This window comes from Schistocerca piceifrons, chromosome 2, assembly GCF_021461385.2.
Source record: "Schistocerca piceifrons isolate TAMUIC-IGC-003096 chromosome 2, iqSchPice1.1, whole genome shotgun sequence".
NCBI classification, from domain to species: domain Eukaryota; kingdom Metazoa; phylum Arthropoda; class Insecta; order Orthoptera; family Acrididae; genus Schistocerca; species Schistocerca piceifrons.
Genome location: NC_060139.1, coordinates 575,905,595 through 576,049,773, shown reverse-complemented (window position 1 = coordinate 576,049,773; position 144,179 = coordinate 575,905,595). Strand labels below are relative to the sequence as shown.

Here is a 144,179-nt window from a genome sequence, read left to right as displayed (position 1 = left end):
GTAACACTGCTCCACCCTTGATAAAGCTCTCAATTTGATGAGGAAATGAGTTTATAATTTTATTCAGATATGTCACAGCCAGCTGAAGCCACTCATTAACAATAATATCCTGTGAAGCTACTAGACTATGTGGATATTTATTGCTATGTTTCACCTATTGTTCCAAATAGTAGCAACCAGGCTGAGTTTTTGTCAAATCAGAAATGTATGTGTTGAGGCCTGTGAGCACATTTTCATCTTGAAAGTGTGGAGTGTCCACAGCATACCCATCATGAACATTTAGAAGAAAGGACAATGCTTGGTTGAAATGAACTTCTTGTTTCATGTTCAGGTAATCTGAATGTCTGGACACAATTCTTTGTTTGCAAAACACCACAAAACCATCCCCAGCCTGAAATACATCTTCAGTGCACTGTGGATTAAATTATTGGACCATTAGTCCACTCCATGCTTTATATGTAAAAAATTCCATTGACTTACAGGTGTAGTTTGTCAAGGATGGGACAGTCAGTCAGCCAAGTTTTTGTAGTAGGAACCATTGCCAAGAACGTAGCCAAAAAGGAGGTCCAGGAGGGTCTGGACACAATCATTTTTATGTAATTATATGTCACCTATTTGCTGTGTAGTGAAACTGAAAGGTATTTTGATTTTTAATGATACAAAAAAAGGGCTTCATATGGAGCTAGTCCAGAATGACCTCTTTAGAGGTAAATTATCAATACATCGATAGCACTATCAGTTATCACCCATTCATACCTTAGCCAAGACCAACTATGGCACATTGTTGGCTTCACTAGAGCTCATTTGCTGTTTTGTTGACTAGTTCAGTTATTACTGGCTGGAGTTTATTGCTTTTTTCCTGTGTGCTGCTGTGATAATTTCTAATTACAGCTAATTTTTTAATGAGAAAGTAGAGAAAAACCAATTTTGATTCCTCCACAAGGGTTTCTTAAAAAATAAAATAAAAAAATGCTACCTCATTCAGTTTATCTCTAGTGTGCAATTCCATTTTGCAAGGAAGCTATTTAACAATGTAAAAGGCTAGTGCATCACTCCTAGTCACTGTACACACACTATACACACATTGTTCCATACTATAATACTACACAAACTATCAGCTAACATAAGGACCATAGAAATGATGTTTTTGTGTACCACAACTTCCCATTTAGTAGCCTGAGAAACTGAGTCAGCATGTCTCTACAGTGAGTGAGATGCTGAGCTCAGAAAGATGATAAGGGGCTAGTATTATACACTAAATAGATTTGTAATTAAGGTTTCTCTGGAGGCTTGCAGAGATGATTGAGAAGACCAGCATTCATCATAGAGTTTCAATGAGCTCACAATCTGCGCATTTTTCCAGGAAATGATGGGGTACTCTGGTTCTGCATTGAAGAGAAAGCTTGAACTAGACATTTTTGAATGTTCTATGAAAAGCATAATTTAATGTCCTGTGTTGTGTTTGCTGATAGGAGGAAGACTTCATTCTACTGAGGGCCTTACTCTCCATTTTAGATGACAGCGAAACAATGGACAACAATTGTTAACATTTTGTATGGCATCAGGACTCCTGCACTGTTTAATTGGTTGGAGGTTTCAGTGTGTTTTTTAGTTGCTGGCCCAAGCTTTTAATTCCATGAACAAATGGCCTTCTTACTGACTTCCACTGTTTTATTAAATTTTTTAACATGTGACAATGGTACGACTAGAACTATTGGAACTTATATGTGATATTTTCTATTGCTGTGGCTGTCATTATATGATCTTTGGTTTTTGTTTTAACAACAGTGCTCCTCATTAACCAGTACAGCAGTCTTGGGAAAGGGTGCACGTGACCAAGCTGTTTCATGCCCAACAGTTTTAAATACATCCCTGTATCTACGACAAGCTAGCCTGTTGCTTCCTGGACTATTTGTTTGATAATTGCAGAGCCCTCCTAAATGGGTTAGAGGTGTATTACACATCAGAGGCTGTAACCCACATAGCTGAATGTATGGAGTGCACACAAGGACTTTTTTTTAGCTTAGATACATCTCCAAACATTTTAGATGATTATAGCAGTAGGAGACCTTGAAGTATTATGGTAAGATTCCAAGAAATGGTCCCCACAAATGAAATGATTAAAACACTAGTGATCAACTGCTGAAGCATTCACAACAAAGTCTCAGAGTTTTAAGTGCTCCTAAAAAGCAATGGGACTCATATAATATTAAGGTTAAAAAAAAAACTGACAACAGTGAGATCTTTGGGGTAAATCTTAGTGTGAATTGAAAGCAAGAGCTAATCAAAAATAGACACCATTTAATTCTCATTGTAGACAGGAAACTGTAATCCACTGATATAGAAACTGAAACCCTATGTCAGACTGAAACTTCCTGGCAGATTAAAACTGTGTGCCGGACCGCGACTTGAACTCGGGACCTTGACTTTCGCGGGCAAGCGCTCTACCACTGAGCTACCCAAGTACGACTCACACGCCGCCCTCACAGCTTTACTTCTGCCAGTACCTCACCTCCTACCTTCCAAACTTTGAGTCTCGGTTCAGCACACAGTTTTAATCTGCCAGGAAGTTTCATATCAGCGTACACTCCACTGCAGAGTGAAAATCTCATCCTATGTCAGACTGTTTGGACCAGACTTAGTATGAAGGGTGGGCATAAACTTGTAATTGCTTCATTCAGCCAACAGATTAAATCCCTGATGTAACTGAAAACCTTAGAGAAAACCTCAGCCCACTCGCAGATCGTGCCTAAGCCATGTCTCTGCAATACCCTTTTGTCCAGGAGTGCTAGTCCTGAAAAACAGAACTTCTGTGAAGTTTGGAAGATAGGAGATGAGGTAACGGCAGACGTACAGCTGTGAGGACAGGTTGTGAGTTGCACCTGGGTAGCTCAGTCAGTAGAGTGTTTGCCCACGAAAGGCCCTGAGACTGGGTCTTTGTCTGGCACACAGTTTTAACCTGGCAGGAAGTTTTGTATCAGCACACACTCTACTACAGAACAAAAACTTAATGCCGGAAACATCCCACAGGATGTAGCTAAGTTATGTCTCCACACTATCCTTCCCCCCAGGAGTAGTAGTTCTTCAGTGTTTGCAGGAGAAATTCTGTGTAGGTTGAAAGGTGGCCGATGAGGTACTGGTGGAAATCAGGCTGCAAGGATGGGTTGTAAGCCATGCTTGGGTAGCTCCGCCAGTAGAGAATTTGCCCACAAAAGGCAAAAGTCTTGAGCTCGAGTCTTGGTCCAGCACACAGTTTTAACCTGCCAGGAAGTTTCATATCAGTGCACACTCTGCTCCAGAATAAAAATTTAATTCTGCAAACATCTCCAAGTAATGGCTAAGCCATGTCTCCCTAATATCCTTTCATCGTCTTCTGTGAAGTTTGGAAGTTAGAGGATGAGGTACTGGTGGAAGTAAAGCTGTGTGGATGGGTTGTGTGTTGGGCTTGCATAGCTCAGACAGTAGAGCACTTGTCTGTGAAAGACTAAGGTCCTGAATTCAAGTCTCAGTCTAGCACACAGTTTTAATCTACTAGAAGGTTTCATACTGGTGCATACTCTGCTGCATAGTGAAAATTTAGTTCTGGAAACATCCTCCAGGCTGTGACTAAGCCATGTTCTCTGCAATACTCTTTTTTCCAGGAGTGCTAGTCCTGTAAATTTTGCAGGAGAAGATCTGTGATGTTTAAAAGGTGGGAGATGAGGTACTGATCGAAGTAAGGCTGTGAAGAAGAGTCATGAGTCAAGCTTGTGTGGTCCAGTCAGTACAGCATTTCTTTTAAAAGGTAAAGGTTCCAAGGTAGAGCACTTATCTGTGAAAGACTAAGGTCCTGAATTCAAGTATCAGTCCAGCAAACAGTTTTAATCTTCCACAAAGTTTCACATCAGTGCATGCTCTGCTACAGAGTGAAAACATTATTCTGAGAACATCCCCCAAGCTATGTCTAAGCCATTTTTCTGCAATATCCTTTCCTCCAGAAGTGCTAGACCAGCACATTTCACAGGAGAACTGTGAAGTTTGAAAAGTAGGAGATAAGGTACTGCTTGCTTAATGACAGATGTTTCACTACCAGGCCAGGGTAGGAACATGGTGTTAGGCATAAAGATCAGCTGTGTCCACTAGTGGTCATGCAACAGTCAGTGTGTTAAGAATAGCACTCCAAAAATTGCTTTTGTGATTGCATATTTTCTCTGAAATTAAACATCATATCTTTCATGGCTTTAGAAGAAACATATTATTTGAATTACAGGGAAGCCAATATGCAGTAAAGCCACCTATTTTGTTACTCTCATACTTGATTTCATAATTCAGATAAAAAGTCCAAAATTTTGTTTATTGAAATGATAAAAAGAAATGGAAGCTTGTAGTTTTGAACTCTGCAACTTCATACCACTGCTCCACACTTCTAACCATTATGCCAAGAGAAGTGGATGTAAGAGTAATTGCTCATGAAGGGTGATTTTATGGCTTTAATCTTCATTCCAGAATCTGCAAAGCTATAATTTCAAGTCTAAAAACAAGAAGATAAGTGAATGTAGTAAAAAAATTGTAGCTAAAACTGGTGTTTCGTTCTTAGTTACCTCTCATTAGTTAAATCTGAATGAGAGATAGTGAGCCCCTATAAGGTGCATTCTCAATGTTTTATAGCATCTGTGTCTCATTTTTGTTGGCATTTAGCTGTTGCCGCAACAATCAATCATCCAGTCAGTTCTACAGGGGGAGTCTCTAACTATTGCCACCAAGAATAACTCCGAAAGTATGATAGGAACTGAAAAGGTTGTGGGACAAATGATGCATGGGTTTTTTGTTGCTAGGTGGGGTCACTTCAGAGATGTGAAGGTCAACTTTGTTTTTTTAAATGGTATGCTGTGGTTTGGTACTTCTTTTCTGATAGCAGCTATAGAGATGAATCCAATGATGTGTAACAGTAAGCTCTTTGAAGGTCAATGAAGGTCACAAAGGTGGCATGAACGTCCATTAACAGAATCTGTTTGAAGTGATGACCATTGGTACCAATGCAGTGCTGCAATCTTCTTATCATGGATTGAGTGGTATTCCTAATCACATGAGCACTTATCGAAGTACATCTTCTGACAATTCTCTCTTGCATATCTTCAGGTGTAGTTGGACTGTCTTTATAAACAATGTCTTTTACAAATCCCAACAATAAAAAATTCAGAGGTGTCAAGTCTGGTGAATGAGCTGGCCACGACACATCTCCTCCATGTCCAATCCAATGATTTGGGAATTGTCTCTGCAACTAATTTCTAGCAATCAGCAAAAAATGTGCCGGACACCCATCTTGTTGATATCACATTATGATCTTTGTTCCTAAAGGTATTTTTTCCAATAACAGACCTAATGTTTCTTGCAGGAATGAGGTGTACTTCCTACCATTAAGATTTCCTTTGATGAAATAGAGGCCTATAATTCTGTCCTCCAGAATCCCACACCATACATTCACTGACCACGGTCTTTGGTGTGCAACTTGCCGCAGCCAATATGGATTTTCAGTTGCCCAATAATGCATGTTATGCAAATTAACATTTCCATGGTTCATGTATGCAGCCTCATCAGTAAATAAAACCAAATTAATAAGTGTGCCATCCCTCTCAATCTGAACATGAGCCCCTTGGCAGAATTCAATGTGATGCATACGATTCGTACCAGTTAATTCTTGGTGGAGACTGATATGGTAAGGATGATATTTATGGTGATCCAGAACATGAACAACACTACTCTGGCTCATGCCAGATTCCCTTCTGATCTGATGCCAACTAACAGAAGGATCTTGAACCACAGTGGCAAGAGTACCAATTTCCGTTTCCTCATTAGTAACTTTCCTTTGCTAGAGATGTTTCCGGTGCATTAAATATCCAGTTGTTCTCAAGTTATCATACACATATTTAAATGTATGATGTGTAGGGTGAATATGATGAGGATATCTTTCACTGTATAAGTCTCTAGCTCTCACTGAATTACGTTGGCATTCTCCATAAATGAGAAGCATATCGACTTTTTCTTTGAAGGAATACATCATTCACATTCACTTGATTTGATGATACTAGTCTTACCATTGCTATTAGTGTTGTATTGTGAAACCATTGGATGGTATATACATGTCAATGGCACACTAGATTCAACTGCCATTCCCTGCACCATGCGTACAATGTGCTTCAATAAGTGCTGAAGTGATAATGAATACCCCTCAATGCATGACAAGAAGATTGCAGCACTGCATTGATACCAATGATCATCACTCTGAAGGCCTTCTGTAGATGAATGTTCTTGCCATCTTTCTGACCTTTGTTGACCTTCAGAGACCTTACTGTTACACATCATTGAATTCATCTTAATAGCCACTATTAGAAAATAAGTGCCAAACTATAGCATCCCATTTAAAAAAATAAAGTTGATCTTCATATTTCCTTCCCCATGAATCATAGACCTTGACATTAGTGGGGAGGCTTGTGTGCTTCAGCGATACAGATAGCCGTACCATAGGTGCAACCACAACGGAGGGGTATCTGTTGAGAGGCCAGACAAACGTGTGGTTCCTGAAGAGGGGCAGCAGCCTTTTCAGTAGTTGCAGGGGCAACAGTGTGGATGATTGACAGATCTGGCCTTGTAACACTAACCAAAATGGCCTTGCTGTGCTGGAACTGTGAACAGCTGAAAGCAAGGGGAAACTACAGCCATAATTTTTCCCGAGGGCATGCAGATATACTGTATGGTTACTGTAATTTACTGTATAGTTAAATGATGATGGCATCCTCTTGGGTAAAATAGTCCCCCATTCGGTTCTGCGGGCAGAGACTACTCAGAAGGACGTTGTTATCAGGAGAAAGAAAACTGACGTTCTATGGATCGGAGCATGGAATGTCAGATCCCTTAATCGGGCAGGTAGGTTAGAAAATTTAAAAAGGGAAATGGATAGGTTAAAATTACATATAGTGGGAATTAGTAAAGTTCGGTGGCAGGAGGAACAAGACTTTTGGTCAGGTGAATACAGGGTTATAAATACAAAATCAAACAGGTAGTAGGAAAGGGAAGAGAAGGAAACGTAGAAGGTGAATATGGAATGGGATTAAGGAATGAAAGAGGAAGCCGCCTGGTAGCATTTTGCACAGAGCATTGAAGAAGCCTGGAGATACTGGAAGGTCTCAGATAGTTTATGTAATGGTAAGACAGAGATTCGGGAATGAGGTTTTAAACTGTAAGACATTTCCAGGGGCAGATGTGGACTCTGACCACAATCTATTGGTTATGAACTGTAGATTAAAACTGAAGAAACTGCAAAAAGGTGGAAATTTGAGGAGATGGGACCTGGATAAACTGAAAGAACCAGAGGTTGTAGAGAGCTTCAGGGAGAGTATTAGGGAACCATTGACAAGAATGGGGGAAAGAAATACAGTAGAAGAAGAATGGGTAGCTTTGAGAGATGAAATAGTGAAGGTAGCAGAGGATGAAGTAGGTAAAAAGACTAGGGCTAGTAGAAATCCTTGGGTAACAGAAGAAATATTGAATTTAATTGACGAAAGGAGAAAATATAAAAATGCAGTAAATGAAGCAGGCAAAAAGGAATACAAACATCTCAAAAGTGAGATCGACAGGAAGTGCAAAATGGCTAAGCAGGGATGGCTAGAGGACAAATGTAAGGATGTAAAGGCGTTGTTGATGATTCTTCCGGGTTATATAGCCGTGGTCCATATAACCCGGAAGAATTATCAACAACAGTACCATCCGGTTATGAAAGCCTTCATTGTATCATGTAGAGGCGCATATCACTAGGGGTAAGATAGATACTGCCTACAGGAAAATTAAAGAGACCTTTGGAGAAAAGAGAACCACTTGCATGAATATCAAGAGCTCAGATAGAAACCCAATTCTAAGCAAAGAAGAGAAAGGAGAAAGGTGGAAGGAGTATATAGAGGGTTTACACAAGGGCAATGTTCTTGAGGACAATATTATAGAAATGGAAGAGAATGTAGATGAAGATGAAATAGAAGATTTGATACTGCATGAAGAGTTTGACAGAGTACTGAAAGACCTAAGTCAAAACTAGGTGCTGGGAGTAGACAACGAAGCTCTACCATCTAGTGAGCAAGATGTATGAGACAGGTGAAATACCCTCAGACTTCAGGAAGAATATAATAATTCCAATCCCAAAGAAAGCAGGTGTTGACAGATGTGAAAATTACCTAACTGTCAGTTTAATAAGCCACGGCTGCGAAATACTAACACCAATTCTTTACAGACGAATGGAAAAACTGGTAGAAGCCTACCTCGGGGAAGATCAGTTTGGATTCCGTAGAAATGTTGGAACATGTGAGGCAATACTGACCCTACGACTCATCTTGGAAAATAGATTAAGGAAAGGCAGACCTACATTTCTAGCATTTGTAGACTTAGAGAAAGCTTTTGACAATGTTGACTGGAATACTCTCTTTCAAAGTCTAAAGGTGGCAGGGGTAAAATACAGAGAGCGAAAGGCTATTTACAATTTGTACAGAAACCAGATGGCAGTTATAAGAGTCGAGGGACATGAAAGGGAAGCAGTGGTTGGGAAGGGAGTGAAACAGGGTTGTATCCTATCCGCAATGTTATTCAATCTGTATATTGAGCAAGCAGTAAAGGAAACAAAAGAAAAATTCAGATCAGGAAATAAAATCCATGGAGAAGAAATAAAAACTTTGAGGTTCGCCAGTGACGTTGTAATTCTGTCAAAGAGAGCAAAGGAGAAGCAGCTGAACGGAATGGACAGTCTCTTGAAAGGAGGATATAAGATGAACATCAACAAAAGCAAAACAAGGATAATGGAATGTAGTCAAATTAAATCGGGTGATGCTAAGGGAATTAGATTAGGAAATGAAAGGTTTAAAGTAGTAAAGGAGTTTTGCTATTTGTGGAGCAATATAACTGATGATAGTTGAAGTAGAGAGGATATAAAATGTAGACTGTCAATGGCAAGGAAAGCGTTTCTGAAGAAGAGAAATTTATTAACATCAAGTATAGATTTAAGTGTCAGGAAGCCGTTTCTGAAAGCATTTATATGGAGTGTAGCCATGTATGGAAGTGAAACGTGTGCAATAAATAGTTTAGACAAGAAGAGAATAGAAGCTTTCAAAATGTGGTGCTACAAAAGAATGCTGAAGATTAGGTGGGTAGATCACATAACTAATGAGGAGGTATTGAATAGAATTGGAGAGAAGAGAAATTTGTGGCACAACCTGACTAGGAGAAGGGATCAGTTGGTAGGGCATATTCTGAGGCATCAAGGGATCACCAATTTAGTACTGGAGGGCAGCATGGAGCATAAAAACCATAGAGGGAGACCAAAAGATGAATAAACTAAACTGCTTCAGAAGGATGTAGGTTGCAGTAGGTACTGGGAAATGAAGAAGCTTGCACAGGATAGAGCAGCATGGAGAGCTGTATCAAACCAGTCTCAGGACTGAAGACCACAACAACAACAACAACTTCATATCTCTGACATGACCCCACCTAGCAAGAAAAAAACCAACATCATATTGTGGCCCCTGTTGTCCCATCCAACATTTGTCCCACAAACTTTTCAACTATTGTCATTCTTTCAGCTTATTCTAGGTGGCAATAGTTTGTGACTCTACCTATATAATATGTACCTTATCCCCTCAAAGAGCACTATTTGCCAGCCAGTCAAGTAAACAATCCTTAGCACATGGGGCATAGGTGAATACAGAGTGAGCACCATATATCTCGCATTTTCTTAATCAATGACCTGCTTCCTTTGTCTGGCGTCACACCTTGGCCCAGTTTTTCTACTGCTATTTCCAGATAGTCTGATTCACCGCCTTTTTGTCTACAGTGGCACAATGTTTTTTGCTGTTGAGTATGCAATAACAAAAGAGGAGCATCTGTTAGAAACTAAATCAGTATGGTGTACGTATGATGTAAATAAAAACTTTGCATATGTGAAAAAATGCAAAAGGTATGCCCACACTGAAATCAATCATCCCAAGTGACAAATTGGACATGAAACACATTTTAATGGAGATAAATTAAGATGAGATAGCATGGATAATGAAACAATAGATATTCTCTTCTGTTCAGTTAGCAATGGAAGAGGCTGAGCCAAAACAGCATGATATCAGGAAGGATACAGAGCTACAGGTGTCATCAAACTGGGTACCTGTATGAAAGAAATTTTAAAAGACTATAATTATAGTAAGTAGGCGCTGCAAAATCAATGCACAGTATATTCAGTGGTGCAAATGGCATATATGAAAACAAGCTTATTGAAGCTGTGCAAACACTGAAGACTGTCTTCAACAGAATACAAGATCAAAACTCACAAGCATGACCTAATGGAATGGTCCTGTGTAAAAAGCAAAATCCAGAATGGCGACAGGGTTTACCAAAAATGTTTTCTTTCTTGATACAATTGATTTGGAAACAATGTGGTACAGAAAATATAAAATGCATTTAAACAAGAAATGCAAATCCTGGTTATGTAAAAAAAGCCTTGATGAATTAATGAAAACTATTTACATAAACAGTGAAATAAATCATCCAATTCCACTGGAAGGAACAGAAGGTTCAGACAGAAGATGCTCCACTCAAAAATGCAACCAACAACTCAATTGAAGATAAGCCTGCCCTGCTAAATGTAGATGCCACAGAAGCAACAGCTGCAAATGAAGCAGCTTTAATAACAGTGGCAGAAGTGGAGTCCATGTCAGCATCACTAGCTACAACAACAGCAGTAACAACAAGGAATGTAAACTGAGAGCAACAGAAGATCCAGGATGCGGTGAAGTGGACAAAAGGAGAAGAATGGTGGTGATGGAGCAGCATCATTACTACAAATAGGACAGAAATCAACAGCTACAGCAGCAGTAACATTAGCGGCAGCAAAAGTAGAACTAGCATAGAGCAGTGTGAGTATGAGGACAGTGCCTCCTTCCTACCTAAAGGATTTTTAATGGAAGGAAGGAAGGAAGGGAGAAGGAGTGCTCCAACAAGGAACTTTACCTGTGAAACAGTATTTCACCAGGATGTCTAGTTAATAGGAAAGAGTGTGCAACTATTAGAAACTGAAATGGAAGCCACAGATAGCTAGTTTGTCAGTGTTACTGAACACTGGTGCAAAGGAACTGGAATTGAATAAACAGTTATACTTTCTTATAAATTAACTTGTTACTATAGCAGAACATTAATGGAGGGTGTAAGCTCATGTATTTATATTAAAAGAGGACTTCAGTTCATAGTTAGAAGTGATACTATTTCTTTGAGTAAAGAAAAACATTTTGAACTCTCAGTAGTAGTGTTAAAAGAACAAAATACACTTAAAAAACTATTTATACTGTACTTATATAGGTACTCTAATGGTGACATTAAAACATTTTTCATTGAGTTAATACAAGTGCTGGACAAGATATGTAATCTTAAAAGGTATATTATTATTTGTGAAGGTTTAAATATTAACATGATGAAAGTGGATGAAATCAACAAAAGATTTTTGAATATCCTGAGCAGTTATGCGATCTAACAATGGGTAATAAATGCTGCAAGATCAACCAAAAACTCATCTTCAATTATTGATCATATTCTAACAGACATCAACCATAAATATTGTATGGTAGCTGTTAAAAACCTTAGATTATCAGACCATTTTGGTAAAACTGCAGAACTTAAAAATCTACAAAGAAACAAAAATAGTGATTAGCTTGAGAAGGGTGTTTTCAGAATCAAAAAGGTGCGAATTTGCAATGCAGATGACCAGCCAGACATGGCCAGTAGTATATTCAGGAAAATATGTAAATGAAAAATTCAACAAATTCATGAAGAAAAATCAAACAATGGAAACTCCTGATAGTAATGTATCTATTCAAAAAGTAACATTTGAGGAGGCATTGTCTAGTACATTCTGTTGAGGAATCTAGTTGAAAGAACTGGGTAACAAAAGGTATTGGAAAAACCCCCAAAAACTTTTGACCATCTAAGTTATATTAAAGAAAACAAGAGTGATCCAGCCTGCCTACAGTTCTTTCTCAAATACAAAAGGACATACAGAAAACTGCTGCTGGAAGCAAAAAGAATACAAAATGATAAGACCATGCAATACTCAAACAATAAAAGTAAAGCCATATGCAATATAGTAAAACAAGAAACTGGTAACACGAAGTCAAAGCAGATGAACATAAAAAATTAAAAATAAACATCTACATCCACAGCTATACTTTGCAAACCACTGTGAGATGCATGGCAGAGGGTATGTCCCATTGTACCAATTATTAGGGGTTCTTCTTGTTCCATTCACGTATGGAGTGCGGGAAGAATGATTGTTTTATTGCCTCAATGTGTGCAGTAATTATTCCAATCTCATCCTCACAATCCCTGTGTGAGTGATGTGTAGGAGGTTCTAGTATAATCCTCGAGTAATCATTTAAATTCAGTTCTTGATACTTTGTTAGTAGACTTTCTTGGGATAGTTCTCATGTCTGTTCGAGAGTCTTCCAGTTCATTCCTTCAGTATCTCAGTGACACTCTCCCAAGGATTAAACAAACCTGTGACCATCCATGCTACCCTTTTCTGTATACATTCAGCATCCCCTGTTAGTCCTATCCGGTACAGGTCCCACACACTTGAGCATTATTCTAGAATTGGTTGCAATGAGTGATTTGTAAGTGATCTCCTTTGTAGATTGTTTGCACTTCCCCAGTATTATACCAACAAAACTGATGTCTGTAACCTGATTTACCCATGATTGAACATATGTGATCATTATATTTAATTCCCACACAGTGTTATACCCAGGAATTCACATGAGTTGGCCAATTCCAACACTGATTCACTGATATTATAGTCAAAGGACACTATGTTTTTTTCATTTTGTGAGATACACAATTTTACACTTTTGAATGTTTAAAACAATTTGCCAATCTCTGCACCACTTCAAAATCTTATCAAGGTGTGACTATGGAGCTTCTTTCAGATAGTACTTCATTATAGATAACCACATCATCTCCAAAAAGCCTGATTTTACTATTAATATTGTCTGCAGTGTCATTAATACAAAACACGAATAACAAAGGTCACAACATGCTTCCCTGGGGTACACACGTAGTTACTTCTACATCTGATTATGACTCTCCATATGAGATAACATGCTATGTCCTCCTTACCAAAAAATCCTCAATCCAACCACAGATTTCACATGATACCCCTTATGATCATACTTTTGACAATAAGCATAGGTGTGATACTGAGTGAAATGTTTTTCAGAAATAAAGAAATACTGCATCATGTGAGAAAAGTGAGAACTGGGTTTCATGTGACCGATGTTTTCGAAATCCATGGTGGCTCGCATTCAGGAGGTCATTCCATTCAAGATACCTTATTATGTTTAAGCTCAGAGTATGTTCTAAGATTCCACAGAAAATTGATGTCAAGGATGAAACTTCCTGGCAGACTGAAACTGTGTGCGAGACCAAGACTCAAACTTGGGACCTTATATCCTATCTTCTGGGAGTGATAGTTGTACAAGTTTTACAGGAGAGCGTCTCTGAAGTTTGGAAGGTAGGAGATGAGATACTGGTGGAATTGGAGCTTTGGGGACAGGTCGTGAGTCATGCTTGGATAGTTCAGCTGGTAGAGCACTTGCCTATGAAAGGCAAAGCTCCCGAGTTCGAGTCTCGGTCCGGTACACAGTTTTAATCCTCCAGGAAGTTTCATATCAGTGTACACTCCACGGCAGAGTGAAAATTTCATTCTCATGTTAAGGATATTGGACAGTAGCCTCAGTTTCAGTTCCTGTCTCATTCGCTAGGGACTGGACACTAACTTTGGTGCCATTAACAGCCTTTACATACAACCAGAATTTCTTTGAGTTCTGTGAAAGATCACTTGACAATATTTTGCTATGCTAGGCACTGAAGGCATCATGCATTGCTCTCTTGACAGCCAAATGTGTTTCATTTAGCTTCTCTCTATCTATAGAAGATTGTGGTAGCAAATTAAGTAGACATAAAGTAAAGGAAATTTATAGCTGTATGCTTTGTTGAACACCTATTATGCAGTAATCTCTGTTTCTGTAGGAGTTTCCTTACAGTGACTATGTACCATGGAGGTTCCCTCCCATTATGAATTGTTTTACTGGGCACATATCTATCCAGTGCATGGTCAACTATTCTTTTAAACTTGAGCCGTAGTTTCTCTACATCTCCACCCCTGTGTTGAAAGTTTCAAGTTCCTCATTCAGATATAACATTACTGACTTTTTAACCAACCTGCTGAACATATATATCTTTCTGCTTGTTTCAGTTGTCCTTTGTACTTTGGTAATCATTGTTGCCACAACCGTGTCATGGTCACTGATACTAGTTTTGATGCGGACATCCTCAAAGAGGTCAGGTCCATTTGATGACATTAGATCCAATATCTTTCCATCATGAGTAGTGTTCCTAACGATCTGTTCTAGGTAGTTCTCAGAAAAGAGATTTAGTAAAGTTTCAGAGGAGGTCTTATCACGCCCACCACTGACAAAACTGTAATGTCCCCTACTAATTGTTGGATGTTTAAAGTTTCCACCAATGAGTACAGTATGACTGGGGAACTTGTGTACAAGTGAACTGAGGTTTTCTCTAAAATTTTCAGGTACTTCAGGAGATGAGTCTGGTGGGTGATAGGAGGATCCAATCATGAGGGTGGTTTGAAAAGTTCCCGGAATCAACATAAGAGGTCAGCGCTATTGCAACAAACTGTTCATGTGATATTCATTGGACTGTTGCCTGTAAACACATGCCGCGTCAGATGGAGAGCTGTGGCAGTGACATGGCTCTGTTGTTGTTCATGCGTAGTGATCTGCAAAGATGGAAAAAATCGAGATTTGAGCAGTGATTAAGTACTTCATAAAGAAAGGTATGAAAGCAAAGGACATTCATGCTGATTCCCAGAATATACTGGTGGACTCTGCTCCTTCATATTCAACTGTTGCCAAGTGAACAAATGAATTTAAATTTGGTCAGGAGAGCTTAGATGATGATCTGTGTGGTGGTCGGTCAAGATGTGTCACTACTCCAGAAATCATTGCAAAAGTGCACAAAATGGTTATGAAGAATCATCAATTGAAAGTGCGTAAAATTTCTCATGCTTGCAAGATGTAATCTGAAAGGTTATATCACATTTTAATTGAAGAATTACAAATGAAAAAATTATCTGCAAGACAGTTGCCAAGACTCTTGACGCTGTATTGAAAACGCATGGGAATGGACATATCGGAACAATGTTTGGCCCATTTTAGGAGAAACGAACAAGAATTTTCCCACCAGTTTGTGACCATAGATAAAACTTGGGTGTATTACTATATCCCAGAGACAAAACAACAGTCAAATCAGTGGAAACATGCTGATTCTCTGCCAGCAAAGAAAGCAAAGACAGTTTCTTCGGCGGAAAAGGTCATGGCATCAGTGTTCTGGGAAGCAAAGGGGATTCTGTTTGTAGATTACCTCCCCACTGGGCACACAACTACTGGAGAATACTATGCTAACTTCCTGGACAAATTGCAACAAATGATACACCAAAAAAGACCAGGTTTAACAAGGAAGAAAGTCATCTTCCATCAAGACAATGTGTGCCCACGCACATGTGCCATCGGCATGGCAAAATTACATGCACTAAGGTGTGAATTGTTGCCACACCTAACTTATTCATCTGATGTGGCTCCGTAAGATTTACATCTCTTCCAAAAACTAAAAATTTTTCTTGTTGGATGAAGATTCACTTCAAATGAAGAGTTGATAACCAGAGTTGACTACTATTTTGCAGGCATGGAGGAAACTCATTTTCGAGATGGGATCAAGGCACTGGGACATCATTGGACCAAGTGCATTAATCTACAAGGACACTACACTGAAAAAAAAAAAAACAGTGATGTAAGTACTTTTTTTCTATTCCATTCCAAGAACTTTTCAAACCACTCCGTATTATTCTGTCCCCATCCCTGATATTGAATCTTGCTCAGATAATCTCACATGCAGCCTCAGTTTCTACCTCAGTGTATCTGAGTTTTCTCATTTTGCCTACCCTTTTGATATACACTTAAATTTTCACCATAAATCTCACTGCTATCAACTTCAGGTTTCAGCGAGCTTTCTGTACCTAGTATGATGGGAGCTTCACTGCTTTTCACGATTGCTTCAAACTGAGACACTTTGTTGTGAATGCTTCAGCAGTTAATCATTAGGATTTTAGTACTATCACCTGTTGGAGGCATTTTTTTAAATCTTACACTGACATTTCTGGGTTTCCTACAGCTATCGTTATCTGTATTGGATGGAGTGTTGTCTAATCTAAAAAAAACCTTGTGTGCAATCTGTAAACAGTCAGCTACCTGCGTAGCAGCCTCTGATGTGTAGTGCACATCTGATCCATTTAGGGGGACCCTACAGTTCTCAAGCCTATGGCGCAAGCCCAGGAAGTTGCAGGTTAGCTTTTCACAGAACTTTTGAAGTCTCTGGTTCAGTCTTTCCACATGACTCAGAACCAAAGGGCCACAATCAGTTCTGGGGACAATGCTGCAAATTGTGAGCTTCGCTGAAACTCCATGTGGAAGGCTGGTCTTCTCAGCTATCTCTGCCAATTGCTGGAATGACCCAAGGGTGATTTCTGAGCCCAGATGACAGGCATAATTTGTTCTAGTGTGTGCCACAGTCTGCAGTTGGTTGCACGCTGTTCCCTCAATGGCTGCTGGAATAGTCTCTTCACCATGTTGAATGAGCCCTGAAGGCATACACACTGAGTGCACCTGGTGTCCTTTTCTGCTCCTCGCTGCCATTTTCCTAATGGTACCTTCATTTTCCATGTGTTTGAACAGTCAACAATTCATAAACTCCTTTTTTTGCATTTGTCTCCTCCTGAGACCGAACAAAGAAAGTTTCCCCAAAACTGGTGAGCTGAGTCTCACTGGCTCATTTTCAGTTTTGGTAAAAGACAGCACCTCAGACTTGTTGGTTAGAGGGCTCAGTACAACACCCCAAGGCCTCCCCAGTCCTTGTCCACCCTGTACAGGACACCTTAGATCTACCATCGACGCACTCCTCACAGTCAAGAGGACGATTGATGACAGATGCTGTACTTTCTTGAGAGCAGACAGGTTCTGTAGGAGAAGATAGTAACTGAGATACCTCTGGTTAGGCATCACAAGTACATGACTCTTGGGAGCTCTTTGAACACACCAATACATAGCAGTTGCTAATAATTTGACAATAGTGAGGGCAATTTCCAACTGCTTATGAATATCAACGAACTCATCTTGTGTTCAAGAACAGCATTCACATTGGGGCTGCATTTTAGCTGGTATTGTATTACAAGGCAGTAAACAAATAACTTTAAATTAAGCCATCTGATTATCTTTTAACCTGTTGAGCTAAAAAGTTATAGATAGTTTAATAGATAACATTTAGGATCTGGCCAACTTTGTAAACAGCTACCTTAGTAATATAGCTACCAGACTGTAAGAAAGCTTCTTAAAATGCAATATACACCTACAAATAACTATGTACCTTACAAAATGCTTCTGCTTCACACCACTGGGGAGGAAATCAGTAGGATTATGCATATATTTGAGAGTAAAATGTCCACAGGTCTAGATGAAGTTCCAATGTGTCTACCAAAAGACTGCAGTAGCAGCATAAAAGATCCCATAACAGATGTTATAAATGAGTCAATCTTATCTGGTTGCTTCCCTGATTACTTAAAGCATGCAAAAATTCTTCACTTTCATAAAAAAGTGTTAATGAAAATATAAGGAATTACAGACCACTTTCATTACTGTTTTCTTATTTGAACATAATCAAAATTGTTATGAAGAACAAAGTTATGGATTATTTAAATAAATAACAACTGATATGCAAAGAACAGTTTAATTTCAGATCTGGGAAACAACTGACAGGCATTTTCCTAGACCTTAGTAAAGCATTTGACACAGCTGATCATGAAATACTAGGTAAACTTGAAGCACTAGGAATAAGAGGAGTAGTAAATAAGTGGTTTAGGTTTTACCTAGCAGACAAAGCGCAGAGGGTAGAGATATCCCAAATTTGCAAGTGGCTCAAATTATATGGTGGTACACCTTTCAGATCAAGAACATTTGAACACTGGAGCCCCTTAAGGGAGCATGTTAGGCCCAATACTGTTTCTCATTTACATTAATGACTTACCACTGTGGGTTACACAAGGAGAAACTGTGTTATTTGCTGTTGACATGAATATAATAATTATATATAGGACATCAGAAATGTTGGAAGCAAAAGCTGAAAAGCACTTGTGGCAGTCTGCAACTGGTCAAATAACAACTAAGTACCTCTTAATGTAAAAGAGACAAGTAACATGAACTTCTACATAAATGAAAAATCTAATATAACAAAACCTGAAGTACACAATGAAACCAAAACAAAAGTTTTAGGTATTTATGTTAATCAGCTGTTAAAATGGGATGAACGTATCAGGGTACTTGAAAAAAGAATTAGCATGGCATGCTGTGGTTTATGAAGAATAACCACAGTGTGCAATAACTCATGCCTGAAAGCAACATACTATGCACACATACATTCTATGCCATAATATTCTGGGGTGCAAATGCTCAGAATGTGGAAAATGTGTCCAAACTGCAAATAATAAGCCATCAGAATAATGAACAAGAGTTACAAAAGGGCCAATCAAAAAACGAGGTATTCTGAGAGTTCCTAGTCAATTCATACTTCAAACTGCAGTTTTAACACAAAAAGAAACATTGAGTAATATACAGCAGACAGCTCCACACATGATCATCAAACCAGATACAGCAATTAGTTTTATGCAGATAGAATGAACAGAGCAAAAGACTCAAACCACTATGTTTTACCAAGGAGTCAAGATATATAATTAACTGCCAAAAGAGATCAAAAACATATAGGAACTCTATAAATTTAAAACATATCTTAAAGAATGTTTGCTAAAAAATAGTTTTTACACCATTGAAGAGTTCGTATAACATAAAATTATTACAAACAAGTAATCAGGTTGACCAATTATAAAGAAGACAAAGAGGATGGAGTAAGCTTTAAGCAACATTGCATGCACTCTGAGACCCATGTATATTGTCAGAAGAGTCTTATGATGATTCATTTCTCTTGTTTGAAGCAGGCTCTTTCTGCCTTATGTAATTCAGTGATAACAGTAAGAATACTGTGTAATTTGGACAATGTCTGTATCTTTTTCCATGTACATAATGACGACATGAATGAAATACTTCCTTAATGGAACCTTACTATTGAGAATACTTAAAAATCACATACAAACTGCTAGTTCCAGTTATTTCACTGGAATTACTTTGTGAATGGATATTAACTGCCCTTTATACCTAAAAAGGTATAAAAAAAAGTTGATGATCTGACATGTTGCTACTTTCATCTTTCTGTATGACATAGGTATTCAGTTACTGAGCTTTGTAATACTTGTGTGAGTGTGAACTTGATTTGTGTAATAACTATCATCCATTTCATTATTTTAAACCTCATGATGGTGAACATCACCTTTACAATTTTTGTCTAAATTTATTTAAAAGCTAGTTTTTTCACAAGTTACTGTTGTGGCAATTTTTTTGTAATGTCACCTGTAATACAATGCTGTGTATCTAAAACAAATGTGAAACTTTGTGCTGCAAAATGTTGGCTACTTCTACAAGTAGAAATATTATTTTGATAAGTGCACATTGCTGTACCATAGATAAGCCTTTCAAGGACCATACTGTGAATGTTTACATTACTAGACTATTAATCATGCTAGATGAGTGAAAACATTTACTTTCATTTTTACTATAGTAAAATTATAATTTTGGCAATATTCAAGGGAGAAAATACTGTAGAAAATACTGTCTCTTCTAATGTACAAAATATTTAATCGTTTATAAAATACAAGTATATGTAGCTGTTATAAATATGAATGTCCTATACAGTCTTCATGAAACACTTAAGATACTGACAATGTTGCAACAGTACTGAGCTACTCACTTTACAGCAGTGCTAAATACACCAGCTGCTTACAACAGTATTTATTAATATTATGATAAATGATATATTTGCAATGAATGGGACAATGAGCATAATAAACATTATCACTAAATTACATTTGATAAATATTGTTGGTATTATTGTAACTGATGTCAGATTCATATTCTGGTGATTGATGCTATATAATTTAAATACACTGATACAGTAAATGACCATAGTTAATATTTCACTTGACAGTTCAGGTAAAGGCTACAGAATGTCGAAAGATTTCTTTTGTGTGAATTTACTTCACAGAAATGTAAACACAACCTAACTCACATGATAAAATATATAGTATGAACCAGTTTTATAAAAGTATAGGTACATGAATGTTTGTGGCTGTGGGGTGTAGCCACCTATACATGATACAGTGCTGACAGATATAAAAATGAAGAATATTCTAGAACTCCACACACACACACACACACACACACACACACACACACACAATGTAAAATGTAAATACAGATGACAATAGAATGAGAATGATAATTCAGAAACCAAAAGATGATGAAGGAAAATGTTGGGAAGAACTCAAGGATGGAAAGACTAGTATAAAGTAAGACCAGGCAGATGACTGGAGCCCACTACATGTTCAAACACCAGTCCCCATCTGTTTACTCGCAACAGTCTTCTTCAGTCTCTCAGGAGCATATGATAGTGCATAAATTCTTATACCAATATATAAGCTGTTGCTCTAAGAACTGCAAATACCTTCATCACAGATGTGTATGGGGCATCTCATACTCAATGGGCATAGATTTGTTTCAGAAATGAGCTGGTGAGCTCATGCGCAATATTGCTAGGATTCCTTTATAAGGCAGTCCTTTGTTCCTTATCATACACCATATATAAAATCTGTTCATTTCAGATTGAGTACTTGGTGAACCATTATTATCTGTGGAAAACATACTCTTTTCCATATAACAATATTATGAAAAGGAAAATTACTACTTACCATATAGCGGAGATGCTGAGTCGCAGATAGGCACGACAAAAAGACTGTGACAAATAAATGAAGCTTTTGGCCATTAAGGTCTTCATCAACAATAGATGTAGACACACACACACACACACACACACACACACACACACACACACACACAAACGCAACTCACACACATGACCGCAGTCTCAGGCAACTGAAACCACACTCTGTGACTGTGGTCGTATGTGTGAGCTGCGTTTGCATGCGTGCATTTGTGTGTGTGTGTGTGTGTGTGTGTGTCTATTGTTGACAAAGGCCTTAATGGCTGAAAGCTTTATTTATTTGTAACAGTCTGTTTGTTGTGCCTATCTGCGATTCAGCATCTCCGCTATATGTTGAGTAGCAACTTTCCTTTCCATAATATTGTTACATTCCATCCTGGATTTTCCATAGTTTGATTTTTCCATATGATATATAAACTGATATAATACAACATTTATTCCACTAAAATATCAAGTGAGGTGGCTCAGTGGTTACCACTTTTGACTCATATTTTGCTGGATGATGGTGCAAATCTGTGTCTGGCCTTGAGATTTAGGTTTCCCATGATTTCCCTAAATCACTCCAGGCAAATGCCACAATGGTTCCTCTGAAATTAGATAAAATACACTGTCATTACTTTAGAATATTGGTTGTAGTGGCTCTTTCAACACTGGCCAGTTCTGTGCTCCTGGAATCAGTGGACATGCCTCTCCTCAGAAACATGTGTTCTTAGCAGATAAATTTATAAATTTATGCTACATGGATCAAACTCTAGATGCTCAGTTTCTAAAATAAAAAAAAATGCTGATCTATAGGAGCATTTTCCAGTCAGTAATTGTTTCCCCATTGAAAATAAATAAATAAATAAATAAAATAAAATAAAAAATAAAATAAAAAAATATGTGCTGCTGAATAGTAACTTCTATGTAACTGGAATGTCTCCTTACTGCCCAGTTTACCAGATGAATCAGCACTTTGAAATTCCTTTTTTATTACCTCTTCAATACTAGCTACACCCATCTGCTTCCCAGACATAAAACACCAAATGACGTAAGTCCAGTGGCCAGACATGATTATAATATTAACTGTTGTGTTGTAAATAACTGATCAACCATGTGTAGGTAACACTTTCTTTGTTCTGGTCTCCCACCAGAACAGTCATAGTGCCTTGCTCAAGACATATTAGTGTTAACAACAGAGGCAATGTCCATTTTTTGCCCCTTGGTTTGTCATGCCAATTGCACTGAACCAGAGCCTGATCATATCTGATTTTTTACATGTACTATTGACTCTCAGCACTCCAGAAACATGGGGGAACAAAAATATTCTTCTTACAAATGTAATGTAGAAGATAGTTGAGCTACAGTGTTATGCTACTTTAATAATCTTCCTGTGGACACAGGTGCTCTAAGGCATGCTGCGAATTGGTCAATCCTTCCAAAGGATGTAATGTACAATGTGTACTTGCTTATCACCAGCTCCAATGCATCAAGCCACGTTCCTGAACTTAAAACTATAGTAGAGTCTGTGAAAGAAGATCCCTGAGAGCTGGCAGTTCTGTTACCAGCTTTCAACTGTACAGTGCAAATGCCAGCAGGTGAAAACAAGGATGTATACAAAATTGTATTGTGAGATTGGCTGTTCCTGACTGTACTATAGGGTGTACAGCACAAAGAAAGAAGAGTGAGAAGAAACATAGTGGCACTGAAGATACCCCCAGTGTTACAATCTACAATCTGCTTCTCCTACAAGATCATGGTTTGGGGACTAGATACATGGTACACTGAACCTAACCTCCTCTGAAGGTTTACACTGCCATTAACAAAACTTCCCCAGTCAGCTTCAAAGAATAAGTGCCAGAGAATTCCCATCCTGTTCAACTAATTTGACATCAAAAAGTGACTTAAACCACCTATTAATTTCATATGAGTGACATCATGATCAACAAATTACTTTGTGCAAGACATTAAACAAGCTGACATAGCAGTTTCTAATTGTATCACCACTATCTTTACGTTCAGAAACTCAATAACTTACAAAAACATCATGGACTTTTTAAGATTTATTTCTTTTATTCCAGTCCCAAAAAAAAGGTCCTCAGACTATTTATTTTGGTCAGTGGTGAGCATCATCAGATTTCCAGAAAAGCTAAATGCAACTAATTGACAGTCTACAATTTGTAAACATAAAGCATGGCACAATGAAAAGTATTACTTTCATACATGTAGAATATATGTGTTTATAAATGTGATGAGGCACACATGTTTAAAATGTATCGTAAAATAATAAAGACACAGTGCTATCAACAACAGATACAAACAAAATCAGCTAGACATCATCAAACATAACTAAAAATATGAAGTGTACTAGGCCACAATGTCAGCAGAGTCATCGTGTGAATGGTGATGCTGTTCACAGCAAACTGGAGTCAGTTGTTACAAAAAATATATTTGTGTCATAAGTTCATTATGTGTAGCTATTGTACGCATACTTGACCAACATACAATTAAACAAAAGTTTAATTAAATAAAAACAAGCAATTAGGAAAAAATCTATTCTGGGATTACAACATGTTGAGAGTTTTACAGCAATAAAATGAAATACACAAAAAATTCAAATGAAGTTAAACTTTAAAACTAGTACAAAAGGAAAAAATTTGATTCTGAAATAATATTGTGATAATTCTAGATAACCATTAATAACATATCCAAGTGTCAAGCTTAAAGATTTAACAAAATTACATAAAATGATAAAAGAACTAGTGAAAAGAAGTAAGTAATCAGTGTCATCTGTTGGTGTATCCACTGAATGCAAGACAGCCAAATACTGACCAAAGATATATAGCCACCAAAGGGCATAACAAATCATTGTGCCAGTCAATTAATAAGATCACTTAGCCAATGAAATATATTATATAAACAGAGAAGAGATGTCAAACAAGAGGGAGACATGAGCACTACAAAAAAATAAAACATGTATGTGATGCACTCTATACTAGGTATTTACAAGGGAAGGTATATGTAGCAGATGTGTGAGATGACTAATGTAGTACATTGCCAAACAAAGCAATGCAGGCACTGGGCACAAAATTACTTTGTCCACTGAGCAATTTTCGTGGATCTTGCTTCTTGCTTTCATAAATTTCAAGTTCTCCAACTTATTGAGAACATGACCTTTCGGTACTCTATGTAGAATATGCTTACTATTCTCAACACTTTCTACAGTATAGTTGGTCTGCAATAACTGTAACTCTAAGACAGTTTTGTTACATAGTATAAATGCTCCTTATCAAAATTATTGCAGTCAATCCTATACAGCCCAGAGTCATCGTATTTGTCATATGCACTTCTGAGTCTTTGTTGTACAATTATTTTTTGTGTGTTGTTAACTTAGAAACTAAATCTAACATTACATTTATTAAAACATTTCGCTATTTGCTAGGACATGTTACTGTTAAATTCCGTTGGAATGGTTTTCTTTTATTTTTTATTACTTCTGTTTCTGGTCGAGTGTGCATTTGCCTTTCATTTACTTTTTGTTTTTTTAGCCTGTTGTATGGACACACAACGTAATTTTCAGAAAAACCACTGCCTACTGCTATTTACATTAAAATACTGCATAACTTACAAATTTCACTGTCAGCCAAGAGTAAGTGACAGAGACAGTGACTCATCAATATGATAAAGGCTCTTTTATATCACAGTGGCTGGAACTGATGATAAGTTCTGTACATTTAGTTTTTCTGAAAATCAAAAATTTATGTGTGCTGTATACTTTCTTAATGATAATTACTGGTGCTCCCTTCTTCTATCTCCATGGTAAAAGTTTTTTTTGGATGCATTGTGCCAATTGTTTGAGCAAATGCATGAACGTCATTAGTGTCACTTTCTATCAGTAATAAAATATTGTTAACATAACATTTATAATGAAAAGCTCTTTTTTCTTTTAGCCATGTAAACGTGGCAAAAAATTTACATTCTACATCATTCACAAAAATGTTTGCTAAATTATCAGCCAGACTATTATCCATTCAAAAACTGTCTTTTTCATAATATATTTGGTCATTAAAGGTTAAAGATTGTAGGCTAAAACAAATTATAAAAATTCTATTAGTTCTGTACATTCTGCAGTACTAATCTTCTGATGGGTTAGCAGGTTACATCTAATAATTTCATGCTTTTCCTTTATTGTAGTGTTACTGTAGAAGTTTTTTGGAATTGGGAGATGTTAGCATCACATTATTTGGTATAGGTATAACCTTGACTGGATATGCAAGCTCACAACTGTTGTTAACCCCAAAATATGTACTGATCTTGGAAACCAATTTAAGTATTTTGTTACTTAGTCTCTAGCTGGGAGATGACATGTTGGTCACAGTCAGTAGAACAAGCTTATTGCTTTTGTGTATTTTAACTTGAAATCTGTGCTGGAGAAGTTTAGCAGTCATAACTTTAAGCAATTTCTTTTTGTATTTGTTAAGAAGAAACTGGGAGCTGTTTATGTATTTATGCAGGATGGTTTGGAACTTCACAGAGATAACTTCTCAGTTGGCTCTCTGTGAACTTCTACTGTTACATTTTCTGCAAATAACTCTTCTGTCTCCCTATATTCTTATCTTCATATGCTGTTATGGTACCGCTGTATTCCCCCTATCTCCTCTAATTTAAGAGATTGTTACCTGTACATGCTATTGCAAGTATTCCCACAGAGCTTCTGTACCAACCAAACAGTGTCATGTGATAATACTTTATCTATGTGTTTCTTAATATTTATTTAATGGAAGCTATAATATGGCCAGAAAATTATGTTACAATATTACTCAGAACAAATTAGTGTAGTTGTACTATTATTTACCATTTTTTTCTTCATTAATCTAAAAATAATTGTATTTGTTGCTTGTTTCCATGATATGGTCTATTATAAACAACTATGTGATCTAAACATTCTTGCACATTCTTTAATCCTTGGGTGTAATGGTACTAATTTAATAAGATACTGGCTGCATGGTGCATGCACTGAAAACCAATAAAAAACCATCAGCTAAAAAATATATTCCACAGGACTACCAACAGGGTATTGGGTGTTGCCTATGTGGTGTGAAATGTCTCACCTGCAATGACATTATTAGAGACAGAGCACTAGCTCAGACTGGGGAATGATGGGATGCATAATTGACTGTATCCTTTCAAAAAAATCATCATGGCATTTGCCTTGAGTGATTTAAGTAGACATCTTGGTCAGTGGTGTTGCTATTTACACAGTTTGCCTGGGGCAATACATTATGTATGTTAGATAAATGGCAATTTTTCCGGTATTACATACATGACAAAATTCACAGACCAGTTCACAGATCATGTTTTCTCTTGTTTGTTTCTCACTGGTAGAAATATTGTACACAATACTAATAGTTTCTATAGACTGGGGTTTACAACTGTCCCATTCACATATCATGGGATACGGTGACTTGATTAAAAGGGACAGAAAGCCTAACAAGTATGTTGCAGTAGTTGGCTGGATGGTGGAATTTCGTTCTGGGATGCTATGGGGGAGATGATGGATTTCAGACAGTGACAATGTCAAAACAATGTGTAGCTTCATAAAGTCTAATCTTAACATAGAAATTAAATGACTCCAATCTAGAGCAGAAATGTATAATGAGACAAATACCTTTTACTGATTTTGATTTGAGTTGCAGTACAGGTGTAGAGTGTTTAAGCGTGAACAAAAACGTGGAAATGAGCATATGGCATCGCTGGCCGAGAGGCCCCATTCGGGGAAGTTCAGCCACAAAGTGCAAGTCTTATTTCATTCGACACCACACTGGGCGACTTGTGCACTGGTGATGAGGATGAACTGATGATGAGAACTACACAAACCCTAGTCCACGAGCAGAGAAAATCTCCAACCCGGCCGAGAATCAAACCTGGGCACACTTGTATGGGAGGCAGGCACGTTACCACCCAGCTAAGCAGGCAGACTCAGCATGCACAGTAATTGCAAGATAATCTTGTGTAGGCCAAATTGGGTAAGAAGGTGTTGCCTTTTAGTTGGGCAAGACCAGTCCCTCTGCTACATACTATCTATGATCTGAAAGAAGTGTAGTGAATGTCTTTTTCGCTGATGGGATCATAATGGTATGATCTCTTTTCAGTGTCTAAATGCTACTGCTTTGGCAAAACTTAACATGTTGGGATTCTGAACTAACATGAAAAAGACTAGAATTGTGAGTAGTAAGGAAATCCTGAAAGACAATTTCTGGATGTTTCTGGGAATGTGGCAGGGGACCACAAACTGATGTCAAAGACATTGTTCAGTAAATGTTTCTATCTGTTATTTTGATTGCATACTGTGTATGGGTTCGACTTTAGTCATGTATTGTTCTAATATTTGAGTTTTCAGTCAGCTACAGCTCGTTATTAATAATACTTAAGATTTTAATATTGGCTGTGATTAATTCCATTGCTACCACATAGTAATTTCCTACATTTTAAGATTTTGCTAATCCAGGCTGTGGAGAGTGTTGCCTTTCACTTAATTTTTTTTATGTATGCAAAATGTATGCAAAATGTTTGTGAGTAGCACATGGGATGATAGGTCACATTAGGGGGACAACTTTTGTTAGAGACAAAATGTTTGTTGATACTCTCTGGTAATGATAGGCATCATTTAAGACTGGTTATGCTCCTGAAAGGCAGTAGGGCACAAGTATTCTGTGGCTTGTGAGTGCCTTTTGTGTTAACTGTCATCCAGTCATCTGCTCCATATGAAATGTGGTAGGCCAAGCCAATTAACATTCCCAATTTACTTCTAAAATTTCTTTTGTTAAAAGTCACTATCAGTTTACTGGGGTACATAATATGCTGCACAACTGGTTAGTAGACACTGGTAGTTTGGTGAAATCTCATCATACAAGATCCAGCAAACACTAAAGTATGTGTAGCATTGCTGGAAGAGGCATAAATGAACATTTTGTCTCTAACAAAAGTTGTTCCACATGACATGACCTATCTCTCATAAATGTTTGTTGCAAATACTGTGACACAGGCTTTATGCCTTTACCCACACTACCTTGTGTCCATCATATGGTGGGGCAACAAGCAGCAGGTTAGGATGTATGCTGCAGAGACAATGGACTGAGCCAGTTTCTAGCCCACCCCCGAGATATGAAATATGTGGCACACTATTAAATGTACAGGGCTCTTTGAGTACCCAGTCAGTGTGGCATGAGGTATTGTACTGAGCACAAGAGAAATATTAAATGAAGGGATCTCAAGAAGTCAACCATAGCTGAGCAACGCCTGGAAAATGAACAGAAATTACAATTTGAAAAAATGAGAGTCTTGGCTCATGTGTCACCATTTTGAGATTACATTATAGAGGATGCAACCAATGTTAGATTAACCAACAACAATTTTAAAAGAGAACAGGGGTATACAGTAGGGAACCAGGGTATGCTTTGAATATCGAGCAAAAGCAAATACTGATGCTTGACACTTGTAGGGAGGAGGGAGCAGCAATTTCAAATGTGATGCTGATCCCTCATTGATTTCACAACCAACTGGAGCTGCTGCAAGCTGCGTAACTTGCCTTCCACACATGCATCACTTTGGCCCTCTTTGATTGATTTCAGATGCTGTAGCCATCCCCATATAAGCACCCTGGTAGCCATAGAAGTCAGTGGTTTTTTTACTCCTGATGATGATGATGACAGAGATAGCCATAAAAAGTGTGAGTGTTTTTAATTGAGATGAAGCAGCTTGTAAACTGCTGCATCTTGTTGTGACACACAAATTTCATAAAATTCATAAAGTTACAATCCCACCAGATACCTAATTTTTGTGTCATTCCATCGCTTCTTGTTTCAATGATTGCTGAGTAATCACTTCTCTTTGGTTGCAAATGAACTAAAAACTAATGAACTCCATGATCCAGCCCTAACCAACTGCAACGTCACAGCATTTGTATGTCATTTGGAGTGATTCATTGCTCTCCAAGCCATTGTCAGGTTTCATATCTTGGAACTGCTATCTCCCATTCTGGTAGATTCTCCGTTAGCCTTACCAGTCTGAACTCAGGCAGTACAAGTCCCCCCCCCCCCCCCCCCCAATCCCCTCCCCGCACTTCCCCCACTTCTTGAGAGAGTGCCAGGAATCTGATACAGTTCCTTGCTTCAACCACTGAGCTGTTAGAGGCAGTCAGTAGACAAACATTATTAATTTTTTATGACCATATTTTAATTTTGAATAGGTATGTACATATTAAGATATGGACAGTGTCTTTCATACTTGATCAAATATTCTCTGGCTTTATGTGATGACAAGTACAAGACTTCTGTTAATTCCTGACCCTCTTATTGCCAATGGACTGACTGTTTGTTGCAGTTTGTTGAATACATCATTTATCAACACTGTCTTTATGGTTACTGCACATGAAATATTGGAATATATGTAAACTGATACTTCTTCTTCCTGTTTACTTCATAATGCCTTATAAAAGTGACAAGTGGTAAGACATTTCTACGTTGAAGAAACACATATTTAGAATTTGCCTCAAAAACCACCAAGTTCACAAAATGAGGGAAATGTCATCTTGTGATGGCAGTTATCTGCAACTATGCATACAATTTTTGTATGACAGAAGCTGTCACAAGCAGTCATGTTTTTGCTGAGTCAGTATTTCAGGTGATGGGGCACAGCAACACTATTGTAAGCACAACTCCCATACAAGACTGTGGGAACCTCTTCTGTGTTGGCTTACCAACAGCTTTGGTTTATAAGATTACATTAATATATATTAGAACTTATTTGTTTATTTTAGTTACTGTATTTACCTGTGAAAGGTGTGTTTTGGGAAAATCAACAATGGCAGACTGCTGGGATCTTACATTTCATAGCTGATTTCACTTTTGTCCTGCTCTAATGTTCCTCCTTAAATTTTACTTCCTGAGTGGATTCCCTATTTTATTTCATATCTGTGTTGTTTTCTTCAAGCCTTTCCCTCTTTTTCTGGGTGAAAGAAACTGTTTAGAAAACTCTAAGCTTTGTGACTGTACATTGATATCTATCTGTGCTGCTGCTTAATAAGAAAGAGAAATATTTATCTATGTTTTCAATTTGGTGCTTATTTTCCTAATGAGTAGAATTGAAATTTAGAAATTTTTGAATAAATAATTTACTGTTTTATAATTCAGCAAGGTATCCTGTTGCAACAAAGGTTTATATAATTCATAATTATAACTATGAAGCTGTATTTGATTACTGTGATGCATTTGCCTCCATATAACCATCTGTCAGTTATTTTCCATGGTGTATTAAGTGCCTCATGTGCATTTAAAATTTATGTCTGTGAATGAGTTCAGCCTCATACACTGGTGTGGACTATTTTCTGCTACAGCTCTCTTAGGTTCAATGTGTTATTTGCTTAAACTTCAGTTCATATTCTCATGCCAAGACAATGATTTTGGTCTTCAATCTTTGATGCAAGAAGTGTGGTAACACATATAATTAATAGTGTAACAAAGATAATGTTCTGTTAACTTGTTGTTGGTCATTATTTGAATTTTCACAGATAACTAATGATGAAAAATAAATGAAACAATATTACTTCAGACTTTAAAAAAAATGAGGTAAAGAAAAACTTGAACATTAAAAATTTGTCTATGCTACATATATGCAAAGTAGGCAGTAAAAAATTTTTCCATAGGAAGAAGGTATGCTACATTATTATTTAATTTAAATTACCTCAACTTCCTAAACAGGAAATAAGTTTAACATTTATAATTCAGTGCTTGAAATCAAGATATTAAATATAAATGCTGTGCCTTGCACAGTCTAAGTTCAAAGTTTCACAGGGCTTCTTATGATCCTCAATAGAAAACCCCCTGAAAAGTCAAATAACTTATTTTTCCTGTATTCATACTCATAATGGTGTCACTTTTGAGGAACAGGAAGCGGAGCAACTGCTGGAAGAACTACAAAACATAATGTTATTTGTCGTTCCAGACTGTAGCTGTTCCGGACATACACCGTCAGTCATGTTGACATATGCTAGCATTTGCCCCTTGCTGCTGTGCACTTGTATTGGACTCAAGTAACTGTTTTGTTCTGTAGGAACTAAAGATAAACATTCTTCTTTGCTTGAATTGTTTGTCAATATTTTCTGATTGTCTCCCGTTATGTGCCATAATTGTTGTCTTCGAGACAGGCCTGATTGTGCTGTGGACATTAGGTAATTTATAGAGTCTGTTGGCAGAATGTTTAGGTTTCCATATCCAATGTCATTATCATCATCATCACTACCATCACCATAATCTGAAAACAAAGACAGAAAAGAAAATTCTGTGTTACAAGTATAAAGTTTAGTCTCAGAAAAGTAACTTTGGCATGAATTCAATATTAACTTATTTCTACAAAGACAATAATAGTGGTAGGCTAAATACAATATTATAATATATTACAAGGTATCATAGTTGCAAGACACTGAGAACAACTTGCATGTGTTAAATATTTGCAAGACTTTCAGCAAGTTCATCATATTGCTGTAACACAGGTATCCATAATTCCTACTTCAACAAAATGTGTGATTTTGATTCAAAAGAAACTTACTTAATTTCTCTTGAGAGTTTGATCTTGAACCAAAGTAGCCAGGATTTTGTACAATACTGGGATTTAAATCCAAATACTCAGCACTGTCTTTTAGCATGCTCTCAAATATGGCTGTTAGTTGCTTAAAACTTGGTCTTTCAGAAGGTTCCTCCTGCCAGCATTGTCTCATCACTTTATACCTACATACCAAAAGTAAAATGTATAGCTAATTTCATCTTTTACAAATGTCTTATAAAGAAGTGTAATGCTATGAATTATTAAACATTTACCACAATCTTAAACTTCAAAAGTATGTGCAAAGAGATAAAAAAGTGGAATAATTTGAAAGAGTGCAAATAAACATAACAAAAAATGAAGTAGATGAAGATATGTGAAACAACGTCTACATTGTGATTAAGCCATTTCCCCACAATATCCCTATAATCATTCACACAAATTACAAAATGTTGAGATAAAAAAAAAAGGATTCTATCATGGCAACACTGTACAGACTACATCATGATAGGATCACCTTGAGGGTCATCATATGTAGGGAAATCAGTATGAGATCACTTAGAGTGCTTGCAACAGACTGTATGGTCAATTATCTTGGATATAATGATTCTGATTGTACATTGTATGCATTTGATACAGTATCTGACAAGGGAACCTCCCCATCACCCCCCCCCCCCCCCCTCAGATTTAGTTATAAGTTGGCACAGTGAATAGGCCTTGAAAAACTGAACACAGATCAATCTAGAAAACAGGAAGAAGTTGTGTGGAACGATGAAAAAAATAAGCAAAATATACAAACTGAATAGTCCATGTGTAAGATATGCAACATAAAGGAAGTACAACCAAGGAGCGCCGTGGTCTCAGGGTTAGTGTGCGCAGCTGCAATGTGAAAGGTCCTTGGTTCAAGTCTTCCCTGGAGTGAAAATTTTAATTTTAATTTTTGTTTATTTTTAGTTTATGTGACAAAGTCTTATGTTTTCATCACTTTTTTGGGAGTGATTATCACATCCACAAGAAAACCTAAATCTGCCAAGGTAGAAGAATCTTTTTACCCATTCGCCAAGTGTACAAGTTAGGTGGGTTGACAACATATTCCTGTCATGCGACGCACATGCCGTCACCAGTGTCATATAGAATATATCAGACATGTTTTCCTGTGGAGGAATCGGTTGACCTATGACCTTGCGATCAAATGTTTTCGGTTCCCATTGGAGAGGCACGTCCTTTCGTCTACTAATCGCATGGTTTTGCGGTGCGGTCGCAAACCACAGACACTAAACTTATTACAGTGAACAGAGACGTCAATGAACGAACGGACAGATCATAACTTTGCGAAAATAAAATTTTACTCAAGGGAAGACTTGAACCAAGGACCCCACGTTCCGCAGCTGCTTACGCTAACCACGAGACCACAGCGCTCGTGTACTCACACTATCCTTGATCTTGCCTATCTTGCGAATGGACTACTCAGTTTGTATATTTTGATTATTTTTTTCATAGTTCCACACAACTTCTTCCTGTTTTCTCGATTGATCTGTGTTCAGTTTTTCAAGGCCTATCCACTGTGCCAGCTTACAACTAAATTTGAGGGGGGTGCGATGGGGAGGTTACCTTGTGAGTAATATGTAAGAAGATTGGCACAACAAACACATCTGGATAACATAAGGCTTGGTCAGATTCAAAACTGATCTAATCAGCACAATATAGGTCAGAAACTGAATATCACTAATAGTGCAATTTCACAGCCATGTTAAAGATTCCTGGAGAGAACAAACAAACAATGGCAGTATAAGCAAGTTTGACTACCTGCTACATTACCCTGCCTTAGGTACCCGGTACAGATGCACAGCACCTGCCCCAGCTATGCATCTTTTAGTAGCTTAATCTCCAATTAGATTGCATATTGTTGTCTTGAAGAAGCTGTTGTGTATGCTTGGTGTCCTAAAAGATATGGTCTTGTTACACAAAGGCATGAATGTGGTGTCTTACCTACCCTGAAGTGACACAGGAAAAGATTATTAGTACCCAGTACATAGACCAGTTGTGAGTAACATGGACTGTAATTCTCATTATGTTTTCACCTGATATGCCCATGGGACACTTTTCAAACTGGTCATTTGAAAAAGGGGGTTCCCATTTTAAAAAACGCAGTTGATATCCTTTTGACCTATGGCAGCGCCATCTAGCAGGCCAACAATAGCGCCATCTGGTTTCCCCCTTCAAGCTAGACAAGTTTCATTCTTTGTAGTTTTTTCGTTTGACATTTATTTTGTGAGATATTTGGCCCAGTCACGATCAGTGGACCACCCTGTATAATGACACCTAGTGGTGAACTTGCTCTCAGTTACTGCTATGTGACTATGCCTCTACAAGTGAATTTTAACCACCATTACTGCCTACAGGGTCTGATTTAGACTTGCAATAAATAGTGTTCCACCTAATGAATGCATGATTTCCACAACAGCCTCACTTGAGTGAAACTTGGCTTACTATTATAATGTCAGTATGCATGTTTAATGAAGTACTAGTGATTGGACTTAAATAAAACTCACTCAGGACTGATTGCTTACGTTAGTTCCTATCAAGAACTATTATTACTTGGTTTCATAAACTAGCAGACATATTTCATTCATTGTTACAGAACTTTATTTGTGTTCGATAAATGTTGTTGTCCCAAAGTGAGAGTTACTACAGTCTGCACATGTTTTGGTTTGGTGACTGCTGGAAGTCTGTTGACTTTAAATAATTATTCAAAACTGGAACTTTGAAATTATTCGTTACAGATATCAAAAAATTGAAAGATTCTGCCCTGTTTTAAAGTGAGGAAATAAAATCAAAGGATATAGCTAAATAATTGCATCCAGTTGCCTATACACTTAAAAAAAATAGATTTTTTTCAATAGCAGTGTGCACATTACATAGATTCATTACAAAAAAGCCAATGATACTCATGATAGAATGATGAAAGATTATAATACAACATGTATGTGTTCATTAAAAATGAAACACCAGTTCAAATTGGATTAGCATGATGAAGTAAATTGTCTTTGGCCTTTTCAAAAGACCCACTCAGGCAATTACCTCGAGTGACTGAAGAAAGCTGTGAAAACTCTATATTTAAAGAATCAAATGAAGATTTGTAGCTCCACTGCTCCTGAATGTGTGGTTGTTGGATGCGAGATGTCTAGAATTTTGGATGTACTGACTCTACAGTGTTCATATTTAGCATGATAGTACAAAAAGTGACACAAAACCTGTTAAATACAAATTCCATCCAATAAACTTTTATGTATGCATCAACTTCTGGTATTCCTTCATGTCTGACAAGAGAATGGTCCAATAAGACATGTTGAAACTTACTCGTAAATTTTTTACACAGGAAGAAGACAATGAAAGAAATGCACTGTCAAAATTTTAGCTGCTAAGAGGCACTGCAAGTATTAAAAAAATAGATGAAAACTGCTAAATTTATAGCGCATTAGGCAGGGGTTGAAATGTACACTGGCACTGGAGCAACTGTCCATGTGTAACTAGGCATACACACAGCCAAGGTCAGTGGTACATTTATAAACAGGAAACATGACACAACCCAGTCGTAATTTGTAAAGGATGTTTCAAGTTACTATTCGTTGATAGTTTCTCTGACACTCAGTTACTATTCTCTCAAATTAGCCACTCAAGCAACATCTATTACAAATTGTCAATTGCTTTTTGCAGTATTGGTAAGTATTGACAATACAGATAAAGCTGAATTAATATTTATTGTGCTTTTGTAAGGCATGCCTGCTAATAGTACTTTTTTTCTTCCAGTTTCACAGTAATGTGGAATCCATTTAACATTCTCAATTTAGCATATGAAGAATGTAGTTTGCAGCCAAAATCAACTACTTCTCCTGAGGACATACATACGTGTCATTTGTTAGTTGATTTTCTTGACATTCATTCGAATGCTATCGACATTTCATTTGAAATTATGGATACGTTACAAGAAATAGGAAAAAGCTGTGACATTTCCATGAACTGTGGTTTGGATAATCTCATACATGCACTGCAACAGCTTTCAGTGACAAAGAAAAGGCAATGAAATATTGATTAAATGAAGGAGGCAAAAAATGCTTGAAGGTACACAGTGTGCAAAGGCATTTTCGTTTTGTAAAATCGGAGCATGAACTGTACAAATGGAAGAATGAATTACATGAAGTAAAAAATATGCTCCAAAAGGAAACCCGAAACCATCTGAATGAAAAACTGTTTGAAAGATTTAGAACTGCTTGTGAGAGGCTATGCACTGTTACCGATGGAGATCTATGAGACGGGGCCCTCCAAATTGCATCTGACATGAACATTGCTAATTTCGAGGCTTCATCAACCTGGCTACACAGGTTCAAGAAATTGTGCAGAATAGGAAGTCACAAAATTACCAAGTTTACATCATGTAAACATGTAGAGCAGCTGCCAGTGATAGACAATGGTATAGAGAAATTCACTGCTGACATAAAGACAAAACTTGCTGTTATCCCTGCAACTGATGTTTATAATGCTGATCAGAAAGGATTTGTGAAAGAACTGCATGCTCACCGCACTATATCATTTTGGGGTGAAAGAAAGATGGAGTCATTTGCCCAATCAATGAATGCAATGACACATTCATATACAATAATGCCAATGATAAGTATGAATGGTTTACTGTTTCTGCAGCTGTATATCTGTCTTCAAGAATCACAAGGCAAATTAGAACAAAAAATATAAAAAAATTAACTGTTTAATTGCAAAACTCTTGTAATCGATGCATCAAAATCTGGAAAAATGGGAAAGAATAATTTTCAACTTCTCATTCAAAATGTATTCCTACCAGCTGCAGAAACTAATTCATTGCTTTTGTTGGAATCATGGTCTGGACATAACGATGCCTCTGTTTTTGTGGAGGATGACAAAAAATCTGTAGATGTAATGTGGATTCCACCTGGAACTGCTAGTGTGATACAGTCTCTCACTAAAGAATTTTTTGACAGTGGAAAGCATTTTTCAGGAATTTATCAGACAACATAATTTCCAGTACCTCTCTCTCATTTCAGATTTGTCAGTGAAATAGGTTCTTAAGCTCCAGTCATTTGTGGATTACCAGTTTTCTTCACCACTCTTTATGAATTTGATCAAGTATACCTGGTATGCAGTGCAATATGCAGAACAACTGCTGGGACTATTTCTGACCCCATCCCAGTTCTGTCTAAATAAAACTAGTGATTACTGTGAAGTGCCTGACTGCTTCAATTTTTCCTTTGTCCGGTGTGCCTGGCGCAAGAAAAATGTTAGTTTTTGTCATTCAACAGACACTTCGCATTTTTGTGACAACTACAGGAAATGAACAAAGATCTGTTTCACAGATAGTCAAATGTACAATGTTCAAACATTACTATAAGAAATGGTCTACAGGAATTGTTATAAAATGTAGTACAGCAAGACACATTTTATTTCAACAAACTACAAGTCCTCATTGATGGAAGTTGTCTGTGACATGAAACACTGCCATGATTTTATTTTTTCTGCTTGCCACTTTTATCAGAATTACATGTGCACGAATTGAACTGTTGATATGCAGTTATTTAAATAATGTTTGTATAGTTTAAGCCAGGTTTTCACCTGACAAACAAGCTAACAAGCATGACCAAAAGAGAATTCTTTCTGGTATAACCGGTAGGCCTCTTGCAGGTCTTTCAACTAGACACAACTGCAGCTACTTACATGTCCCTAACCTTCCCCAGTTACCTAACTGGAGAATGGAGACCTGCAGTTCTACCTGGAACCATGTGTGTTTTGTAGCCACTCCGACATCTGTGAGAAGTGAATGCTCAGTTAAAAATCATAGTGAAAAAGTTGTGGTCTGAAAAGGTACATTTTTGTTTTTTAAAAAAATGTCCATTTTCGCTAAAAATTGACATCTCCATTACATCTTACTACACACATAGTGGAAATGCTATCTGTGTCACCTCTTGAGATGATGCTCGAAATTGTTAATTAGTGTTCTGTTTATAAATTTTCCCTCAACAGTAATGAGAAGCCAGAGAAAAATGGCAGCTGACATGCAAGGAAAATTTTGGACCAGTGCTAAGGAGGGATGGAGATACAATTCCATATAAGTGTATGATCTCCACGCATGTCATGCTTCCATAAAAACTGAGATGCTTGAATTCTTCCTTCGCTGTGCCATTTCATCTACTCCATCAAGAACAGTGCGCTCACCATACAAAATAATCCTCACTGAATAGCAAACATTCACATTGTGGTTGTACCAAGATAGAGTTGTATCCTGTATACCAAATATTAGCTCCTAAAACCAAAAACTAATAACACAGCATTCATAGGCAATGTTTGCTACCTCATGTTCTATTCCCTCTTGTGTAAATGATTCTACCCATATACAAGTGAATGGTAATGAATTTTCTACAAATGCTCATTCACACATGTTTGCTTCCATTCACTCCATTGTAAACCAGGCTTTAGGTGCTTAAATTTGGTGTCTGTGAACTCCGGATAATTCTGCTATACAGTGCTGCATGAGTGATACACTGAGTTGTGTGCTAGGTAGGCAGGGCTGTACAAATTGCTGTTATAAGCTGTTCTCTATATGGCGAAAAGTGTAGCTCCAACATTTTTTTACAAAATACTTGCAGTGCCTCTTAGCAGCTAAAATTTTGGCAGTGCATTTCTTTCGTTGTCTTCTTCCTGTGTAAAAAATTTCAGGGTAGGTCTCAGCATGTCTTATGGGACCATTCCCTCGTGAGTAAAATCATGCCAGATAAATTTGTCTGAAAAACTTAAGTCCAGAAACTTCATATAAAATTTAAATGCGATTTTTGTACTGACTGTTTGAAAAATTATGCATGTTTCTTGATATGTTGCATATTTTTGTATGTTGTGTACTGCAAAAACATATTTTGTGCTATATATTCAGATGTAATCAACAATTGTCCTATGTACAACTTTAATGTTAGTCTCCTCATTCAAAGAATTGTTCAGCCCAAATTTCAGTGTATATCAGTATGAATAAATGTACTTTTTTGCTAATTTTGGAGGTAATGAGTTGTGCATAAAATATTTCACAGTAAATTGACATTTGTCATTTTGTTACTGTAGCACATATTATAACTAACTTACTGTGTTGCATTTAGTTTTCCCTTTTAACAGTAGTGTGTATTGTCTTCATTTATCATATATTAATACTGTATTTAGTTTACTAGTGACTACAACCTCAAAAAACCTGAGTTAGCTGATATTCATAAGCAACTGGAAATCACTCTGATTAGTGATTGCTGCTGCTGCTGCTGCTGCTGCTGTGAATAGGTATGTTGGAAGTTATCTCAAGAGACATGTACCAGAAATAATAAATGTATCTCACATGCCATCCTCACCTGTGGATCCTGTCTCATCTACAGGAAGTTTGGGGTCTATCACTACAGGTACACTGGACTGTGGATGGTGTGTATGTGGTAGGGCTAGGTACCCTGTAAAGAGGACACAGAGACTGGTGAGAAATCAAAGTGTTGTACTTATCTCCTAAACCAAAGAGTTTGAAGTGCTCTCTTCTACCAAAACTGAAACTGAACCAGTGAGTCTCACTTCACTTGTTAGAAAACCTGCTATGTTCTGTGTCAAGAGGGTCAAGAGAGGTCAAACACAAGAGGATTAAGTGTCATCAGTTCAAATAACCAGTAAATAATGGTACCCCTTAGGGAAATGGCAGCAAGGGATGGAAAAGAACACCAGGTGCACTTAATGTGATACCTGGGGGTCTCATTCAATATGTTGAAGAGGCACACATTGAGAGAACAATATGGTACCAGCTGCAGAGTGTGGAGCACTTTTGAACAAACTATGCCTGCCATCTGGGCTTGGAGGTCATTCTTGGATAAATCCACTGAGTGGCAGAGAAGGTTGAAAAGGCTGGTCTAGCTCATGAAGTTTCAACAAAGTTCACAGAATGTATCATGATCCAACAGTTCTGAGTTGAGTGAAACGACTGAAGGAGAGACTTTGAGGGTTTTGTTGCCAAGACTGCAAATTGCTGGATTTCTACCATAGATTTGAGAACTATAGGACCCCCTAAATGGGTCTCATATAAGAGGCTTCTATCCGGGTAACTGACTGTCTGTGATGGACATGAAAGGATTTTTTTTCTTTTTTTAACTAGGCAACTCTCCTTCCAGTCCAGATAAAGACAGTTGTAGGACATCTGGAAGTGTCAGTATAAGATCCAAAGAAACACCCCCTGATTAACTGGTGAAGCATTTGCAACAATGTGCCAGAGTTTGGAGCCCCCCTAAAATTCAGTTGAGCTCACATAATACCAGGTACAGAAAGCTGGTTAAACCTAAAATTGATAAGATTTTTGAGGAAAATTTAAGCACATATGAAAAGAAGAGGCTAATTTTAAATGGAGGTGGCGCATTTATCACAGAAGACAAGAACCTAAAATCACCTTGAGATGGAAATTGAAACTGCATGCAAGACTGTCTGAGCAAGACTCTGCATCAAGGATGGGCATAGACTTATAATTGGAACCTTCTATTGATTGGCAGTAAGTTCCCCAACCATATTGTCATCTTTGGAGGAAACATTACTCATCAAAAAATCAACTGGAAAATTACAGTTTTGTAAGTAGTGAGTATTACAAGACATCCTGCAAAAGATTACTAACTATCGTTTATGGAACTATTTGGAACAGATTGACAGATTGATTTTAATAACAACAAACACACCTGTACTCTTTGAAGATGTCTACATAGAAACTGGTGTTAATTATCATGTGGCTGTAATGGTACCAATTATTACCAAAGTACGAGGGGCATCTAAAACCAGCAGTAGGATTTATATGTTCAACAAACTAGATAAAGAGTAAACTGTTCCCAGGAGCCGTGCTTTAGTGATTCATACAGCTTGATTTGTCATCTCACTTGTGGTCCATCAGTATCAACAAAATTCAAAAAATTTTTTCCTTGTCAGGAAAACGAAGCCTGAAATTTATGTTAGAATTGGCATAAAGAGTAGAAAGTTCACGTAAGATGCCAATTATGAGTTAACAATCAGTTACCAGCTTACATATTCTGAAGCATGTTCAACAATACGATCCATTTTTTTATTGTAACTGTATCAATAGTTGTTCAGTATTTATTGTAGATGATTCACTGATGTTTATGATGATCTGTTTTCAATTTTCCTCATAAAATGTCTAGTAATAAAAGAAAACTGAGTGATGTAGAACTTGAACAGCTAGCTAACATGAATGAACTGGAATGTGGTGAGTTTATGGATGAATTCTCAGGTGATGGAAGTCTCTAAAAACCATCTTCAGGTGAACATTTAAGTGGGGATTCAGATGCAAACAACAGTGAACGCAATGAAGAAGATGAGCAGGTTGGTCCAACAGCAAGCACAATGAATAACATTGATGAGTGGAGTGACTTCCTCAACATCAATCAGTATTTGTATTCAACATGAATGTGGGATTGAAATTAGACTTTTAAAATTCTGGTGTCAATGCACTTGTGGCTCTTTTTTCTGAAGAGTTCCTAATGCCATTATGTGAATAAACAAATGTAACTGTGAATCAGGAGGCAGAAAAATGCAGGAGGAGAAGACTAACAAGCCTTTCAAGATGGAGGTATACAGATTTTGTGGAAATGAAAGTATTTCTGGCGCTGTTGCTGTGAATGGGACTTTGATGTTTTCCATCAATAGAACATTATTGGAGTATAAGTCCTGTTTACAGGGTCATGCTCTGGAGACATGTTATGAGTAGAAACAGATTTCAGTTGTTACTGAGTGATCTACATTTCTCATACAGCTCATTGCAATCCAGTGACCATCTCTACAAAATTAGACCAGTTTTGGACCATTTCAGTAGCATCACAAGTAATAATTACATTCTAGGTAAGAGCTTTGCAGTGGTAAATCTATTGTTTTGTGGCACAACCATGTGTTTTTCAGACAGGAGATATCAAAAACAACAAACACAACTCTAGTGTAAAACTATCCATGAATGTAATAGTGTGGTTCTCAATATAAAAATCTACTGTGGCAAGTCACAGGAGCAGGCTAAGTTGGGTCATACATCTGAAGTTGTTCTACATGTGATGGAGGCTTTCTTGAACAAAGGATATCGTGCTTCATATGGTCAATTTTTATAATTCTGTATCACTTATAAAACTGTTGTTGACCTATAAAACCTATTTGTCTGAACATAATATAGCAACAGAAAGAAAATCCTGAAATTATTAGTTACTATCAAAGTGAAGAAGGATCAGATGGTGTTGGAAAGAAAGGACAATGCCATCGTTTGCAAATGGAAGAGCAAAAGGGCAGTCCTGATCATTTCTAATATGCACTGTGCTGAAATGGTGTCAATTCACAATCGAAATGGCAAAGCTGCCTTGAAGCCAGACGCAGTCAGAGGCTGCAACAGCAGCATGGCAGGTGTTGATCAGTCAGATGAAATGGTGCCACATTATTTAGGATTTTAAAAAACTATTAAATTGCTGAATAAGTTTGACCTACATGTAATGGAAATGTATCTGCACAATGCCTACTGGTCTTATAATCGAAAAGCAAGAAGGAGTATCAAGTCTCTAGCTTTTAGAGAAAAATATATTTAGGCATTGATTGGGGATAAGATGACAAACATCCAGTAGAAAATCAAGGAAGATGGCAGCTTTAATTATTTATAAGGTGATACCTGCCACTGAGAAAAAAGTGTGAGCAACAAAGCTGTGCAGAGTATGCACACAACAAAAGAAACACTGTGAATCATGGTACTTTTGTCTTATGCGTGAAGAAAAGCTGATTCTTTGCATGGAAGAATGCTTCAAGACATATCATAAAAAAAACTTTATTTTCATTACCATTGGTAACACTACATACACATTTTAAGTCTAAAGATAAAATATTTGTATGACCTTTTGTATACACTTTTCTGTTAGGTTATTCCAAGTCTGAAAATAAAAATTAAGTTCCACCAAGCCCAGATGATTTACTATTCCTATCCTTGGTGCCAAAGACCTGTAAATCACATGTATTTGCTACAACTGTTTTGGTATCTGACTTTTTGGAGAAACACATCTACTATGAATTAACTTGTAATGGACACCAGTGGCCAGGTCATCAGGTATGAGATAACTCATAGTTGGCAATCAACAAATTAATTGTAACCTCAGACTTTTCATGAATGTTGCAGTTATCTGTAATGAAGTACTGGATGAAAAAAATCTGCACAAATATTCAGTCAGATCTTGGTAAGATTTCAATGTGATGAAAAACTTGGGAATATACTTCAGATGTTCAGAAATGTGAAATTGTGCATTTCCCAAAACAAAACAAAAAATGGTGTCCTATGTCTACAGTATTAATGGGTTACACTTGGAATCAGCGAAATAATGCAAAAACCTGTGTGTAATAATTTGTAGAGATATGAAATGGAATGATCACATAGGCTTAGTCATAGGTAAAGCAGATGACAGATTTCAGCTCATTGGTGTAAGGGGTGATCAAAACGTTTCCATTCAAATGCTATACAGCCAAGAATGAGTATGCCAATAATGCAAAATCACCATGAGCATTGCGACAATCATCTCACTGATTCACTAGGTTGAAGATACCTGTTTGGTAAAACACTGTGTCCTCCTGTGCAAAGAAGTCCACATCTGCCTACTGCACATCCTCATCTGACAGGAATCATTGACACTTCATAGCCTTTTTTAAGGGACTGGAGGCTGATAAGCACATGGGGATCAAGACTGTTGCCAGGTACTTGAGTGTCTCCCATTTGAGTTCATGTAACATTTGTGATATGGGACATGTGTTATGATGAAGCAGCAGCACCCCTTGGTGCACTATTCCACAGTGGTAGTTATCAACAGACATGTTACTCTATATATATTCCTCATGGATGTCTACCAGTGTTTGTCATTCAGCGTCCAAGAAAAGAATATCAGCATGTCGTCCCTGTTTGGATGCATTTGGTAATAATGTCACAATAGTTCATGTTCCTGCATTTACAGTATGCAGACACAAACACCACACTAATGCCTTGTCTACTGTCAGTGCTTATATACCCACATCAGAGTTGTGCTATGTTGCATATACACTACAGCAACAGCCTCAAATGGAAACCTTTTGATTGTGCCTTATAAAACACTGAGCAAATGCAATCAGTCTACAGTGGAAATTACTTACAAATCACCCACATGGCCTATCCTACAATACTGCTCAAGTGTTACAAATCACCATGTGACTTATCCTACAACATTGCTCAAGTGTGTGGGACCAGTACAAAAAGGATTAACAGAGGATATTGAATATTAACAGAGAAGGATAGCATGAATGGCCACAGGTTTGTTTGACACAGATGAGAGTGTCACAGAGAGGCTGTGAAATCTGAAGTGGAAGACACTTGAAGATATACACTAACCATCCCAAAAAAGTATATTTACAAATTTTCAAGAACCAGCTTTAAACCATGAATCTTGGAGTAAACAATAACCCCCTATATATTACTCCCATAGAGACTGTGAGTAAAAGATTAGATCAATTACAGCACGCTCAGAGACATCTGGACAACCCTTCTTCTTGTGCTCCATACATGAATGAAATGGGAAAAAGCCATAATAAATGACATGGTGGGAAGCATCCTCTCCCATGAACATCACTGTGGTTTGCAGAATGTGGATATAGATGTAGCTGTAAAATACGTTCCACATCATAACGGTTTTCCGTGCTATTGATCAATGGAACACATAACTGACTAATTGAAAACACAAAACAAAAATGATAAATAATTTTACAATAAAGTCCATGCTTAAGGAAACCAGTTTACGTACAGTGCTGTTGAACAATTTTCAGGACACTCCATACGGTAGCCAGCTTGTAGAAGGTGGAACAGATTGTGAACAGCTACACCAGGGTAAGGTGAGGCACCGAGAGTGACCAGCTCCCAAAGCACAACACCAAAACTCCATACATCAGATTTGCTGGTGTACACATGATCCATGAGTGATTCTAAGGCCATCCACTTTACAGGCACTGTAAAGTAAGAGAATGTCCCAGCAAGGATATTCAGTAACAAAAGTTTACAATCACATATTTTCTGCAACTTTATCCTGGATATGATACACTAAGAAATAAAACAAAAGCATTTTCCTGTTATCATTTGAATCTATTTGATTGAAAGTGTAAGAAGCATGATTCAGGGCCTTCGAATGCAGTGAGTGACATGTATATTATTTATTTTCAGTATAGGAAAAAGCAAAGTTACAGTTTAATGATCTGCAAATATCAGTACCATTAGATGGGGAGCAGTAGTACAGTTTATAAGGATACATGTGAGCTATGGGTTCAGAGCTGGAACTGCTCAAAAGTTGACTGAAGTTATTTGAGTTAACAATAAGAAACCCTAAGTAGTTGGATCAGATTAAAATTTGACTGAGCTCCTTGTGAATATGGACCTAATGTCAGTGTGTCTATATCCATAAAATACTCTGATGATACTTGGCACAAGCAGTTATTTTATTAGTTTACATGACTACTATCTTCAATGGTTGCATTGGAAAACTATACAAAGGTTTTCCTTTACACACACTGTTCTTAAAGGTAAAAGATAAAATCAGTCAATCAAAGTAAATTTATAAGCTGCTTAGACATGCCCCAATCATCTGTTTACTTTGATAGTGACATGTTAACTTTCCTGACATTAAATATGAACTTGATTTCCTGAAATACAGAATAAAATGTAAGTGTAGTACAATACTGGAACCAGTCTTTAACAACATTGAAACTGGAAAGAGAACAAGCACATGTTTGTGTCAGGTAGATTATCCAAACAATCCTTCTGTAAGTGTACCTTTGATGTGACCAGAGAAAAAGAAAAAGACTTTTATTATTAACATTTGTGAACAGTAATCACGTCATTAGCCATTGGCCATTTTGCTATGGAATAGACTTCATTATTTGTACCAAAAAATACAACACATAATATGTAATGTACATAGTAATACAACATATTACAACAACAAAGCATTGCTTCTATTCAATGAGAGAATTTTGAAAACGAAAAATTTTAAAAATCATTAATTAAATACTGACAATGAAATGTAACCTGAGTTGCCAAACATGAAACATCTGCTTCCTTTGGAAAATATTGTGATTGAGTGTAGAATACTTGTAAGCAAAATAGTAATCTATAATTCTACAGTACACAAGTATGTTTCAGTTCCACTTCTCAAAATGTTTAAAATACTTTTTATGTAATTACACCTTTTATTAATAGTAAATTTTATTGTCAGTGCATTCTCAGTGGTTAATCTCATGTTTCATGTATTTTTAAATTTTAATATCCTTCTACCATATTTCCAGTGGTCATTTTCATTATTTCTGTATATAAGTGAATATTTGTGTAATTTATCGAGTGGCAGTCCATTACCTACAAATTTCTTAGTTGCTTATATTCATTTGTCTGTATACTCTTTGTGTTACTACATTCATCAGTGAGCATTTTTTCTGTTTCCATACTCACTTTGTAATTTTTTTTTTAGAGAGAATAGTGTTCTGAAAATGTGTATTTCTTATTGAAAAATGACTTGTCCTATATTGTGAATACTTTTGCTGTAACATGTTATCCAGAGGGTAAATAAAACAATACTAATATAAGTACAAAACATTTTAAAAGATAATTATACTGTCATGATAATTATATTGCCATGCATATCAAAACCTTGTTCATGTTGTTTACAAGGTTGTCTAAAAGTCTGCTGTGTAAACTTATTTTTAACAAATTTTAGCAGTATGAATCAATGAGAACAGACTGATAATTTGTTGCAGATTGTGAGTGGGTTTGCTCTGCAAGAATTTTCTGTTCTCAATAATCAGTACCTCTGTAAATTCAAACTAACCTTTGAAATTGATGGAATTTCTCCTTGACAACAAGTTTACAATTATTATTTTGAACATAAAGAAATGAAAACATGGATGTACAAATTTACAATTGTAAATACTGGTAGAAAGGAGATGTCAGTGCTCCAGGCAATTCCTTTTATATATTATACAGAAAATCATTTTTATGTTTTTCAGATGTTAATAATATGAGGGGAATTTTACAATAAAATCTGGCCACAAGAAATACATGATGGGAATTGTCTGAAAAACAACACTCGAATATCATCGTTGCCCACCATATCTTTTAGTTTACACATAAGCCACAATATCAACCATATCTTTTTCACAGACAGTTTTTTTCCAATACAGCTTGTTGTCAAAATGTTATATAGATTAAGTGTACTATCTTTTTGAAAGTGACTGTGGTAGGTGTGATAGTTTCCAAGTAAAACCCATGATGAATCAACAGTGCAGCTCTGAGAACATGTTTTTTATTTCTTTAACAGAGGTTATAAAGGGGTGATTTAATTCCTCAATGTCAAGCAGAGCCATGAAAGAATAATAGTGTTTAAAATTGTGATAATAATTTTACCTCTGCCTTTGCTCTTCTTTAAATAAGTATCATCTTCATAGACATCTCTAGTAAGCCCAAAATCCGATACTTTACAGATTCCACCAGCAGCTACAAGGATGTTTCTTGCTGCAAGATCTCTGTGAACCAGCTGGGGGAAAAAAAAACAACACAGATTATTATGCTTTAGCTATTCTTACCTCAAAGATTATTAATAATTTTGTTACCTAATATAAAAATTAAATAAGAATTCATAATTCACATTTTATTTCTTTTTTGACCTACCTCTGTATAAAGGTAATTTTCTTAGATGTGTCATGTTTTCCTATCTGTTCACTGCTAGCTTATGAACCCCAAGCATTCCATATGTATCTAAGGTAGCATAAAAGCAGGTATAGAAGGGGTATACAATGCATAAGTGCAGTGCTCTTTTGTGTGTTCATCACATTTTCATGTCTGTGTGATTTATTTTGCAGCAGAAATGAAAGGCAAGTACTAGATTTCCATCAGTTCAAAGTGGAATGAAAAATTACAGGACTAGAAAAATTTAAACTGATCACAGTGAACACTTGTGGTGTAATAATAGAGTTCTCATTCTGTGGGTGTTGTCTTGGCACAGTGTCCAACAACTTCTGTTTTAATATGTGCAGTATCTAGCAGATGATGGCTCACTAGACTGTCTGTTTATGTAAAAGAAAACAAGTAATGCATAGTTAAAATATTAAAAAATTAAGTATTTTATGTAAAATTTGAAAGTTAATGGAGATATTTCCACTATATGTAAATTATGCTTCAGGGAACTGTGTGTTTGTGTGTGAGTAAGGGAAGTGAGAGGGGCATTAAATTCACAATCATCAAGATTTGTACCAACATATTGGCTCAAATTTCATATCTCTTCACAGAGGCTGATGAAGTGAGGGCACTTGACATTATTGATCATAATTAACCCTTTTAGTGGGGATGTTACACTTAGCGACCTCCTTGTTGCTGCATGACAGGAGTAGACAGTTTATTGGCACTGTGTTTCACTCTCACTTTCTCTCATTGTCAACTCATAAATACAGTCATTATGGTCACTTAAGAAAAACAGCTCCAGTTTAGTCGCCTGACATGCAAATCAAACAAGTAGCATCAACTAGAAAGGTTAGTCACAGGATATGACCCACTTAAATAAATAATGTAGTAATTAAATGTTAAGAGTGTAAGTATAAAAAATTATAGAGCAGCCAAGGTGTAAGAGTATGTGTATCATTTACTTATAAAATTTTATTGCCACTGGAAAATTTCCACGTATTCTAAGAACAGGTTCCTCATTCTGAGGGGTTAAATACATCAAAATGCCTTGATTTAAGGCCTGTGCTCTAACTTGAAACTACATGTAGCTATAAGATGTCCATGCAGTCTCACCTCTGATGAGTAAATGATGCTCAAAAATATGTGGTGCCCTATTATAAAAAGTAACACACTTCCGCAACCCTACCACTGTTGATCCCAAGCTCTGGACCTCATCTTGCAAGTGATAAGGAAGAAGGAAGGGGAGGAGTTACAACCTTGTTAAAAAAAACTGGGTCCATCTGGCTCTGGAAGGTATCACCCTGTGAAGACCCTCGCCTGTGGTTGCAGGTGAAACCCCAAAATTCAGACATGTTTGTGTCGTAGCCACAAGTACTCTGGTCAGCATCTGTTGGTTCTGTGAGCTCAGCTGTGATTAAACCATCTGGAGCTCAAAACTCAAGTCAAAATTATGTGAGATCCTTTAATTTTCACCATCAATACCTCAACACAAACCAATAATCATGACAGAACAATGGGAAAGAATCCACTAACCTAGGTCCCAGTCTGTAAGACCAGGTAATAGATATGGTAATCAGATTCCAGGGGACTGGGAATGTCATGAAGAGAAGAACTGGAGTTTCTTAAAGATCCTTAGGACTGAGAGAATATTTTGCATGGGAACACTCAGTAAGAACACACTACTGAAAATAGGAAAACTGAAGCAGCTGATGAACACCAAAGATAAATGCAATATAAAAATTCTGGCAATACATGACACACAATTCTCAGATGAAAATTACTTTGACTCAGAAAAGTATAGAATATACAAGAGGAAACCAGCCACAACCTTTCCAGGAAGCAGTATAAAACCCTTTGGAATAGGATTTGTGACACAAAAATTGATACTGGATTCTGTAATAAATTTCATTTCAAAATCAGAAAAAAACGTGAACAATCAGAGTCTATTTGGAAACAAAGCCTGTATCAATGCACATCCCCCACAAATAACTAAAACAAGAAAAACACACAGCTGATAGAAGATTTTTGGTAAGATCTGGAAGAAACCACCAATAAAATCCCCCAAAACACGTGAAAGAGTTACTGGGAGATTTTGATGTCCAATTAGGCAGGGAAAACAAATCAAGGTCACAACAGGGAAACACACAGCCTAAAAGAAGACAAACAAGAATGGTGAAAACCTGGTGAACTTCTGCAGGAATTTTGACCTCAAAATCATGTCAGTGCACCTCCAGGAACCACACAAGAAACTACAAACTTGGAAATTCCCCAACAATGTCCAAAGAGAATTTCAGATAGACCACATACATGAAAACCATCAGAAAAATTCTGAATGTAAGAAATTAAAATATTTTTCAAATATGATCATGACCTACTCCTAATCAAAACAAAATTTGTACCCAACAGACAAATCAAAAGGATCAACATGGCTTTCAAACAGACCCAGAGTACTTATGATTAAACAATAAAGACTTAACAGAAAAAGTAAGAAAATTGACAGTAATGACTAGAAGGAACTGCCAGAAAAAATGAAGAAACTGATGTAATTGGAGCAGCCACTGGGAAGAAATGGAACACACAGTGGAACACACCCTGTGAGAAGGTCGTGGAAGACAGAATGCAAGCCTGGAAAAATGTAGCAGTCATAGTCATAGAACATCCAAAAAATGGGAGTAATTCAACAGGATACAGAAGAACATTATAAAAATAATCTATAGGGAGAAAAAGAGCTTACGAATACCACAGATTGAAGGAAGTAGAAGAGGACTTCAGCAAAAACATTGCATGAAGTTTTTACAGAACATTCAGAGAAAATATGACATCATCCACAAGCTTATGCTTCAAAAGATAAGACAGAACACTGGAGACAAACACAAAAAAGAACTGTGAAATATTTGCACACTACTTCAACACACTATCAAACATTGATAAACTGACAGAGAGCCTACAGTTCTAGAAGCCAGAACCTAACCTTAATTCCAAACCCCCAACACATGAGGAGATCATGAAAATAATAAAATCACTGAAAAATAATGGAGCGCATGAAGAAGATGGATTGATTTCAGAAATCTGGAAATTAGACCGCAGAAACGTTATATTCAAAATACCCAGAATCATCAAAAACATATGGGAAACAAAAAAGGTGTTATAAGAATGAAAATCAGACCTAATACACTTCCCCCTCCCCTACAAGAAAGGAGACAGAACAGACCATAATAACTACTGCCTGTGACATACAAAGTTTTACCCAAAGCTCTGTTATACAGGCTAGAGCCTCAATAGATCCATATGTAGGTGAATACCAAAGAGAGTTCAGAAACAGAAGATCATGGAGTGAACAGATCTGGTGCCTGGGAACAATATTAACAATGTGAAAGTATAAAATAACATTCATCACCTTCAAGAAGGCCTACAGCTCCGTAGATGGAGAAACAATCTTCAACGCACTGGAAGAAATGAAGATAGACAGCAAGATCAGAAACTTAATCCAGGAAACATTAAAAAATGCAACATCTGTAGTGAAATTAATGGGTGAGAACTCAGAAGCTTTCAGACTTAAGACATGAATGAGACAGGGAGATTGCCTGTCATCCTTTCTATTTAACTTGCTTCTGGAGAAAATAATCAGGACGTGGTATACAGAAGGCAATGGGGTAAAGGTGGGGAGACATAAGAACAGAACAATGAAAATAAAATGTCTGGGCTTTGCTAATGATATAGCCTTCATAATGAACAAAAGAAGTCAAAGAAACTCTAGAGACACTACAGGAAATCTCAGCCAAAACAGAACTACAAATCTCATATCAAAAAATACAGTACATGGACGCAGAAACCACTGACAGGCACACACTTGTAATGAAATATAGAAAGATGAAATAAGCAGAAAGGTCAAAATACCTAGGACAGATTATACAGAAAACAGGAATGAATTCAACATGCAATGAAGAAAGGATCATATAGCTACAAAAAGCACACAGATTTACATGGAACCAATACAACAAAATAAGTATGTCCATCAACACCAAATTAAAACACTACAGTACAGTAATCTTACCAGAGGTCTTGTATGCCCCAAAAACAGCAGTAATCAAGGGAAAAATGAAAATCAAGATGGTGGGAAAAAAGAGAATAGAACCCTGAGACAGATCTGGTTCAGAAAGAAGGGATCTGGATAAACAGAACAACAAAAGAACTGTGAGATGATATCAAACAACATCAGGAAAAGAAGGGCACAGGATGAATGGAAATAGACTGGCCAAGAGGACTTTTAACATAGTAATGACTAATACAGTGCAGACCAACTGGATAAAGAAAATCATGGAAGACCTCAATAAACTGAACATCTCCACAGAAGACATGACAGTCAGGGAATAATAATGAGAAAAAAAAATCAGAAAACAGAAATTTCAGCAAATGGCCAAAGAGAAGAAAACAGGAAAGAAGTGGACAGAAGAGAGGCAGAAGAAATGCAATGAATATTGTGAGAAGTTTCTGGGAAGAAAACAAGAAAGAGACAGAAAAAATGCCTTTAAAATCAATTGTGTTTTAGTGCTCTCACAGTGGTAATAATAATAGTAATACACTACCATATAGGCATGTTGAATACACTTTACTCATGTAAAAACAATAAACATATCAGAGTATACTATTATGAACTGTCAGTCCATATTTAAAATCTTGTGTAACAAGGATTTTGAAATAAAGTCTGCAGCACAGTGCTTTATGTTCTCCAGTCATCCTGATATTGCTTGTTTCTACTAATTAGTAGCAAATATGGTTATCCAGACAGAAAATAAAGTAAGATTACAATTTAGTTTTTGTAGAGGTCATTACAGATAGAACACAAGCACCACTTGGAAAAGGCTGGAGAAAGAAATTGCGCATAATATTACCCTTTTTAAGGTATCATCCTGGCATTTGCCTTAAAATGGGTGATAAAAAACATTAAATTTTAAATGCTGTTTTGTAACTGAGAAACTCTCAAACTAAATTTCAGAAGCTGGGTGCAACTCTTCTGCAGCTGTTTTTCTTCCCTCTATGTGACAAATAATCCTTTGTCATGATGTAATGTTGAACTTAATATATAATAAAAGAGGTACCAACACTTTAAAGAAGTTTGAACATACTGATGATTAATACATTCCAATTATTATGAGCAAATCACTGTGATCATATAAGCTTAGTGACATACCTTCATATCACTGAGATAAGCCATCCCCTTACAGATCTGCCATGCAAAACTGAGAATTTTATGAGGAGTTGTTGGTGTGACAGGTAATGCACTTGGCTCAATATGTCGACTTCTGCGCAAATAATTTCTGTAAAGAACAAAGTGTGAACCATAATTGAAAATCTCCAAAATACAGTGTTGGCAGTGGCTCAATGACTTAATATGAAAACATAACTATGACACGCACTGACCTAGATATTATGTACACTTCATTTTCACATAAATGTGTATTATTGCAAGCATGTTGAAAGGTGTTCCCTGTTCTGTATGGAGTAGAAAAATCAGATACAGGATAAACGAAAAGTTCACAAACTTTATAAAAATTGTGCTATAAGGATGTGCTAGAAATTCTGAAAGGCCAATTGAAATAACCTGAGCCTAACATTCTTGAATCAATGGCTCTATAATGTTTCATTTTTTAAAGTTGTCTCTTATTGTGGCCTTTACCACAAATTTTTTTACTAATATAGCAGTAGTGAAAGCTGTGAATGGAGACACTTAAAATGACCTTCTAAAAATTAATTTCTTAATGCATGAGAGATTGTTATGTTCTAATCTGAGAAGCTTACTTCAGAATTAATCACCTTTTCCTTTCTATATCTGACAACATTTTACCATGTGGCTTCACAATAGTAAATGCTTTTTCCCATATTACTATGAGGGAAATATCTTCTAACTTGACATCACTTGTATCCTAGATCTTCATACAAATATTACAAAATATTTCTGAAGATTACCCATTGACAAGGCATACCATTAATAATTACCATCCATAGGAGAGAAGTAAAATCATTATTTAGAGGCGAAAGTAGAAGATTTGCAAATGCAATATCAATTACAAGTAATGTACTAATATGAGAGTTATTTATCACTAAAAAATAAAATGTGTGTATGTGCAAACACCAGTGTTGCTATGAATCAATGCTTTTGGTGAGGTGACACTAAAACATAGTTCTGTACACATTACCTGTTTCACCTCACTGAAAATCAGTGTAAGATAGTTACTAAAGTGTGTACCAAAAAGTGAAACTAAGTGTGATTGGTGCTGATGGCATTTAATAGGTTTTAATTGACATCCCTAATTATGTTATGGACCTCTGGTCACTCCTATGTCATTTTTGAATTGTGAAATGAGAAGCACAATTTTTTTAGATGTGCTAATAACTGTAGGAAGAAGAACAGAGTTTCAGTCTTGGAGGCTTGTCAATTTATTTATTTATTTATTCATCCGTGGAACAATAAATATTGTATGGAGCACACATTTACATTTACAATTAAACAGGTTTCTCATATTTTGTGTAGTTTTTATAACTAGTCATACACATATTTATAATTACATAATATTTTGGTGATAATGTCATATGTTGCTAATAATCTACATCTATGTTAAATATTCTTTTACAGTATAACAACTTTTACTTACTAAAAAAGTTTTAAGCTTTTGTCTGAAAGTGAGGGGCTAATTTATTTCTTTAATTTCTTGTGGTAATTTGTTGTACAGTTTTGTCCCATTGTAAAATATACTTTTTGTGTCTTTGCCTTGTTCTTTCTATCTAGATGGAGGTGGTGACAAGCTCTTGTTTCATGGTCATGTATTAGGCTGTTTGTGTTGTACATGTTGAGATTTTTCTTAATGAACATTATGTTCTGAAAGATATACTCACAAGAAACAGTTAGAATTCCTAGCTTTCTAAATAATTCTAGACAGTGGGCCCTGTTGTTGCTATTTGTTACTATCCTTATGGCTCTTTTTTGTACTTTGAACACAGTTTGTATGTTACTGGCACTTGTTCCCCAAAACATGATCCCATAGCTGAGGACTGAGTGTAGATATCCGTAATATGTTATTTTAAGACAGGTATTATTGCATACCGGTGCAAGGATACTAAGAGCATAGCATGCTGTGGATAATTTCTTTGCCAAAATGTTGACATGGTTTGTCCATTTCAGTTGGCTGTCTACATTCATCACTAAGAATTTGGTACTTGTTACACATTCTAATTCATTATTATTAACTTTTATTCTAGTGGCATTGTGTTTTTTGTTCAATTGGAAGTTAATATAGTTAGTTTTCTTTACATTTAGGGTTACTTTATTTTTTAATGACCAGTTGTGGACATCACTGAGAGCCTCGTTTGCTCTTTCTGACAGTTGTGTTGGATTTTCACCTGTTATTACTATGTTGCAGTCATCAGCAAAAAGTATTTTTTCGCCATGTCTGATACTTTGTGGGAAGTCGTTAATGTATATAAGAAACAATATTGGGCCTAATACACTTCCCTGTGGGACGCCTATATTCACATTTTCTGGGTCAGACAGGTGTTTTATAAGGGAATTGTTTGAAACTTGTGATATCTCAACTTGTTGAACTCTGTTTTCCAAGTATGCTTTGAACCACTTCTTTTTCACACCTCTTATTCCTATTTGCCCTAATTTAGGAAGTAAGATTTTGTGGTCAACTGTATCAAAGGCCTTGGACAAGTCTAAAAAGATACCACTTACATTTTCACCTTTGTCCAGTGCTTCTAAAATTACTTTAGTGAACTGTGCTATAGCATATTGTGTGCCTTTTCCGGGCCTAAAACCAAATTGGTCATTGGAAAGAAGATTATATTTATTCAGGTAATTTAGCAGTCTCTTTTCGATTAGTATTTCTATTATTTTAGAAATGATAGACAGTATAGAGATCGGCCTGTAGTTCTCTACATTTTCCACATCTCCGTTTTTAAGGATAGGTATAACTTTTGCTTGTTTTAGGTACTCCGGAAAGTATCCAGATTCGAAAGATTCATTAATTATGTCTGTTAATGGGCCCTTTGTGGAGTCTATACACTCTTTAATTACGGAGACTGGGATTTCATCAAGTCCTACTGAAGTTTTATTTTTTAGTTGGTGTACTACTAGTGCCACTTCCCTTTCTGTAGTTGGCAAGAGTACCATTGAGTTTGTTGGCTGGTTCTGAGTAGGTAAATCATATGTATCTGGAAATTTCTGCTGTAATTTTTTTGCAATACTACTGAAATATGAGTTTACAAAATCAGCTAATTTTTTAGGGTTACCTACTGATACATCTTTGTTTTTAATATGTGAATTGAGGTCCTTTTTAGCAGAGTTAGATGTTTCCTGTTTGACGATGTTCCAGGCTGCTTTGCTCTTGTTTTCAGCTTCAAGTAATATTTTGTTGTTTGAAAGTTTTTTTGCGGCTAGCAACACCTTTCTGTAAATTTTCCTGCACTTTTTGTAGGATTGCAGAACTTCTGGGTTAGATTGATTATTTTTTATGGAGTTGAGATATCTAAGAGTTTCTGAGGATTTTTTGATACCTGTAGTCACCCACTGATTTCTCTTTGTAGTTTTAATTTGATAAAGAGTTTTGGGAAACATCTCTTCAAATCTGAGTTTAAAAATTGACATGAACTTGATAAATTTCTGATTTGTGTTGGTTTCTGCATAGACTTCCCTCCAATCTTCGTATTCTAGCTGGGATTTAAACTGATGCAGGGCTGATTTGGAAAACATTCTTTTGTATGTACAAAGTTTAGGAGGAGTTTCTACATGAATGTTAGTTTTTAAGATCTGGCAGAGGTGGTCTGCTAGGCCCAGGTTTTGGACAACAATATGACATTTTTTACTATCAATATCTGTAGCTACATGATCTATAGATGAGGAGGATTCTTTCGCTATTCTAGTTGGACAATTAACAAGGGAGGATATTCCGTAACAGCTCAGAATATTCACATATATGTTGCTAGCCTTATCAGGCTTCATCATATTAATGTTTAAGTCACCACAGATAATTACATTTGCTTTAGGCCAGAAACCTTGTCTAAGCTTTGATTCAGTTTTGAGAAGAATATATCAATGTCTCCACTGGGAGAGCGGTACACACAAAATATGACTACTTTTTTTGCTATGCCAGGCCCTATTATTTCAACAGCGGAAAGTTCGAAATGTTTGTCCTCACCTAGATCTAAAATATCATATCTTACTTTAAATGACATACCTTTTTTTACATAGATACATGAACCTCAACCATTCTTTGAGATTCTGCTATAGTAACATGCAAGGTCAAATGAGGCTAATGCAATGTGTTCAATTTGCTTCCCTTTGCACCAGTGTTCAGTGATACACAAAATTTGGCTATCAAATTTTTCCAATTCTACTTCTAGCTGTTGTGCTTTGTTCTTTATGGCTTGAATGTTTTGGTGAAACATTGTTAGGCATTTGTTTTCACTTATCTTGGTGGCACCTTTCCCTTTAGACCTGATGCTAAAAAATCCTTTAGATGAGCTGGTGGCATGGTTATTCTTCTGTTGATGACAGTGGAGTTGAGTCTGTTGCCGGTTTGACTTGGAAGTTGGTGTATCTGAAGGTATCTGCCTTATGTTAGTCTTGTAACTGAGGTCGGGTACCAAAAATCCTGCAGAGTTGAAAGTTTCCTGGTTCTTGTGCTTCTTCTGTTTGCTTCTATTACTGCTGATGATGGTGAAGCTGGTGAAAAGTCTTTCACTGTTGAAGACTGAGGAGCGGCCAATACTGATGAAAGGTCATTGGCTGTTGGCACATCAGGCGTTTTTTTTTTCTTGTTAATGATGAAGTTGCGTAGTATGTAGCTGCTTCTGCTGAAGCTGCTTTGGAAACTTCTGTCCTAGTTGAATCGTTTATCTCAGCTGTTTTTGAAGAAAGTGGAGATTCTAATGCTGGACCTGTTGTCAGTGATTCAGTTTCATTTTCTTGTTGGAAATTTTCAGTTGCTGTGTTTGGTGGTGGAAGTGGTATGGTCATGCTATTCTTGTCCTTAACTGCCTTCACTGCATTAAGGATTTCTTGACTAATGAATGATTTTCCGAGTTTATTTCTGTGAAGCCCATGCCTTGTAAAATGACTTCTCTCTGCGGATGGTACGTCCATATATGTGGCATTTGGGAGGCTTCAGCAGATTTTCTCAAATTTCCTATTAGTAACTGTGATTTCTTTGTTGACACAGGATTCTTCTATAAGATCATGTCTTTGTGGGATACTGGCAATGAAGAAGTTAACATCTGTAATTTTCTGTAATGTACTTCTTAGAGCTCTTGTGGCGAGTTTGCCCTCGTTCCTATAAACATCATTAGCACCTCCTATTATTAGACAGTTGCTTCCCAGCTTCAAAGAATGTTCACAGTCTTTTAAAACTTCGCGCAAAGGGGCACCCGGTTTCGTTATTCCACTAACCTTGAATATAGTTTGCATGTTACACAAAATGTCGGCTAAGCCCTTTCCATGACTGTCTGAAAGTATGAAAATATCTTCTTTTTTCTTCTTACCTATATTGATAGATATCTTGTTTGCATGATAAGTATGTTCCATGTATTTTCTGGTATTTCCTTTATTGTTATTACAGGACTTCGTAGGCCTACTGAAATGATTTGTGGTCGCTGCATTTGATGAAAGTACTTCCCTTCTTTGGCTTTTTTCACATATTTCATATTCATCACACGTTAAAAATTCAAACGTATTTGCTTGTGGGAGACGAAAGTTGTTTTCATTACGATTAACACGACAAAACTTTTTAGGCCTAATAAAGTTACCGTTTTGTTCGTCTACAACCGTTTCACTACCCTTTGAATGGTGTATCACTTCTTCCAGCTTCTGTACACTATCTATCACTGATTCAAGCTTGTCTACATATAGTTTAGCTAACATAAGATCATATTTTAATGAAGAAGTTGTGCATTCTTCTTCGCATTCCGTTTGTAAACACACGATATGACGATAGTTACAGTGCACATTTCCACAGTCACAGGTCATGTTTTTTTCCTCTAAGACATTTAAACATTGACGATGGATCCATTTCTGTGACCACGAACATAATTTAACACCATATTTCACCTTCTTACTGCATTTTACACACACAGGATTTAAAAACTCGTAATTTTCCGCGGATCGGTTTATTAGTACGTCTACACGCGCCGCCATCTTACTTACTTCCCCCTTTGTCATTATGCTTCAGAGGTGTGTTATTTTCAAAATACCACATGTATTCAGCCATGACATGATCATAATGAATGCTAAGAAAGTTTGGTGTGTGAGGCTATAAACAGACCAGTCACAATCTGCTTCTGTTTAAGTCAATACCAGTCCAAATACAAGTATTGCAGTGAAGAACTTGAGCATAAGTCCTGCAGTAGCTTCTTCTCACTAAACACCAAGAGACATTGTAGTGGAAGAAAAAGGAGTGAGGAACAGTTTAGCAGCCGGCCGCGGTGGTCTTGAGGTTCTAGGCGCGCAGTCCGGAACCGCGCGACTGCTACGGTCGCAGGTTCGAATCCTGCCTCGGGCATGGGTGTGTGTGATGTCCTTAGGTTAGTTAGGTTTAAGTAGTTCTAAGTTCTAGGGGACTTATGACCTAAGATGTTGAGTCCCATAGTGCTCAGAGCCATTTGAACCATTTTGAACAGTTTAGCAGCCCCACTCTTGTCTAAGGTTGACAGTGCATCATTGTTTTGTGATCTTCAGTCTAAATGCTGGTTTGATGGACTTCTCCACACTAGTCTTTCCTGTACATGACTCTCCTCCCCTAAATACTTTGATCAATCCAAATTGACAAGTCCTTGATGCTAAATTCAACTAAATTGGACAATTAAATGGAAAGTGCTCCATTACTGCACTCACCATTACTCTACTGGTAATCAAAACTGGAACACCATGAAGGTGGCATGTAACAAACATCTCTCTCTCTCTCTCAAACAAATTAACTGATCCCAGAATGAGGTTTTCACTCTGCAGCGGAGTGTGCACTGATATGAAACTTCCTGGCACACAGTTTTAATCTGCCAGGAAGTTTCAAATTAACTGATGCTTTTACCTAAAACTCACAACAAACCATATAGGTAACTGTACATGGAACACTATTGGCTGTCTATATATATATGACCGGTCAAGATCTTTTTGGCACAAACAATGGAATCAAGCAGAATTTACATGCCTAAATATTCTGATAAGTTGTAAAAGGAATTTCTAGTAACATTTTCTTCTATGGTATGTCATTTTTGAATATTGGCCGATTTTCAGTATCCTCTTATGTCTATGCTAATGTGCTACAATCTTCTCCAACAGAATATAAAACTTTATTCTGAATCCTAGATAGGGATGTACAGTATGCATGGAAATTATTTTTAGTTTTGTGATTACAACTTGCACAGTTCATCCTAAATTCCCTCTTCTTGCTAGCTGCAAATACCACCAGGGAGTAAATGTACACTCCTGGAAATTGAAATAAGAACACCGTGAATTCATTGTCCCAGGAAGGGGAAACTTTATTGACACATTCCTGGGGTCAGATACATCACATGATCACACTGACAGAACCACAGACACATAGACACAGGCAACAGAGCATGCACAATGTCGGCACTAGTACAGTGTATATCCACCTTTCGCAGCAATGCAGGCTGCTATTCTCCCATGGAGACGATCGTAGAGATGCTGGATGTAGTCCTGTGGAACGGCTTGCCATGCCATTTCCACCTGGCACCTCAGTTGGACCAGCGTTCGTGCTGGACGTGCAGACCGCGTGAGACGACGCTTCATCCAGTCCCAAACATGCTCAATGCAGACAGATCCGGCGATCTTGCTGGCCAGGGTAGTTGACTTACACCTTCTAGAGCACGTTGGGTGGCACGGGATACATGCGGACGTGCATTGTCCTGTTGGAACAGCAAGTTCCCTTGCCGGTCTAGGAATGGTAGAACGATGGGTTCGATGACGGTTTGGATGTACCGTGCACTATTCAGTGTCCCCTCGATGATCACCAGTGATGTACGGCCAGTGTAGGAGATCGCTCCCCACACCATAATGCCGGGTGTTGGCCCTGTGTGCCTCGGTTGTATGCAGTCCTGATTGTGGCGCTCACCTGCACGGCGCCAAACACGCATACGACCATCATTGGCACCAAGGCAGAAGCGACTCTCATCGCTGAAGACGACACGTCTCCATTCGTCCCTCCATTCATGCCTGTCGCGACACCACTGGAGGCGGGCTGCACGATGTTGGGGCGTGAGCGGAAGACGGCCTAACGGTGTGCGGGACCGTAGCCCAGCTTCATGGAGACGGTTGCGAATGGTCCTCGCCGATACCCCAGGAGCAACAGTGTCCCTAATTTGCTGGGAAGTGGCGGTGCGGTCCCCTATGGCACTGCGTAGGATCCTACGGTCTTGGCGTGCATCCGTGCGTCGCTGCGGTCCGGTCCCAGGTCAACGGGCACGTGCACCTTCCGCTGACCACTGGCGACAACATCGATGTACTGTGGAGACCTCACGCCCCACGTGTTGAGCAATTCGGCGGTACGTCCACCCGGCCTCCCGCATGCCCACTATACGCCCTCGCTCAAAGTCCGTCAACTGCACATACGGTTCACGTCCACACTGTCGCGGCATGCTACCAGTGTTAAAGACTGCGATGGGTCTCCGTATGCCACGGTAAACTGGCTGACACTGACGGCGGCGGTGCACAAATGCTGCGCAGCTAGCACCATTCGACGTCCAACACCGCGGTTCCTAGTGTGTCCGCTGTGCCGTGCGTGTGATCATTGCTTGTACAGCCCTCTCGCAGTGTCCGGAGCAAGTATGGTGGTTCTGACACACCGGTGTCAATGTGTTCTTTTTTCCATTTCCAGGAGTGTATTAGCACATAAACATGTAAGGGTACAAAAGCTTGGCATTGACATTTTTGTCATCAGTTGTAAGAGTTATTTGATGAGGCCTGTCTTCCGCACAGTTTTTTCCTGCTATTGCTCCTTGTAGAATCACAGAAATTATTCCATGATGTAATGCATGTCAAGTACAACTAATACCTTATTGTACTAAGCAGCAAGTTGTGATATGTGTTCATAGGCCATTGTCGGTCAACCAGGAGGGAGCCACTGAGAAGGACTTAGTAGTGTGTAATATCATAAGGTTCTTGAATGATGTCAGAACTAATTATCAATGTTGAATCTTGCATATTGTTTTAATGAAAGTTCACAGTTTCTCATGAGAGTTCAAGATGAGCACAATTGTACATTGCATATAGTATGTGTTCATAAATGAAGAATAAAATCTGAAGCGCTGGTGAATGTTAGTTAAAATGGAAATATTTACTATATATGCTAATGTCTGTTGTCACCATTTAAAAGGAAGTGACAGACTGATGCAGACATGAAAATAATGGAAGCTACATACAAGTCTGATGCTCAATACATGGTTGCAAATAAGTTTGATAGAAAAAAATTCTCAAGTAAATAATATTTAATAAAGAAAAATAACAGGAAGTGTTAATCTCTCAGAAGAGTAGGAGTTGTAAAGACAAGGTCACTGCATGATGTTCAGTAATCAACTACACATAACATCCTCACTGCACGCATCTATAGAGTAAATACTTATTTGACCATACAGCAAAACTGGTAAATGTGTCAGCTGGAGAAGTTTTCATAGGGGAGCACGAACCTGAGGGAGCCGTGCTCAGCAAACTCTATGATGAGGTAGAGTGGGCCACCAGGCGAAGTGCAGGCACCCAGCAGGCGCACCACATGTGGGTGTGACACAGTCTTGAGCAGCTCGTATTCGGATAGTAGGTCCTGCTGCTCACTAGAGCCCGCACCCTCCTTCAGCGTTTTCACTGCCACTGTTGTCGCACCTGCAAGCACCACATGTGCAGCAAGTTCATCATTTATTGTACTGTGTTCATAATTGCATATCCAAGACCAAAGAATATGTGACTGAACACACTGTAGATATGGCCAAGCTCAGTCATCCTACGTACACACATATACCACCCCCCCTCCACCCTCCCCCCAGACCCCAGCCTCATCTCTGTAGCTCCACATCTGATAATAAATACAAGTGATATTATAGACTTAAAATCCAGTAGCTAGCACCTGCTATCAGCTTCTGGTGATACACTACTATTTAAGACCCAGTAGCTAACATCTACTACATATCCACACTAGCTTCTAGTGAGACGCTACTATATCTGATCTAGTAGCTGACATCCATACTACTTAAAATCCAGTTAAACCTAATGCCTAATGCCATATAAATTGATTTATTTGCTTACAATTGGTTATGTTATGATTCTGTATTGTGCTTGTCAACATGCCTCTCATGTCCTGGATGTAGGAGTTGTTTTAATGGCCACATGTTGAAATCTTGAGGAAATATCTGGAGGAAACTGACACTGATACTAAAATGTAGAGGGTGCACCCTACTCACGTTGTGTAGCAGACAGTGAGTTATGGCAGTGTCATATGGCAGAAAGTGCTTCACATCACTGTTGCATGGCAGAAGGTACTTCATACTAAGTTGTGTGGTGGAGGGTGCTTTGTATCATGTTGCATGTCCGGAGGGTGGATTTACAATGTTGTGGGGTGGAGGCCACTTCTTACCAATTACATATGGCAGAGGGTGCTTGGTAACTAGGTTTTTTGGCAGATGGTGCTTTTTACCAGTGTTGTGTGGCAGGGGGTGCTGTGTACTGGTAACGTATCATGGAGGAAATTGCTCATACCAAATTGGCTTGACAGTTGCGCATAGTGGGTGGCACTGTAGTTCTCAGTTCCCATCAATGCTATTTGATGACACTTCAAGTGCCTAATAAATATGGAACAATAACATCTGTGCCTCCTGAGAATTTTCCTCACAAGCATTGCTTAAATCATTTAAGTTCTCTGAAAGTGACCATATTCAGTTATGTAACATTCTTCCATGAATTACTATAATAACCCTACATAGTGGCCTGTAAATGAAATTACTGTTACATCAAACAAGTCATTTGGCTGTACATATTTTGAGTTACTTTTACAAAGCTGCAATGGGTTACTAGAATATAATAAGAAATTTTTGTCCATTCCATGCATCCCAGACACTGCTACAAAGTAATCAAGTATGAAATATTGCAATCAAGTGGAATACTTACATTCCATACAGAAGGTGATGAGAAAAGCATACTGAAGGAACAATACAAAATTGCTAGGAAAATTTTAGACCCAAAATTGACAGAAGAGGGGTACAGACTGTACTCTCAGAAAAACAGAGAGAAGACATAAAGCCTAGCAGAAGATATCAGGAAAAGAACACCATGGGTCACACAAGTCAAACTTGAACTAGGAGTAGTACAAATTGGTCCAACAGAAACTGAAGACAGAAACACAAATCAAGACAATATACAGAATTGGAATGTGATGTCAGAGACTGAAGCAATTCAGGAACAAAGTGGACTGATGATAGAAAGAGCCCCTATGAGAAAAAAAGGAGAATCACTGAAGATCAGTTAAGATCAGAAAGAATGCTTGAATAAGGCATTTGTTTATTGTTTTCAGACTGGTTTGATGCATATCTCCATGCTGGTTTATCCTGTGCAACTCTCATCATCTCAGGATAACTATTGCAACCTGCATCCATTTGAATCTGCTTACTGTATACATGCCTTGGTCTTCCTCCACCTCTTTTAACCCCCCCCCCCCCCCCCCCCACACACTCACTTCCATTATCAAATTGATTATTTCCTGATGTCTCAGGATGTGTTTCATCAAAAAAAAACCTTTATTGGGTTCAGTTGTGCCACAAACTTCTTCTTACTTCAGTTCGGTTTAGTATCTCTCACTAGCACTCTATCTATACCATCGCATTTTAAAGTTTCTATTCTCTACAAATAACTTCAAAAAAGACTGCCTAACACTAAAATTTATATTTGATGTTAACAAATTCCTCTGTTTTATATTTGTCTTTCTTTCTATTGCTAGTGTGCATTTTATGTACTCTCTATTTTGTCCACTATCAGTTAATTTGGTGTCCAAAAAGAAAAATTCATATACTACTTTTACTATTTATTTTCCTAATCTATTTCCCTGAGCATCACCTGATTTAATTCGACTACATTAAACTACCCTTGCTTTACTTTTGATGATGTTCATCTTATGCACTCTCTTCAAGACACTGTCCATTACATTAAACTTCTCTTCCAAGTCCTTTGCAGTCTTTGGCAGAATTATGTACAACACCACTGGCAAACTTCAATGTTTTTATTTCTTCTTCCTGAAATTTAATTCTCTTATGAAACTTCTCCTTGGCTTCTTTTACTGCTTGGTCATTGTACAGATGGAACAACATCCTCACTCCTTTCTCAGTTACTACTTCCTTTTCACATTCTTTGACTCCTAGAACTGTAGTCTGACTTCTACACAAATTGTAAATAACCTTTCATTCCCTGTATTTTATCTCTGTTGCCCTCAAAATTTCAAAGAATGTGCTCCAGTTATCATTGTAAAAAGCTTTATCTGTACTTACAATTGCTATAAATGTAACAGTAAGTTGTAGAGACAGTGTCGCCTCATGAGTTCCTACATTTATCCAGAACCCAAACAGATCTCCCCCAAGATTGGTCTCTATAAGTTTTTCCCTTCTTCTGTAAATAATTCATGTCAATATTTTGCAGCAACAAAGTATTAAAGTGAAATTGGAATTATTAAAAATGGCTCTGAGCACTATGGGACTTAACTGCTGAGGTCATCAGTCCCCTAGAACTTAGAACTATTTAAACATAACTAACCTAAGGACATCACACACATCCATGCCCCAGGCAGGATTTGAAGCTGCAACCGTAGCGGTCGCGCGGTTCCAGACTGTAGCGCCTAGAACTGCTCGGCCACTTCGGCTGGCGAATTATTACATTCTTTATGAAGTCTGAGGATATCTTCCCTGTGAAATACATTTTGTTCAGCATTTTCATGGCTGGCTCTCCGAAGGATCTCAGGCTATGTTGTTTACTCCAGGATCTTGTTTATACTTGGGCCTTTTCAGTGCTTTGTCAATTTTTTCTCTCAGCATCAAACCTCCCATCTTATGTTCACCTACTTTCTCTTCTCATTCTGTAGCACTGTCCTCAGGTTTATTTCCAATATATGAATCCTCTATGTGTTCCTTTCAGCTTTCAACTTTTTCCTCTTTGACTGTTACTGACTTGTAATCTGAACTTTCCATATTCTTGAAGGTGTTTTTGCTCCAAAGGTCTCTGTCTTTCCCCTAGATGTGTATGTTTCTATAGCTTTGCATTTGTCCTCAAGCCATTCCTGCTTAGCCATTTTGCATTTCCTGACAATTTCATTTTTTTTAGATGTCTGCATTCACTTTAGCCTGCTTTTTTGCTGTATTTTTATATTTTCTCCTTCCATCAATAAAATTCAACATTTCCTGTGTTATCCAACGATTTCTAGCAGATCTTGGCCTTTTATGTATATGGTCCTCTGCTGCCTTTACTATTTAATTTCTCACTACACCCACTTGTCATCTATTGTACTGCTTCCCTCTGTTTCCATCCAGTTCTACCTAATGCTTCCTCTGAATATCTCAACAGCCTCTGGTTCTTTCAGTTTATCCAGGTGCTATCTTTATAAACTGATACCTTTTTTGTAATTTCTTCAGTTTTAATCTGTGATTGATAACCAAAAAAGTTTGTTCAGAGTCCACATCTGCCTGTGGAAACATATTACAGTTTGAAATCTGATTTCAAAAGCTCTATATTACAATTATATAATCAGTTCAAAATCTTCCAGTTCCTCTGATCACTTTCACCTTCACAGGATTCTTTCATTTCTAACCAGGTGTCAGCAATAATTAAACTATGTTCTGTGCAAAATTCTATTGGTGGCTTCCTCTTTCATTCCTTTCCTCCAGTACACATTCTCCTACTACTTTTTGTTCTTTTCCTCTTCTATTATCGAATTCCAATCACCCATTATAATTAAACAAACTCCAGAAGGAAAATAATAAAAAAGTTGTTATAGCAGCAGACTTCAACTTAAATGGCTTAATTGAAAGCAATGATTCCACAAAATTTCGTGACTTTTCTGAAGGCACTAGAGAAAACAGCAGCCAGTGACCTGCATTGATAGTATTATTACCAACCACAAATTTGCCAATAGAAATAAGCACAAATACTGCTTAGACTTGGGTATTTCAGATCACTCAGCTCTGTTTATTGAGCTCCCAAAAGCAAATAACTTAAAGCTTCCAGAAGTGTATATAAAAAGGGATCTCAGTAAAAGTAAAATTGATTTATTCTACAGTAAATTAAGTATAATGAGCTGGCCTGTAGACCACAACAGTTCAAGCTCGATAAACTATGACAAATTCTTAAATTGTTTCTTAGAGATATTTAATGAGTCATTTCCTCATAAATCTAAGCAAATGAAAGTAAATGGTAAACTCAAATGGATTACAACAGGAATAAAAATTTCTAGTGCCAGAAAGAGAGAGCTCCACAATGAGTTAAAATCAAACATAAATCCGGATTTCGTTACTTATGTCAAACAGTATAAAGTTGTATTTAGGAAAGCTGTAGTGGCAGCTAAGAAAATGGCAAATAATAAATTCATAAGAGAACACAGAAATAAGACAAAAACTGTGTGGTCAGTTGTTCAGTCTGCATTAGGAGTCAAAGTAAAAATTCATGAGATTTTGAGAATTAGATGTGAAAATGAAATTATAGTGAACCCTGTTCATATATCAAGTTTTTTCAATGAATTCTTCCTAAATGTAGAAAGATCAGATGTGGATATGACATTCTATCAAGGCATCACAAATTTGGAAAATGGCCATAACTCATCTTTTAAACAATTTGAAAAGAAAAAAGTCACCCAAAGGGATGTGGAAAAGTAAATATTGTCTCTAAAACACAAAACTTCACATGGGTAGGATGAAATAACCACATCTGTAATCAAGTGTGTGTACGATATTATTTCTCAGCCACTGTCAATTATTATAAATCAATTTTTTGAACAGAGATGCTTTCCAAATGTATTGAAATATGCTAAGATCAACAGAAGATATGGCGAATTACCACCCTATCTCTCTTTTGCTGGTCTTCTCTGAAGTGTTTGAAAAGATTGCAGCAAAACAAATTAATAAATTTCTTCCTGTAAATGATGTAATTTTTAAAAACCAGTTGGATTCCAACAGGGTAAAAGCACTGTGAATGCTATAAATGAGTTTATCCAAAAAATATGCTCCACATAAGATAAGGGTAGAAAGGTCACAGGAATATTCTGTGATGTAACTAAAGCTTCCGATTCAGTGAACCATGCATTACTCCTCCACAAATTACAGATGTATGGAATCGGGGACACTGCTTTAAAATGGAAACAAATAGGAAACAAAGAGTAATTTTAACTTCAAATGGAACCAATTATTCCTCAGACTGGAAAACAGTTCTCCAAGGAGTCCCAGAAGGTTCAGTATTGGGTCCCTATCTGTTTCTTTTTTAACACTTTCTGTTTTGACCACAACTACAGCACTCGCCACAGAGATAATTTCAAACTTCCAACGCATCGTTTAAAATGTTATGCCCAAATGCCAGAGTAAATGGGATTAAAAATTTTCAGTAAAATAAAAGGTAGTAATATATTTAAGATGGAGCTTGGTCCACTGAAAAGTTTTGCTCTTTAATCTTCTGGTGGAAAAGTGTTATTATTCTGTCGAAGAATTCATTGAGGACACCTTCACAGTCTGAACACAGGGATTGTATTACACGTATTATTTTATGTACTTGTGTAGCTGTAACTTAGAAATGTAAAATATAATGTAAACTTTTGTATCTCTACTTAAAAAGAGAAAAAAAGTTCTTTGCGTAAACCTTGACATGTCTCCTGCACATCAAGTCAAATGATGTGAAAATTCTACATAAAGAGATGAATAAATCACATATCATATAAATTTACATCTCTTTCTTCTATCTGGATGATTTCCTTTACCTCATAATACGTTCTTCTGTGGAGCTAGTGGGCATGTGAACTTGTATTAATGTGGTGGGTGTTGGTTTGATGGCAGTCTTGGCTATGACAATGCATTCACAATGCTATTCATATCATCTTTCCTGCATTCCCATTTTATTATATTTTAGACCTACTACTGCATTAATCCCTATTTAATTGTGTGCTGATACCTCCATACTGATCCGATCAAAAGTTCTGTTCTTCCTGCCACTATACATCACTAATTTCCATTATAACTTCAAGCAATCCATTTTTCATTTTAAATTCTCTAACCCATTCACCCATCAAGGGATTTAACGTGCCAGGCAATGACTTTTAGAGTGCCAGTTTTGTTTTTTCTGATGACAAAACCCTCTTGAGTAACCCTGCCTAGAGATCCAAATGTGGGACTATTTTATCTCAGGGATGTTTTACACTAGACATGGTCATTAAGCTATACAATAGAGCTGCATGCCCTCAAGGGGAAAAATAGTGCTTTCAACTGTTCACAGCACCAGCATACCAAAACTATATCACCTACTGTTACAAGGTCAGATCAGTCAGTCAACTGGACTGTTGACTCTGCAATGGGATCAAGAGAACCATACTCAGTGTGGTGCAAGATCTCAGCTAATGCTCATGCAATGAAGTCTGAATGACAGGCACAATGTGCATGTTTGTACAGCCATGTCTCCTACAAGGGTTGGACAAAAATATGGAAACAATAAAAACACAACACATTGTGTTGCCAAATATGGTATAGGAAACCATTTGGCATTCAGAGTAGCTTTCAGCCATCTCTGAATGAATAAATACAATTCCTACGTGATTTTCAAGAGAATCTGATACCATTCTTCTTGCAAAATAATGGCAATATTGGGTAACGATGATGGAGATGTACAGCAATCATGCACCCTTCTCTCCAAAGTAGACCACAAAGGCTCAATAATATTCAGATCTGGTGACTATGATGACCAGGAGAAATGTGAGAATTCATCCTTGTGCTAGTAAAACTAGTCCTGGATGATGCAAGTTGTATGAACAGGGGTCCTGTCATCTTGGGAAAAAAACATCAGCATTGAGGTACAAACATTTTACCAAGGGATTGACCTGATCAGCCATAATGGTTATATGACCCTTGGCAGGGATGCAACTCTGCAGAGTAATGACAGGGCTCATGGAATACCATGATATGGCTGCCCAAATCATGGCTGAACCTGCGCCATATTTCACTCTTGGGATGTAAACTCAGCCAGAAGTTGGAAAGAGTATGAAGCAAGACTCATCTGAGCAAATGACATTCTTCCATTACTTCATAGTCAAGGTGTCTGCCCCGATAGCTGAATGGTCAGTGTGACGGACTGTCGTCCTAAGGGTCTTGGGTTCGATTACCGGCTGGGTCGGAGATTTTCTCTGCTTAGGGACTGGGTGTTGTGTTGTCTTCATCATCATTTCATCCCCATCTGGTGCGCAGGTCACCCAATGTTGCATCGAATATAATAAGACCTGCACCAAGGCGCCTGGACCTGCCCCGTAAGGGGCCTCCTGGCCAATTACACCAAATGTTTGTTTCCATTTTTTTTCAGAGTCAAGATTTTATGGCTTTGGAATCACGTTTCCTGTTACAGGTATTTGGATCATAGATGAGCAGTTTTGGAATTCCAGCTCACCCTGCAGTTCCCTGATTATTAATTTATTTATTCATGTTCTGTTGATCCAGTATACAAGAGAGTTGCACAGATATGGAACGAGTCATACTTATATATGAAAACAGTACTTACAGATGCCAATAAACACAAATTATAATATGTGTATAGAATCAAAAAATGCTAATAATTACAGGCTTAGACATTTCCTACAATTAAGGGAGATATAAACCAATCAAATAATAAATTACAATTATTCCAAGTTGCAAATTACAAGTTTGATGGAACTGAAGTAGATCATTAGCCTGAGTGAAAATTTCCATGCTAACGTAGCTTGTTGTGTTCTGTTAGAAAGTGGTAATAGCAAACATTACAAGTACAATGTGTCATATCTAAGTTACAGTGTAGAAATGTCTACACTAAAGAGTTCATTAAGAGAGTGGAAAGAGTTTTCCAGAAGATAATCATTTAATTAACTTTTAACCTGCAGCATTACTCTGGTAAGATTTTTTGTGTCCAATGGGAGAGCATTAAGCATGGTTGTGCTTGAATAGTGTACCCCCTTTTGTACTAAACTCAAGACTCAAGTTTTTTTCTCTCAACATGCAAGTTATATTTTGATCCAGTGTCATACACTGAAGAGGCAAAGAAACAAACTGGTACACCTGCCTAATACCATGTAGGTCTCCCACAAGGACGCAGAAGTGCCACAAAACAACATGGCATGGATTCGACTAATGTCTGAAGTAGTGCTGGAGGGAACTGACACCATGAACCCTGTAGGGCTGTCCATAAATCTGTAAAAGTACGAGGGAGTGGAGATCTCTTCTGAACAGCACATTACAAGGCATCACAGGCTCAATAATGTCCATGTCTGGGGAGTTTGGCAGTCATCAGAAGTGTTTAAACTCAGAAGGGTGTTTCTGGCGCCATTCTGTAGCAATTCTGGAAGTGTGGGCTGTGACATTGTTCTGCTGGAATTGCCCGCTGGAATGCACAATGGACATGAATGGGTGCAGGTGATCAGACAGGATGCTTATGTACATGTCACCCATCAGAGTCGTATCTAGAGATATCAGGGGTCCCATATTAACTCCAACTGCACTTGCCCCACACTATTAGAGAGCCTCCATCAGCCTGGACATTCCCCTGCTGACATGCAGGGTCCATGGATTCATGAGGTTGTCTGCATGCCAGTACACATACATCCACTTGATAAAATTTGAAACGAGACTTGTTTGACTGGCAACATGTTTCCAGTCACCAACAGTCCAGGGTCAGTATTGATAGGGGCAGATGAGGTGTAAAGCTTTGTCTCATGTAGTCATCAAGGGTACTTTAGTGGGCATTCGTCCCCAAAAGCCCATATCAATGATATTTCGATGAATGGTTCATATGCTGACACTTGTTGATGGCCCAGAATTAAAATCTACAGCAATTTGCAGAAGGGTTGCACTTCTGTTATGTTGAACGATTCTCTTCAGTTGTCATTGGTCCTGTTCTTGCAGAATCTATTTCTGGTCACAGCGATGTCAAAGGTTGATGTTCTACTGGATTCCTGATATTCATATTATACTCGTGAAAATTCCCACTTCATCGCTACCTCAGAGATGCCGCGTCCCACTGATCATGCACCGACTGTAACACCACATTTAGACACACTTAAATCTTGACAACACATCATTTTAGCAGCAGTGACTGATCTAAAAAATGTGCCAGACACTTGTTGTCTTATATAGGTTTTGCTGACCACAGTGCCGTATTCTGCCTGTTTACATATCTCTGCATTTAAATACACATGCCTATACCAATTTCTTTGGCGTTTCATTCTAGTTATGAAATGTACTAGTGCTTTGTGCATGGGAAGGTTGTTAATTAAAAAGCACATAAGGGATAGGATGTATTGTGAGGTCAAAGTTAATATCTTATGCATTTTAAAAAGATTTCTGCATGTATGATATCTGTTAACTCTACTTAGAATTCGGATTGCTCTTTTCTGAGTGACAAATATTGTAGGGAGGACTCAAAACTGCAACAGGGTGAGCCGCGCAAACCGTGGTGAAGCACCTTAGACCCCATGGATACCCCGCGTGTGTTTGCATACTTCATTCTATTTGGGATTATATCTTGTTGATGAGGTTGATTAAACGTATGACAAAGTGTTAAACAATTGGCATTATGACAACCTTGGTGGAAATATTTCCAGAGCCAGATAATTTTTTTTGCATTTTAGTCATGATCCTTTTTACCTCAATGAATATAACAGAGACTTTGTTCAGTTGACTTATTTTGCATAATCCAGTAGTTGTTAGAAAATGCTTATTAAGGGAACTTGCAACTGCATCTGTTTCCTTGAGCAAATTACCATAATATTTTTATTTCTATGCTGGATTCACTATCATCTTTTTTCTGCAGGACTCCTTTGATGACACTTCATATGGTTTCTGTTTTGTTATTTGAGTTGTTTGTTTAAGATTTAATGTGTAAGATTTTGGAGCACTTTATAGTTATTTTTATGATTTCACAATACAGGGCGATTCAAAAAGAATACCACAACTTTAAAAATGTGTATTTAATGAAAGAAACATAATATAACCTTCTGTTATACATCATTACAAAGAGTATTTAAAAAGGTTTTTTTCACTCAAAAACAAGTTCAGAGACGTTCAATATGGCCCCCTCCAGACACTCGAGCAATATCAACCCGATACTCCAACTCGTTCCACACTCTCTGTAGCATATCAGGCGTAACAGTTTGGATAGCTGCTGTTATTTCTCGTTTCAAATCATCAATGGTGGCTGGGAGAGGTGGCCGAAACACCATATCCTTAACATACCCCCATAAGAAAAAATCGCAGGGGGTAAGATCAGGGCTTCTTGGAGGCTGTCCAGAACTTTTCCCTTTGCACAAACACCCATTCTCTGTAAACTGTTTATACCAACGTTTAATACACCACCTATCAGGAGGTTTAACACCATACTTCGTTCAAAATGCACGCTGAACAACTGTCGTCGATTCACTTCTGCCGTAGTCAATAACACAAAAAGCTTTCTGTTGAGCGGTCGCCATCTTAGCATCAACTGATGTTGACGCCTAGTCAACAGTGCCTCAAGCGAACAAATGTACAACTAAATGAAACTTTATAGCTCCCTTAATTCGACGACAGGTAGTGCTTAGCTCTGCCTTTTGTCGTTGCAGAGTTTTAAATTCCTAAAGTTGTGGTATTCTTTTTGAATCACCCTGTATAATCAATAATGTTCTCTTACTGTATGTTCATCAGAACTACTTTGTGATATGTAACTCATTTTTGTCTTATATGAAATTTTTATCTCTTTTGTGATCTCAAGTTTCATTTTGAAAGCCTGGGGATTAGTTTTTATAGTTTTTTTTTTAATACTGCTTCAGCTGGGTATGTGAATTCATCTGTGAATAGGTTAAATTTAATATTTGTTTTTTTTTTCTTTATATACGGGGCTCCGCTCAGTTTGGTCATGAGCTGACTGAAATTTTCTAATGTGTACACAATTATCATTCTAAAAAAAGTAAAAACTGCTTTAGGTTTAATGTTTGCTTCATGTCATTTTGATGCTAACAGGGTTCGTGAGTGTGACATACAGTTCTACAGTGATTTTGCAGCTGTCGACCTGTTATTTTTCAATTATTTTCTTGTAGTATGGGGGGTCCACAGCTTCTACAAACTTTTTAACGGATTTCAGCCTGCTGTCAGCTGATACAATTTTGTTTTGCGATTGCAATTTTGACATTAGGCCATTTTCAAACATCTAAAAAACATAATACAATTTAATGAGAATGATTTACAAAGCGATTAACAGAAGGTACAGCCAGTTTTGTAGTTTTTTGGCATTCATGTACAGCATTTACAAGATTTTTGACATACATAAAAACTTAATACGCACAACTGCACATCAAAGAACGACCAGTCAGCGATACTAGTCAGTATTACATTTTATGTGTTGCAGTTTTGAGTGGATTGTACGTACCACACAATTACAGGTCTGAACTTGCAATACATTAGAGTAAATGTTTAAAACAGTCGATAAAATTTATATTTCTGAGGTCTGTTTGCTCACTGACTACGTATTGTGGTTGTTCCTTAGAAGTGCTACAAATTTCAATTTGTTCTAGAGTGTCCATTAATGTGCCTTTACCTACATTGTGTAGTATCTTCAAAGATTCCTCTATGACGTTTCGTAGATGTGCACTTTCACCACATCTTATTTTATAAGTCCTTGACTGTGCAAATGGTTTTGTTTTGTGGGTTGTGTGTCTGATTATTGTCCCTACTTTGTTATTTGTGCAGAACTCAATTCGTACATTAGTTTGAGCAAAATTATCGGCTATTGTGTCTGATAGGGCACTATAATAAGGTAAAGCAACGTATCTCATTTTTCTGGTTCTCTTGTTAATGTCATTTTTCATTTCTATTGTTGCTTTTGTCATGTAATTTCATAGTATACATTTTTCCTACCACATCAGCACTGTAACATTATTTTTCGCCACAGTCCACTGTAATGACCATCTGTCACGATCACTCAACACATTTTGGTCGTGTTGTGAATTAGCGGATGATGTTGTTCCGCTTTCCCTATAAATCTTTGATACGATGCCTTTTGGAACACCAAACGCTTCGGTTACGTTGATTACAGGAACACCTACCGTATGAGCACCAACAATTTGCCCACGTTCGAAACCACTGAGCTTCGACATAACGCACTCACAACTACACAGAACACTGTTCTGACCACGACGGACATCACTTGTAACGTTTTCAGGGCATTTGCCAGGTGCTGTTCGTGGTGAAATACAAAAGCGCATCTCACAAGCTTGGGTAGCATCTGCACTTATACCGAAGCGTGCATTTTTCGCGGTGTTTCCATATTTTTGTCCAACTCCACTTGTTTGCGGCAAAACTATTATCCACATGGACAGGATGAAGATTGCCTGCAAGGTGACCACTGTTCTGACTTCCCTCGATGCATCAGAAGCACTGGACGGACAGCAGGCGTCACATCGTTCCAAGCCTGCAACCCCCGAAAGATTTTCTGTGTTATTTTGATATACTAGGCTTATACAGTTTGCCTTCTTATCCCGATCACTTTGCCTTCTTATCCCGATCACTTAATCTTACACATTTATATAGTGCATCTTGCCCTTCTCCTTAACTCAAACACCATGGAACTTATATTCGTTACTAGGCTTGTTGCACAAAACTTCTAACTTTCTATACCAAAATTACGAACTCTTGACTATGTTCGTTTGGTGCTTAAGGCATGTACTCCAAACACTTCCGCGGTGGCAAGTGACGAAAGGCTTCCGTCCTTCCGCACCAAACTACAGTGTCGGCTATTGCTGTACGCTCTTTTCCACGAGCAAAGAGTGAGGAGAGGGCCATCAGTATCTCCTGTCTGGCTGTCACTGCCATTGTCTTCATCCATCTCTCTCTCTTTCACTGACATTTTCTCTCTCCCACCATCACTGTCTCCTCTCTCTTTCTCTCCCACTGGCACTGTCTCCTTTCTCTTCCACCGTCACTGTCTCTCTGCCATTCTCTTTCAGCACAAAAAAGCGACAACACGTTCAAATGCCAAAATTTGTGTCGATGATGACTGAATGGGGATTGAGGCAACTGGTTCCAAACTTATCTGACAGTCTTTAAAAGGGAAACATACTCGCATTTTGTGCTCCAACAGAAGCATTTTTCCACTGTTTCCCTTCTTTTCCCTGCGACAGCTTATATGAAACGAATCCTATTGGTCAATTAAGTTTAACAATTTATACACTTCGATACATATATTTACTTTGACACATATAAGCAACAAATAGATACATATAATGAAAGGTTATCAGAAAATCGAGTGCTTTACGTTTTTTCTCAATACTTTGCTTATCGATCACAATTCATCGGAAACGCCGAATTATGACGTGTTATAAAAGCGTAAAAACGTTATGAGACATATTTCACTGAATTTGCTGTCTTTCCAGTTTTACATAATTTTTTCCAGTCATTTAAAATTTTTTATAGGCATATTAAGATCTTTTAGCCCGTTTTTTGTTACTGCAATATCACTTTGGGTATATTTATATAGGCGTGAAGTGTCCATTATACAGATGCAGTGCACCATACTGGAGAACAAATTCTAACTAAAAACGTAATACGATGACGTAAGAACCCTTCTGATCACCATAGAATCCATGCCACGTATTCACAATGCCAGTTGAAATTATATTTACGCCTCAGACTGGATATTACGCACATATTTTACTGCTTAAGTACGACAACTGCGAAGCCTGGTTCTTGCTAACGGTTAACTATACCGAATAATGTTTCGAAGTTCCAAGAGAATATCATCTTAAGAACATATCGTAAGATTGACGATGTGCCATCAACAGAAATTATAGAGGTGGCCATCGCCACGATTGGTACCTTTCTAGCTCGAAAAAATCTTGGGTTTGGGGATTTTCTCAGGAATCGTCCACGAAAACATGTTGCTTTCACAGACCACCTAAGGTCCGCCCTAGACCACACCTAATACAGAAGGACCAATCGATTTGTTCAAATTGCGTGGGCTGGAGAAAGTGTGTGCTGTTCGATAGCTGTAGTATGCTAGTTCTTCCGACAGGTATACAGTTACTAATCCAAGGGCTATCCACAACAATTGACCCCTTATCTCTGTGATCAGTAGAACCCGAGATACGACCCGCTGAAAGTCACATTTTCACGCGCGGCTTTGTGGAACATGTTACCGTGAACGAACCTATTACATTTGTGAAGGTATGTTTGGTGTTTAATAAGAAAGTATATTTATTCTGTATTTCATCCCAATGCGTATTTTTGTGTAGCTCAATATTCCCCGAATTGCGTTGTGTTTAAATCATGTCAAATCTTATTTAAAAACGATAAAACTGGATTGCTATATTTGGAGATGGGACCCAGTCACACATCTTGCCCCGGGTCCAGTCTTGGCTCACAGCGCCCCTGCAGAACGCTCACGACCGAGATTTTCTTCTAAGAAAAATTCACTTCAGCAGTACACGTGAGAAGTGTGTCTGCTGTTCAGTAGTACAAGATAATTCTCACAATGTGAACCTAATCCATTACAGACTCTCTCATTCTCAATGTAAAGAAAAATTTCGCTCTACTTTTACGATGTATACATGCAGTTCTTTAATGACGCGACAGTCGCTGTGGATGTCCACCATCTGCAGTGGATACTGCTGTGGTGCGCCCTCCGTCAAGCGCCGACAGCCGCCCGCCCGCGAGCCGCAGCATTTAAACTCACGCACTACCCAGCAGCCGACCTTCGGACCGCGAGAAGTCGGCAGGCGGGCCTTCAGAGGAGGATACGAGCGGCCACAACCAGGCCAAGTAACCGATGTGCGCACCAGCCAGACTGCGTTATGCTTCCACCAACAAGGGAGTTAGCCAATATGAAAACTGTTGTCATACGAGCGGTCAGTATTTTAAGACCACGTTCTGGCCGTAACCGGTAGTTCGTCCACCCGCTGAAGACTATGTTCGTCTCCGAAGTCGCCGCCGGCGGCGTCCGCTTTCGACGTCGCACTTCTTGGGACGGATCCTGCTTAATACGACACTTTCGGACTTGGAGAAGTTTTGAATGGTGACTATTGAACTTATGGATTCCGTAGAAATATTGGAACATGTGAGGCAACACTAACCCTACGACTTATTTTAGAAAATAGATTAAGGAAAGGCAAACTTGCGTTTCTAGCATTTGTAAGAGAAAGCTTTTGGCAATGTTGACTGGAATAGTCTGTTTCAAATTGTGAAGGTGGCAGGGGTAAAATACAGGGAGCGAAAGGCCATTTACAATTTGTACAGAAAACAGATGAAGTGAAACATGGACGATAAATAGTTTGGACAAGAAGAGAATAGAAGCTTTCGAAATGTGGTGCTACAGAAGAATGCTGAAGATTAGATGGGTAGATCACATAACTAATGAGGAGCTATTGAATAGAATTGGGGAGAAGAGGAATTTGTGGCACAACTTGACCAGAAGAAGGGATCTGTTGGTACGACATGTTCTGAGGCATCAAGGGATCACCAATTTAGTATTGGAGGGCAGCGTGGAGGGTAAAAATCGTAGAGGGAGACCAAGAGATGAATACACTAAGCAGATTCAGAAGGATGTAGGTTGCAGTAGGTACTAGGAGATGAAGAAGCTTGCACAGGATAGAGTAGCATGGAGAGCTGCATCAAACCAGTCTCAGGACTGAAGACCACAACAACAACAACTCTGATCAAAATTACTTGATAGCTGACACTTCATGGGTTGGAGCTGGTTTCCTCCAATGAGAGCACTCAACGTCACGCAGGAACCATTCGCTATTGCCGGACTGTCGCAACAAGTGGTCAGTTCACTTCCAGTTCCTTGAGCGGCATTCTTTCTTGATGTGTTTGAATCCCGAATCACGGGTATCGCACTTTTATTTCGTATTTTATCAAGCATGATTACCACACCACAAACAACAAACACACTTATACATACATGCACGTGCACGCGCGCGCGCGCGCGCACACACACACACACACACACACACACACAAGAGATGCTAATGAAATACAAACGTTGCATACACAGCACTAACTAAACACTGCTGGGTACTTCCGCACAAGATGTGATTCAGGGTCACATATGCCGTTATCATAATCACCGAGAACGGCTTACATTAGATAAGTTTCGCATGACATTGCGTGCAACTGAGTTTTTGAAGGCCGTTGTTCATCACAGTGAACAAAATAACAATTTGCAGTGGTCAGCGTATTAACGACCATGCCGAAGGTCGTAGCTTCGAACGTCGTCAAATTTTTTATTTCTAAATCTAATTAAAATAGTTTGATTATCACATTCATTCAATTAATTGGTTATATATATATTTTATTTCTAATTCTTTGCCACTTCGTTTTCATCATCGTATTGACTTCTTTATCTGCTCTCATTTTTGTACCTATCATTCTTTTTTGTCTGGAATCTGCCTGTGTCGTCTATAATCTGCAACCAAGTGCCAACGAGGACTGCCCATCGGCTGGTAACGCGGCAGCTTGTGTGGCCAGTGAGAGGATAGTTTTAGGTATCCAATGATGGCGAGAAATGACAGTTGCTTTTATCACTGGAACTGAACTTTTTCCGTCTTGAGTTTGCTCGTACGGATTAGCTTTAATAGCTGTGAAGAAAGCTATCGAGATTTTAGTTATGTCGCTGTTTGTCGGATACATTACACATCGCGAGCTTGTGGTTAGCTTAGGATATGAGTTTAAATTCACGACTACAAAACGCGTCTGCTGCCGCAATTTTGTCATTGTGTAATTAAAATCAGCTGCCAACAGAGAATTTCGCATTTCCGACATACCTTGCGGCAGCCGCTTCCAACACTGCTCCGGGTTACACATTAATAGTATTTGTGAAGTGACTTTCCATGTTTCTGTGTTACCTATAACAGAGCGGCAGTCGGCGGCCGATGTGGGAACGCCGTAGCGGCAAGTGACAAACGTCAGCTATCAAATAATTTTAAGCGGACTGCAGATAGATTTTCATATCCTGTGCTGGATACGGACTTTCGCTCAGCACCAAGACAGGACATAATAAGCGTTACTGTACCGACCATGCCTGTTTTTGTTTCCAAGTGTTGCTTGAGTTTTCTGCTAGGAACTGACAGCTTTTGTTCTTTGGATCTGGACACTTCAAGAACATATGAAGATGGTATCCAACTTACTGTCCACACACTACATTTGTAGTGCCCATGTCCGCTATACTTATCATTCGCGGCAGTCAGTCTACCGATTCCCGTAAGAGTTCGGGTAATGTGAGTGCATCCGCACTGAAGAAGATCATTGGCTGGTAAGCCTTATCTATATGAAGATGGTATCTGTTATTTCGGACAATGGATCTTGCTGCTTCGGTCAGCACTACTACGGGGATCTCTACTACTGTTCCTAATCACTGATCTCCCAATATTTGAACTGATAGGAACTGCTAACAGTGTGAAGACATTTTTAAGATCACTGTCGACGTTAGACCTCTGACAATGGCAATAACAACTGTAGACACCCGTATGGAGGACATGGTAATAAACACAGCTGGTGTAGAGAAACTGAAAGACTAGAAAGCCAATAAGTCAGCAAGTTCTGATAGAATCCCAGTTCGGTTTTACAAAGAGTACTCTACAGCATTGGTCCCTTTGTTAGTTTGCACTTATAGCAAGTCTCTCGCCCAGTGCAAAGTCTCAAGCGACTGGGAAAAAAGCGCATGTGACTCCTGCATATAAGAAGGATAAGCGAACGGACTCGTAAAATTACAGACCAACATCAGAAACATCGGTTTGCTGCAGAATCCTTGAGCATATTCTCTGTTCAAATACAATAAATTACCATGAGAGGGAAAAGCAGCAGGGTTTTAGAAAGCATCGCTCATACGAAGCTTAGCTTGCCCTTCTCTCACGTGAAATCCTGCGAACCATGGATGAAGGGCAACAGGCGGATTCCATATTGCTAGACTTCGGTAAAGCATGTGACGCGGTGCGCTGCTGGCAATTGTAAACAAAGGTACAAGTATACGGAATAGATTCCCATGTATATGAGTGGCTCGAAGTTTTCTTAAGAAACAGAATCCAGAATGTTGTCCTCGACGGCGTGTATTCTTCAGAGACAGGGGTATCGTCAGGAGTGCCTCAGGGAAGCGTGACAGGACCGCTGTTACTTTTCATACATGTAAATGATCTGGCTGACAGAGTAAGCAGCAGCGTGCGTTTGTTTGGTGGTGATGCTGTAGTGTACAGGAAGGTGACGAAGTTGTGTGACTAGAAGAATACAAGATGACTTAGACAACATTTTTAGTTGATGTGATGAACGGCAGCTAGCTCTAAATGTAGAAAGATGAAAGTTAATGGGGATGAGTGTGGAGAACAACCTCATAATGTTCGAATAGTATATTAGTAGTGCTTGACACAATCACGTCGTTTAAATATCTGGGCGTAACGTTGTAGAGCGATGTGATATGGAATGAGCATGTGAGGGTTGTGGTAGCGAAGCCGAGGGGTCGACTTGGGTTTATTGAGAAGATTCTAGGAAAGTGTGGTTCATCTGGAAAGGAGATCGTGTATGGGACGTTAGTGCGACCTCTTCTTGCTCGAGTGTTTGGGATCTTCACCAAGTCGGATTAAATGAAGACACTGAACCAATTCAGAGTCAGGCTGCTAGATTTGTTACCACTAGGTTCGATCAATACAAATGTATTATGGAGGTGCTTCGGGAATTCAAATGAGAATCAGTGGAGGGAATGCGACGTTTTACTCGTGGAACACTATTGAGAAAATTTAGAGAACTGGCGTTTGAGGCTGACCGCAGGGCGATTCTGCTGTCGCCAACGCGCATTTCGCGTAAGGACCATGAAGATAAGATTAAAGAGATTAGGGCTCGTGCGGACGCTTACAGTCAGTCTTCTTTCCTTCGCTCTATTTGCGAGTTGAACAAAAAAGGAAATGACTAGTTGTGGTGCAGGGTGCCTCCGCCACGCATCATACGGTGGCTTGCGGAGTATGTATGTGGACGCAGAACTGTAACCACTGCAATGGGTATTGCTGCGGCGTCAACCCTGTTTGACTCAAACTGTGTGATGAAACCGTTAACAGCCCATCACGGGAGCTACATATAATTCCTCAGAGGAACTTTTTTGGCAGTATGTAGTCAAGTTAGAAAAATAATTAACAATGTCTACTTATGAGAAGTGATACAGAATTTGTATTAATCAGAAGCATAACTGAAAACAAAATCTGACAAAAAATACTCACGAGGCATGAAATAGGCGGAGCCAGCTTCCTCCCCCCTCTTTCCCCCTGCATAAGCGAAATTCCTCTATGTATAAGGAAATTTCGAGAAACAGTGATTTTCAGTACCAGCTTGAGCTTTCTTTTAAACGATTAGCCGTGTCACGTTCCTCTGCTAGAAGCCTCACTTCAAATTCGCTATTTACGACGATTATTTACCTGTGATTTTGATAGCTATGAGAGCAGCAACACGTGTGAGGTGTGTTGGAACGTGACTCTTTGATGAATGCAGTGGACTTAAGCGACTAATTGTATCTGTTAAAGTACTGGCCCTCGAACAGGATGAGGCGCCGTGAGCAGTGGGCGAGGTTCACGAACAGGACCACTCTTTCTCTCTCTTATTTTTTTCCTTATTTGTTATTTCAACTCCCTGCGAGGAAGCGTGTAAGACGTCTGTTAAGCCTAAGTGTTACAAGTTTTACAAAACTGTACAGTATATTGCAAGGCGACAAATTTGCTTTTTAAAACACAGATAATAATTTGGCGAATTTTTGGCAAATACTGACGACTTACATAATGTTTGCAGCATACAGAGATCATGACGTTTGTGGCTGGTGCTATGATGTGATGATGGTGCTGGTGATGAATAGAAAAACTAGTTCATGATAGAGATGAAAAGATGTTTGCAGCAATGAAGAAGTACAAGAAGCGTGTAATACTGAACTGGTGGAGGGAGGGCGGGGGGGGGGGGGGGGGGGGGATTGAGGGCTGATGGCACGAGACAGAAACGATAGGAAACGTTAGGATACGACTGCTATGGAGTATTTTAGACTACAGTTGACTACATACTGGGAAACAGCAGCGAAAGGGATAGCATACTGTAGGCTAAAGTTGGTTATATATTGAGATGGATTTCAGGGTTGGATAGCGGGAGTTGTTTGAAGTTCTTGCGGGAGGGGATGGACAAGGCATAACGGTGCATGAAAGTTGCAGTATGAATGTAATGGTGAGGCAGAGTACCTGGACTGAAAGTGAGAAGGTAGGATATGTAATGTTGGTATTGGATTTTCGGGTTTGAAGTTTCACTGGGAAGAGAAGAAGTTGTGGGGAACTGGACGAGTCGATGCAGGATGCAAGTTGAAGAAGGCAGGGAAGTGAGGAGAAATGCATATCTTTCGAGGCTTTCAAAGGGTCTGCAAACTTTGGGGTCAACGGAAATCCAGGGAGCGTCGGCATACATTAGGATAGGGTGGATGAGGAATTTATTGGTGAGGACGTAGGCAGGAGGATGTAGCCCACTTAATGCGTGGTAGTAGTTTTAATAGGCTTCAGGCTTTATCCCTTTAGCTGCTACAGACGTGCTCTCTGAATTTAGTGCTGAGGGCGGCTTCTCTAAGGACTGTACTGGTCGCCAAATGTTGGTACCTGTGCTGAGAGACGGCTTTCCTGCCTGCATAAAATTTTTATCGTCCGATTTTTCGAAAAATATTAGGTGACAAACTTGCACATCTTACAACTTGATATCTTCACCCGATAAAGAACTGAAATTCTTTTCGTTGTCCGTCATACTTACTGCGCTGCATCAAATTAAGTAAAACATTTCACGGAATTTTAAAGTGTTTGCAAAGATAAAAACGCACTGCATAAACTTTGCGTACGGTTGATTTTAGCTCATATATTACAGTAAATGAAATGTAAATAAGATATTTAAATATTACGAGGGTTATTCTAAAAGTAAGGTCCGATTGATTGCCAAATTGAAACCACAGTGAACATCAGAAATGTTTTACTTGTAACAATTAGCTACACCTTTCAGCTACTTCTCTACGCAGTCGCCGTTCTGACTTAGACTTTTGTCATAGCGTTGTACCAACTTTTCAATAGCCTCATCATAGAAGGCAGCCGCCAGTGCTTTCCGCCAATTCTCCACGCTGGCCTACACCTCGTTGTCTGTGTCAAAATGTTGTCTTCAAAGACAGCGGTTCATGTGACCAGAGATGAAACTCAGGGGGAGACAATTGCGGACTGTATTGTGGGTAATCTAACATTTCCATTTGAAAACGATGCAGGAGCATCTTCATTGCCCCTGCAGAATGCGGCTGAGAATTGTCGTGAAGACGAAACAGCACGACAGTTATGTAATGTTGGCTGCATAGCTTCAGGCGAAATTTCTCACCAGACCCTCGTACTTGGCGGCAGACACTATTTTCTAGACATCTTTACGCACTCACTGCGAGCTCAGAAATGAGAAGAGCGACGTGATGCTAACTGGGGTTATACTAGAGACACTACCCAACACATCTGTGCAAAGCTTTATCGGATTTTCATAGTCGTTTCCATTTCGCGACCGATCGGACCTTACTTTTGGAATAACCCTCGTATTTAGTTGAGAGCGGAGTGATGGGCGACCATTCAGGTCCCTGCGCATCGCAAATCATGTGCGATTCAAGGTATCGAAGCTATTTTTTTTCAAATGATAGCACACAATGAGGCACATATGTTCTGTGATGAATACTCGAAACTTTTTCATTCACCGAGATATGGAAATAATTCGTCAACAGCAGGGAGAGGTCAACGGCTCTGGACTCATACAGACGACCACACCACTGTAGGAAAACCCAAACGGTACGCGTCTACACATCCACAGCACCTGAGGAAATACGTAGCAGGATGTGTATACACGTCCACAGCAGCGAAAAGGATTGTAGGCTAAAGTGGGTATATATTGAGACGGATTTCAGGTTTGGGGGCGGGGAGTTGGTTGAAGTTCTCGTGGAATTGATGGACAAGGCAGGTAAGGTGCAGTATGAAGCAGAGCATCTGGATTGAAAATAAGGAGGTAGGATACGTAATACTGGTATTGGATTTTCAGGTCTGAAGCTTCACTAGGTAGAGGAGATGTTGCTGCAACTATACGAGTCGGTATGGGATGCAAGTTGGAGACGGCAGGAAAGCGAGGAAGAACTCATATCTGTCGAGGATTTCAGGGGACCTGCAAAATTTTGGAGCAGGGAAGATTCAGGAAGCACTGGCATAGGTTAAGATAGGGTGCATGGGGGGTTTATTGGTAAGAATGTAGGTAAGGGGGTGTAGCACCAAGGTATTGCCTGTAGAAGTTTTAATAGGCTTCAGGCTTTATGCTGAATAGTGCTGTGGTCACACGGTCTTTGTTGATTTTGTATTTGGGTACTGCAAATTGTTCGTTTTGTTTCTGAACTGTAATTCGATCGCTTTGGTGTCGATTATTTGTGTTCCTCTCCACGCTGTCAGGGGCTTACTCTAGGCTAGCGCTTAGATGGTGCGCTGGCTGGCAGTCCTCACCCGTGACGCCGGCGATGTCGATGGCCCTGGCGCGCAGCACGCGGCCGAACTCGCCCTCCCCCAGCGTCTTCTCCAGCAGCAGGCGAGAGCGCGGGAACTCCCACTGCGGGTCCACCTGCAGCACAGCCGTCACACCCCGCGACGCCAACTCTTAAACTCGGTTATAGGAAGACACGTAATTTGTTGCACTAATCATAAGGTATACTTATTTATACATTGCCGGAAAAATCCTCAAAGACGGTATTCAGTGACACCACAGTATAATATGAGTGTATTGAGGGGTTGTAGTGTTGGCAATTCATTCGTCGCAGTCATCGGTTATCGGAAGGCTCTCAGGGGGCCTATCTGAACACCATCTTTTGGCTAAGTAGGCAGTAACTGTACTGAATTTAGAGGTGAACAGTTTTTGCAACATTGATTCTAGGTTACACTCATGCCCCACCGAGGTGTAAGTACCCCTGTTGGACAGATCCAGCCGTTTGAATGGAGTCGCTCTGTGGGCCTACGGGAAGGGGGATGGATGTATGGACGGATTGGTCTTCGTGTTGGCTGCAATGTATCGGCGATCTGTTGCTGCCTGTGGAACACTCCCACAACTGTAGGTCAGGTTCTGGACGTCTGTGGCAGCACAGATGCACGTGAAGATCGACGCAGTGTGCGAGCAGCGGTGGCCGACTGAGTATAATCCAGGGACAAATCCGGGCACATGTTGCGCCCATTGTGCCAACAGCGACCGTTGGGAACCGTCTGACTGCAGCTGGATTACGATCACGTGTGCCACTGGCCAGGCTACAACTCACTGTATGACACTGCCAAGTATGGCTACTCTCGTGTCATGAAAGAGTTGACTGGAGAGTGCGACGGTGCTCTGTTGTCTTCAGTGATTAGAGTAGGATCTGTCTGTACGTGAGTGACGGACATACACGTGCATGGCGCAGTACTGGTGAGCTGCTTATGCCAAAGTACATTTACCCATCCCACACACATCCTATCCCAGGTGGTATGTGTGTGTGTGTGTGTGTGTGTGGGGGGGGGGGGGGGGCGGGGGGGAGAGGCATCAGTCACAACTCGCAATTGGTGTGTCTGCAGGGTACTGTAAGCAGTGCCCACTACATTGCACAAACTGTTATTCCTGTGGTACTGACATTTCTTTGACAGGAAGGCGATGCGCTTTTTCATCAGGACAGCGCAAACGGCTGCTGCGACGACATGCACTCTCTGTGATGTAGAACAACTTTACTCTCCAGCAAAATATCCAGATCTCATGTCGATTGTACTCGTTTGGGACATGATGAAGAGGGAACTAGCTCTCCACGGCCTGCAAGGACCATTGCGCAGTGCAGTAAAAGGCACGATGGGATAATTTGTCGTGGGGTGCCATTCGGCAACTTTACGATCGTTTTCGTGCGAGAATACACGCTTGCGTTGCGCCAGAGCGGGGATAAACCGTGTATTGGTGAGAAAGTTTGGGTACGCTTTCCTGTGAGGTGTGTTTTTCATTTGGTCTGAATTTGTTATCATATACTCCTACAGTGATGAACTACCTGTCACCTCACTTGTCAATCAAATGACCTTTGTTTTGAGGGTGCTGCATTTTTTCCGACAGAGTATATTTAGAGGCCGGCCGGTGTGGCCGTGCGGTTCTAGGCGCTTCAGTCTGGAACCGCGTGACCGCTACGGTCTCAGATTCGAATCCTGCCTCGGGCATGGATGTGTGTGATGTCCTTAGGTTAGTTAGGTTTAATTAGTTCTAAGTTCTAGGCGACTGATGACCTCAGAAGTTAAGTCGCATAGTGCTCAGAGCCATTTGAACCATTTTTTTTTACTTGAGTTTCCTAGGTAGTAAACATTACAATTTATATGGTATGTGGGCAGTATATAATAATAATAATAATGGCAATATGTATGGTAATCTATATTTGGAATTTTAGAAATGTCATTTGTATTAGCATAGATACGCAGTGTCTCGTCAGTCTTAATGTCTTAACAAGTAAGTGCAAACTCTTTAAAATGTACTCAGGTTTGCACTGACATCTCACGATATTAAGACTGACACGATACTGTGAATCTATCCGGGCGTGCTGAATAATAATACCTCCCAGTTTTTATGTGAAAATTCTTTAGTATTTCCAAATAAAACAAACGTTATTAACATTCTACATTTTTATTTTTAATGTACACATTGTTACAGCTCTCTGCCGCTAGAGGGCTCCAAATTGTAGCGTGTAACATGCCGGCGAGCAATATGCCGGCGTACAATATGCCGGCGTACAATGTAATTACGTCGGTGCATCAGAAACAGCGTGCTGTAATCGAGTTTCGAATTTGATGGTCTCGCCCACAAACGGCGTGCCCACTCCGTCAGTAAGACAGGCGGGTGCTGCGGCATACGCAGCAATTCGATTCCTTGGTTTCACTGTCATCGGCTGCCCTCCATATACTCCCGACCTGACTCATCCGATTTTCATCTGTTTCCAAAACTTAAAGAACACCTTCCAAGACTTCACTTTGATAGTGGACGAGGAGGTGCAAGCAGAAGTGAGGTTGTAACTTCGTCAACAAAACCAAACATTCTACACTGACGGTATCAACAAACTGGTCTCTCATTGGGAGAAATGTATTCGTCACAGGAGTGATTTCGTTAAGAAATAAATATGTAGATGTGAAGAATAAAGATGCAGAATGTCAGTAACATCAGTTTTATTTAAAAATCTACATAAGATATTCGAAGGCTTTACATTTGAGCACGCTCTCTTATATATGTTGGTCCAGGGAAAAAATTCATGTAGTCGCAATTATTTGTATAGTTGTAGGAGATAGTGTCATAAACAACACACTAATAACCTTGACCAATGGAGTTAAAGATCAAGTTCTACGATTTTCTTGAATAACTCGGAAACCGAAGCTTATACCGAAAATGATTTCCTATTCCAAAATTAAACTGCATTGAACTTCCTACAAAACATGTGGTATTCAATTTTACTGTAGGTCTAATAGTTCCCTCATTGCAGGGAATGGAAATAATCGCAAATTATTAAAAATATTGTTTTAATTGTATGAAAGTGTTTATCTTTAAATGAAGTGGTTAAAAACCAATATTAAATGTGTGACCCACATATAAGTGCAATACAGCCGTATTCCCCCCCCCCCTCCCCCCCATGAACCATGGACCTTGCCGTTGGTGGGTGAGGCTTGCGGTATCTGTTGAGAAGTCAGACAAACATGTGGTTCCTGAAGAGGGGCAGCAGCCTTTTCAGTAGTTGCAGGGGCAACAGTCTGGATGATTGACTGATCTGGCCTTGTAACACTAACCAAAATGGCCTTGCTGTTCTGGTACTGCGAACGGCTGAAAGCAGGGGGAAACTACAGCCGTAATTTTTACCGAGGGCATGCATCTTTGTTGTATGATTAAATGATGATGGCGTCCTCTTGGGTAAAATATTCCGGAGGTAAATTAGTCCCCCATTCGGATCTCTGGGCGGGGACTACTCAAGAAGACGTCGTTATCAGGAGAAAGAAAACTGGTGTTCTACGGATCGGAGCGTGGAATGTCAGATCCCTTAAACGGGCAGGTAGGTTAGAAAATTTAAAAAGGGAAATGGATAGAATAAAGTTAGATATAGTGGGAATTAGTGAAGTTCGGTGGCAGGACGAACAAGACTTTTGGTCAGGTGAATACAGGGTTATAAATACAAAATCAGATAGGGGTAATGCAGGAGTAGGTTTAATAATGAATAAAGAAATAGGAGTGCGGGTGAGCTACTACAAACAGCATAGTGAACGCTTTATTGTGGCCAAGGTAGACACGAAGCCCACGCCTACTACAGTAGTACAAGTTTATATGTCAACTAGCTCTGCAGATGATGAATAAATTGATGAAATGTATGATGAGATAAAAGAAATTATTCAGGTAGTGAAGGGAGACGAAAATTTAATAGTCATGGGTGACTGGAATTCTAGAGTAGGAAAAGGGAGAGAAGGAAACATAGTAGGTGAATATGGATTGGGGCTAAGAAATGAAAGAGGAAGCCGCCTGGTAGAATTTTGCACAGAGCATAACTTAATCGTAGCTAACACTTGGTTCAAGAATCATGGAAGAAGCTTGTATACATGGAAGAACCCTGGAGATACTAAAAGGTATCAGATAGATTATATAATGGTAAGACAGAGATTTAGGAACCAGGTTTTAAATTGCAACTTTTCTAGGGGCAGATGTGGATTCCGACCACAACGCTTTATTGTGGCCAAGGTAGACACGAAGTCCACGCCTACTACAGTAGTACAAGTTTATATGTCAACTAGCTCTGCAGATGATGAATAAATTGATGAAATGTATGATGAGATAAAAGAAATTATTCAGGTTAAAACTGAAGAAACTGCAAAAAGGTGGGAATTTAAGGAGATGGGACCTGGATAAACTGAAAGAACCAGAGGTTGTACAGAGTTTCAGGGAGAGCATAAAGGAACAATTGAAAGGAATGGGGGAAAGAAATACAGTAGAAGAAGAATGGGTAGCTTTGAGGGATGAAATAGTGAAGGCAGCAGAGGATCAAATAGGTAAAAAGACGAGGGCTAGTAGAAACCCTTGGGTAACAGAAGAAATATTGAATTTAATTGATGAAAAGAGAAAATATAAAAATGCAGAAAATGAAGCAGGCAAAAAAGAATACAAACGTCTCATAAATGAGATCGACAGTAAGTGCAAAATGGCTAAGCAGGGATGGCTAGAGGACAAATGTAAGGATGTAGAGACTTATCTCACTAGGGGTAAGATAGATACTGCCTACAGGAAAGTTAAATTGATGAACATCAACAAAAGCAAAACGACGATAATAGAATGTAGTCGAATTAAGTCGGGTGATGCTGAGGGAATTAGATTAGGAAATGAGACACTTAAAATAGTAAAGGAGTTTTGCTGTATGGGGAGCAAAATAACTGATGATGGTCGAAGTAGAGAGGTTATAAAATGTAGACTGGCAATGGCAAGGAAAGCGTTTCTGAAGAAGAAAAATTTGTTAACATCGAGTATAGAATTAAATGTCAGGAAGTCGTTTCTGAAAGTATTTGTATGGAGTGCAGCCATGTATGGATGTGAAACGTGGACGATAAATAGTTTAGACAAAAAGAGAATAGAAGCTTTCGAAATGTGGTGCTACAGAAGAATGCTGAAGATTAGATGGGTAGATCACATAACTAATGAGGAGGTATTGAATAGAAATGGGGAGAAGAGGAGCTTGTGGCACAACTTGACTAGAAGAAGGGATCGGTTGGTAGGACATGTTCTGAGACATCAAGGGATCACCAATTTAGGGCAGCGTGGAGGGTAAAAATCCTGGAGGGAGGCCAAGAGTTGAATACACTAAGCAGATTCAAAGGGATGTAGGTTGCAGTAGGTACTGGGAGATGAAGAAGCTTGCATAGGACAGAGTAGCATGGAGAGCTGAATGAAATAAGTCTCAGGACTGGTGACCACAACAACAACAACAACAGCCGTATTAAGGGATAGATTGTGTTCTGGGGTGTAACAGGGTGGGGGAGGGAGAGGGATGTGTGTGGTAGAAATTAGAGGGAAGGCTGGTCGCCGGATTGTGTTCACGCAATTCACTCTCCATAGGCTTGCAAACTGAAGACGGAGCAGGTGATTCCCCACTCCATCTACCCTACTACGTCCCAATAAACAACTAAAGGGTGTTTCACAAAGTTACAACGACCCTCCACAACGTGCCTCATGAGGCACTTGCGACACAGTGCTTATTTTCCACAAAACGCGTTAGCGCTACATGGAATGCAGATAGGTCGCACTAATAACACTAACGCTAGAAACGCGCACGGACTAAATCTACCTAAATCTCTGCACACTGTCCTACGCAGCAAGAGGAGAATTTGATTCTCGTTCACCCCATACACCAGTTCCTCCATTACGAGCGCTGCTCACTTTTAAATTTACAGACAGACTCTATCCCCCTCCCCCCCCCCCCCCCCCCGCCCCCTCCCCGCAGCATTTAATGTTCAGTAATCTTATGCGACGAGGAAACTAAACAACTACACTGGGCACACATGGGTAAAGAGTGGAGTTGTAGATTATTAAATGGGTACTTATTTGCAGTTGCTAAGTGAGCATTTATGTAAAATACACTACTAACAATAGCTGAGATGTGTTTGTTTTGGGAGTTTGATGTTGTCAGTGACCTATATAGTGTTGGTGGGAAAGAGATTGGGTTGGTAAATGTGGCACCTTGCCGCTGTCTACCGTTGAAATCGTATTGTTAAGTCACTTGGCGGAGTATTAATGAATGGTTAGAAAGCTACTGCACTTCACTCATCATTAATTGTGTGACTGGTAGACTGCATATATTTTTCGATTCAGTAATTACTAACACTTATAGTGTGGGATGCACTGAGTGGATCCACTTAACACACATCCACAATGTATCTTCAAAGATGGGTGTGAATATGACTGATGGAATCGGACTGATCATGTTCAAGTGTGGAGCGGTAATCTACTGTAATGCGTTGCTTGACTTATGATGAAATATCAGAAGTTCTGTAACATCTAATGATCTACTTCTGTTTCAGAGTGAGACAGTTTAAACCTATGGGCCTCTTCAGATGTTGGGAGAGCTGAGGCAGTGGTGATGCATTTGATACTCCTCCTGTTACGAAAAATATTCTAGATACTGATAGTGCAGACATTGAAATCGACATTGTCGAATGCATACTGACAGCATGTTACACTTCGGACAGGCTCTTCAGTGTTGCAGACAGCTCCAGCTGTTGAGCCCACTTAAAAACTCTAAATAAGTAGTCATTTAAAACAATGGAAAATACATCTGTAATATAAACATGTGATCAGTGCAGTTATTTTGTGTACTCACACAAGAGAATTGGGCACGAAATATTAATGAAGTATAGTCTGTCTGTAAACTGAAAAGCGAGCAGTGTTCATGACGGTGGGGGGGGGGGGGGGGGAGTGGTGAATCTCAGAAGAACACTACAGCTGCTGTACAGGATGAACGAGAATCAGTTTCTTCTCTAGCAGTGTAGAGTAATGTACAGGGAGTTGCGTGCATCCAGTACACATGTATTTCTTGCCTTAGTGTTATTAGTAACTCATAAGTGAATTCCGTGTAGTGTCAACGCATTTTATGGGAAATAAACATTGCGTCGCCAGTGAGTCGTAAGACACGCTATGGAAGCTCGGTGTAGCTTTATGAAACGCTCTGTAGTTGCTTCTTGGGACGTAGTGGTGTAGACAAACCTGCTCCTCTCCAGTCTGCAGGTCATTGAAGAGGGAACTGCATGAACACAATCTGGCAACCAACCTTCCCCCGCGCTTCTACCACACACATCCCCTCCCCTCCATCCTGTTAAGCACCTGGAACACAATTTATCCCTTAATAGGGCTCTACTGCACTTCCAAGAGATACACACATTTAATATTTGTTTTTACTCATTTCATTTAAAGGTAAATATTAATTTTATGTATTAAAACAAGATTTTCAATAATCTGCAGTTTTTCCATCCCCAGCAACACGAAAAAATTATTAGCCCTACAGAAAAATGAATAGGACCCTTTTTTGTGGGACAGTTTCGAAGTGGGAAACATTTTCGCTATAAATCGCGGTTTTCGAGTTATACAAGAAAAACATAAAAAAGTGACATTTAAACGCCCACCTCAACTAGCACCTGATCTATGATATTTCCGAACCGGGGCAAAACCGTGACAGTGGCGCCCATCCCTCCCTCCACCCTCTCCCCCCCTCGAGCGTTTGAGACATGACGTCAAAATTTTAAAAAAATCGATTTTTCCAAAATGTGTTCATTTTCTAGCTCACTTCTTTCCGAACAGTTTGATATATATAACATACGTATTAGACTAAATGTAAGACATGTTATCTGGTCTTAAAAGTGTGCCAATGTCCAATGCCACGCCTCTTCACATAGCATTCTTCTGTCGCTTGTCACTGTACTTCGCTCTGTAGAATTCAAACGAGTATATTTTATAATTGACGCCATCAAACCTATATTCAGGACAGTGGAAGTTAAAATGCCCTGTGGTGCCTCTGCTGCTGCTGGTCGGCCGGGGCCGGTATGTCATCCTACCCTCTACCTCCCCTCTTCAAAAAAAAACTCACAGTTAATATTGGGTGGGATTATTTATAACCGGGAGAATAAGAACTCTTCAGCAAATTTGCACTCTTTATTGCCTGTTAGCTAATAATTTTCTCTTTTGTGTGACGTAAAATAAAATGTAGGAAACAGTAAACCAGTAAACACAAGAGACAAACTAGACAGTACACATTCCTTCAATCCTTAGGTCCCAGCATTTTTTTCCTTGCTATTCTTGCTACAGCTTTGTACTGCGTGCTTTCCTTGTGCGAAAGAATGCATTACCTCACCAAAGCCTGCCAGAAGTTTTGCTAAATGAAAAATCAAAATGTCGTTGTCTAATACTGAAAAAGCTTTTATATGAATAGTACCCGAGACTGGTGTGGTTCTCCATTTGATTACATTTATTTTGTCACCGTCTGCTAGATAAGTACGCCTTTCTAATATTGCACACTTGTAATATATACCAAATAAACGAGACTGTTTTGGTCCAAAAGGACATTTTTATGTACCACATTTACATAAACAACACGACAGAATATAATTTATTAAGTACCAATAGCAAATGCCTATTAGGCCTACTACAAGCAGAAAGTTTTGTGTTAGAAAATAGTTTCACATTTCTCAACCATTAGATCGAAAAGCAATAGTACGAAATTTTTATATAAATTTGGTATCGTCATATTCTCCCATATAATTTGGGGTTTCCTTTCGTTCCTCGTTCTGGCAAACAATGTCATCGCTAATTCTGTAACTATTCTTGACATTGTCAAAACTCATTTTCCAGTAAACTTCACTAATGCGAGTATCACAGGTTCAGTTATCCAGTGTCTATGACTCCGGTTAGGCCTTATTACGTGTTCGTACAATGCGTTTTCCACGCTAGTTAGAGAATAGAACTTAAGTGGCTGCTAACCGGGAACTGTACAACTGGCCCTTAGTAGTGCAGCGATTTGGCAAAAATTTTCAGTCAAAATTTCACTTTCTTGAATACACCGAGAAGATAATACGTAATCTTTCTTACCTGTTATTCCTGTTAGTCGTTTATTTTGAATCTGGTAGTCTGAATCTATGGGTTTCGCTAATAATTGTGACAAGGCTGTTCATTCCCGCACCCAGTTAACCACATAAGCAGCAACCGACATTGATTCGTTCTGGTTGATTTGGGTCAGCTCGTACAGCCCCATACACTTTTGTCTTCGGAAAAGCTTTTTATTTCTAGATGTGTCGGGTATTCTCGGCAGAGGCATCACGCACACAATGCACGAATTCAAAAATCGACTAATGATTCGTTCAGAAATCAACTTATAATATGTTCAAAAATCTTTAAAGACCAACGGGGATGCATTTCAAAACCATATGAATAATCAATAGACCAATGTGCGCTGGATCCTAAGGGCTTTGTGAAACAAGATTTTTTCTCTTCACGAATATGAATTTGGTGCCCCTTGAAATCGTCGCCGAGGGCAGATACCCCGGTTTGCTCACCCCCCCCCCCCCCCCCCCCTCCCCGCCCATCCTTCCTAGACCCGGGCCTGACCTCAACACTCACAATCCATTGGTCAGGATTTTCAGTATGTTGTTCATAGCACTTCTTCCTACTATTGTACAAAAATTAGCGACTTCACGAATTTCCCCCCAAAACAACCTTTTTTTGCTCTGCGTTATGTTGGACTGATTCAGTTTTGCTGTGTGAGCCGTTAGACGCTGTGTGGCATATTCCCTCACTCACTACCAGTCTGAACACGATTTTTGGATGCGTTGCGGGTTGCATAAAGCCTATCAGTAGTGGCAGCTGAATCACCTTGTACAGCCACTTTATTATAGAACCTTTGAAAATGGCGTAACACTGAAGCGCGTAAGGTGTACCAGAGTCAATAGAAGTTGTGCCACGACTTTGGTGTTGCTGTAGTGCAACTAAACGACGGCGATATCTCAGAAAGCATTTACACAAAATATCTCTAGGGCTGTGATCTCTTTGAACCGAGGCAGAATGTACGGAAGCCGTTACTCCAGTTAGTGCCATTGTCCCGAACACGGATATTGTGCAGAAGATGTGGTAGCGACAGGAAAGTATGTCTCACTCACCGGCGGTCGGGCCTCGTGCGCCAGGAGGCGTGCGTCGTGCTGCGCTGCGCTCTGCACGTAGTCGGAGGCCGTGGTTCCGCCAGCCGCCGCCAGCTTGCGCTCGCGCTGCAGCCGGCCGCACCTCCTGCAACACAGACCGTCTCGTCGCTGCGGTCATCTCGTAGCCAAAGTTGAAAGTTCCTCAAATAACTCACAGGAATGTAGCAACGCTGCAATGTCCTCGCCAAACCCCGATATTTCGACAGGTGAACATAACTTAATTTTCGAGGCACAAAACGAAAAGAGATCGCTGCGCATGGCAGCTTAAAAATCTCAGTGGGCACGGCAACTGCAATCATGAATCAAAAGGCGGCGTACGCAAAAAGACCAATGTACACAATAAACAACTAACACAACCACGCAACAAAAGATGACCAACGTCAGACGTTATCGATAGTGAAATAATTAACAATATATAACCAAGTACCGCTAATTCTGCCCCTCTGCTGTTTGACCAGGGCGAGTAGGATTCCTAGCAGAATTTAAGTAAAAAATTTCTCAATAACATTATCCTAGTAACTGGTAGTGCACGCCAGGATCACTTTATTGTTACATTCCATCAAATGACACGTACCGAGCTAATTTTCTGCAATCGATGAATTGCACGGTTTTGTAAGCGTGTGTGTCGCTTCTGCTCTACACGCCTGTCTTCCAAGGGCCTGATGGCCTGACTGGTATATAACATGCGACAACTGCAAGGGATACGGTGGACATATGCTTTACACAAACAGAGAACATTCCTTACATTCCCTAAAGGGGCTCTAATCCTGTACACCATCCAATCAAAAATTCCAGGCACTGCTATGAAATGCGGAATAGATCACCAAATTCTCGAGAGGCTGTTCCACCAGTACGAAAGGAGGCGAAGGAGGTTGGGAATATTGCGCTGTGATCCCAGTTAATTATATACGCCTTGTAACATCCTTCCTTCAACAGCATCCTACTTACGTCATAATCAAGCATGCCTGCTCTCCCATCTTTTACCCCGCTGCAGGTGTGCCTCAGGGCTCTGTCCTTTCAACCCTCCCACCCCCTCCTCCTTTCCATGCTGTACACTGCAGACATTCCCGAATCGCCATCCCTAACATACCTTCTGCAATATGCTGACGACATCTCCTATCTAGTCACTCATAACATCCTTTAACTCTACCATGCCTCCCTCCTACGCCACATGAATCTTCTGGTCGAGTGGTGTAATATATGGAAACTTCAAAGTAAATCTACAAATAACCCAAGCCACCATCTTTGGTCGAACCACTCGGCGTTTATATAGTCCACATTTCCACCTCTCCAACCACAACCAACCCATCCCTCTACGACAGTAAAGTATTAGTACTAGCTATCGACAGAATAATAACTTGGAACGCACATCTCCTTATCATACAACACAAACCACGAATCCGAATAAAACGGCTAAAACTACCTGCAGGCCGCACTGCGATCTACATCCCTGTACCATTACCCTCCCCTATAAGTCCCTCATCCGCCCCATCATAACCTACGCCAATGTAGCCTCGATCTCTGCCCGGCCAAAATTCTAAAACTCCCTTGAAATCCTGGAGAGAGATGCACTCCGCCTCGCCTTCAGCATCCGCCTATCTTCCCCAACTCGCATCCTGTTCCAACTCATCCACCTTCCCACACTTTCTTCTCTTCCTCGAGCACGTTCGGACCCGATACACTGATCACAAAACCCAGTTCCAGCACCCAATTTCCCGCCCACTAAAACCAATCCAGGTATCCTGCTGCGCCACTACATCCACCTTCCATGGACCTCCATGCCTTTTCCATTCTCTCCCTTCGGAATTTTAACCAACACCCTCTTATCAACGATGAAATCAGGCCCGAGATATTCCGCTCTTTCCAGCTTTAAACACGACGCTTTACCTCACACCATCCTCTCATTTTCTCCGTTCCCTTCATTCACCTTGCTTTCTTCTAGTCGCTACCTGCAGGGCCCCATAGTCATACTCACCTTTGCACCTCCATCATCAAAATTTTTTCATGTGTCGCCCAGGTTCACCATTATACTATGTCATCATTCACGATCATCAGTGATTATATTTTAACTGAAATATAAAATAATCAAACGAGTTTTAAAAACCATCAATATTTTCCATCTGTGTGTATTTTACAAAATACTAGTTTATTGTCACTCGTTTTCATGTAAAAATCGTCAGTATCGTCCACCTAAGTATTTTTTCCAAAATCGTCAGTTGTTGTTACCTTTTATATACTTCAACGATCTTTAAACACAGTTTATGCAACCTTTGGTTGAAGAGCGGTTTTTATCTGCTGTCAGCTCGTCCCCGTTGTAGGGAACTGAAATAACAGTAAGTAAAAAAATCGTGTTGCCAGCAGAGCTCAGATAATTGAACATACAGTGACACAGAGACGAACGTGTTGTTTACGTGCACAGCTGAGGCAGCTGTCTCGACCACACCGGAGTCGAGTGATCGCCCCACCAGTGACCTCATCGGCCGCTACGCCGGAGACGGACTTGGAAAAGTCAGAAGGAACATCAGAAATGATGACTGGCGCCCGAACTCGGATTCTGAGAACGGATGCAGCACAGATTCAGTCGAAGAATCCATGGAATTAGAGGTCTCAGTCACGACCTCCAGATACAAATGGAGTGACGCATTAACCATCAGCAAGGCACTTCAAACTGCTGCAGCAAGCGACGGAGGATTTACAAAACTGCCACGGATGAAGCAGGCAAAACCGAGAAGAAGTGTGCAAACACCGTCGATAGAGACAAAAAATACCCTCGTCACATTGCAAGATGTTCGCAACGTAGCAGTCCTACAGCAGCAGCGGCAGTATTCACGACAACAAACACAGGAGCACCACCAGGAGATAAGTCTATAGTTCTCCAATATGCGGAAAACTGCAACACCTTGTATGATTGGCTAAAACAGAATCTTCAACAACCTTTCACTGCCAAACAAGCTGGCGGTGAAAGGTTGAAGCTACTCTGTACTGTTACCGTCGATTATGTAACACTGATAATCATGGCGGAAATGAATGGCATCCTCACTTCCCGCCACGAAACCGAAGATCATTAAAGAAGTTATAAGGGACGTTCTAAAGCAATGGCTCATGTCGAGGCGAAGGAAGCACTTGAAGACATGGGCTTCGCCACATCAATTGTGGACTATGAAAGCGTTACAGAAGCAAATTCCCTAACACTGGAGACCAACAGGAAAATCTTCGACGTGACGTGACTCTGAGCATTCACTGTCGGCGTGGAGGAGTTACAGCACGCATAGGACCATCGTAGTGCTTCGGGTGCCAGGGAACCTACCACGTAGCCCGGCACACCGTTGGTTGGTTGGTTGATCGGGAGAGGCGGCCAAGCAGCGAGGTCATTGGTCCCATCGGATTAGGGAAGGAAGTTGACCGTGCCTTTTCAAAGGAACCATCCCGGAATCTGCCTGAAGCGCTTGAGGGAAATCACAGAAAACGTAAATCAGGATGGCCGGACGCGGGTTTGAACCGTCGTCTTGCAGAGTGCGAGTCCAGTGTGCTAACCACTATGCCACCTCGCTCAATGCAGGCACTCCGCCAAGTCACCGAAGTGCGTGAAATGTAGCGGCGGCCACGACAGTCGGGTATTCCCACAGTCAAAGAAAACTGCCACCAAGTGCTGTAACTGCGGCGCCCAGCGGTACAACTGGTTACAGGGGCTGCATCACGTACAAAAACACACTCCAGAGTGGCCTCGATCCGAAGACCTTGCAGCCCCCGAATAGGCACGTCAAGCAGCCACTCCGCAGCCCAGCCTCCAGCGGCAATTACAACCGGATCGTTCACCTCTCATGGAAGTTCAAGCTGTCATAAAGGTGAATGGTGGACATGTCCCATATTAATGTTCACTAATAGGTGTCCAGATGCTTTTGATCGGAAAGTGTATGGTGGTCTAACTACACATTTTACATCTGGTTGCCTCAGTAACAGGCCAGTCATGTAGAAAATGCTACCTGCATATATACAAAATCGTCACTCACTCGATTCAATATTTGCAAAAGCGCAATGCGCTTGTGCTCTAGCCGACCGTGGTGGCCGAGCGGTTCTAGGCGCTTCAGTCCGGAACCGCGCGACTGCTACGGTCGCAGGTTAGAATCCTGCCTCGGCCATGAATGTGTGTGATTTCCTTAGGTTAGTTAGGTTTAAGTAGTCCTAAGTTCTAGGGGACTGATGACCTCAGCTGTTAAGTCCCATAGTGCTCAGAGCCATTTGAACCATTTGCTTGTGCTCTGTCTCTCACTATACTCATTCGAGAGAGCTGACTTCAAAGTTGAGTAACTCAGCTGACAAACTTTCATACTGACACACTTTAAAAATCAGAAGATTCTCTCTAAGGCGACTTGGCGAGTGCATTTAGAGCAGGCACCCCTCATATCTGTCTCAGAAAAGATCAACTGTCTTGACCGAGCGAGGTGGCGCAGTGGTTAGCACACTGGACTCGCATTCGGAAGGACGACGGTTCAATCTCGCTTCCGGCCATCCTGATTTAGGTTTTCCGTGATTTTCCTAAATCTCTTCAGGCAAATGCCGGGATGGTTCCTTTGAAAAGGGCACGGCTGACTTCCTTCCCTAATCCGATGAGACCGATGACCTCGCAGTTTGGTCTCCTCCCCCAACCCAACCCAACCCAACTGTCTTGTCCGCGTCATTTATGGACAGAATCAACAAACCTCATTCTCTTGAATAAGAATCCCCTTTTCAAATTTAAGTGGGAGGACACTCCTCGTTCGGAACAAAGAATCACGTTTGGTGCGTCACTGCCTGGTCAGAAAGGTCGGAGAGCTGCAGTGTACACCAGCACCAATAGCTATCTTCAGAGATTAACGTGGAAACCCACAGTGCACGATGGCAGGCAGGTACAGTCTGCTTCCGATGTTAGTGTGTACCGATTGCGATAGCAACTGAAGTGGACTCTGTGGTGCACTGACCTGTACCTCCAGTAGAGGGTGGCGACGGCAGCGGACAGCAGCAGGGCGCTGCCCGCCACGACGGCCATCACGCAGACGGCGCCGCAGCTGGCGCGGCTGCCGGACGCAGACACCAGCGCCACCGGGGACTCTGCAACCACACAACGCCCCCGTCATAGCGTGCGGGCCATCCGGGTGCGAGCAGAAACAGCATCCCAATGTAACATGTTCAGAGGGATAAAAGGAGCTGGGCAAAATGATGCGATACTAATATAAAATCGTTTGCCATGATTGGCTGGGAGTCCCGAGAGGGCAGGTTCAGCCACCTGTATTGGAAAAGTCTTTTTTGTCCTTAGGCACCTTTCGTTCGTGAAGTATGAGCGTCATGTATTAACTGTGAAGTATAGGTGATTGTAATGGGCGTTTGCGTGTAATGCGGTGTCAATAATTTGCTGAAAGATAATAAGAGATAATAAGATAATAAGAACAGCAGCGATGAGGTAGCAAGTTTAATGCTGCGTTCACAGTGGCCGTTGCCGAACGTTACCTGGTAACAGCGGCCGACAGCTTGGTCACTGTGCGTCCGATCTCATTCGTTAGTTTTTGACGGGATCGAGTTGCATGGGTTAGGTTAGAATCTATTTTATGTATGAAGTAGGTTATATTTTAACCTCCAAGGACGGGATGGATTCCACGACTCCTCTGTGCTTGGAGACGAGTGCTGCAGTGTGGCTTTCGCTATTATAAGATGCGTGTAAATGAGCTGCATCTGTACCGGAACGAACGTGGCGAGTCCTGTAAACAGTCCTCAGTTACTGAAATTACGTCAACTTTTACGAATATAAGAGATGAAGGGAAAAACACCACGCCACGAAAGTGAAAAATGCTTAAACTTTGTGAAGCCACTTTCTTTCTCTCACCAGCGATTAGCTTCAGAAGTGACCACCACCTTAGAAACTAACAGGCGGTAATTGATGTTTTTTTTTCTTTATGTTCGTGTATTACGACAATATGTAGTTTCAGTGATACACTGCACTAGTGATCTCTCCAAAACACGTTGTTCAGAGTGTGGTTTTTTTATGCTACAGTGGCAGAATGTGCGACTTCGGTCTGTAAAGTTTTTACCAATGAGGTTATGATCACATAATAGTTAATTTACGTGGTAAAAGTACATGTTTCTGTTATATGATGCAAGGATAAAATTTGTACATAAGTATTATCTAATTAATGAAAGGTAAATTTGTGGTTTCACAGCAGCTAACTTTATGCTAAAAATGGTGAAAATTAATGCACTACCGGCTGGATATTCAGATAATCACGTTCTAGTACACTTCACTGCTCTCTAAATACTTACCCAGTGGATTTGAGAAAGGACGTAACAATATTCCTGGTGGCAGTATTATTTCAGGTTGAGTGTTGCTTTTAATAAAGAAAATCAATATTACAGCGTCTTTGCGTGCACTTGCACAGCTTCAAAATTCGGTTTACAAGAGATTGAAAATTTCGTAGAACAGGTACAAGAGTGAAAATATTAGAATTTAAATTAATATTTAGAGCATCGTAAGTAACATGTAACATATCACATAAAAGTTTTGAAACTGTACTTTTCAGAACGTGGTATAGGCCTAATTATTAGAGAGATGCAATGGATAGATGTCAAACATCAAAGTGTCAGCTCTGGTTTCACTTGAACCAGAATTGCATGTTTAATGTGAGAACTGGATTTTTTAATAGACTTAGAATCACACCGCTACAACTAGGGGCTTACTCGATATCTTTTTTGCTGAATTTATTTAACATTGTGCAGGTATTCGTCAATTAACCTTCAATGACTGTCATTCCTTATACGGGTGAACGACAAAGTTTAGTGTAAGGTACTCTTAACACTGGAGCACTGAAAAGTCGAAACACATACGTACACCACATTTGCAAACCACTTAACGTAACAGAACTTCTTCCTATTGCCACAAAAACAACGCCAGTAGGCAGTAATAATAATTTTTAACAGCTGATGTCCACCTACCACAACCCAAAAGGACCCACTACAGTAACTTTAAGCAGAAAATACGCCATCCTTGTTGCCGGAAGAAATTATTTTTCCAAGCTGTAATCCCACACCTAAAAAAGCTTTCCTGTCTCGTAGAGACTGTTGCGAGTACTCTACACTCTGTCCTCAGTTAGCGGAATAGTCAGACACGTTTTACAAATATATAAGATGACGGGAGAAACGTTCTGTTACATATTCGAGATAGTTCGTGGTGACCTTGAAATGCAAGTTGTAAACACTCTGTTTCGCTGTATTTATTTAAAGTTGTGCAGAAAGTGAAATTAAACTTCAGTGGCTGTCAATTACCACACAAGTGAAAGACAAACAAAGTGTAGCATAAGGTACTCTGAAACCTAATGCACCTAAAAGTGGAAATACATACCGTACACCACATTTGCAAACCACTTCATATTGACACTATCAGTCCCTACTGGCGTAAAATGCCAGTAAGCAGTAATAATAATTTGCAGACAACTAATGACAACCTCCCACGAAAAAGATAAGCATATAAGATTCGCCACCCTCTTCACTAGAACAAACTAATTGTTGAGGTCATAATCTATGCGTAAAATTTACAATAAAGATTTTGCATATTTGAGGTTTCGAATAAAGCTGCGATTTCAGTCAATAGATTCCGAACTATATCCCGATTACGACATTTTGATCCTCAGGATGCCACAAACTCTCTCTTTTCTTGGACTAAACTTCTCAGTTTCTCACGCTCTATATTTCGTGTGCGAGAAAGTCGGTCGATTTGACCGATGAAACCAAACTGATTTGAATTCCACCGATTGTCATCCGAATTCTGTGTGTTCGGGAGATAGGATCTGTTATAGTGTGACCGCACACATACTAGCGTACTGATTTAAAAAGATCGGCCGTCTGCGGCCGATGCTAGTAGTTGGCGGAATCAACCGACATCGGAGCCACTGTGACCGGAGACTAACGTCCCCACCTGGCGGATAGACCACCATCAACAGTGTCGCATTCCATCACCTCATGAGAACACTGCAGAGAGGTTTGGAACTTAATCCAGGACAATGGCGCAAAGATTGGTGATCATGGAGTTTGCGCCACCATTCCTGCTCTCCTCTCAGCCGTAAAGGCAAAGGCAAAATTGTCAACAGAAGCAGCGTAGCCTGACAGTGCTTAACTTCAGTGATCTGACGCGAATTGGTGTATCCTTCTCGACACGGACACTGACAGTGATGTGGTAAACATAGTATCCAAGGTCAATTCAGCAAACACAGCGGATTACGGATGTTGATAATTTTTGCTTGTAGGCCATCTAATTATGACCAAAACACAATACATAGAACAAAATCCACAGAATCTGCCACTGAGGAATAAGGGCGAAACTCGTATGGCACGAAAATTGTGTTTCATTCAGTCGTAATTAGACGGTCCAAAAGTAAAAAATTATCAGCATAGCATAATATTAAACGCAACTGTGGACGACAGGACTACAAAATTTGAAGATGTAGGTACAGTGGATACATGTTTATCTGGACAAGGTGGGATACTTTGTCACCCAGATTATCGAAAATTCGGTTAATCTGGAAATTCAAGAAAAGAAATTAGAATAACACGAGTTAAACTGCATGAAGACAAACGTGGACACAAATTACACACTATTTGAACAGATATTTTGACCATATATTGAAAAAAAATGAGTTTTCTACGCTTAAATAATCAGTAGGTTTCTTTTGAGCCAGCGTATTGCGCCATTTATGTACGGCACAGTCAAACAAGCATTTCACAAGCATTATTTCGACCTAATTTGTTACCACCTGGCGTGGCAGTGAGTTGTCGTAGTGTCCGCCATCTCGATCCTTCTGTATGTTTATAACGTCTTCAGATAGAGATAAAACTTCGTCAGCTAATCCACAATCACTGTGGTTATTGCACACTGAAGTCAAACGGTGATAATTTCGTCTACATTTGCATAGATAATACAAAGTCGTCGTACTGTGCGTCCTCGTACAGTAGGGTCGGAGGGCCTCGATCACAACGTCCGAAGACTTCCTTTCTGACACCGACACCAGTATAGTCAACGGTGACAGGTCCTACGATGCCGTCAGAGTGACAGAAGCATAGTCCGCGGTGGACCTTTCGTATAATTTTGCCACATGCCGCGTCATCAACTATTTTCACATAGACTGTACTGCTGACTATGGATAGATGGATTACTGTAATGTCGCTCGGCAATATCTTCGCTTCGTCGCGCAGGAATCATTCGACATCGAGCGCCGTGTTACGGGTGAAGTCGGGACAAAATGTGAATCGCAGAGTCCCTCTGCGGTCGTTGTACTCCATGATGTATTATTTTGAACGACGGCACGCGGTTACGGCCGCAGTAAACACCAACACCGGCTAGCTGCGCCTCACTACGGGACAAGTCACGTGTCCGCACTGTAGCAGCACCGAAGGCAGAATGACCAATCAGCTATGGAGGCGGACATTTAGTAGCTGGTTGTGGAGATATGGCCGATAAATTTATTTTCGATAGCCGTGGCAGCATAATTCCGATCAGTAAATGTCGCAGCCCTCCTCGAAAGTTCGTTTTTGTACACTAACGAAACATAACCACAGATAGCGCATGGATGGAAAGTAATAAAAAGCTGTATTAGGAAATAAATAACGTTAATTATATTTTTCCTGATGAATTATCATTTTCCCCCTAAAATGGTGCTTGTTTAGGTGATAAAAGCTGTTATTGTATCACCAGTAATACGACTTCATTTATGCCTAAGAGATGGTGTCAACTATTACTGCATTGCTTGCTTACTATCTTATGTTTAGCGACAGGTGTTTTGTACTTTTATAAAACAATAATACAGACAGTTCCGATATGGGAACGTTTCAATTGGGGGCTTCACTGTGCCTGTGCCAGTGTGGCACAAATATCGAAATCTACTCATTGCGCAGAACAGCTTAACATGTGTCATGTGTATTTTGGAAGACATTTAAGATGTAATGGTTTAAGTTTCACTAGTACTGTCAATATCTTTATGTTGTTTTTTTTAGGAATGAAAATAACATTGAAGTAAATATTGTGTTACTGATGAAGCTTACATAGTGTGTGTGTGTGTGTGTGTGTGTGTGCGAGCTTGCTTGTGTGTGTGTGTGTGTGTGTGTGTGTGTGTGTGTGTGTATTGTATGCCTTAGTATTTTATAATAAATGACACAGACGTTTTAGATGTCGAGAAACTGCAAGCTACAAAGGTATTGCCAATATATTTCTGTATTTTAACGTGGAAACAATATTGACGTAAACATTGTGTGTTGCTGATGAAGCTCACATATTTTTGATAAATAACACAGACATTTTACAGAGGCCGAAATAATACAGGCTACACCAGGACTGCCAATATAATTACGTATTTTACCCAACGAAATAGCAATGGCAAAGATAATGTGTGAGTTTACAGATTTTGAGACCCATACATTTTAGAAGTGGAAACAGTGTAATCTGCATAAGAGTTGTCAGTATCATTATATATTTCTAATAAATAATACAGGTCGCTCAGACACTTTGGAACTTGGCGCCAATTTATGCAATTTAGATCGTTAGGATTCTTTTGAACGTTACCATGATGGTGGCTCGTTTTAATGGCTGTGATTGGGACCTCTATGTGTGTGTGTGTGTGTGTGTGTGTGTGTGTTACGTGTTGTGTGCGCGTGTTACATGTTTTTCGAAGTCAGACAAATCCAGATTGACAAAGCTGTGCGTGTTTGCCTGTGAAAAACTAATCCGCTGCTCTGCTCGCCTCCAGTTGTAACAGATGGTGCAGATGTTGCGAAATTGTTAACGAGAACGGTATCATCCTTGAAGTAGGAAGCTCTCTGGATGGTTGTTTTATTTTAATCGCTGCTAAAATACTGGGCTTTGATTGGAGGAGAGCATCAGGTGGGTGTTTTTGCATAGATGTTCTCTCTTTGGCCAATTGTTGTGGCTTAAGGTGGAACCGAAAAAAATGTGACTGAACACTAAAATACTAGGCTGAAATTGGAAGATCTAAATATATGTGTGTTGTCTTGGGCGCTTTCTGATTGGCCAGCCTCCAAGAAATGGGCGTGGCTTATGAGGGATTAGGGATGTGATGATACCATAGAAGGGCACATCATGAGTACCATACAGTAAACATATCCGTACCGAAAAATACTTCAGGGTAAGCTTGACAGTACTATGATATGTACTATAAGCTGCGATGTTTTAAAAAAGAAGAATCTAAATGCTATATGAATTTTCATTATGTATGGAAAACACGAATGAACTGTCTCAACAGATAGATCAGTAATAGTAAACTAAGACACTAATGAAAAAACGAAAATGAAACTCTAAACACTCTTGTAATGACAGACGATATTTTTACAGTAAATGCAAAAATGCATTAGTGGTATCGGTAATAGGCCACGTTATTATGTCGTCTGAAATTCATTCCCAATGTTTCAGAAATAATATCGATGTTTCCTCCATAAAATAAGAAAACCGTTATTTCCAGAAGCTTCATACTTTTCTCACTTCACTGGCAATTTTGTTGCCTTGGAGTTCGATTCTCATTACGTTTTTGCCAGAACTTATGGATTTAGGAGTACCTGTCAGTGGTGGTGTACGTCTTCAAAAGCAATTTTTCGAGCAAAAATCTGAAACTGCCACACCATTTAATCACGTGAGTTTGCAAGATTTTATTTATTTTTTTACTTTTCACTAAGAGTTTTCAGTGAAAGACTATTTATATTGCCTGTTGATAATTTTTATGTAATTGTATCCCAAATGAGTGTGATTGCTTGTCGGTCACAATGTTAGGAGGTAATCACAACACAGAAAACCACTTCCCTGTTTGAATATTACCACGGTGTGGACAGTTGGCGCAGAAGCTTAGGAAAGACTACAAGATTCAACTGGCAATGGGAAGCTCAAGATCGGCAGAAATGGAAGAACCTACTGGAATCCTATACCGCATGCCGACCCAAAGTGGTCACATCACCAAGTGACTGAACTGGCTTTGTATATATCATACACTAGCTAAGTACCCGGCGGTGCCCAGATATGTGTTCTATTGGTACATCTCCTACTTACCGCCGGCCGGAGTGGCCGAGCGGTTAAAGGCGCTACAGTCTGGAACCGCACGACCGCTACGGTCGCAGGTTCGAATCCTGCCTCGGGCATGGATGTGTGTGATGTCCTTAGGTTAGTTAGCTTTAAGTAGTTCTAAGTTCTAGGGGACTTATGACCACAGCAGTTGAGTCCCATAGTGCTCAGAGCCATTTGAACCATCCTACTTACCTACTCTGCCCATCAGCTGTGCCCCCTCAGTCTGTCCATCTCCTCCTCTGTTTTTCCTGTGTCCATCTTCTCTTCCCACTTCTCTCTCCGTCCATCTCGTTACCCCCCTTTTCTGTTTCTTCCCCCTCCCCTCTTTATGTCCATCTCCTCCTACCCGATACCTGTGCCCATATCTTCCTTCCCTCTCTTGGTCTGTCCGTCTATTCCTCCCCTTCTCTCTCCACGTTATAACTCCCCCAACCCAACAGACTGTTACTGGTTCTTGCTTCCACTTTATTTCCGTCCGGATAGTAAGTAATGTGTGTAGCAAGTTTGGCTGAACTCAGTACGATGGTTTTGGAGGAAATATCGAACCTAAACACTTTTTTTTCCTTTATTAAGATTCGATTCATCCCGAAGGGGCAGGCTGGCAGCAGCTTAGTACGCCGCTCTTCAGCCTACAGAATATTTTTTTTTTTAAATGAAGCTAATAAATAATAAAAGGAGATGATAAAATCGGTGACTTAAATGGTAAAATGGCGGAAAATTGTGGAACTTAAAACATAAAAGAAAGGGTTGGCGATGCTAATAAAATACACAGGAAGCAGACAGGTAAAATAATAGACAGGCAATTAAAAAACACGGCGACAGTCTGGTTTCTGTTCGGAAGAGATATAAAATTCACACCCAGCGACAGCACGATTTTTGTTCGCAACACTTTGGAAAAGACGCACAACACTGAACACTCACTTGAACACTGGAACCTGGACAGGTGATGGGGAAGAAATGGGGAAAGGAGAGGAAAAACGAAATGAGGGGAGGGGGAGAAGGAGCCGACGGAGGACGAGGACGAGGACTCATAAGAGGGCGGGGGGGGGGGGGGGGGGCTGGGCAGAAGCGAGAGGGAGTGGGGAAAGGCATTGGAGGTGAATGCAAAAGGATTCGGGGGGGGGGGGAAGAGAAGGGAGGCAGAGATAGTGTAGGCGGGAAAAAATCAGGATGGAAAGGGGGGGGGGGGGAGGGAACCTACACACGTACACTCTTGCACTTCATTTGGATACATGGTGTTTCACAATATCTATTACGATATGGATTTCTAGCGCTTGTAGAGGATATTCAGTAGATGATTTTGATAAGGGACCCATGTCTGGAAACTTATTATTTGGATGTAAAATACGAGGGGCCTTCAATAGGTAAGCACGTTGTTTTCTCGGCAGTTTCGGTTCAAGAAATGTGGAATTTGTTGTGGTACATAGTGGAATATTCCCGCTTCAGCCACTATAGTTTCACAAAGTTCCGATAGATGGCAGCACTATACGTAACCTTCAAAACGGCAGTGAAAGCATTACTTACTGAACACCCCTCGTAGTTTAAAGACAGGACAAGCTGTGAGTTGGCACGGCCAGCTGCTCACCTGAGGACGGCGCGGTGGTGGTGGGGGAGTCGGTGGGCGCGGCGGTGGGGCGGGAGCCGGCGGCCGCCCCCGCGGTGCCGGCCTGCTGCGGCCTGCCGGCGTCCGTCTTGCACTTGCAGGACTCGGGGCGCGCGCCCCAGCACACGCCCACGCCGGCGCAGCTGTAGAGGCCGCGGCCCTGGCCGCCGATGCCGCTGGCGAACGACCGCCCTGCACACGGCACAGCCGGCGCTCACTTTCACGGTGTGTACAACCGTACCCTGTCCAAAATTACTTTAGCACTGACGGTGGTGAAAGGAAGACGTGGCGTAAGGTTTACGAGGAATGCATGGCAGGCATTCAGTCAATCCTACGGCTCCTGTAACCACAGCAAACTCCAGCAGTTGCCAAATTGTCACCCACTTCTCATTTGCACTACGCTGTTCTGTCGTATAGTTCACTGCGCAGTGAGATCTTTGTTTTTGCTATTTCTTACAGCAGGGGTTCCCAACAAAATTTTCTCGAGGACCCCCTCATCGAGCATGATTGGTACCTTGTCATATCACAGTATCAAGTACCTAAAAAAGCCTAATTCAGAGTCTTTTTATACGTTTTCTATTTTTGGTACATTGAAATATTCATTATTGAAAAAATATTGAGCTTCAAACTTTTTCAATATAGCCAGCATTGTTATTGTTAAATTTTTGATTATTGCTCAAAATCTTTGTCTTCAAATCTGGGTGTTTGGTATAACAAACTCCTTAAAAAAATAAAAATTGAGTATGAACTGAAAATGACACGAAAAATTAAAACTTGAGTGTATTGGTCTTTCAAGTGTACTACACTTGAGATTGCATTGAGTAGGCATGTGTGAAAAATAAGAAAACACTAATTTCATACAAGGTATTAGTTATTTGAAAAAAATACAGTTACAATAGAGTACTCGATCAGTATACAATTAGTTTTAATTTTCAGTTCTTAATGAGATGAGCTCAATCTGACCTTTGAGTCCATTGTTTCTGAAATATTAAAAATTAGAATATACAAAACTATTATTCTACCAGTTATACTGTATGGGTGCGAGACTTGGTCTCTCACTGTGCACAATGAAAAGCCGTTTCGAGTATTTGAAAACAAAATTTTGAGGAAAATTTTCGGAATAAAAAGGGATGACATTAGCGGAGAGTGGCGAAAACTGCATAACGAAGAGGTTCACGAACTCTATTCAAGCCCTGACATAATCAGTATTATTAAATCACATAGGCTGCGATGGGCGGGTCACGTGGCTCGAATGGATGAGGGCAGGGCAGCGCGCAGAGTACTGGTAGGGCACTTAGAGGGAAAACGTCCTGTGGGGAGACCGAGGCGTAGATGGGAGGACAATGTGAAGGGTGATTTACGGAGCCTAGGTATTGAAGGGGAATGGAAGGAAATAGCCCAAGACAGGGACCGATGGCGAAAATACGTTGCTGCGGTAATGGACTCGCGAGTCCGGTATGACCAGTGAGTAAGTAAGTAAGTATTTCTGAAATATTAGGTTCCAAACTTGAAACTTTCACTCTGAAACCCGACCGCATGTCGAGCCGATTCCTATATTTGTTTTTCATGAAACACATGGAAGAAAATGCTTGCTCACACCGATATGTGGTTGCAAATGGAAGGATCTTTTTCATTGCCTTATCTCCAAGTTTCTCGTAGTCCTTGCGTGCTGATGCCCAGAAGTCTGTAATTTTATCACCGATGTGTAAAGTGACTGTCAGTTGTCAGCTGCAAAGAGGCAGCGCGCTCAGTCTAACGGCATACAGCAGAACTATTTGCTCTATGTAATTCTAGTTTTGCGCTAGTGTGTGCTAGTGTCAGTTGGCTCTAGGAAGGCGCTAGACGCAGAAGTTAGCGTTCGCTAAAGCTCTGCTCATGCAGGAAGCGGCCAAAACAAAAATTCTGTTGTCATACGAAATATATTTAATATATTTTTTATTCTAATAGCATCTTGCGGACCCCTCTGGCATAGCTCGCGGACCCCTGGGGGTCCGCGGACCTCCTGTTGGGAACCACTGTCTTACAGTTTTTATGTTAATGTTTTGTTTGTAAAATGTAAGCTTACACCGCCGGAAGTATCACAGTTAATGAGATGTTCCAGGCTGTTATGCCGTGGTCGAATGAATTTCACACTTAAACACAACGTTTCGTCTCCATTTGAGGAGGACATTTTCATGGGGGATCGTAGCTTATTTGAGTGTTCGATTCACACCCTGGCTCGCTACTGACTGTGCGCTCCCGCGCAGTGGCGTGTCGTCACATGCTTTGAATACCCGAGCGCAACTGGCCGCTGTCGGTTGCCGTCGTCCGCTGTTGCTGTCACCCTACGATGGAAGACAGGAACACATCTTCTTCAGCAGCGGGATCCAGATGTCATTCAATTTCACGCCCTCCTCTTTCCTATTAAAATTCATGGGTGTTTAACGATCTCTATGGCGTTTTTGTATAGCGTTTCATGGTATCCGCTTGTGGCTGCCGATACTTGAGTCTTATCAATTCTATTGTAGTCAGTATCGAGCCAGAGTGTGAATCCGGCACTCAAAGAAGCTACGACCCCCCTTCAAAAAGTCCACAGCAGATGGGGATGAAACGTTGGGTATTAGTGTGAAACACATTCGACCATGGAATAAGACCCAGGAACATTTTATTCATTTTGACATTTCCGGCCATAAAAGTTTACATTTTACAAGAAGAATTTTTCCTCTGTTAATTTTCCTGTGAAGATCGATTTTCTACCTATTCTATGATATTTTATCCGTGTTCTCCACCGAGTCTGAACATAACGACCTCTCTCACCTTCAGTGCCAGGCAGCAGCCGTTGTATAACATGCCTCACGATACGCGATCAAGAGCAATGTCTGATCAAATGTGCCCTAGCTCTCATTCTAGACTGTTATAAATCTGTATTTATAAATATTGCCTCATTAGGAAGCTATGTCGTAAAGAATCAAAATGTTCGTACCATCAATCGTTATGTACTTTCCCCAATGCCACTCACGTAAGAACCTAAACCAGCTCAAGCTAGCCGCTATGCTGCAGCTTTGACAACAGAATCTGAGTCTGTAAAATGTTGACCACGCAGTCCATCATTCACAAGCCCGAAGAGATGGAAGTCAGAAGATTACTATATCAGGACTGTGTGTTGGATGTCGCATGACTGTCCGCAAAATTTGCCAGTGTGTTACATAATCAAAAAAATGTTGTGCGACTGACGTTATCGTGCTGTAAGCAGTAGTTCGTCTCTTTCTCTTGCCTGACACGGAATGTGGGCTTTTAGTGTAGCCTGTATCGTCTTGTAGTCCTCTGAAAAGAGGACTGTTTTAGTCTCCGAGATGTCCACTAGAACCAAACCTTGCCTAAGACTTAAGATTGTGCATATCACTTTGCCTGCGCATAGTTGTCATGAACCTCTTATTAGCTGCAGAATTCCCATGGTGGATGTGTACCAGTCTTCCACCCCAGGGCGATAGCAACAGAGGATGACGGCAGTCGACAACGGCCATTTGCCCTCTGGTATTCAAAATATGTGATGTCGCAGCACTGTGTGGAAGCACGTGTAAACGGAATTTCGCTGCAGTCAGTAGCGAGTCAGTGTGTGTATCGGACACTCAACGAAGCTACCTTTCTTGAAAATGTCATCCACAGATGGGGACGAAACGTTGGGTTAAAATGCGAAATCCAATCGACAGCGGCATTGTAGGTCGGAACATTTTATTAATTTTGAGTATTTTAGCTGCTGAGTATTTTTCCGGGTTGTATGGCCGTGGTCCATGGATCTCTTCAATCTCGTACGTTTCGTCCAAAGCAACGTTGGACATCTTCGGAGGTGCTCCTGGTTATGCTGAGTCTTGCCGACAGGGCAGTCAGGGATTGAAGAGTTCCATGGACCACGGCCATACAACCCGGAAAAATTCTCAGCAGCTGAAACATCCTGTCGTGAAAGCCTTCATTGTATGAATATTTTGTTCATTATTATTGTTGTTGTATGACAGCGAACAATATCAGAAGGCACTTCGTCAAATGCTATTCACTGGCGAAGTTCGATGTCGCTCTCTTAGCCAGACATTGCCGTATGAGGCGAGTCGAGAGAAAGGATTTGGCCATTACGTGCCCACACCGCCAACAATTGTTCATGCTAATGCTTCCAACTATTGTTATTGTTGATCAGAGGCCTACCATGGTAAAAGGAAAATGGGAGACGATTGGTTAGCATCACACGTACGCCACAGTAATATTAATAAGGACTTAAATTTTACGTTGCCACCAATAATAATAAAAGATATGCTGTCTGCAATCAAACCATACAGCAACTCCGCTGTTGGTAAAGTCAACCCAGGAAAGTACGAGAAAGCCGTCAGCCATATGCAGCGCATCATAGGAAAAGCTTCACACAATTAAATTATTTAACAAAAAGCGTCATAAGAAATGATCACGTCATTAGAAAAGGACAGTGACAGTGTGACAACCGTGATGGCGTCAGTAGAGTTTTTCCATTGTTATCTTAGGAAAGATGTTTAGGAAGATTCAACGGAATATTTGGTGTGAGCTTTTGATGTTCGTGCTTAGCAAACTTATGTTTTCACAAGTTTTGACTATTAATAACAAGGCTGTGATTAGCGACTGATCCCGAATGAAATTCATCTCGGTAACTCAGTATTAATTACACAAAGAAATCCCACTCACAGTTTGAATTATAAATATTGTAATACTGAGGTAATATATTTTCCAATCTGCCTTCCAAATCGACGACAAGGTTTCTTTTTCCCTCGATTTTTCGTTATGTTACAAATAAGTACAAAGTTTGATCATAAAACGGCGAGCGTCCGCTGAGGTTTTCACGCACGAAAGCAGCATTATTCCTCAAATATTTAACTCAAATTATATCGTGCTAGTGATCTTCAATAGAATTCTAGTTTGGAGCGGATGATAATATGATGATGTATTATTAAGATGTCGTTTGCGAAAAGATTTCCCCCCAAGTCCAAAATTCTGTAAAATCGACGCCAGGGTACGCATTTTCTTAAACTTCCCATATATTATCTTAAAATTTTGTTACCGCAAATAGAACTGAAAAGAAATGCAGTACAGCTCTTCGAGAACACACTTGACGTCAGTTAGATCTCTGTACATCAAGTAGCTTCCGAGTTTGTACGAGAGGAATGAAATGTTAGATTATGTTCATGTTGCGGCCAGGATGTGACATATGGTCCTCGCCTCCACGTCACTACTAAAGTAATCTCGAACACACTGTAGAGACTGTCCCACGGGAAACGGTCAATGTTAGACGATATAGAGGAACGATCTTTGGAAGCAAAAAAGCCTATTACACATGTGCTCTAAATTGCGTAGCATAAGAGATATGAGTGCTTGTGCAGTATAACATCTGTGTTTCACAGGAGCGAAGATGAACAAGTTCTCATAGCTCTGAAGATATTCATTTTAGAGCCCAATATTTATAGGAACTTTTTGCTTTCAATGATCGTTCCTGTCATATTCCTGAATATTGAGCGCTCTTCGTGTAGAATGCACAGTGCGCCATTTTCAACGCATTCCAAATTCCTGATCTTTAACCTTTCCCACGCTTTGGCTGACGTTTTCTAAATTTACCAAGGAGACGAGATAACCGTGGCGAGTCACGGGACAAGAAGGAATGAACACACAGTTACCAAAATATGAAGGATCACTACAGGAAATACACTTACTGAATGCAATTAATACTCGCTAGAAAACGAAGGCAATGATATACTCCTGGGCAACAGCTGAAGTAATACCGCCTTACAGCAAAGCATATAGCAATAAAAGCAAAACTACTAAGGAATAAGCTTTCTTAAACACTTTTATTAAGTATACACACAAATAACCTACGATCGTCTTAAAAACGTAGTTGACGCACTGCTATTAGAGCAGCAAAGTGGATTTGGGAAGGAAAAGTCTTGTAGTGACAGTTCAGGTGATGCTGAAGGAATTAGATTAGAAAAATGGAACACTGGAAGCACTAGATGAGTTTTGCTATGTCTGCAGCCAGACAACTGGCGATAGCCGAATTAGAGAGGATGTAAAATTAAAGCTTGCTAGACGAGAAAAAGCGTTTCTGAAACAGAGGTTTTTTATTAATATCCAATACAAATTTATCTGTGAGTAGTATTTTCTGAAGTTCTTTGTTTACACTGAAGCTTTTAGGAAAGTGAATTGTAGACGGTAAATTGTTTGCACAATAAGAGAATAGAAGCGTTTGAATTGTGGTGCCGCGCGGAATTAGCCGAGCGGTCTAGGGCGCTGCAATCGTGGCCTGTGCGGCTGGTCCCGGTGGAGGTTCAAGTCCTCCCTCGGGCATGGCTGTGTGTGTTTGTCCTTAGGATAATTTAGGTTAAGTTGTGTGTAAGCTTAGGAACTGATGACCTTAGCAGTTAAGTCTCATAAGGTTTCACACATATTTGAACATTTTTTTTTCTTTTTTTTTGGTGCTACAAACGAGCGTTGAAGATTAGATTGGTGAATCGAGTAACTAATGAGCAGGTACTGAATCAAATTGGGGAAAAAAGAAATTATGGTTCAATTTGGCTAAAAGAAGGGATCAGTTGACAGACATATTCTGAGGCATTAATGAATCATCAGTTTGATAATAGAAGGAAGTGTAGGAGGTAAGAATTGTAGAGGGAGACCAAGAGGGTGAGTAGTGTAAACGTGTTCAAATGGATGCACACTATGTCAGTCAGGCAAAATGAAGAGGCTTCAACAGGATAAAGTACCTTGCGAAACTGCATCGAACATAGGTCGCGACTAGGAATGTTGATAGTTCTAAAAATATCAGTAATCCGATATATAGATATTTAAAAAATATCGTTACTGGCGCACGGAGAGTCGGAGGAATGTCGACGGAGTAAAATATCGTCCTACAGGCATATAAAAACATCGGCTGCACACTCTAAATATACTGCTGGATTTAGAGCTGTGTGTTTAAGTATCGATTTATTATTAGATATGCGATACAACAACAAGCTAGCAGTGTGCTTATCCCCCTTAGAGCAAGAATTGAAGGGAAAACGATGCACGTTCACGCTTGGCGATAACCACTTTGCTAAAAATGGTAACTGCATTTAAGTGACACAATAAAAGGTGTCCGGTGGGTCTGTCGTTCGGTTTCGTCACATATCGGATTTGTCCGGAACACTTCATGTCGACTTCCCTGGTTTTTCATGTCTGCAAACGCCAGCGACCTATCAGCTGCAGTGTCAAAATTGCGTGCTGAAGTAAAACGTAGCCGTTTCCGTTAGCAGCACCGAGCGCCCATTATGTCAACGCCCACTGCAAATAACAATCTTGTCGTTTAGAGTTTTGTTCATAATTTTCAGCATCTTTTTTTCACGAATTCAGTTTTGAAGAAATAGCACACTAATTATGTTAAATTTTTTTAAACTTAACTGATGTGCTGTTTCTTTACATTGGATATCTTGTTGTTCCATTCACACCGCCACTCCCCGCCCCCCCCCCCCACCCCCACCCCCCAGTGCCACCTACACATGCTTCACATAGACAGAGAGAAAGACTGTACTTGATGAAAGCTCAAAAAGTAGTAAGACACCTTTTTTTGTTTGTGGTATGTTCCTATGGTAACAAACTGCTGAGGCCGGTTGTTGTGGCCGAGCGGTTCTAGGTGCTTCAGTCTGGAACCGCGCGACCGCTACGGTCACAGGTTCGAATCCTGCCTCGGACATGGATGTGTGTGATGTCCTTAGGTTAGTTAGGCTTAAGTAGTTCTAAGTTCTAGGGGACTGATGGCTTCGGATGTTAAGTCCTGCCGGCCGCGGTGGTCTCGCGGTTCTGGGCGCTCAGTCCGGAACCGCGCAACTGCTACGGTCGCAGGTTCGAATCCTGCCTCGGGCATGGATGTGTGTGATGTCCTTACGTTAGTTAGGTTTAAGTAGTTCTAAGTTCTAGGGGACTGATGACCACAGATGTTAAGTCCCATAGTGCTCAGAGCCATTTGAACCATTTTTTTGTTAAGTCCTATAGTGCTCAGATCCAAACTGCTGAGGTCATCGGTCACTAGGCTTGCACACTACTTAACCTAACTTAAACTAACTCACGCTAAGGACAACATACACCCCATGCCCGAGGGAGGGCTCGAACCTCCGACGGCGGGATCCGCGCGAACCGTGGCAACGCGTCCAAGACCGCGGGGCTACCTCGCGCGGCTAAGACACCTTCACACAGCGAAAGTAAAATTATGTTACACTACAATTTCAAAAGAACAATTTAAAATATTTACCGAAAATTGCGAAAAAAATATAATATGAAATAAAAATATCGGGCCTCAGTATTGCCATTTCGATATCGATATATCGGGAAAAATAATGTCGCCGAAATATATCTGTACTTTTTGCAGAAAATATCGATATTTTATCAACAGCCCTAGTTCCGACTGGAAACTACAACAACAACAGAAGAAACAATACAAAAGAGGAGGGCGTTGAAAATGAAAACGCGAGAGTTTTAGACGAGTCAGCCGACATATTTTATGCAGTATTTTAGCAAGACAAGTGTACCCCAGGCACTTAATACGAATTGTTGAAAGTCTATATAAACAAACAAAAATCTTGAGAAACACGAGAAGAAGGAAGACTGCAGCCGTAACAATTAGTAGAAGTAGCTTATCGTCTGCACTTCAGTATTGACGTAGCCAAAGATAATCGAAGCCAACCAGGCAATAAAAATAGGATCAGATAACTGGATAAACATCAAGATGTAAGTTGACGACCAAATAATTTTACAATAGATGGAGGATGATCAACAAAGAGCATTTCTTTGCCTAGGCCAGGTACGCATGGTTACTGTTTCAATATTTCTCACAGAACTACTAACAAAAAATTGTGGCTCTTGAGGTAAATAATGTTAAATTGTAACGCTTTAGAAAAAGTTTTCGGTTTTAACTTCTTAGGTTGTGAGGTAAGCTACCACCTGAAAATGACATGCACAATAAGTTTGATAAATATCAAATGATTCGTGCTACAGCACAATGAATGCTAGGCAAACAAGTGCGGAAGGAAACAAAAATAAAATTTGATAAAGTGAAGGTTACAACTGTTTTGACATACGGCTCAGAATAGTGGAAAATAAGAACGCAAAATAAAACAACAAGTGATTATAATTAAAGTGCAGCTACTCAAAAAGGTCCAGTATGGGCTGTAATTACCATATTGTAGCGGAATTTGGTAGTATGCTAATACGTTAATGCAACACCGATTTAGGCTGGAAAAAAATTAGCTCCAGTTTTGGCCACCAGTGCAAATCTGGCGTTGTACAGCATCTCGTCAACATTTCCGGTGCTCGTAGTGAGCAAATTGTGTAAATGGCAGTTAATAATAAAATCAATATTACGCCTTTCTCTCTTGTTTGATCTTTTGTGCCTGCATTCTACTCCTAATCCCTTACATGTGGAAACATTTCTGTACGTCTTCTTTGGATTCACAGCGCCAGAATTACGCCTGGTGGCCAAAATATGAACTAATTTTTTCCAGTATAAATCAAAATCTACCAAGTTTCGCTGCCGTACGATAATTACAGCGCACGCTGGCTCTCTGTGAGTAACTGCACTTTGATTATAGCCACGCGGTACGTGTACTAGCCAATGAAGCATCACCAAATTCTTGCTCGCAGCTTGATACTTTTTCAGAAGTGATGGTCAACACTTTACGACTAGCCCTGGAACGCCTTCGAGGCAAAGCGCGTGTCGGCTGTACTCACGGACGCAGTCCTGAGGACAGAGGGCAGAGATATTCTCCAGCGGGTCGCAGAAGCCGTCCGGACAGTGGCGGACGTCCGGCGTGCAGGTGGCGTAGTGGGGGATCAGCTCCGTCGAGAAGTTGGCCTTCGCACCCCGCCATGCGCAACCGCCAAGCGGCGCCACCTCGGGACGCGCCGTAGAGTTCCTGCCCTCGCTGTAACAGGGAGCAGCTCGCTGCACTGCCGGCCGGTCAGGCAGGGAAGGCAGCAGGCGCCCTCATCTCTGATGTTAATGCAAAATGTGTGATGTTATTCACATGGAACACTCCGCAGCATCCGTCCTCAAAACAAGTTTGAGGGGCTCCTTGTGACGGGCCATAAAGTGATATTTTAATTCTGTTGTCGTCATGGTAGTCTTTTTGTTTTAACCTATTGGTGTAGTAACGCAAATTTATGATGTTATTGGTTAAATATTAATTGTTATTTATTGTAATGTCACTTACACTGAGGTGACAAAAGACGTTGGATACCTCCTAATACTGTATCTGACCTTCTTTTGCCCGGCATAGTACAGAAGCTCGACGTGGCGTGGACTCGACAAGTCGTTGGAAGCTGCTGCAGAAATATTGTGCCTTGCTGCCTCTACAGCCGTCCACAGATGCAAAAGTATTGCCGGCGCAGGGAGTTGTGCACGAATTGACCTCTCTGTTTTGTAACGAAAATGTTCGATGGGGGTCGAGCGAAGTGACCGAGCAGTTCTAGGCGCTACAGTCTGGAACCGCGCGACAGCTACGGTCCCAGGTTCGAATCCTGCCTCGGGCATGGATGTGTGTGATGTCCTTAGGTTAGTTAGGTTTAAGTAGTTTTAAGTTCTAGGGGACTGATGACCTCAGCAGTTAAGTTCCATAGTGCTCAGAGCCATTTGAACCATTTGTTCGATGGGTCTTATGTTGAGATACCTGGGTGGCCAAATCATTCACCTGAACTGTCCAGAATATTCTTCAAATCTATCGCGAACAACTGTGGCTGGTGACATGGCTCATTGTTATCCATAAAAATTCCATCGTTGTTTGGAAGCATGAAGTCCATGAATGGCCGCAAATTGTGTCCAAGTAGCCGAACATAACCATTTCCAGTCAATGATCAGTTCGGTTGGGTCAAACGACCCAGTCCATTCCATGTTAAGACGGCCCACGCCATTGCGGAGTTATCACCAGCTTGTACAGTGCCTTGTTGACAACTTAGTTCCATGGCTTCGTGTGAACTACGCCACACTCGATCCCTACAATCAGCTTTTACCAACTAAAACAGGAATTCATCTGATGAGGTCCAGCCGATATGGTCACGAATCCAGGAGAGGCGCTGCAGACGATGTCGTGCTGTTAGCAAAGGCACTCGCGTCCGTCGTCTACTGCCACAGCACATTAACGCCAAATTTCGGCGCACTCTCCTACAAGATACGTTCGTTGCGCATCCCACATCGACTTGTGCTGTCATTTCACGCAGTATTGCTTGTGTTATCACTGACAACTCTACGCAAACGCCGCTGGTCTCAGTAGTTAAGTGAAGGCCGTCGACCACTGCGTTGTACCTGGTGAGAAGTAATGTCAGAAATGCGGTATTCCCGGTACATTCTTGAGACTGTGGATCTCAATATACTGAATTCCCGAACGATATCCAAAATGGATGCTCGATGCATCTAGCTCCAACTACCATTCCACGTTCAAAGTCTCTTAATTCCTGTCGTGCGGCTGTGATCACGTCGGAAATCTTTTCACATGAATCACATGAGTGCAAATGACTGTTCCCCCAGTGCAGTGCCCTTCTACACCTCGTGTATGCGGTACTGTGTGTATGTGCACATCCCTATCGTATGACCTTGTCACCTCAGTGTACATGTGTCTGTATTCAGTAAGTTGCAAAATGCCGATGCAGAAGCAAAATCATTTGTTCACGCCTCGAGCGGCAAAGATAATAATTACATCGGTGGCGCACAGCAGCAGCAATTCGAGCGGCGAAGATGCTACGATAGTCGCAGCCGCCCACAAGAAGAAGAAACGGCCTTCTGAAATAATTACTTACTTGTTAAAGTGATAACTCTTTACGTTGGTCTGTGTAAATGATTCCAAAATGGTTTAACGTTGATCTTGTGGTCGGTTTCAGAGAGGTACTTATCGTGGAGAAGTCGTGTTGAGCAGTCAACACTGAAACAGTATGCGACGTGCTGAAAGTTACAGTAAGCTGCAGTGCTGGTAGTCACAGCGGAGTTGTAGTACTCGCAGTAATCGCAGTGTTTGACAAGTTACAGGTCAAAGCAATTACTGGCTCGAGATGGTTGTTTTGTTTAGCTGTTCAAAAATGGCTCTGAGCACTATGGGACTTAACATCAGAGCTCATCAGTCCCCTAGACTTAGAACTACTTTAACCTAACTAACCTAAGGACGTCACACACATCCATGCCCGAGGCAGGATTCGAACCTGCGACCGTAGCAGCAGCGCGGTTCTGGTCTGAAGCGCCTAGAACCTCTCGGCCACAGCAGCCGGCTGTTTCGCTGTGTGAGTTCCGCCAGCGAAATACTGTCTACTGTTTCCCACCGTGAATCAATGAATTACTGCTGAGGCAAATCTGGCTATGTAATGGTAAAGAGAAGGCTTTAAGATTTTGTTGGAGGTGGAAGTATTTTATTGTGGAAACTGCATGGAGATCAAGTATTTACTGTAACTGAATTTGAGGTCACATACTGACCTATACTGTTCCGTAAAGTCTAACCAGTTTTTCGGTGCTGCATGCTAAGAATTAGTTGAGTGCTACAGTGGGTAGTACTCTCTGATAGAATTGTGCGTTTGCCGTGGTGATTTGTAAGAGTTACACATACTGAGAGGAGAGTGTTGGTGGTACGAAGAAGTGGACTCTTATCGTGCTTTGAGTAACAGTTACTCAATTTGTGATATTTGACACTGAACTGTCACTAGATAATTTCGGAACATAACTATTTATTCATTGTGCACTATTGATAACCTGTAAACTGTCCATATCTTCCCCCTGAACTATAAACAGGAACCATTCATACAGGCACGTTATTGCATTATCATTACTTTCGTCTGCCTAAGTGGCAAGTGACCATTCACTTAGGTAAAGACAGTGGATCGCGATTTGCTAACTGCTGAAGAGGCTTAAATTTCGCTCTGATTTTGTAGCTTCAGGTCCTAAAGTGGTGGTGGCACGTAGGGTTTTTCATTTTTACTCGTATATTTGCGAACGTGAAATCACTTCACTGTGGGACAGATTTTTTATGACATTCGTCCACTATTGTCGACTTCTTTGGTATGAGAACGCTACGGTGCGTATAAGGAAAGTGATATTATCTCCAAACCATACTATTTTAATCCCAGAGGAATGAAAAAAGTGAATTATAAGACATTAAATTAAAGTAAATGAAAAGTTTAAAAGAGTTCGCAAAGGAAAAGATATTTAGAGTAAGACATTTTTTCTTTGCTGCTAGTTAAGCGAACAAAAGAGTTAAACTTCCGACATACAATGAATTAGCTTATGATATTATCTGAGCAGAATTTCAAATGAAAAAGTCAGACGATATTTACAATAATGGGTATTTACTCTAGTAGATAACTAATATTGAAAGGAGTACTTCATGGTAAAATTTTTTTGAAAGAAAATTAAGACATAATAGGGTATAAAATATTTGTTTTCCATCATCGCAGAATAGAACATAAGTTGCATCGTTGGCTAAGGCTTCAGTTATTTCTTTGGTCTGAAATGGCCGGCATTTATTCACAATCTGAAGAGAAGCTGTAACATTACGTAACATGCGAGTAATGTACTGTAAGAAGAGGAAATTGAATAAGTGATAGGCTTGCTCTGAATCAATTAACTTGAGTGATAGACGATATCGTGGAAATGCTGCATAAGTCTCACTCATACGACGAATGGTAGATAATACGTAGCAAATATTTCACGTCGTATCTTCTTGCATTTCAGTGAATTGCTTACCACAGTGTGTTACTTTATAGAACTGGAAAGAAAAGACCGGATGATACCACAATATTCATTAAGACATTTAACTGTAGCGAGTGTTATGTACTCTACAAGTACAGCTACATACTTGCAACCTACTACAGACGCCTGGTTCTTTTAATCGGTGGACAGTTCAGTTGCTAGTTCGAAATTTAAATTAAATAGTTACAGCTTTATGCATTTGTATGCACGATGTAAGTGATGTTTACTAATAAAGTGGATGTGAAACACTGTTCTCTACTAGGAAACATTTCTTTTTTTGCAAAATAGTACAATAAGTGTGTACCACTGATAGGGTCTCCTTCTCGAAAAATAGAGCAAGTAGTGGTAATCCTGAACTGTGTACAGTACATACTATTTTTGTACATAAACATGACGATATTTTTTCGTCACAGTGCATCCTCTCATTAAAAATACTTCCAGACTAGCAGGAAATTGTCACGTGCTGGAATAAATGGATTGTGTATGACGGATTCCTTCCTGTCTACGGCTGCTGTTCACATTTATTCGTGAAACCATCTCGCTACGACAAAAAGCCTTTATTTTATTGATAGCCATTATCGTATGCATATCATTATGTCACCTACTTAGTATACAAAACAAGCTGCCCTAATTTGAACTTTTTCGATGTCCTCTGTCAATCCTAATGGCAGGGATCGCATACTGTGCAATAGTACTCCAGAAGTGGCCGGACAAGCGTAATGCAGGCAGCCTCTTTATCAGATTTTTTGCATCCTCCGAGAGTTCTGCCAGTAAAACACATTCTTTGGTTCGGCATCCCCACAACATTTCCAATATGATGGGTCCAATTTAAATAGTTCGTAATCGCAATCCGGAGGTGTTTTAGTTGAATCAACGACGTTTAACCTTATGTAATTTATCGTATAAACGAAATTTAACGGAATTTTTTATTACTCACGTGGATTATCTCACATTTCATTATTCAGTGTCAATTTACGCTCTCCGTATCAGGCAGATGTCTTGCCTAAATCATTTTATAATTTATTGTGATTATATAATGACTTTACTACACGGTAGACGACAGAATCACCTGAAAACTGGTTGTGTCCTAAATCTTTTATGTAAATAAAGACCAGCAGAGGGCCTGTGCAATTTTCTTGAGCGGCTTCAGTTACAACTTTTCTTTCTTTAGATGACTTCTCGTCAACTACTACAAACTGTTAGTTTCTGTCAGGCAATCATGTACGCAGGCGCACAGCTGAGACTATTCTTCACAGGCACGCAGTTGACTAGAACCTGCTTCAGAGAAATAGAGTCGGAAATCATCTGGAAATCCAGAAATATGGAAACAACAAGAGTATCATTTTCGGCGATACTATGCTAATTATTAAATAAAAATGGCTTATTCTTCGTCTGCCAAATTTTAATGAACAAATTTAACACTATTATTTTAAATTGCCTCAAAAAGTATTGAATTCACTAAATAATGCTTCTCCTTTCGTCCTACTGAGTGCGACATTGATTGCATGTTTATTTATCAATAATTCTTCAAATAAGCATGAGACAGCTGCTTTTAAATTCTTGGAACGAGAAAAGGGGCTACAATTTGGGCTGTCACATCTACATGACTACCCTGCAATTCACACTTAAGTGTCTGGGAGGGGGTTCACGAACCACCTTCAGCCCATTTCTCTACCATTCCACTCTCGGACAGCGTCTGAGGAAAATGAATACTTAGATGTTTCCGTGCGAGCTCTGATGTCTCTTATTTTATTATAATGATTATTTTCCCCTATGTAGATTGGAGTCAATAACATATTTTCGCATTAGGGGGAGAAAGTCGTAACTAAAATTTCGTGAAAAGATCCCTCCGTAGCCAAAAAACGCCTTTGTTTCAATGGTTGCCACCCCACCTCGCTTATCAGTGACACTCTCTCCCCTACTTCGGGAAGCTGCCCTTCTTTGGACTTTTTCGATGACCTTCGCGAACCGTGTCTGGTAAGCATCCCATATCACACTGCAATACTCTAGCAGAGGTGTTGTGCAGGCAATCCCTTTACTAGGGCTGTTGCATGTTTTTCGAATAAAACGCAGTCCTTAAGAACCACACCCATGATCGCCGCCAGCACACCGGACCTCATCGTTAATTCGGTGGGCGGAATCGATCATGGTTGGCGCTGCACCCAGAATCCTGTAAACACTGTGCTAAGGGGCGTGGCTATCCGGCCGCGTTGCCTAGAAATTTAATAATGATGAAAAAACGATAGACGCGTCTTCGCTGGTCGGGCTCAATTCGAACCGGGACTCGTCACTAAGACAATTATATTCCAGTCAATGAGATTCCAGGCCGAAGACGTGTCTGGAGATGCCCCGGACAGTGATGGGATACCAACCAGATTGTCGTCCACCGTAAGGCCCGACAGCCACGAGTGACAGTCTGGCATGCCATTTTCTTTTACAGCAGGTTGGTTGGTTGGTTGGTTTGGGGAAGGAGACCAGACAGCGTGGTCATCGGTCTCATCGGATTAGGGAAGGAAGTCGGCCGTGCCCTTTCAGAGGAACCATCCCGGCATTTGCCTGGAGTGATTTAGGGAAATCACGGAAAACCTAAATCAGGATGGCCGGACGCGGGATTGAACCGTCGTCCTCCCGAATGCGAGTCCAGTGTCTAACCACTGCGCCACCTCGCTAGGTTTTACAGCAGGACGCCTCTGGTTGTCAACTGTGGCACAGCGGTACGTCGACGATATGCTATACCTCGTCATGTTGCTCTTCATGGCAAGCCATCCTGGGCTTACATTTCGGCAAGATAATGCCCGCCCGCCCGCTTGTCTTCTTGCTTGCATAATCCAGCTTGGTCAGCAAGGTCGCCGGATCTCTCCCCAGTTGAGAAAGTTTGGACCATTGTAGGCAAGACCGACCAGCACGGCGTTTTGACGATCTAACGCGCCAATCACAATTTGGCACGATATTCCTCAGGAGGACACCCAACAACTCTGTCAATCAATACCAAGCCGAGAAACTGCTCGCAAAAGGGCCAGAGGCGGACCATCGCGTAACTGACTTGCACAGTTTGTGAAGCTCTTCCTCTTGAAATAATTATTCAATTTTTATGAAACTGTAATCATTTTTTTTTGTCTGTACATCTACATAACATCTACCCATTTCCGTCCCATTCGGATAATTCCTTCGTTGGACGCTGTTTTCTTTTGCCTTAGAACACATGTCATACTTGGAGATGGCGTCAGTGCTCATGCTCAGATGTCAGCAAGCCTAACCAATACGTCGCTTCCGGTTGTGCCTGCTAAGTTTAGAAAAGTCTTGCCTCGTCTGAGAGCTTGCTGACTAAGCATACTTATTCATCTTGCCACAACTTCCCTTGTGTCTCACAAATTCTCATAGAAAAATTAAGTTATGACAGTTGACCATGCGTGTTTTGTACTCGAAATCTTACATATTTTGATGAATAATTTTATGTGGTGCAGAGATCGATTTGTTGTTTACCGATCACAGATTTTTGTTGCAAAGGTCTGATATTCGAAATTTTTAACGTTACTCTGTGTGTATGGAAGCTTGCTCATCATTTTCTTCGGCCACATTATGTGTTTACATCTTGCATTCAGACCTTTAGGAAGCCATATTTACATATAATCAAAATATGCAGTTGAAGGGATACCAAGTTGTGTAGTACGAAAATCTACAATTTAAGGGATACAAACCAATAAAGACATCATGAAAACGTCTTCTTCCACTATAAAATGTTGCTTAGTTAGTTCGTTTGTCTTTGTCTTTGTTATGTATTTACATCTTAAATTCAGAGCATCACGATTAGATTTTGGTATTATTTTGTAGCTGACTATGGTAAATGCAGACTGTGAACGATTTACAGAGTCTTGGCACCATAGGTCCAATCAGTAAATGCAGCAGCCGCCCTCGAAAGTTCTTTTCTGAGCATAACCTCGAATAGTCCTAGATCAAATGTAATTAAATCAGTATTACCCTGTCAACCTCATCTATTATATTTCTCTAGTATAGAACATGATGCAGTACTTTTTTTCTCTTAAAATTATACTTGGTGGAATGATGCACTACTGACGAACTTGTAAAAATATCAGTTGTTCATGGTTTGACCTTTCTAGTATGACTTACATAACCTCTACATCTATCTACATCTACATTGATACTCCGCAAGCCACCCAACGGTGTGTGGCGGAGGGCACTTTACGTGCCACTGTCATTACCTCCCTTTCCTGTTCCAGTCGCGTATGGTTCGCGGGAAGAACGACTGTCTGAAAGCCTCCGTGCGCGCTCTAATCTCTCTAATTTTACATTCGTGATCTCCTCGGGAGGTATAAGTAGGGGGAAGCAATATATTCGATACCTCATCCAGAAACGCACCCTCTCGAAACCTGGCGAGCAAGTTACACCGCGATGCAGAGCGCCTCTCTTGCAGAGTCTGCCACTTGAGTTTATTAAACATCTCCGTAACGCTATCACGGTTACCAAATAACCCGGTAACGAAACGCGCCGCTCTTCTTTGGATCTTCTCTATCTCTTCCGTCAACCCGACCTGGTACGGATCCCACACTGATGAGCAATACTCAAGTATAGGTCGAACGAGTGTTTTGTAAGCCACCTCCTTTGTTGATGGACTACATTTTCTAAGCACTCTCCCAATGAATCTCAACCTGGTACCCGCCTTACCAACAATTAATTTTATATGATCATTCCACTTCAAATCATTCCGCACGCATACTCCCAGATATTTTACAGACGTAACTGCTACCAGTGTTTGTTCCGCTATCATATAATCATACAATAAAGGATCCTTCTTTCTATGTATTCGCAATACATTACATTTGTCTATGTTAAGGGTCAGTTGCCACTCCCTGCACCAAGTGCCTATCCGCTGCAGATCTTCCTGCATTTCGCTACAATTTTCTAATGCTGCAACTTCTCTGTATACTACAGCATCATCCGCGAAAAGCCGCATGGAACTTCCGACACTATCTACTAAGTCATTTATATATATTGTGAAAAGCAATGGTCCCATAACACTCCCCTGTGGCACGCCAGAGGTTACTTTAACGTCTGTAGACGTCTCTCCATTGATGACAACATGCTGTGTTCTGTTTGCTAAAAACTCTTCAATCCAGCCACACAGCTGGTCTGATATTCCGTAGGCTCTTACTTTGTTTATCAGGCGACAGTGCGGAACTGTATCGAACGCCTTCCGGAAGTCAAGAAAAATAGCATCTACCTGGGAGCCTGTATCTAATATTTTCTGGGTCTCATGAACAAATAAGGCGAGTTGGGTCTCACACGATCGGTGTTTCCGGAATCCATGTTCATTCCTACATAGTAGATTCTGGGTTTCCAGAAATGACATGATACGCGAGCAAAAAACATGTTCTAAAATTCTACGAGAGATCGACGTAAGAGATATAGGTCTATAGTTTTGCGCATCTGCTCGACGACCCTTCTTGAAGACTGGGACTATCTGTGCTCTTTTCCAATCATTTGGAACCCTCCGTTCCTCTAGAGACTTACGGTACACGGCTGTTAGAAGGGGGGCAAGTTCTTTCGCGTACTCTGTGTAGAATCGAATTGGAATCCCGTCAGGTCCAGTGGACTTTCCTCTATTGAGTGATTCCAGTTGCTTTTCTATTCCTTGGACACTTATTTCGATGTCAGCCATTTTTTCGTTTGTGCGAGGATTTAGAGAAGGAACTGCAGTGCGGTCTTCATCTGTGAAACAGCTTTGGAAAAAGGTGTTTAGTATTTCAGCTTTACGCGTGTCATCCTCTGTTTCAATGCCATCATCATCCCGTAGTGTCTGCATATGCTGTTTCGAGCCACTTACTGATTTAACGTAAGACCAGAACTTCCTAGGATTTTCTGTCAAGTCGGTACATAGAATTTTACTTTCGAATTCAATGAACGCTTCACGCATAGCCCTCCTTACGCTAACTTTGACATCGTTTAGCTTCTGTTTGTCTGAGAGGTTTTAGCTGCGTTTAAACTTGGAGTAGAGCTCTCTTTGCTTTCGCAGTAGTTTCCTAACTTTGTTGTTGTACCACGGTGGGTTTTTCCCGTCCCTCACAGTTTTACTCGGCACGTACCTGTCTAAAACGCATTTTACGATTGCCTTGAACTTTTTCCATAAGCACTCAACATTGTCAGTGTCGGAACAGAAATTTTCGTTTTGATCTGTTAGATAGTCTGAAATCTGCCTTCTATTACTCTTGCTAAACAGATAAACCTTCCTCCCTTTTTTTTATATTCCTATTAACCTCCATATTCAGGGATGCTGCAACGGCCTTATGATCACTGATTCCCTGTTCTGTACATACAGAGTCGAAAAGTTCGGGTCTGTTTGTTATCAGTAGGTCCAAGATGTTATCTCCACGAGTCGGTTCTCTGTTTAATTGCTCGAGGTAATTTTCGGATAGTGCACTCAGTATAATGTCACTCGATGCTCTGTCCCTACCACCCGTCCTAAACATCTGAGTGTGCCAGTCTATATCTGGTAAATTGAAATCTCCACCTAAGACTATAACATGCTGAGAAAATTTATGTGAAATGTATTCCAAATTTTCTCTCAGTTGCTCTGCCACTAATGCTGCTGAGTCGGGAGGTCGGTAAAAGGAGCCAATTATTAACCTAGTTCGGTTGTTTAGTGTAACCTCCACCCATAATAATTCACAGGAACTATCCACTTCTACTTCACTACAGGATACGAACACTCCACCACCGGTTGCATGCAATCTATCCTTTCTAAACACCGTCTGTACCTTTGTAAAAATTTTGGCAGAATTTATCTCTGGCTTAAGCCAGCTTTCTGTACCTATAACGATTTCAGCTTCGGTGCTTTCTATCAGCGCTTGAAGTTCCGGCACTTTACCAACGCAGCTTCGACAGTTGACAATCACAATACCGATTGCTGCTTGGTCCCCGCATGTCCTGACTTTGCCCCGCACCCGTTGAGGCTGTTGCCCTTTCTGTACTTGCTCAAGGCCATCTAACCTAAAAAACCGCCCAGCCCACTCCACACAACCCCTGCTACCCGTGTAGCCGCTTGTTGCGTGTAGTGGACTCCTGACCTATCCAGCGGAACCCGAAACCCCACCACCCTATGGCGCAAGTCGAGGAATCTGCAGCCCACATGGTCGCAGAACCGTCTCAGCCTCTGATTCAGACCCTCCACTCGGCTCTGTACCAAAGGTCCGCAGTCAGTCCTGTCGACGATGCTGCAGATGGTGAGCTCTGCTTTCATCCCGTTAGCGAGACTGGCAGTCTTCACCTCATGTAAAGCTATGATATTTTAGACGTTAATATAGGATTGTAACACATGACATAAACATTGTGTGTGTTATTATCTTCTTACCCCTTAAAATAGCGTTTGTTCAAGTTTGTTTTTGTTCATACTCTGTTTTGGGCCTATGATGATATACAACTGGCTGCTTAGTATGCTACAAATGTTTTGTACAGTTATAGAATAATTTAGACGTGGAGTTAGCATTATGGCAATTAATTTCAGAATTCATTGCTTATCATAATATTTTAGCTACTGTGCCTTTTGAGAAGTTATAAGCTTTGGTCAGGTGCGTTTTTGTACATAGCCGCATTGAAGACTAAAAATGAAAAGTAAGCTGTCTGATTAGCATGTTATTTAGCACCCACATGTGATAGCATTTTAGATGTGGAAATAACATTGTGACATGTGGAAGTACCGGTATTTAATGTGAGGGTCTATTGTTCTGTTTGGAGATTAAACTATGAATGTTCACAGGTGATGCTTAACATGTACAGAGATATGAAATTTACTGGTGACGCAGAATTTCAGGTGCTATGTGTTTTTGTTGTTTGTAATACTGTAAGAGAGAATACTCATAGAAATTCAGGAATTCAAGTATGCGCATCTTGTGTGTGTGTGTGTGTGTGTGTGTGTGTGTGTGTGTGTGTGTGTGTGTGTGTGTGTGTGTGCTGAATGGTGTCAATTTACATAATTAAACCGAAGCTTACATTTGTTATGTTCTGTGTGTGCCTGTGAGCTGATAGGGATGGTATTTGACATGAAAATTCTGATAAATGTTGCAGACCATTCCATTACTTTTAAACATTGCGCTATAATGACCGCTAGCACAGCTTGGCCAGTTCCACCATCTTAGATACTGTTAAATTTCCTACCAAAGCCTTTTTGCATGTTTTAAAATTTTCTCGGTAATGTCATTTTGTAAGTATTAAAATTTCTTACAAATGCCATTCTGGATTTTTGAAATTCTAACCCTCACCATGTTGCAATTTTTTAAATGTCACACCAACACCATTTTAATCTTTTGAATTTCTCGCAGCACCATGTTGCATTTCTGAATTTTCTGCAACCACCATCTTGGTTTTTTCGGCGGTTGCAGTGCCAATTAGTGGTGGGCGCTTCAACTGTGGTCTGGAGGCGCCACGGATATGACCATCTACCTGATTCAAGAATGCAACTGTAGTCCAGTTTTTCATATGCAGAAACATGCTTACAGTCCTAAACATCTTTAAATGACGTAGAAGCGAATAATACAGCGATAAAATGGTACAGTGGGATCAGTTTCACACTCTTTTCCCAAAAATGCTACACATAAAAATAATAATCCACTCCAATAGGGCATCGAAATTATGTCTAAAAGTAAATTACAGGATACGCCTAAAATTAACTAATTGCACTTTGTCGCCCGCATCTCGTGCTCGTGCGGTAGCGTTCTCGCTTCCCACGCACGGGTTCCCGGGTTCGATTCCCGGCGGGGTCAGGGATTTTCTCTGCCTCGTGATGGCTGGGTGTTGTGTGCTGTCCTTAGGTTAGTTAGGTTTAAGTAGTTCTAAGTTCTAGGGGACTGATGACCATAGATGTTCAGTCCCATAGTGCTCAGAGCCATTTGAACCATTTTTGCACATTGTCTGATATAAAAACGCTAAATACCTTAGGAAAAGTCACGACTTATACAAGAGACATAATACTGGATCAAACTATGAATGTACTACAACTATATTAATGATTTTTTATACCCAGTCAATCAGAGAAGTTCCCTCATTCAGAGGTTGCTCATTGACGACTGACGAGGAGAATATAGCAAGTGCCATAACCTGATTTTCTAGAAACTTTGTTCAGTGGAAGAGGAGTCAAAATAAACGAACACGCGTCTCGGCTTATCCGTAAGTACTCGACCGTTTCTGAGAAAACGACCGTCGAAATTTTCAAGGTATTGTATGTGACTTTTAGCGCCGAAATGGGAAATTGCATCCTCTCAGTTTGGCGCTCCGTGTTCGAAATCCGACTATTGATTTTATTTATTTTTGTTCATTTATCTGCCCATGCACGTAGAAGATTTCTGAACGAGTGTTTATTTTCAAGTTAAAAGATACAAGGACGTTAATAGTAAAATTACAACTGTGTCTCACAATAAATGTCATATATTTATTAGATAATACATCCGTGTATGATATTCTTGGAGGTTATAATCTTTTTAAATTTTCATATCTTATATTTAAGTTCTTTATTTTATTCTTATTTTTGTTCTTGAGGAAGATTTTGTGAATTTCCTTGGACGACACTGACCATAGAATCCTAGAAAACATAGAAGGTAGGGTTCCCACAGTGCCATTTCTAGGGAAAGAAACGACGTTAACATTGCTGGTGTCTTCACACGTCGTTAATAATTTCGCGTCAAACATAACGAATCAGTTTACCGAAAACTGGCTCTTGCAACTGATTGTGAATGAAGGTACATCAGGAATTTCATTAAAATAGTTTCAAGTAGTTTTCTCATCCAGTTATTTATTTTTTGATTAATTCACCAGACAAACAACTAATAGAGGAAAAGGGACAATGTTATTTCAATGTATATTGGAAACATTCGTGTTGTCCTGGTCAGTGAGGGTGGCCGTGCAGCGCGTGGTGTACTCACTGCACGTGGTTGACGGTGACGTTGTGCGCGCCCGTGCCGAGGCCGCAGAAGGCGTTGCAGTCGGACAGGGACTCCATGTTGGCGCACGGCCGGCGCTTCCTGCCGCCCGCCTGACAGGCTTCGGAGGCGCCCTCCAGCACGCGCACCCTGATGCCGGCGCGGCCCTCGGAGCCCCACGTCACCGTCACACTGCAACGTCGCACACACTGTCAGACCCAACGGATACTTCACATTAAATGAATGCAAGCACAGATACTGCGTTAACTTTTTTTAGCGATTGGCGCATTTTAGTGATATTCTTTGTGATATCTAGCACACATTATGGAGAAAAATAATCCGATAATACACTGAAGCGCAAAAAAAAAAAAAAATGTACTCCTATCTAATAAAGTGCAGGGCACCCACGAGCACGCAGAAGTGCCGCAACACGACGTGGTTCAAAGTGGCTCTAAGCGCTATGGGACGTAACATCTGGGGTCATCAGTCCCCTAGACTTAGAACTACGTAAACCTAACTAACCTAAGGACATCACAAACATCTATGCCCGAGGCAGGATTCGAACCTGCGTCCGTAACGTCAGCGCGGTTCCGGACTGAAGCGCCTAGAACCGCACGGCCACAGCGGCCGGCAACAACAGGACGTATTTGGGCGTAACATTGCAGAGCGATATGAAGTGGGACAAGCATGTAATGGCAGTTGTGGGGAAAGTGGATAGTCGTCTTCGGTTCATTGGTAGAATTTTGGGGAGACGTGGTTCATCTGTAAAGGAGACCGCTTATAAAACACTAATACGACCTATTCTTGAGTACTGCTCGAGCGTTTGGGATCCCTATCAGGTCGGATTGAGGGAGGACATAGAAGCAATTCAGAGGCGGGCTGCTAGATTTGTTACTGGTAGGTTTGATCATCACGCAAGTGTTGCGGAAATGCTTCAGGAACTCGGGTGGGAGTCTCTAGAGGAAAGGAGGCGTTCTTTTCGTGAATCGCTACTGAGGAAATTTAGAGAACCAGCATTTGAGGCTGACTGCAGTACAATTTTACTGCCGCCAACTTATATTTCGCAGAAAGACCACAAAGATAAGTTAAGAGAGATTGGGGCTCGTACAGAGGCATATAGGCAATCATTTTCCCTCGTTCTGTTTGGGAGTGGACAGGGAGAGAAGATGCTAGTTGAGATTCGAGGTACCCTCCGGCACGCACCGTATCGTGGATTGCGGAGTATGTATGTAGATGTAGACGTGGCATGGACCATGAATCCTGTACGGCTGTCCATAAATCCGCAAGAGTACGAGGGGTGGAGATCTCTTCTGAATAGCACGTGGCAAGGCATCCGAGATATGCTCTATAATGTTCATGTTTGGGGAGTTTGGTGGCCAGCGGAAGTGTTTAAACTCAGAAGAGTGTTCCTGAAGCCCCTCTGCAGCAATTCTGGACGCATGGGTTGCCACATTGCCCTGCTGGAATTGCCCAAGTCCGTCAGAATGCACAATGTACATGAATGGATGCAGGTGATCAGACAGAATGCTTACGTACGTGTCACATGACAAACTCGTATCTAGACGTATCAGGGGTCCCATATCACTCCAACTCCACGTGCCCCCACCATTACAGAGCTTCCACTAGCTTGAACAGTCACCTGCTGACATGCAGGGCCGATGGGTTCATGAGGTTGTCTCCATACCCTACACGTCTATCCGCTCGATAAAATTTGCAACGAGACTCGTCCGACCAGGGAACATGGTTAAAGCCATCAACAGTCCAATGCCGGTGTCGACGGACCCAGACGAGGCTCAAAAATGGTTCAAATGGCTCTAAGAGCTATGGGACTTAACATCTGACGTCATCAGTCCCCTAGACTAAGAACTACTTAAACCTAACTAACCTAAGGACACCACACACATCCATGCCCGAGGCAGGATTCGAACCTGAAACCGTAGCAGCAGCGTGGTTCCGGACTGAAGCGCCTAGAACCGCTCGGTCACAGAGGCCGGCCCAGGCGAGGCGTAAAGCTTTTTGTCGTGCAGTCATCAAGGGTACACGAGTGGGCCTTCGACACCGAAAGCTCATATCGATGATGTTTCGTTGAATTGTTCTTAATTACCCTGATTACTTTCAAGCAATTTAACCTCTTTTTGCAAAACTAGACCTTACGTTGGTCAGTTTGGTATCCCACTTCCCAGTCTTCGTCTGGTTATGAAAATTCAGACAAAAATCCATTGTGTAGTTTCTAGTAACTCATGTTTTCGCTTCGCTCAATCATTTGTTGACAGTTAAAATCACACAAACGTAAGCGTTTATCCATTAAATAGCTAGGCCTTGAAGAGATGAACTGGTTGACACTTTATTTACATTACTAGCAGCAGTTGTTAGTGGAATATTACAGTTTTCCCTCAAGCCACCAACTAAGTTTTCTGTACTAACACTGATTACTTTCAAGGAATTAAATATTTTTTCGTGAAATTACATCTCACGCTGGTAAATTTAACACCTCATTTGGCCATTTCATATTCTTCATTTGGCTGTGAAAGTTCGGACAAACGTTTTCCTCAAATGACTAACCAAGCTTTTTTAATTAGTTTGTTTTCTTTCAAGTAACTAAATATTACTTTGAAGTACTAGACCACACGCTGCTCAGTTTTATACCCAATTTGACCATTTACAGCTCTTCGCTTGGCTATGGAAAGTGGGACAATAGTCCATTGTGTAATTTCTAGAGAGTTTGATCAATAAATACTAGGAAAAGTAGATACCAGCCAGAGATTTACTGGAACAGTAATTGTTACACGGGAGAAATGGTTTACAAAGCATTTGCTCGATTGATTCATGAATATTGTTGGTCATCAGTCTATCATCCTTACCAAGAAAGATTTGTAAAAGATATAGACAAGGTCCAACGCAGCGCGACGCGTTTGTGTTACAGGTTCGTATATTCGGCGCAGGAGCGTTACAATGGAGGCAGTGAGCCTCACGGAGAGGTTTACTATTCGAATTTCCGGAGCGTACGTTTCAAGAAGACTCACGCAACGCAGTCCTTTCTCCTACGTACGTTTAGCAAAGTTACCAGAGAGACTAGAAATCACACAGAGCTTTTCAACATTGTTCCTACGCGCCATTCGTGAATTTAACTGGTGAAGGGGGAGAAGTTAATGGTATCATTAGTATTATTCCTCTCAAATCGTAAGATATTTACATTTATATCTACATTTACACTCTGCAAACCACTGTGAACTGTATGGCAAAGGATACGTCTCATTTTACCAGTTATTAAGGTTATTTCCTGTTCGATTCATGTATGGAGCGTGGATAAAATGGTTGCTTAAACGGCTCATGCATGCTGTAATTAAATTAATATTGTTCTCACGATCCCTATGGGAGCGATACGTAAGGGGGCTGCAGAATATTCCAGTCATAATTTAAAGTCGCTTCTTGAAACTTTATAAATAGGTTTTCTCGGGATTGTTTACATTTACCTTCAAGAGTCTGCCAATTCAGTTTCTCCAGCGTCTATGTGAACCTCTGCTATGTTTCGAACAAACCTGTGACTATTCGTGCTGCCCTTCTCTGTATACGTCCAATATCGCCTGTTAGTCCTATTTGATACGGGTCCCACATCCTTAAAAAATATTGAAAGATGTGTCGCACGAGTAATTAATAAGCAATCTCCTTTGAAGACTGATTGCATCTCCCCAGTATTCTACCAATAAACAGACGGCTACGACCTGCTTTAACCACGACGGAGTCTATGTGCCATTTCCATTTCGTGTGAGTAAAAATTGCTGCAACCAGGTAGGACTTGCCCGTTTCCATCTGAGACTCAGTGACGTTATAGTTGTGGTGTACTACGTTTTTGTGTTTTGTAAAGTGCATAAATTTACGTATATGAACATTTAAAGCAAGATACCAATCTTTGCACCCCTCTGAAATATCATTTAGATCAGAATAGATATTTATGCCGCTCCTTTCAGACAGTACTTCATTGTAGATAACTGTATCATCTGCATTAGTTTGAGGTTACTATTAATATTGTCCACAAGGTCATTAATATAGAGTGTTAACAGTGAGAGCCCCAGCACTCTTCTCTGGGGCACACCTGAAGTTGCTTCGACATTAGTTGATGACTCTCCATCCAAGATAACGTACTGTATCCTCCCTACCAAAAAATCCTCACGTCACAAATTTCGCTTGATACCCTGTATGACAATGATCGTAGATGCGGTACTAAGTCAAATGCTTTTCTGAAATAGAGAAATATTTCATTGAACTTTATTCAAAGCTTTCAGTACGTCATATGAATGAAAGTGTAAGTTGGATTTCTCATGATCGATAATTTCGGAATCCATATTCGTTGGCAGGGAGGAGGTCATTCTGTTCGTTGCATTTCTTTATGTTTGAGCTCGGAACATGGTCTAAGGCTCTACAACAAATCGATGTCAAGGATATTGGACGGAAGTTTTATGGATCACTTGTACTACGCTTCTTGTAAATGGCTGTGGCCTGTGGTTTCTTCCAATTACTTGTCACAGTTTTTTGTTCGAGGGGTCTACGATAGATTACAGTTAAAAGAGAGGCTACTCAGTCGTAAATTCAGTATTTAATCTCATAGGGGTTTGATCGGGCCATGAATCAGTGTTCAGTTTTAATGACTTCAAATGCTTCTCAACGCCATTGACACTAATACCTATTTCACTCATCTTTTCAGTGATACGAGAGTTAAACATAACAATACCAACGTATTTTTCATAATGCTCGTAACCAAGGTGGGGTGGGGGAGGGTCGTAGGTTACGCCAACCAAAAAAATCTAACAAGCTAACAGGCTTCGTTAACTGTTATCGGCTTATACACTCCTGGAAATGGAAAAAAGAACACATTGACACCGGTGTGTCAGACCCACCATACTTGCTCCAGACACTGCGAGAGGGCTGTACAAGCAATGATCACACGCACGGCACAGCGGACACACCAGGAACCGCGGTGTTGGCCGTCGAATGGCGCTAGCTGCGCAGCATTTGTGCACCGCCGCCGTCAGTGTCAGCCAGTTTGCCGTGGCATACGGAGCTCCATCGCAGTCTTTAACGCTGGTAGCATGCCGCGACAGCGTGGACGTGAACCGTATGTGCAGTTGACGGACTTTGAGCGAGGGCGTATAGTGGGCATGCGGGAGGCCGGGTGGACGTACCGCCGAATTGCTCAACACGTGGGGCGTGAGGTCTCCACAGTACATCGATGTTGTCGCCAGTGGTCGGCGGAAGGTGCACGTGCCCGTCGACCTGGGACCGGACCGCAGCGACGCACGGATGCACGCCAAGACCGTAGGATCCTACGCAGTGCCGTAGGGGACCGCACCGCAACTTCCCAGCAAATTAGGGACACTGTTGCTCCTGGGGTATCGGCGAGGACCATTCGCAACCGTCTCCATGAAGCTGGGCTACGGTCCCGCACACCGTTAGGCCGTCTTCCGCTCACGCCCCAACATCGTGCAGCCCGCCTCCAGTGGTGTCGCGACAGGCGTGAATGGAGGGACGAATGGAGACGTGTCGTCTTCAGCGATGAGAGTCGCTTCTGCCTTGGTGCCAATGATGGTCGTATGTGTGTTTGGCGCCGTGCAGGTGAGCGCCACAATCAGGACTGCATACGACCGAGGCACACAGGGCCAACACCCGGCATCATGGTGTGGGGAGCGATCTCCTACACTGGCCGTACACCACTGGTGATCGTCGAGGGGACACTGAATAGTGCACGGTACATCCAAACCGTCATCGAACCCATCGTTCTACCATTCCTAGACCGGCAAGGGAACTTGCTGTTCCAACAGGACAATGCACGTCCGCATGTATCCCGTGCCACCCAACGTGCTCTAGAAGGTGTAAGTCAACTACCCTGGCCAGCAAGATCTCCGGATCTGTCCCCCATTGAGCATGTTTGGGACTGGATGAAGCATCGTCTCACGCGGTCTGCACGTCCAGCACGAACGCTGGTCCAACTGAGGCGCCAGGTGGAAATGGCATGGCAAGCCGTTCCACAGGACTACATCCAGCATCTCTACGATCGTCTCCATGGGAGAATAGCAGCCTGCATTGCTGCGAAAGGTGGATATACACTGTACTAGTGCCGACATTGTGCATGCTCTGTTGCCTGTGTCTATGTGCCTGTGGTTCTGTCAGTGTGATCATGTGATGTATCTGACCCCAGGAATGTGTCAATAAAGTTTCCCCTTCCTGGGACAATGAATTCACGGTGTTCTTATTTCAATTTCCAGGAGTGTATTAAGCATAATCTTTTAAAGAGGACGTGATGTGTTAGCAGGGTTCACAACACGAAAATATCTTTCAACACACTCTTAGGAGTATCAACACATTTTCAGTTACTTGTACTACCAAGGAAAGAGGGATGGGGTCTTTATGCCGAGCCTAAAAAAAATTTAAAAATGCAAATTTCGCTGGTTGTTGTTGAATTTTACGATATAATTTTGAAGGATATACTCATGTGCCGCGCGGGATTAGCCGAACGGTCTAAAGACGCTGCAGTTTTGGGCTGAGCGACTGGTCCCGGCGGAGGTTCGAGTCCTCCCTCGGGCATGGGTGTGTGTGTTTGTCCTTAGGATAATTTAGGTTAAGTAGTGTGTAAGCTTAGGGACGGATGACCTTATCAGTTAAGTTTCGTAAAATTTCACAAACATTTGAACATTTTTTGATACTCATGTGCAAGTACGGTCCTGAAACTAAAAATATTAAATATGACATCCACTACGGAAAGTGACATCTACTGCTGAGACTTATAATTTTTGGAATAAATTTAACTGAAAAATGAAGAACATTTATTGAATCAGGTAGAAGAATGAAGTAGAAACAATATACAGTGTGGTCCATTGATCATGACTGGGCCAAATATCTCACGAAATAAGCGTCAAACGAGAAAACTACAAAGAACGAATCTGTAATAAAAAATTGGTGTTCCTACTTTAAAAAACGCAGTTGATATCCGTTTGACCTATGGCAGCGCCATCTAGCGGGCCAACCATAGCGCCATCTGGTTTCCTCCTTCAAGCTAGACGAGTTTAGTTCTTTGTAGTTTTTTCGTTTGATGCTTATTTCGTGAGATATTTGGCCCAGTCTCTTTCAATGGTCCACCCTGTATATGTTTTCCAAAATTATACATGTAAAGTAATTGATCAGATTAAAATATTTTGTAAAGGAGCATCTCAAAACGGAGTTAGGCATATCTACTTTCGCTTTCCTACCTGAGTTTCAGTTGCTATCTCATCTGGGAGTGATTGTAGGTCGTTAAGTCGTTGGCTATAACGACCGGCTCCTCCGCCATAGCGAGAGTTGTTACATCTACATCTACATTTATACTCCGCAAGCGTATGGTGCGGGGGAAGAACGACTGCCGTAAAGCCTCCGTGCGCGCTCGAATCTCTCTAATTTTACATTCATGATCTCCTCTGGAGGTATAAGTAGGGGGAAGCAATATACTCGATACCTCATCCAGAAACGCACCCTCTCGAAGCCTGGACAGCAAGCAACACCACGATGCAGAGCGCCTCTCTTGCAGAGTCTGCCACTTGAGTTTGCTAAACATCTCCGTAACGCTATCACGCTTACCAAATAACCCTGTGGCGAAACGCGCCGCTCTTCGCTGGATCTTCTCTATCTCCTCCGTCAACCCGACCTGGTACTGATCCCACACTGATGAGCAATACTCAAGTATAGGTCGAACGAGTGTTTTGTAAGCCACCTCCTTTGTTGATGGAATACATTTTCTAAGGACTCTCCCAATGAATGTCAACTTGGCACCCGCCTTACCAACAATTAATTTTATATATTATCATTCCACTTCAAATCGTTCCGCACGCATACGCCCAGATATTTTACAGAAGTAACTGCTACCAGTGTTTATTCCGCTATCATATAATCATACAATAAAGGATCCTTCTTTCTATGTATTCGCAATACATTACATTTGTCTATGTTACAGACGTGCACTTGAGAATTTGAGCATGCTCGTGACGTTTTACCAGAGTGTGCTTACTTGTAGAGAGTGACATTAGGATCTAGCTGCTTGTGGCCCTTGAGGTAGAGGATCCCGCCGACTGGAGTGACGGCGAAGGGGTGGACGGGCGGCGACACTTCGGCCAGCTGGAAGACGAGTCCGCTGGCTCTGTCGAGCTCCGCCATGCGGTCCGGCTGCGCCACGCGGCTGTACGGCATGGCGCCGCTGAGCAGCGTGGCCTCGCCGGGGTAGGAGACGGCGGGAGGCGCGCCGCGCTGCGCCGCCGGCTGCGGGCCCGCCACGTTCAGCCGCACCTCGGCGTCCGCCTGAGCAACACACGAGGGCGGTCCAGGCAGCGCGGCAGGAGGCGCTGGGCAGGCAGGCGCCGGCCGGCAACCCGCAGCACGCAGTCAGGAGAGTGCCCGGAGTAGCAGAGCTTGGGACGATGGGTAGTGGTGGAGTTATGGGTAGGTGGACAGCGTGCCGCAAGGGAGAAGTTGAGGACTGGAGGAGAAGTGCCTTTCTGAACTGAAGCCAACACTCACATTTGTTGTAAATATTAAGTGGAGCGTCTCCTTACTCACACATGCATAGTAACCATCCAAAAAGATCTACTGCTACCTCTGTTTTGGTTAGCATCTAAAAAAAAGAAACGCTGAAAATGCAACAAAAGCAGTGATTTATTTTCGTCTGACTTTCAGAGAAGTGTCGTGGGTGGCAAATTTGGAATAAAACCTACATTTATCTTGATACCGTGATAAAATTTGCTTCTTTGCCAAAATACGGAGTTTACCTCACTAATATATTGTGCAGACGTAATTACACCAGAATTCTGAAACAGTGGTTTACTAAGTTTATTAAGTGAGGAAGTTAGGACAAGTAAGGTCAGTAGCTTATGAAAAAACACATCCTCGGTACGAAAATAAGCGTTTAATGTCTTCATTTATGATATTTAACCAACTATCGATGGCCTTTAAAAATGACATTCTTTCATCGAAAAAATCTGTAGTGCACGGAATAATAACACAGACAAAGTAGTTTCACGTAATAGTTTTATGCACGCCAGGTTAGCCGCGCGGTCTAACGCGCTGCTTCCCGAGAGGGAAGGCGTGCTGATCTCCGGCACAAATCCTCCCGGCGGATTAGTGTCGAGGTCCGGTGTGCCGACCAACCTGTGGATGGTTTTTAAGGCGGTTTTCCATCTACCTCGGCGAATGCTCTTATTTCGCCTCAGTTATACTATGTCGGCGACTGCTGCGCAATCACTGTCTCATCATACGCGTACACCATAATTACTCTACCACACGAACATTTCGGGTTACACTCGTCTGGTATGAGACGTTTCCGGGGGAGGGAGGGTCCACTGTGGGGACCGAACCGCACAATAACCCTTGGTTGGTACGGTGTGGGGTGGCGGAGGGGTGGGTGGACTGCTGTAGCCTGTTAACCACTGAGGGCTACAGTGGGACAAAGCCTCTCCGTCGTTTCTAGTCCCAGGTTTAGATGCACAATACACAATACAATAACTATATGGCAAAATACTCTTCTCTTCCATGGTATCTTTTCCAAAACTCTCTTCGACATCTCAAATGATGTATGAGGAGTGTTACACATATTTTATCCTCATGTTATCGCAGGGGAAACGCTATAGCAAATGAGTACGCTACATACAATCAATTTTCTCGAGATAGAGACCTCCACCTAAGTCTAAAGAAAATTTCAATATGTTAACTAAATTTCATATGCAGCAAAATACAATGTAATATGCGCCAAACGCCAAATCATAGCGAGTTCTACGAAAGCTACCAAATAATATTGGCCTTCCGTTTCGAACAAACAAATGAACTCGTCCAGCGCTTTGGACGAAAATTGACACTGTGCACTGTCCGTCACATCCTGTGAGAAAACTTCAGTTTTAAATCGTAACTGATAACACAGGTATTATAATAATGTTTTTAAAAAATAAGTTAAAGTTCATATTTATTTCAAATGTGCAAATCGATGTTTTTTCCGAGCACTTATTCACTTCCCGCAGAACACTGTTTGGTAAATGCTGCCTTAGACGGCCAGTAATACTGCACAACATTTCCTGAAGTCCACTAATAATGAACGCTTAGAGGTGAGACTGAGAGGTTCCGCAATAATATTGAGAACATCAAAAACTTTTGAAATATACTGCATTGCCCGGAAATATTGTTATTCACAATATCTTTACGGATATCATTGTGCGCACTCGTATTTCTTGTTGTGATGTTGAAAATGTGTTCGAAACAAGACAAAAGAGTGTTATGATTATAGTGCATTTAAATATATAAATGACTGTCGTCATTGTGGGATGTTAGAGCAGATGAGTACAGAAACAGAAATTTTGAAGAATGGATCGTATGATTTATTGCTCAGAAAGTGCGAGAAAAGGCTCCGAAAGACGATGTTGTAAAGAATTAATTAATGCAAAATTAAGAATAAAACATATTAGTGTATGTATTATCGTATGACGCGTTCAAATAACCGTCTCAAATACTTTAAGGTGAAACTGCACTTGTAAATTTAAAGCCTTCGAAAGAACGCTGGTGGCAAGGTATCGTAGCATAATAGTTAAACGCTGACTTGGGGAAATTACATCTCTCATTGTAGTATTTTGTGTTTAGTCGTCTGCGGGCAAGGGAAGGAGCTGAGGTAAACTCAAAAAATTGCCATTTCTTGATGTAAATGAGTTGGTCTGTTTTGAGACGTATCATCACACAAGAACTAAGTTTCATAGATGACAATAAACCAATCTGGAACAGCGCGACTGCTACGGTTCCAGGTTCGAATCCTGCCTCGGGCATGGATGTGTGTGATGTTATTAGGTTAGTTAGGTTTAAGTAATTCTAAGTTATAGGGGACTGATGACCTCAGATGTTAAGTCTCATAGTGCTCAGAGCCATTTTTTTGACACAATAAACATATTAGCCAAAAGAACTACTCGTTATCCACTCAGCATTTTTTACACATACAGTACTTCGCTAACGTATTTAAAACAACACACAAACTATTATACAGCATATGCTAAGGCCATAGTATTGTCTCACTGCGATCAGCGGCGCAGTACTACATTTGGCTAAATGAGAGGTTCGGCGCTATCATGGGAAAACACTTCTTAAAGTGTATAAGGATTTTGTATTCAATAGAAACATCGAACTTTAAGTCCAAGGCAGGAGGGCGGGGGCAGGCAAGTGTTTCTGTATGTGGAAGGCTATGTTCACTGACAACCATTTCCAGTGATGTATCAAACGTTGAGCCACTAACAAGTAAGAAATTATCAACATTTTTTTTCAGTAAACTGCAAATCTTTCAACAATATTTCGTGAGTGATCTTTGAAGCTCCTTAACCCAATTTCCTATTAATCATTTTTTTCTGCTTGGTGCGATGTACA

General features: G+C 40.3%; 1 protein-coding gene across 1 annotated transcript; it reads right to left on the bottom strand.

Moving 5' to 3' along the window:
* Positions 1-30,786: 30,786 nt before the first annotated feature.
* On the bottom strand, positions 30,787-140,995 carry LOC124775603 (proto-oncogene tyrosine-protein kinase receptor Ret-like). Its single transcript, XM_047250434.1, has 13 exons — positions 140,803-140,995; positions 132,774-132,962; positions 118,851-119,044; positions 109,167-109,298; positions 100,380-100,509; positions 95,383-95,506; positions 85,186-85,300; positions 62,117-62,306; positions 52,614-52,740; positions 47,150-47,279; positions 44,508-44,709; positions 31,645-31,823; positions 30,787-31,350 (listed from the first exon to the last, which is right to left on the bottom strand). The coding sequence occupies exons 1-13, from the start codon at positions 140,979-140,981 to the stop codon at positions 30,959-30,961; spliced, it is 2,283 nt and encodes a 760-aa protein (XP_047106390.1). The 5' UTR covers positions 140,982-140,995; the 3' UTR covers positions 30,787-30,958.
* Positions 140,996-144,179: the final 3,184 nt, after the last annotated feature.

Excerpts from the sequence above, each read along its gene's own strand:
- LOC124775603 (XM_047250434.1), bottom strand. The coding sequence starts at position 140,981 with ATGCCGTACAGCCGCGTGGCGCAGCCGGACCGCATGGCGGAGCTCGAC. Across the intron at positions 109,299-118,850 it reads CTGTCCTCAGGACTGCGTCC|GGCGGTCGTTCGCCAGCGGC; the intron begins GTGAGTACAGCC and ends TGCCGTGTGCAG. Across the intron at positions 31,351-31,644 it reads AAACTCTCAAGAGAAATTAA|ATTATGGTGATGGTAGTGAT; the intron begins GTAAGTTTCTTT and ends CTTTGTTTTCAG.